Source organism: Mirounga angustirostris, unplaced genomic scaffold (genome assembly GCF_029215605.1).
Source record: "Mirounga angustirostris isolate CCGP_5_RB_7025 unplaced genomic scaffold, mMirAng1.0.hap1 SCAF_1, whole genome shotgun sequence".
In the NCBI taxonomy this organism is placed as follows: Eukaryota; Metazoa; Chordata; class Mammalia; order Carnivora; family Phocidae; genus Mirounga; species Mirounga angustirostris.
Window position 1 is genome coordinate 66,164,323 of NW_026991709.1, and position 144,179 is coordinate 66,308,501.

General features: G+C 39.8%; 1 protein-coding gene across 2 annotated transcripts; it reads left to right on the top strand.

Moving 5' to 3' along the window:
* Positions 1-15,406: 15,406 nt before the first annotated feature.
* On the top strand, positions 15,407-83,437 carry CD86 (CD86 molecule). Of its 2 annotated transcripts, XM_045902974.2 has the most exons (7): positions 15,407-15,522; positions 51,042-51,091; positions 63,120-63,458; positions 65,988-66,290; positions 69,570-69,722; positions 79,311-79,356; positions 81,744-83,437. In XM_045902974.2, the coding sequence occupies exons 1-7, from the start codon at positions 15,509-15,511 to the stop codon at positions 81,835-81,837; spliced, it is 999 nt and encodes a 332-aa protein (XP_045758930.1). In that variant the 5' UTR covers positions 15,407-15,508; the 3' UTR covers positions 81,838-83,437. The 2 variants fall into 2 exon arrangements, with proteins under 2 accessions (XP_045758930.1, XP_045758931.1); XM_045902975.2 differs by lacking the exon at positions 69,570-69,722.
* Positions 83,438-144,179: the final 60,742 nt, after the last annotated feature.

The window sequence follows — 144,179 nt, forward strand, 5'->3', positions numbered from 1 at the left end:
CTCTTCTTAAGAATAGTGTGATATTTGTACATCTAACTGTGTATTTATCAAGAGTGAAAGAGAGAGGGGCACCTGGGTGGCTCAGTCAGTTAAGCCTCTGCCTTCAGCTCAGGTCATGATCCCAGGGTCCTGGGATCGAGCCCCACATCGGGCTCCCTGCTGAGCTGGGAGTCTGCTTCTCCCTCTCCCTCTGCCTACCACTCCCCCTGTTTATACTCTCTCTCTCTCTGTCAAATAAATAAATAAAATATTTTTTTAAAAGAGAATGAAAGGGGGCGCCTGGGTGGCTCAGTCGGTTAAGCGTCTGCCTTCGGCTCAGGTCATGATCCCAGAGTTCTGGGATCGAGCCCCACATCAGGCTCCCTGTTTGGCGGGAAGCCTGCTTCTCCTTCTCCCTCTCCCACTCCCCCTGCTTGTGTTCCCTCTCTCGCTGTGTCTCTCTCTGTCAAGTGAATCAATAAAATCTTTAAAAAAAAAAAAAAGAGAGAGAGAGAATGAAAGAAAGAAAATAAGCATGTAAGTAAAAATACTGCTCCAGGCAGTTAAACCTAAAGGGAGGCAAAAAATGAAAGTAGCTAACTGATGCCACAACATTTGGAACACATCTTATTCATTTTGTATGTCTGGCATCTAGCATAGTACCTGGTGTATAGGTAGTACTCAATAAATATTGTTGAGCTCTTTATCCATAGTTCCTGAAAGAAGTGACATGTGAGCTGAGTTTGAAAGTGAACAAGACTTTGCCAAAGCAATCCAAACAGAGAGACTATGTTCAAAAATCATAGCACCAGGGAATAGCACAGCTAAACTATAAGAACTTCAATTTTGCTAGGGCAAGGTGGGGAGTGGTAAGAAAATATGTTAGAGAGCCAGGGTAAATAAAGGGCCTTGCATGACCAGCTGGAGAACTAAGACTCCATACAGTAGACAATGGGGAAGCTGTGAAGGGTTTTAAGCTGGGTGAGGCATGATCAGACTTGCATATTAGGAAAATAAATTTGACAGCAATGAGAAGAATGATAAGCAAGAATTGAGATGAAAGGTGGAAGGTGAGTTAGGAAACTGTTACGTGGTCAAGATGGAAATACTGAGGGCTCAACCCAGTCATTGGTGTTGAGAGTAGAGAAGAGAAAATACTTTGGCAGATACTTAGAATGTGGAATTGACAAGACTGATGGTAAATTAGATGTGGGAATTGAGCGAAGAATATAGGTTTCTGATTATTGAGTCTGTATGGATGGTGATGCCATTAAAGAACACAGATATATAGAAAAGTTTTGAATCATTTCAGACACACTGCACCTGAGAGAATAGTGGAGTATCCAAATGAAACTCCTCTGGATGTTTGGACACCTTTATTAAGTGCAATTGGTTGAATGAGGTTGGTAGGAGCTGCATGCTTGATAAGGCAGGTCTGGGTCAGTAGGGACTGGGAGACCTACTTTTTGGTCAGTGGGATATAACCCAAGATACAGTTCATCTTGGAGTAGGGCTAAAAGCAGGAGGTGGTGGAATCTAGTGAAAGGAGTTTGGGAACAAATTTGTTCATTATTACTACTCCTATTCAACATTATGCTGAATCTTCTAATTAGCACAATAAGAAAATTAAAAGGCTGAAAATGAAGAATAAAGATGTTGCTATTCACAGTGTTATGATTACACGAACTACTGAAGAGAATCTATATATATAAGGACTAACAAGAGAGGTTGCTGAAAACAAGGTCAATATGTTAATGTCACTGGCATCTGTATATATCAGTAATATCCATTTTGAAGAGATAACTTTAAAATATATATTTGTAATAGCAGTAAATCTATAAAGTGAATAAGTCTAACAATATATGTGAAATAGCTCTACGGAGAAAATTGTAAAAAGTTAATGAAAACAGTTTTGAAAGATGTGAATAAATGCAAAGATGTACCATATTCATGGATAAAAACAATATAACTAAGGACAATAATTTTTTTCAAATTAATAAATTCTAAATATTTCTAACACAAACCTGAAAAATCTCCCCAGAACTTCACAAGATATTCCTAAAATTAAATGGAATACAGTGGTAAATAGCCAAGATAATTTTTGAAAAAAAAATAAGAAGGAAGAGGGGAATTTGCCTCTTTAAATGATAAAGTTACAGCACTTAAAACAATGTGGCACTGGCATAGATAGGCTAACAGACAAGTAGAACATATAAGAGATTCTGGAAACAGATACCCATATGGCTGGGAACTTGATATATAACAGAGGTGGCATGATCAATGGGACAACCATTCAATAAGTGATGCTGGGACAATTAGTGTTTGTTATGTTAAAAGGTAAGATATCTCTTCTTAATACTACATACAAAATTCCAAAGTGATTAAAATCTAAATATTAAAAGCAAATATTTCAAGCTTTTAGAAGAAAATATGGTAGATTACCCATATGACCTTGAGGAAAAGAATGATTTCTTAAACAGAAAACAAGAAGAATAATTCATTGAGGAAGGCTGATACAGAAGACAATAATAAATTTAAAAGTTCTATAAACAAAAGACAATATATAAAAAATGAAAAACAAACCGCATACTGGAGAAAGATATTTCCTGAGCATTTAAAAGGCAAACAAAATATAACAACCGTATTTTTTTTTAAAAAACTCCTAAAAAGTAAGGAGGCAACCCAATGGTAAAGGAGATGAATAGCCAATTCATATAAGAGGAAATCTGATTCACTATTAATTATATTAGAAGATGCTCAACTTGACTAGTAATCAGAAATTGTAAATTTAAAGCAATGTTATTTCACCTGTGACAAGTTGGTTAAAATGTAAAAGTCTGAGTAAACCAAGTACTGGTAAAGATGTGAGAAGTGTAAATTGGTTCAACTACTTTGGAGAACAATTTGACAAAATATCAAAAAGTTGAAGGTGCATATATCCAGGACCTTGTGATTTCCCTTCTAGGTCTCCAGTCTATAGAAATTCTCACTCTTGTACACAGAGATACATGTCAAGGATGTTGGCTGTGAAACAATTTGTGTAAAACCTGGAAACAACTTTCCATCAGAGGGGAATAAATAAATAAAATGGGGCTTATCAATGAAATGCGATAATATGACACTGTTAAAATGAATTAACTAAATCTATACCATGGATGAATATTAAAAATATAATATTATATGAATGAAGAAGTTGCAAGATACTATTTACAGTATTTTGTCAAATGTTAAGACAAAAAACAATATCATATAGTATTATGGAAGATTCATATATATGTAGAACAAAGTATAACAAACATTCCGGGGAATAGGATTCACCAATCTTTGAGTGCTGTTACTTGGGAGGGGGAGGGAAGAGAGGTATGGGTTAGGAGGGACTTCAGCCGAATCTGTAGCATTTTATTTTTAAATATCTGAAACCAGTATGCTAAAAATGTAAAATCAGTTAAATTTTATATGCTTTTCTCTATCTCTGGCATATTTTGTAATTAAAAATACTTTTAAGATAAAAAAGAGTGAGCACTGGGTACAGAATCAGACCATGTGTATTTGTGCCATGACATTTCCACTGATATCCAGTGTGACTTTCAGGAAGTCACTTATGGCCAAGAATGTTTTTATCAAATGGGAAACTGGGTGAAATAACCTCTTTGGTCCTTTCCACTTTTAGCATTCTAAAAAGGTGAGAAGGACGCAGATTAGGAAGATGTCCCTTGACTGGACAGAGGAATACAGAACTAATGCCTCTCTAAGGGTAATCTTTCTCAGAGAATGGGCTCCACCCATTCTAAGCAGAAGTGTAGACTCCATGTTCTGCCAAAGCCATGCATGAAACGAAGTTACTTTAATTGCACTTTTCACACAAGGCCTAAGAATCTGGTGCTCCCAATATTTTATTATAAAGAGAAAAACTAGGGACAAATGGGGGGCTGCTTTCCGGAGGCTGGAGCCACAGAGAAGAGGTCCAAGTTCTCATAATGATAAAGGTAGGCAGCCTGGAGTTTTGCTACCACCAGAGGGATTTTTTTTCTCTCTCTAGTGTTTTTTCATCTTGTGGCAAGGCCCAATTTTGTTGTTTAGACTCAGAGCTTCTCTGAGATGATGAGCTCAGTCAATACACATCTCAGTAAAGCTCAGTAGGGGTCAGAATATCCAGTTCTTTCCAGCCCACTCTGGAGAATCTGATTCAATAGTCTATGGGGAGACCCAGGAAGCAGTATTTTTTCAAAAGTTCCCAGGTGGTTCTAATGTACAACCAGAGTTGAGAAGCTAGTTGAAGGGTGAGCTAGATGAGAGAATGCCCCACATCTTTGTTAGCAAACAGGGCATTCCCCAGGGCAGTCCCTAAACAGAACAATTTCCAACACATTTCTTGTCTCAGTTTATCTTTGGTAATTCTGCTTTGCCACCACCTTGAATGACAGAATTGGAGAGTTTCTACTCCAAAGACCAAGGTCCTGAGATATGTAACTTTTCCCTTTTCGTGTTTCTTCTCCAGGGCAGCAAGACAGACTCATGGTACATTCACATGGCAGTGAATCTCAGGACATTACCACCAAGCAGCTGTTTAACTCTAAACAAATAACAGTCTCTCTAAGCCTCAGTTTTTTTATTTGTAACACAAGGGCATTAGGCTAGATCAGTGGTTTTTACACTCTGTTCTGAGAAGCACTTGCAGTCTGTGGAGTACCTAAGGGGTTGCCTCTGCCAGAGAGGTTGGTTTGAAAAATCACTGGATTAACTGATCCAGAGGGCTTTTCCATAATGAACATTTGACAATTCTAAATTCTATAGGAATAGATTTATGCTACCACCAAAGTCTAACATAACCCATATGCTTTGAGGCCTACTGAAAATCATATTTACCAACCTGGTCTAAAGCAGATATTACAAACTGGCTACTTGCCGACCAAACAAAACAGACATGTTTTGTTTTTACCTGAAGAATACTTTCTTTCTTTCTTTGGCATCTTTTTAAAAATTTTCCAAATTTGAAGTGTAAGACAATTCTGAAATCTGCACAAATCAGAGGTATATGGCTCCATGAACTATAATCATGTAAACATATCTTTGCAGCTACTCTTCTGGGCATGTTATAGATCAGTAATGAAATGGTGATTTCAGAAGCATCTCCTCATAACCCCTCTTAATCATTCCCTCCCTTCTCCTCCCCAAAGGTAACCACCATCTTGACTTCTTACAGTATAGTTTGGTTTTGCCTCTTTTAACATTTATATAAAGAAAGTAACGTAGTACACGTTTTTGGAGTTTGTCTCTTTTGCTCAATATTAGTATTAGCAAGATTCATCTGTGGTTTTGCATGTATCATAAGTTTGTTAATTTTTATTTATGAATAGTATTATATTGTTAGAACATAGCACAATTTATGTATCTATTGTATTGTTCATAAGCATTTTATTTCTACTAGTTGGCTATTATGAATAATGATGCTATAAACATTGTTGTAAATGTTTGGAGAGCCATACACTCACCTATTTTTGTTTCTGTAACTCATGGTAAAATTGTTTGGTCATGGAGTATGTGTGGTGATTTTAATATATGTCCCCAAATTCTCTGACCCTCCTCTCTTCAAAAGGGGGGAGCTTAAATCCATGACCCTTAAGTGAAGGCTGGACTTAATGACTCACTTCTAATGAAGAGAACAGCAGAAGTTAGTGTGTTACCTCCAAGACCGGGTCATAAAAGGCATTACAGCTTCTTCCTTGCCCAGTCTGGGGGAAGCCAGCTGCAATATCATGAGGACGCTAAGGCAGTCCTATGAAGAAGTCCTATGGTGAGGAACTAAGGCTTCCTGCCAAAAGTCATATGAGTGAACCATCTTGGAAGGAAATTTTCTAGCTGCAGTCAAGTCTTCAGAAGAGCTAACATTTTGACTGTAAACTCATGAGAGACCCTGAGCCAAAACCCACACAACTAAGCTATTGTCAAATTCCTGACCCACAGAAAGAGAAAGAATATATGTTTGTTATTTTAAACCACTAAAACAATATTGCTGTTATGCAGCAATCGATTTTCTGCATAGTAAGCATATGTTCAAGCTTAGATTTTTCTAAATTTACCTACATACTACTAATGTGTGAAAGTGTTAATGTTCCACATCCTTGGCTATATTTGGGATTGACCATCTTCAATTATAGTTCTACCGGTGGGTGTGTAATGGTATTGCGTTGTGGTTTAATTTGCATTTCCCTAATGACTAATGAAGTTGAACGTTTTTTCATATGTTTATCAGCCTTCAGGACTTTGGGATATCCTTTTTTGTCTTTGGTAGCATCTTCTGCTTATTTTTTTCTATTCAGTTTTCTGTTGTTTTCTTGATTTACAGGAGTTCCTTACTGTGTTCTGGATATGGTCCTTTCTGTGGTTATATAGGTTAAAAATATCTTCTCCGAATTTGTGAGTTGCCTTTTGCTCTCTCAATGATATTGTTTGATGAACAGATATTTTTATTATTTATTTTGGAGAGGTTTAACTTATCAATCTTTTCTTTTAATGTCTTTAAGATTTTAGTGCCTTATTTAAGAAATACGTGCCTTTCCTAGGGTCATGAAGATATTCTCCTCTGTTGTCTCCAAGGAGCATTATATTTTGCTTTTTACATTTAGATTTACAATCCACATAGAACTGACATATGAAGTAGGGAGTTAAGTTCCATTTCTCTCTCACTCTCTCTTTTTTTTAAGTAGGCTTCACACCCAACATGGAGCTTGAATCCATGACCCTGAGATCAAGAGTCACATGCTCTACTGACTGAGCCAGCCAGGTACCCCTCCATTTTTTCTCATACAGATATCCAATTGACCAAGCCTAATTATTGAAAATTAATTCCTGCATTTGCTTGGGCAGCACATATACTAAAAGGGAAAGTAAGAGAGAGAGAGAAAGAAAGAAAGAAAGAAAGAAAGAAAGAAAGAAAGAAAGAAAGAAAGAAAGAAAGAAAGAAAGAAAGAAAGAAAGTTCCTTTCCTTTCTGTGCAAAAATGTCAGCTTTTCCAAAAGTGAAGTGTCCATACATGTGTATATCTTATTCTGGACTCTCTATTTTCTTTCATTGGTCTTTCTATTTGTTTCCCTACCCTTTTGCCAATACCACACTCTTTTAATTATTATAGCCTCATAACAGGTCTTCATACCTACTAGAGCAAGTCCTTTCATTTCATTTTCTACTTCAAGAATGACTTAATTATTCTCAGTCCTTTGCATTTCCATACATTTTAGAATCAACTTGCTAATTTACACAAAAATCTGCTAGGATCTTAACTGGGATTGCCTTACATCAATAGATCAGTTTGGGAGGAATTGCCATTTTTATATTTTTGAGCTTTCCAGTTTATGTACTTAGTATATGCCTCCATTTGTTTTTATATTCTTCAATTTCTCTTAATAATTTTTTTTTAGTTTTTTTGGGTAGAAATATCATACATCTTCATGAGGCTTATTTGTAGATATGGATATAATTTGATGGTAAATTATGTCAATTTAAAAATCACTTTAAAAATTATATTTTCTATTGTTTATGGCTGGTGTATAGACATTCAGTTGATTTTGTATATTGACCTTGTATTCAGCAAACTGGTGTGTCTGGTTATTTTGGTTGAGTCCCAGAAATTGAATGAAATATATGAAAAGTATATAGAAATTATTTCTGGTTTCACCTCAGAGGTATAGAGAGCTATAAAGAGAGTTGTTCCCACCCTTACAATAAGAAAATGCTCGATAAACTGCAAAACTAACAGATTCTTGAACCCTTAAGAGAATTGCTATCACAGGGCAAAAATGTAACCCAAAATTGGGGAGAGACACCTCCTTTATAGAAAAACAGAATCAGGGCATTTGATTATCTGGGGCAGATGCCTCCCAATGCCATATAAGCCAGTAACAAGAATAGCTGGAAAACTGTAATAAATTTCTAAAGGCTAGGTGTGGGCCAGTGTGATACAGTGAAGACCCTGAGGGTTAGTACCTTCTTGAAGGGTTTTTCTGTGAGAACCTTACCACGAGCTCACAAGGAAAATTAAAAAAACTCTGAGGACATTTTTTTACAGGGATGGCTGGATGACGGGAACTAGCAATCATTGCCAAAACTATGCTCAAACCCATCTATTCTATCTTTTTTATGAAACAAAAGGCTCAATCTGCAGGGATAATGTAAACAAAAACTGTATCCTTAGGGCACTGGTGGAAGCCCATTGCCACTGGGGGAGGAAAACAGGAGAATAAATGTTTACCCCTGGGAGTAAGTCAAGAACAGGTTCTGGCCCAGCACTAGGTCCAGTAGAAGGCAAGAACACTAGTGAAGGCCCACAGGTTCACAATGTCTGATGAAAACTGAAGCAATTAGAACATCAGAGAACTAAGCCTTGCCTACCCCCCTCCCCATAACCACTCTAATAAACATTAAGTAAAAATAAGAATGGAATACAGCTAGGAGAGCTTCAAAAGACAGATTATTTTGGGGAAGCAGTTCAAAGGGAAGACTCAAAGGAAAGCAGAAAGACATGAAGCCAAGTGTAGAGCAGACACTGAGAGAAACACTTTGACAAACAGCACATAAGGTATTGCTAGAGAAATTTGAAAGCCTATGGTACACTGAGGTTAACCAAAGCAACATCGAACTTCTAGCCCAACTCAACTCCAGGCAAACTTAACACAAATCCCCATATCATTAAGGGCCTAGCAAAAGGAAAGACATGCATATCTCTAAGCATAAAACATGTATACCTCAGTATCTGTTATCTTATATAACACATCTGACTTTGAACAAGAAATCATGAGGCTGTCTTAGTCTGCTCAAGCTGTCATAACAAAATACCACAGACTGGGTGGTTTAAACAGAAATTTATTTCTCACAGTTCTGGAAGCTGACAAGTCCAAGATCAGGATGCCAGCATGGTTGGGTTCTGGTGAAGAATTCTTTGTGGGTTTTAGATGAGTGCCTTCTCACGGTGTTCTCAGATGGTGGAGACAGAAAGAGAGAAAAGTCCCCAGTATCTCATCTTATATGAGCACTAATCCCATCATGAAATCCCCACCCTCATGACCTCATCTAAACCAAATTACCTGTCAAAGGCCTCATCTCCAAATACCATCACATTGGGAGTTTGAACCTCAACATATTAATTTCTGGGAGGATACAATTCAATCTATAGCAGAGGAATACAAAATGGCAAGAAAAATCAAAATCCGAAGAGACAAAACAATCATCAGAACCAGACATAAGGGCACCTGGGTGGCTCAGTCAATTAAGTGTCGGCTTTTGGCTCAGGTCAGGATCCCAGGGTCCTGGGATCGAGTCCCACATTGGGCTTCCTGCTCAGCAGGGAGTCTGCTTCTCTCTCTGCCCCTGCACCTGCTTGTGCTTCCTTTCTCTCCATCAAATAAATTTAAAAAATCTTTTTTAAAAATCTTAAAAAAAAACAGACACAAATATGACATATGTTGGAACTATCTTACAGGGACAACATGCAGGATCAGACAGATAATTTTAGCAGAGAAATGTAAACTATAAACAAAAGAATCAAATGGAAATGCTAGAAATAAAAAAAAGTAGTAATAGAGATGAAAAATGCCTTAAACAGGTCCATTAGTAGACTTGACACAGCAAAAGAAAAAATCATGGAACTTGAAAATAGGTCAATAAAAATCATATAAACTGATAAGCAAGAGGAAAAAACTAGAATGGGGGAAAAATAAACAGAACAGAGCAACCAAGAGCTGAAGGAAAATATCAAATGTTATAATATACATGTAACTGGAATCTCAGAGCAGAGAAAAAGTATGAGATAGAAGAAATATTTGAAGAAATAATGACTACGAATTTTCTAAAATTAATGCCATACCTCAAACCACAGATCTAAGAAGCTCAGAAAACACCATGAAGGATAAATACCAAAAACAAAACAAGAGAAACTAAAACAAACCCCACTCCTAGACATCATATTTGTATTAGTTTCCTAGGACTACCATAACAAAATATTATAGACTGGGTGGCTAAAACAACCAAAATTTATTTCTCACAGTTCTGAATGCTGTGAGTTCAAGATCCAGGTGCTGGCAGGGTTCGTTTTTTCTGAGGCATCTCCTCTTGGCTTACAGATGGCCACCTGTTTGCTGTATCTTCACATGGTCACCCTCTGCCCATGGATATCATCCATGGTGTCTTTTTTTTGTGTCCAAACTTCCTTTTCTTATAAGAATACCAGTCAGATTGGATTAGGAGCCATCATATTGGCTTCATTTTAACTTAATCACCCCTTTACAGGCCATATCTCCAAATACAGTCACATTCTGAGGTACTTGGGGTTAAGGACTTCAACATTTGAATTTTGGAGTGACACAATTCAGTCTATACCAAAATCAAATTGCTGGAAACCAAAACCAAAGGAAAATCTTGAAAATACACAGGGGGAAAATAATTACCTACAGAAGAAAAACGATAAGAATTACAGTGGACATTTTCTCCCAGAAACCATGCAAGTAAGAAAACAGCGGAGTGACATATTTAAAGTGCGGAACGAAAAACTGTAATATACTTTGAAATTGGGAAGTGTGATGATTCTGTTTTTGTTTTTCTTTCTCAAGATTGCTTTGGCTATTCAGTCTTTTGTGGTTCCATACAAATTTTAGGATTTCAGTGAGAGTTGGCATCTTTATCTTATTCCTGATCTTAGAGAAAAAGCCTTAAGCTTTTTACTGTTGAGCGCAATGTTAGCTATGGGCTTGTCATGTATGGCCTTTATTATGTTGAGGTACATTTCTTCTATACTAATTTGTCAAGAGTTTTTTTTTTTTTAATCAAGAAAGGATGTTAAATTTTGTCAAATGCTTTTTCTGCATTTCTATTAAGATGATTATATGATATTTACCCTTCATTTCTGTTAATGTGGTATATCATGTTTATTGATTTGCTTATGTTGTATCATCCTCAAAACCCAGAGGTAAATTCCACCTGATCAGGGTGTATGATCTTTTTTTTAAATTTTATTTTATTATGTTATGTTAATCACCATACATTACATCATTAGTTTTTGATGTAGTGTTCCATGATTCATTGTTTGCGTATAACACCCAGTGCTCCATGCAATACGTGCCCTCTTTAATACCCATCACCAGGCTAACCCATCCCCCCACCCCCCCTCCCCTCTAGAACCCTCAGTTTGTTTCCCAGAGTCCATAGTCTCTCATGGTTCATCTCCCCCTCCAATTCCCCCCCTTAATTTTTCCCTTCCTACTATCTTCTTCTTTTTTTTATTTATTTATTTATTTTTATTTTTTATTTTTAAAGATTTTATTTATTTGACAGAGAGAGACACAGCGAGAGAGGGAACACAAGCAGGGGGAGTGGGAGAGGGAGAAGCAGGCTTCCCACAGAGCGGGGAGCCCGATGTGGGGCTTGATCCGAGGACCCTGGGATCATGACCTGAGCTGAAAGCAGACGCTTAATGACTGAGCCACCCAGGTGCCCCTTCTTTTTTTTTTTTTTTAACATATAATGTATTATTTGTTTCAGAGGTACATGTCTGTGATTCATCAGTCTTACACAGGGTGTATGATCTTTTTAATGTACTGCTGAAGTCAGTTTGCTAGTATTTTGTTAAGAGTTTTTGCATCTATGTTCATCAGGAGTATCAGCCTGTAATTTTCTTTTTATTGATAGTGCCCTTATCTAGCTTTGTCATGAGAGTAAAGTTGTCCTTGTAAAATGAGTTTCGAATTGTTCCCTACTCTTCAATTTTCTGGAAAAGTTTGAGGAGGATTGGCATTATTCCTCTTTACATATTTGGTAGAATTCACCTGTGAAGCCATCAGGTCCTGGGCATTTTCTTGGTTGTAGTTTTTGATTATTGCTTTGATCTCCTTACTCATTATTGGTCTTTTCAGATTTTCTATTCTTTGTGATTCAGTCTTGGTAGGTTATATGTTTCTAGGATTTTATCCATTTCTTCTAAATTATCCAATTTTTTGGTGTATATATTTTTTGACAATTCTATCTATCTATTCATTTTTAATTGAAGGATAGTTGACACACAATGTTACTTTAGTTTCAGGTGTACAACATAGTGATTTGACAAGTTTATATGTTATTCTATACTCACCAGAAGTGTAGCTACCATCTGTCACCATACAACACTATTATAATACCATTGACTATATACCTTACCCTGTACCTTTTATTCCTGTGACTTATTCATTTCATAACTAGAAGCCTGTATCTTCTACTCTCCTTTACCCAATTTACCCATCCCTCCACTACCCTCCCCTCTGGGAACCATCAGTTTGTTCTCTGTATTTATGGGCCTGTTTCTGCTTTTTGTTTGTTTATTCATTTGTTTTGTTTTTTAGATTCTGCATATAAGTGAAATCATATGGAATTTGTCTTTCTATGTCTGACTTATTTCACTTAGCATAATATCCTCTAGGTCCATTCATGTTGTCACAAATGGGAAGATCTCATCCTTTTTTATGGCTGAGTAATATTCTGTTGGACATATATACTGTATTTTCTTTATCTATTTACCTATGGCTGGACACTTGGGTTGGTTCCATATCTTGGCTATAATAAATAATGCTGCAGGGCGCCTGGGTGGCTCAGTCATTAAGCGTCTGCCTTTGGCTCAGGTCATGATCCCAGGGTCCTGGGATCGAGTCCCACATCGGGCTCCCTGCTCGGCAGGAAGCCTGCTTCTCCCTCTCCCACTCCCCCTGCTTGTGTTCCTGCTCTCACTCTCTTTCTCTCTGTCAAATAAAGAAATAAAATCTTTAAAAAAATAAAAAATAAAATAAATAAATAATGCTGCAGTAAACCTAGGGATGCATATATCTTTTCAAATTAATGTTTTCCTTTTGTGTGTAAATACCAGTAGCCGAATTACTGGATTATATGGTATTTCTATTTTTCATTTTTTGAGGAACCTCCATACTGTTTTCCACAATGGCTGCATCAATTTACCTTCCCACCAACAGTGCGCAAGAGTTCCTTTTTCTCCACAGCCTCACCAACACTTATTATTTCTTGTCTTTTTGATTCTAACCTTTCTGACAGGTGTAAGGTGGTATCTCATTGTGGTTTTGATTTGCATTTCCCTGACGATTAGTGACATTAAGATCGTTTACATGCGCCTGTCTTATTGGCCTACAATTGTTTATCGTATTCTCTTACTATCTTTTATATTTCTGTGGTATGAGTTGTAATGTCTCCTCTTTCACTTATAACTTTATTGATTTGAGTCTTCTCTCCTTTGTTCTTAATCTAGTTAAAGATTTGTCCGTTTTATTTATCTTTTTAAAACCATTAGGGTGCCTGGGTGGCTCAGTGGGTTAAGTGGCTTCCTGCTCAGTAGGGAGTCTGCTTCTCCCTCTGCCCCTCCCTCTGCTGATGCATGCGCGCGCTCTCTCTCTCTCTCAAATAAATAAAATCTTAAAAAAAAATAAAACCAACTATTAGTTTTGATGATCTTTTCTATTGTCTTTCTAGTCTCTATTTCATTTATTTCTGCTTTAATCTTTATTATTTCCTTCCTTCTGCTAACTTTTGGGTTAGTTTGTTCTTTTTCTAGGTCCTTGCAGTGCAAAGTTAAATTGTTTATTTGAGATCTTACTATTTTCTCAATGTGGGCATTTATTTCTATGAACTTCCCTCTATGTTTTTGCTACATCCCATAAGTTTTCATAATTTTTGTTTTCATTTTTGCCTGCCTCAAGATTCTTTTTTGATTTTCCTTTTGATTTCTTTGATCCATTGGTCACTTCTGATTTAGTAATTTGAGTCTTCTCTCTTATTTTCTTAGTCTATTTGTAGCTAAAGTTTTGTTAATATTTTTGATTTTTTCAAAGAACCAACTTTGGGGTTCACTGATTTTCTCTATTGTTTTTCTATTCTCTATTTCATTTATCTCTGTTTTAATCTTTACAGTTTCCTTCCTTCTGCTATCTTTGGGTTTAGTTTGTTATTTTTCTAGTTCCTTAAGTTGTAAAGTTAAGTTGTTGATTTGAGATCTTTCTTTCTTTCTTTCTTTCTTTCTTTTTTTTGAGATCTTTCTTAATTTTTAAAGTGTTTACATCTATAAATTTCCACCTTAGCACTTGCTTTCCCTGTGCCCTTCCTCCTCCTCCATTTTTCTCTGTTTTCGAGCCAGGTAATCAAGACAACATCTTCTGTATCCTTCTGCTTTCGACCTTAATTCATTTCTTACTATTCTGGAACACATATTCAAATAATTTATTTAGGAAGGTTACCTTTGAAGTGGTATTTTTGTTATTCTGTCTGCTTGGTAATATATTTCTATTGACCTTCCTATTTAATTGGCACCTTCTCTAGGTAGAGAATGCTACCTCAAAACTCTATAGATCTTGTTCTGGGGCTTTTGACATTTAGGGTTGAGTAAGAGGTCAAGCTGGTTTATCTTTCTCTGTAGTCATCCTACTTTTTCATTTTGCTTTTAGCTTTCAATGTCTTTGTAATTTAAAATGCTCACAGTGATTTATCTGGAGGAAAATCCATTTTCTTAAAGTTTTTTCGACAGTCTGAATCTTTTGAATTCCTTCATGGTGTCCCTTTCAGTTCATATGTGGAAATTTTTTTCTTCTGAAAATAGTTTCTACTTGATGAATTTTATGTTTCTCTCTCAAGTGCATCTCTTCATGTTAGGATACTGCTTTTATTTTTCAGGCCTCTATTTCAGGAAACCTCTCTTTGACCAATTTAATCTTTGCCTCTAGTAAGAATGAAATAATAAAAGCAGTAGTTTTTGTTTGCCTTCCTTGGTTGTGCAGCTCTCACAGGTCTTTCCCTTGCACCTAAAGTTCAGTGAAATCTTCTATTATCTCTGTGGTGGAAATCAGTAGGAAGAGGCTACTCACTCCCAATCCACATCCATAATAAATCATACTTTTTACTGTCTTACCGAAACTGCAGAATATTTTTTTAAAAGATTTTATTTATTTATTTGACAGAGAAAGAGATAGCGAGAGAGGGAACACAAGCAGGGGGAGTGGGAGAGGGAGAAGCAGGCTTCCCGCTGAGCAGGAAGCCCGATGCGGGGCTCCATCCCAGGACCCTGGGATCATGACCTGAGCCGAAGGCAGACGCTTAACGACTGAGCCACCCAGGCGCCCCAAAACTGCAGAATATTTTTTATTCTATTTATAAATGCAGAGATTTTTCTTTCTTTTTAATTATTTTATTTTCTAGGTTTTTTGAGGGAATGTCAGTCTCATCTTAATGTCAGGTCTGGAACTCGAGCCACTGAATTATTTTAAAAAATATATTTAGACGTAGGTCAGTGAATTCAAATGCAAGGAAATGGTTAAATTTCTTCCACAAGTGTTGGCAAAATCTGTAGAAAAAAAGAGGAACAGCCTTTATTAAAGAAAGTTACAGGATATACAGTCATTGAGAGGAAGGCTTTCACAGGCGTAAGGGGGTTGCTCCTCCTTCCACTGTAGCACAAGCTAGTACAGACAGACAAGAATCATTCCCAGACGTTAGCGCAACAGCCGACGCAGCCAAGATGTATCTCAGATGGTGAGTGATCATTCTCATTATTCTTTGACAGGCAATTAAGAGTTAAGTGACCTCAGGGGCGCCTGGGTGGCTCCGCGGTTAAGCACTTGGTTAAGCGTCTGCCTTGGGCTCAGGTCATGATCCTGGAGTCCCAGGATCCAGCCCCAAATCGAGCCCCACATGTGTATCCCAGCTCAGCGGGCAGTCTACTTCTCCCTTTGCCCCTCACCCCACTCTTGTGCTCTCTCTCTCAAATACATAAAATCTTAAAAAAAAAAAAAAAGGAGTTAAGTTACCTCAGCAACAGGCTGAGGTTGAGGCTGGTGCTCTGTTTTCTGCCCTTCCTGCTCAAGAACGCTAATATGTATTAAGGCATAGTTATGCACAAACCCAAAGCACAAACTCCTGGGATAAAGAACAACCTATGCTGTGAAAAATTAAATGAAGTCCCAGAAGCCATTCTCCCCTTCTGAGAGCATCTACTCTAGGTTGATCCTGTAGCTCCAAGGCAGGGGATTTTATTTTTTTTTTAAGATTTTATTTATTTATTTGAGAGAGAGAGAGAGCGCACATGCAGGGGAGAGGCAGGCAGAAGCAGGCTCCCCCCTGAGCAGGGAGCCGGATGTGGGACTTGATCCCAGGACCCTGAGATCATGACCGCAGCCGAAGGCAGACGCTCAACGGACTGAGTCACCCAGGCGCCCCGGCAGGGGATCTTTTAAAGAAATTTCTACCAAAGACGTTTCACTGCCACTCAAAGTTAAGAATTATTTGAGGTGCCAAAAAGTTTACCGATTGTTGGTTTTTTTTTTTAAGTGATTAATTTTGATTTTGTAAATTTGTTTTTCGAATATTTAAATGTTGCAGTTGTTGATTTTAAGAATCAAAAAATTTAAATGTCTGTGTAAGCATTACAAAGTCTAGAGAGTAAATTTTGTGTACACCAAGGCCAGTTTGGCCTGGGGCAGAGGAATAAGAGAAGGTAGGAGAGAGGCCAAGGAAAAGGAAGAGGAAAAAGAGGTGTAAGAAGAAAATGCAGAAGCCAGAAAATGAATCACAAACAGGCCATGGGAGATTGTGAGCAAGGTGAGGTAGTAGAAAAAAGTAGAGTAATAATTCAATTAACTCCCCAGTATTGAACACACATGATGTATTGTGTACTTTATTCATGGCATGTCATTGGATTTTAATCTCCACAATGACTCTCAGACAGATAATATCATTCTGTTTTATAGATAACTGTGGCTTAAAGAGCCTAAATAACATGCTAAGATCACACTGTTCATATAGGAGTAAAGCTAAAATCTTTCTTGCTGCTTTGCTCTGTACCGCAAGGTTTCTTCATGTGTGGCATGCCCCCGTGGCTGTGACTTACTGGAAACAGTCACATCCACCCTCCAGCTGGAATCAGTCATTATTTATTATTGTTCTTTGAAAATCTCAGTAACCCTCGTCTATGCAGTGCTTACTGGTTCTGGAAACAGCTTTGCTGATTTTATTTCAGAAGATTAGAATTTAATTTCCAAGGAGAGTCTTTTTCCTTGCAGTAGAATTTTGAAATATTACACATGTATAAAAAAATTCAGAATTTATCCTTTTTGTGAAACTATAGCAGTGATACCATTTAATTATGCTAACGCTGCCTGCAGACATCTATAGAACCACAGGCCACTGTCTATATTGTTCTTCTTAAGATTCGCTGTTTCACAGTGCCTGAAAATTGATAATGAACAGAAAATTTTAAAATATAAATGACCAATAAATAATGTGAAATCTCATCAGAAATAAAAGAAATGCTAATTAAAACAGTGAAATGTTATTTTTCTTTATCAAAACGGCAGGTTTCTTTTTTAAAAGTAACTAGCATGTAAGTAAGAAGCTTACATGTTTCTAAGGAGGGAGGAACATTTATACCCTTATTCCCTGCTGATGGTAATATCTTTCTGGACAAAAATTTGGTGATACAAATCAAAAGCCCTTAAAATGTATATGTTCTTGGGCGCCTGGGTGGCTCAGTTGGTTAAGCGACTGCCTTCGGCTCAGGTCATGGTCCCGGAGTCCTGGGATCGAGCCCCGCATCGGGCTACCTGCTCGGCGGGGGGTCCGCTTCTCCCTCTGCCCTCTTCCCTCTCGTGCTGTTTCTCTCTCTCTCTCTCAAATAAATAAATAAATAAATAAAATCTTTAAAAACAACAACAACAAAAATGTATATGTTCTTTAACCAAGAAGTTCAAATTTTAGACATTTATTATAAAGACATAATCATATATATTTGTAAAATTTTAGTGACACAAGTATTGGCATTTTTCTAATAGTGAAAATCTTAGAAACAACTTAAATGTCTTAAAATAGGTAATTGGTTAATTATGGAACATCCGTAATGGAATACCATGAATCATTAAAAATTCTACTGTAGAACAATTTTTAATGTGTTTAGCTAAAGAAAAAAAAAGCAGAATGTACAGTGCTACTACTTTTATGCATGATACCTATATATACACAATGTTAACCAGAAATACAGATGATTTCTATTTTCTACTCTGTGCTTTTGAACTTGGGTCACATCAGCAGGCAGAAAAATAAAACTAGATAATTAAAAAATAAATCAATTCTTGGCTTCTCTCAGAAAAGCAGACAACTGTCTAGTACTACGTGATCACTCATAATTTGTGGAATTCCATTTTTAGGGTTTTGGCCTTTTGTGTTTCACTTTTTTCTCACTTGACTCCTCTTCAAAATATACTCGCTAGATCCTAATAGGCTGGCTTTCATAGAATATTCTATGTGGAAAGACTGGAGTGCTTACTTCTGTAGTTTACAGATGTGATGGCATGGCCCTGGAGTGAGCTGCCTACTGCAAGGAAGAACAGGGCAGTGGTTAAGTGGCCATGCTTTGGAACCAGAGTGCTGGAACTTGAATCCTAGGCTCTTCTACTTTCTGGCTGTGTGACCTTGGACAAGTTGCTTAAAAATTGTGATCCTCAGTTTCTTCTCTGTACAATGGGGATAATTGTGATAAGTCATAAGTGGTTGTGAGAGATAACCCATGTAAAGTGCTTAGAACCTTGCTCTGATAAGTACTCAGTAATTATTATTAGTTGTTTTTATTACTATTACTATTAGGATTAAGAACTAAAGGGGAAGTGATTCGTCCAAGATTATACAATTACTTGATGGCAATGCTAGAACTAGAATTCAGGAAGGTGCAGTACCCTCTGGGCCTGTTAAGACAGGCTTGGCTCCCAGTGAAGCTGACTTGAAACAGACAGAGCCCAAGGACAAGGCCAGCCACTTCCAAGGAATGACTCTGATTACAATGAGAAGACAAATACCAGAAAGGAGGGTGAAGCTAAGAAAGTAGAGAGTCATTTTGGTTGCAGGGATGAAGCCAGGAGCAGAGATAATGCAGAACAGAAGAGATGGCTCAGAGATCTGCAGAGGCTTTTACAGACCTCCAGCTGTGGGTTTCATGGGGGGTCAACTTGGTTTAAAGACCCAAGATCTGGGTGATTAGACGGATGGTGGGTGGGGGTGGTTTCCAAGTATAGCTGTGAGAAGATACCTGACAGAGTAATAACAGAGGATGAGGTAGAAACTAGGAGGGGCCAGAACAAGGAAACCCAGAGCCCAGGTATCCAGCCGTGATTATCTCAAAGTTACAGCCTAAGTTTGAAGAAGAATAAACAAGCAAAGATATGATAAGAATTGACAGGATTTGGTTTCTGAAAGATGTGGAGCTTGGAAGGAGAGATCTAAGTACACAGTGGCATCCTTCATAAAACAGGGGATATAGGAAGTGGATTGGGTTTGAGCCAGGGGAAAGAGAGAACTGAAGGTAAGTTCCTTTTGCTGAATTTGAGATTCTGTGGAGGAGTTGGATGGTGATGCCCAAGTAGACAAGTGAATATACAGGTGCAAAGCTCAAAAAAGAGGTATAGGTTGGAATAGATGTTAACAGTATTCAGCATAAGTACAGCTGAAGGCTGAAATTCTCATTGTGGGTGAGCTCACCAGGGAGAGAGGATGATGGAGTGAGAAGAAGCCAAGGATGGAACGTGGAAAACCTTGACATTTAAGGAGGGAGATGAGGATGGAGAGTCCACAATAGACATCACAGAGGGACTAAAGAGATTGGAGCGAAGTACGAGAAAAGCGATGTCATAGAAACCAAGGGAGGAGATAGATGCAAGCAAGAATAGGACATCCCGGGGCGCCTGGGTGGCTCAGTCGTTAAGCGTCTGCCTTCGGCTCAGGTCATGATCCCGGGGTCCTGGGATCGAGCCCCGCATCGGGCTCCCTGCTCCGCGGGAAGCCTGCTTCTCCCTCTCCCGCTCCCCTGCTTGTGTTCCCTCTCTTGCGGTCTCTCTCTCTCTGTCAAATAAATAAATAAAATCTTTAAAAAAAAAAAATAGGACATCCCCAGGGAAAGGCAAACTGTATTTACCAAACTTCTACATTGAACAAATGAGCTACAACAGAAAAAAATGTGTCTAAGGACTAAATGTTAATGAATGAATGGTGTCCCCTCAAAATTGATATGTTGAAGTCTTAACCCCAGTACCTCAGAATGTGACCGTATTTGGAGATAGGGTCTTTACAGTGATAATCAAGTCAAAATGAGGTCATGAGGGTGGGCCCTAATCCCAGATGATAGGTGTGCTGATAGAGAAGGGAAAATTTAGACAGAGAAACCTGCAGAGAGAGAAGACAATGTGAGCAGACATGGAGAACAAGGCCATTCTCAAGCTAAGGAGAGAGGCCTCGAACAGATCCGTCCCTCACAGCCGTCAGAAGGAACCAGCGCTGCCGACACCTTCATTGAAAGCTTCTTGCTTCCAGAACTGTGAGACAATAAACTTCTGTTGTTTAAGCCACAGTTTGTGGTACTCTGTTGCTATGACCCTAGCGAACTAATACAGTTGGTGAGTGTGCATAGTAATACCTTGGTGAGAAGAGTGCGTACAGCCAGAGAAAGGAAACTGGGCATAAGCATATAGGGGAGGAAGGGAAGATAAAGGATCATGTCACCTAAGCTAAGAGAAGGAAAGTATTGCACAAAGCAGAGGGTGGCCACAGTGTCACATTCTGGAGAAAGGTGAAGTAGGAGAATGACTGAAAATGTCAGTCCGGAGGCCTTCGGTGACCTTTGCAGAGATCTCCCAGTTGAGTAGAGGGAGTTAATCATCATCAAGAGAGCTGAGAATACAGAGACAGCACAGGGACCACTCCTGCAAACATTTGGTGATGAAAGGAGACCTCCTCTCTGGACCAGACTCACCCCTGCTATCCATAACAGCCACGTGGAAACAACCAAGAGTCCAGTCAGCCAGACCTGGAGTTTTCCTTCCTCTACTTTAATTGCTAAAAATGCAGATACTTTTGGACGCCTGGGTGGCTCGGTTGGTTAAGCGACTGCCTTCGGCTCAGGTCATGATCCTGGAGTCCTGGGATCGAGTCCTGCATCGGGCTCCCTGCTCGGCGAGGAGTCTGCTTCTCCCTCTGACCCTCTCCCCCTCATGCTCTCTCTCTCTCAAATAAATAAATAAAATCTTTAAAAAAAAAATGCAGATACTTTTTCCCACCAAACTGGTTTGAGAAGGCTTTCAGGAAGAAAAGGATTTTTGCAGCTATCATTTTACGAATTAGATTTTTAGTACTGACACAGATTCCATTCTATTTTGTAAAGCCATAAGAAAGTTATTATTTGAGCCTTCTCAGAGATGAAGACTGCGGTGAATCTGGCAATGTAAAGAAGAAAACAAACACAAGTGGAATTTTGGGGCTCACTCATCATTTAAACAGAAAAATATAGTAGCACTTGAATAAAGAAGTATCAAAGCATTTTCTTAGAAAGTTCTGAAGTCAAAATGAGTCTAAAATTTGCTTTCTACAGTCTCAGGGATATCAGCCAGACAATCCAAATGTCACAGTTCTATTTTATAGGGGATCAAATTAATCCAATTTGACTGTACTAAAAGATCTAATAAAAATAAAAAGTAATTAATAGTTAAGTAAACGAATTAGTATCAGCCAGAAACTAACCATGGGATAAGATCCGAAAAAATAACTACCCAAAAGATAAACCTAGATCATCACCCTTATGTTGCAACTATTTTCAACCAAGAAAACAATAAATCTTTATCAAGAACCTGATTGTTTTAAGGACCCGGGTAAAATACAGAAAAAAAAAATAGCCAACATGTCATCTTTATAGTGTAATTAGGAAGACAGACCAACAATTATAAAATGAGAAAAGCATAGAACACTACATCAAAAACTAATGATGTACTGTATGGTGACTCACATAATTTAAAAAAATAAAAAAATAAAATCGCAAAGCAATCCAATGCAGTTAATAACTAAGCTATTTTAAAAAATAAATATAAATGACAAAAAATGATCCTTTTTGCTAGGTATTAAAGAAATGCCAGTTCAAGCTCCAATGAGATATTTTCTTTTTTTTTTTAAAGATTTAATATTATTTATTTGAGAGAGAGAGAGAGAGCATGAGAGGGGGGAGGGTCAGAGGGAGAAGCAGACTCCCCGCCAAGCAGGGAGCTCGATATGGGACTCGATCCTGGGACTCCAGGATCATGACCTGAGCCGAAGGCAGTCGCTTAACTGACCCAGCCACCCAGGTGCCACTCCAATGAGATATTTTCACTTATCAGATTAAACAGTAAACAATCCAATTCAAAAATGGGCAAAAGATATACAAGACATTTTCTCAAAGAGGATATTCAGATGACAAATAAGCACATGAAAAGATGCTTAACATCATTAGCCATTATGAGAATGAAAATTAAACCCAGAGTGAGGTATCACTACACATCTAGTAGAATGGCTAAAAAAAAATAATGGTAACATCAAATGTTTGCAGAATGCAGAGAAACTGGATCATTCATATTTTGCTGTTGGGAGTGTTAGATTGTACAGCCACTCTGGAAAACAGTTGGACATTTTCTTACAAAACTAAACATACACTTACCATATGACCCAGCAGTTGCAGTCTCGGGCATTTATCCCAGAGAAATAAAAAACCTATGTTCACACAAAACCACGACATGAATATTCATACCAGACTTATTCATAATAGTCAAAAACTGGGGGGAAAAATATCCATCACTGAGTGAATGGTTAAACAAACTGTGGTATATATGTACCATGGAACACTACTCAGCAATAAAAGGAAGGAACTACCGATATACACAAAAACTTGGATGAATCTCCAGAGAATTATGCAAAGTGAAAATGCCAATCCCAAAATGTTACATATCATATGATTCCATTTATATGTCATTCTTGAAATAACAAAATCATAAAGACAAGAAAGCAGATCGGTGGTTTAGCCATGGGTGCTGGAGAAAGGAGGTGCAGCTACAAAGGGTTAGCACAGGGGAGCCTTGTGGTGATGAAATATTTCCTTATTACATGAATGACAATTGTTACATGAATTTACACATGTGATAAAATTGCATAGAACTACATAAAACATAAAACTGGTGAAATCTAAATAAACTCTGTGGATTACACCAGTGTCCATTTCCTGGTTTTTAACTGTTGTACCGCACTTATACAAGACGTTACCATTGGGGGGAGGTGGGTGAAGGGTACATAAGACCTCCTTATACATTTCTTTTCAACTTTATTGGCAACTTAAATTAATTCAAAATAAAACATTTAAAAAGTAATTTAAAGATACAACTCAACACCCAAAAAACAAATAATCCAATTAAAAAAATGGGCAGAAGACATGAACAGACGTTTCTCAAAAGACGTACAAATGACCAACAGACACATGAAAAGATGCTCAATGTCACTCTTTATTGGGGAAATGCAAATCAAAACTACAATGAGATATCACCTCACACCTGTCAGATGGCTACAATCAAAAACACAAGAAACAAGTGTTAGCAAAAATGTGGAGAAAAAGGAACGCTTGTGCACTGTTTAGTAGGAATGCAAACTAGTACAGCACTGTAGAAAACAGTACGGAAGTTCCTCAAAGAGTTAAAAATGGAACCTCCCTATGATCCAGTAATCGCACGACTGGGTACTTACCTCCAAAATATAAAAACACTAATTCAAAGGGATACACACACCCCTGTTTATTGCAGCATTATTCGCAATAGCCAAATTATGGAAGCAGCCCAAGTGTCCATCAATAGATGAATAGATAAGATGTGGATAAAGAAAATATGTATTCAATGGACTATTACTCAGCCATAAAAAAGAATTAAATCTTGCCATTTGCAACAACATGGATGGAGCTAGAGAGTATTATGCTGAGTGCAATAAGTCAGAGAAAGATAAATTCCATGGGATGTCATTCATATGTGGGATTTAAGGAACAAAACAAACAAGCAACGGGAAAAAAGAGAGAGACAAACCAAGAAACAGATTCTTAACTCAGAGAACAAGCTGATAGTTACCAGAGGGGAGATGAGAGGGGGAGATGGGTGAAACAGGTGATGGAGATTAAAGAGTACACTTATAAGCACTGAGTAATGTATAGAATTGTTGAATCATTATATTGTACACCTGAAACTAATATAACACTGTATATTAACAATACTTGAAATAAAATTAAAAACAATTTAAAAAAGTAATTTAAAGAAACCCAAAATGTTCATCTTCACTAAATATTAAAGAAACACTAATGCAAACACCAATGAATATTTTTATTTATCAAATTAACAATTTATATTTTGTTGGGGTGGAGATAATAATGCTGATGAGGGGGTACCTGGGAGGCTCAGTCACTTAATTGACTTCGGCTCAAGACATGATCTCAGGGTTGTAAGAGCCCTGTGTCGGGCTCCACACCCTACTTAGGATTCTCTCTCTGCCTCTGCCCCTCCCCTGTTCACTCTCTCTTTCTTTCTCTCTCTGATAATAATAACAATGATAATGAGTGCACAAGAAGAATGGTGCTTTCATATACTATTGATTGTGGGATTATGAATGACTCTAACCTTTCTGGAAAGCAATTTGCCAACTATAAGAAACTTAAAAATGCTTAAAAACACCTATTCTGGCCAACTGCCTATTTCTCTATTCTTAATAATTTTTCAGTTCATTCAGCACCTTTGTTCTTGGCTACACATTAGAAATATGCCAAAATGAGTAACATGATTTCTCAAGGTAAATATATCAAATATGATGATTTTTAAAAAGTAACAGTGAAGTGTGCAAGGTTCCACGTAGCTGCTTTCCATTTGTCCGTAGGCAGTATGCCTTGGCTAAGTGCCAGAGTTTTGAGTCAGTCCGGCTGGTGTCAAAGAATAAGTAGTTAACGAGTAGTTCTCTGTTTACCAGCAGTGTCACCTTGGGGAAGCTACCTCGACCCCTGAACTTTAGTGCCTTCATCTGAAAAGTGTGGGAATGGGTACTTACCAGTGCCATGAGGCTTATAGAAATTTATAGTGGATGTGAAGTCTCATGGAAATAAAGTATTTCAGGCTTCACATTCTTTTCTTTAAATCTATTGTTTTCTATATTTTAAATTGTCCTAAATTTCTTTAGCTCTGCGTTTTCTGATTCAGTTCTAGCAAATGGATTCTTACTTAAAACCCAGAAGTCACTATAGTAAACCTCTAATTATAGATAAGAGAAGGGCAGGCTCAATGCAGGTGAAAAAGGTGAAAGCCAAACAACAAAGCCACATAAAATATATTTTATGTAAGGTAGGATGTCAAAAACATTAAAATAAAATCCTGTCCTATAGTTGGTAATTATGTATGTCTTCACGAAGCTATGAAAGCCCTGTTTTCGCCTTCTGGACTCAAATATGTTACATCTGCTAATGTCTGCTCTGAATTTATAGACTTGTTTGCTTATTAGTCATCATGGGTAACGTATTCAAATTTGCACTTCTAATTCTAGAAGATTTTTAAACTACCACTTTTGTTTATCATAAAAATGCTTATTCCTCTTCTGTAATAATTTCACCTTTAAGAATACAGATAAATAATAAGAGACATGGAAAAGATTTGTGTACGAAAATGTTTATTATAGCATTATTTAATATAATGAAAAATAAGAATCAACCTAAATTTTTCATAGTAGGTTAATAGTTAAGTAAATTAAAATGAAGTTGATGATGTGTGTGTGTGTTTGTGTGTGTGTTGATGACTTTTTAATGACAGAAGGAATCATAAGCCCGTGGAATTATAAGGAAAATAATGCATAGAAACAACATAGCAAGCAAGTATGTAAAAACAGTCATAGTTGTTACCTCTAGATTGGTGGGATTACAGAAATAGGTTTTTTTTTTTCTTTGAACTTGCTAAATCTACAGTGAATTTATATCGTTCTGCTAAGCAGGATGAAATCTAGTTAAAAAGCCGTCTAGTGGTGAGGTACAGTTTCTAAGTCAGGAGTGGCAAACATAGAATGCCCACAGAGACCCTCAGATGACAGAAGTGTGATGCAGGCCTATAGTTTATTATACCCTCATGGTGCATGAATGGTGGAAACTTCATTACACAAGCAAATGAGCCCCATGTTGAGCAAAGCTTCTGGTCACCACTCTGTTGTCTTTTGTGCAGGAGTGTGGTCCAGTACAACCTAATCTTACTTTTTGAGAGAAGTTAGGAAGGTGGACTTACAGGTGAAATCTCCTGATTTTTATGTAATGCCTCAGTGTCTAGAGGGGCAGGTTTGGCTCAGGCCACCAGTTTTGACCTCTGACCTCTGTTAGTGTAACAGAGGTTCAGAGGAGAGTGAGATCACTGTGGATGGGGTGGTTTAAGAATATATCGCATTCCAGGCTGCAGTGAATCAGGGCTAGAAAAAAGGGAGCTAAGACTATTAGCTTATTCACTTATTCAATAAAGTTTTATTTAATGTTGAGAAAATGAAGACGAATCCGATAAAGATCCTACTTGGCAGCTGCTAAGGGAGAAGGTCTCACCATAGCTAACACTTCTTACCACGTGGAAGGCATTATGGCATACTATATCACATCATATATTATTTCATTTAACCCTTACGACTCCAGGAGGTAGATAATATTATTATCCCCCATTTTCCGCAAGTGAAAACTAAATCTTAGAGATGTTAAATAACTTGTCCAGGTCACATAGCTGATACAGAGCCAGGATTCCAGATCCCAGTCTCATTCTAGACCAAAGCTCTGAGCAAGCATTATGAGACCATATATTATGGGAGATCAGGGGAGGATGAGATTACTCTTAGCAGCCAGACAGACCTGTGGGTGGAAAGAGAGAGCTGTGTGGTGTCAGGGTCCAAAATAAGCTCTGGCAACCGAGTGATAAAGCGAAGAATTAGGGAGCAATGGTCCTAGGGCAGAGGTTGAAAACTAAAGGTTGGTAGGCCAAAAATAGTACACACATAGATTGTAATCTTTAAAAATTATTATTCAGCCATCAGAAAGGATGAATACCCGCCATTTACATCAACATGGATGGAACTGGGGGGAATTATGCTACATGAAATAAGTCAAGCAGGGAAAATTATCATATGGTTTCACTCATGTGTGGAACATAAGAAATAGCATGGAGGACCACAGGGGAAGGGAGGGAAAACTGAATGGAAAGAAATCAGAGAGGGAGACAAACCATGAGAGACTCTGGACTCTGGGAACCAAACTGAGGGTTACAGAAGTAAGGGGGATGGGGGGGCGGAGTAACTGGGTGATGGGTATTAAGGAGGGCATGGGTGGTGAGGAGCACTGGGTGTTAACACACAACTAATGAATCGTTGAACACTATATCAAAAACTAATGATGTACTATATGTTGGCTAATTGAACATAATAAAAAATAAATTAATTTTAAAAATAAAAATTAAAAATTAAAAAAACCCTTAAATTATAATTAGTTACCAATACTTAAAAAATCTGGAGAATTCACGTAAATCAGAATACCCAGTAACGCTGGGCCCACATTCCCATATGGTAACAACTGGTGAATCTGGAAGAGGCTGCTCAACTTCCAGTGGAGTATAAGTTCTCCTCCTATGTGGCCTACTTTGCTCATTGATTTTCATTACCTGCCAGGACCCTGCAGGCCCTTGAGTCTAAAAGCCTTGGCCTAGATAGTGAAGCATCAGCAGGTGGGAAGGAATAACCAAATGGAATAAGACAGGTGAAAGCTGGGAATTACAGAAGCTAGGGGTTTTGAGAATGTGAACCCAGCAAGGCACTTCCCCCAGGGCACCAGATCCTAAGGCAGAGAGCATTACCTCTTCCCTTCTGACTGGGCTGGAAGTGGTCCCAAGATCTTTGCTTGGGGGTTGGAAGGAAGTGGATTGGTAGAGAGAGGGGAACTTGAGTGAGGGCTCAGTGGAGAGGTGGAAATTTGAGGGACATGGAGAATTTAGACAGCAGGGAGTGGAATAGTTAATTTGTCCATGCAGTGGCTCACCCAAGATTCTGTTTTCAAGAGAATTCTCTGACTTGTCAAGTGTTCATGGTTGTCCGGGAAAAAAAAAGTTAGAAAACAAATGCAAACTCGGTCTCTGTAATGCCTCTAGTTGTGTTTTCACACATACGGGCGGGGGAATCCCTTTGTACACCACTTAGGTATTGATCTGAGCGTCCTATTTAGTTCTGGGGGACCTGAGGAAAAACATTTCCTTGGATTAAAGGAACTTTGGGCAGGTTACTTGCTTCTCTAAAGCCTGTTTCTTCATCTGTTAGAAGGTTCAATAGTTTTCAGTTTTCAGAGGGTAAGGATTAAGTGAGTGAATGGAGGAATATGAAGTACATGACTGAGAGCAGGAAGGAATAAGTGATTGCTGTGATGAGCAGCATGGGGGCTGGGAAGCTTATATAGGTGTTGTCCCTGAATCTTTACAATAACCATATAAATTAGGTATTATTTTCCCCATTGAAAAAAAATGAGGAAATTGAGGTTTAGAGAGGTTTAGTAACTTACTCAAGGTTGCAAAATTAGTAAAAGGTAGAGTGGAGAGACTTACATAAAAAGAGCCAAAACCGCACCAAAAAAGTACACTGACATTCTAATCATAGTCATATAGCATTATCAGCTAGAAATGAAAACAGATTCAATTCTGCATCTTGCTAAAACCTTGAGATCACCAGCTGTGTGTCCCTAGGCAAGTGGCCTAACTTCTCTGAAACTCAGTTTCCCTATTGTAAATCTTTGTACATTTATTATATAGATTAAATGAAGTAATGCACTTAAAGTACTCAGCAGAATAGCTAGCTTATAAGTGATCGGTTAACAGATATTAACTTTAATAATGTTTACTGGACCTGCACTAAGTATCAGGAATGCAGAAGGAATTAAACATGTTCCCTGCCCTTGTGGAAGTCAGGACAGGACATCCATATGAGCAGTGAAATTTTAACACGAGGAGGGAACTGTTATAATGAAAGAATAAATTATGTGATTTGGCAGGAGGAAGATACAGATATGGTGAAAAAGGAGGGAAGGATGGCAGGGAAGTTTCCAACTGTGAACTGTGGAGTGATCTGGATCTCAAAGGAACAGGGGAATTTTGCATACAGAAAAGGCAAGAAAGGCATCCCAGGCAGAAGGAATAGCTTCTGCAAAGGCAAAGAACACAAAAAGTCCTGAAAGGTCAGGACAGTGAAACAGTTCAAGTGTGACTAGAAGGTAAGTTATGTGGGTTGACTGATAAAAGCAAGAGAAAAGTTGGATTCAGGCTGTGAAGAGCTTTGTGTGTCTTCCTAAGAATTATGACCACTAGCCCATGAGAGAAAAGGGAGCAAGTCTTCAAAGCAAGGAAGTTTCATAATCAGATTGCTTTTGGTGAAGGGTAATGATGGGGTAAAGGATAGTGAAAGGGAAACAGCCAGGAGGTTATTGCAGTACTCCAGACAACAGGTGACAGAGACCCCAAAATTGGCCACCAAAGAATTGGAAGTGGGTGGTGAGGAAGAGGAAGTAGAGGATGGCATAAACACAATGTGTGAAATCCAAGGTATGAAAAAGGCTTGCTCCCTTATTTACCACAGTCATCCCAAAGGACGAAAACAAAAACACAGAAAACCTCTTGTAAAAATAATCTCTTTTGTTTGTATGCAAATAGGCCATGCACAGTGAAAATGCAACTCAAGTATGATGACAAGTACAATATTTTGTTTCCAATACGTGAATCGCAAAGATTGGTTTACAAATGCTGTCCTTCTTAAGAATTCCAACTCCTCACATTAAAACTGTAGCCAACCAGTACAAGGCTTATTTGAGATTATTTTCCATCTTAAACCAGATTTGAGGAAAGCTATTTAAGGCACTTTTCAAAAGAAGCTGTCCTTTACTCACATGGCTGAAGAGTAGGAAGAGCAACATCTTGTTTTACTGGAAAATTTTTCCAAGTAGCAACGTGTCTGTGTGGTGGTGAATCTTCCAGACAATAGCATGTGAAGGGCACTGCAAAATTACATCTCAATGGTTCTGCACCATCAACTTGAAAATTGCAAATCCAGGTTGATAAATGCATATTTTAAGGGTTCCCAGAAGTCTTACATGCATTGCTTTTGGTTATGGAGATGCCGCAGGGAAGTGAGCCTTTGAGCGTGCAATGCCGCCTCCCTCAACCCTGTTGTGAAATGGAAGCTTTAAAAAATCCAGTGGTTTTTGGTTTGGTTTGGTTTGGTTTTTACAAGCTTAGTCATATTGGCTGTGTTCTATATGCCCCAATATATTTTATTTTACTTTGCAGAGCACATTTTATTTATGCTCTTATATAAATATTTTGCATAAAAAGGTGCTTTCACAGGGCATGCTTCCCTAAATTTGAAATATGCTGCCATTTGTTAAAATGTGTTAGTTTTGTTATGTATTATATTCCCTCCTCTGCACAAATAGGAAAAAGCATATGGACCGGATTCTTCGAGCCACTTTTACATTTAGAATACTACCTCATTTAATTTCTTCTAACTAAGATTTAAAGGAAATGGCAAATGTCAGATGCTGTGTGAAAGAGGTGACAGTTTCTCAGAATGTGTAAGCAAATGGGCCACTTTGAATTCAAAGATCACATTCTTCTGAATTTGGGTTTAATGTTCCCAGGTAACACTAAAGATTGAAAGGATAATACATTTGGAATCATATGTTTACTTTGTTGAATTCCACCATCACTGATGTTGGTAGTTTATTGGTATCAATTTTTAAACTTGCTGCTGTATGTGTTTCCTTTGTCTTGGAAAGATTTTACATCGTTTTGTTACTGGTTAACTAATAGGCCATCTTTTGTGTAAACTCTTGGAAGTTCTGAGAGTCTATGATTGTATTGTAAACATTACTAGATAGCTAGAATATAGAATTATTAAATTAGAAGTATCACTTTAGTATCACTTTAGTTCTTTACTGTGCCATCCATGACTGATGGTCATGCAGACACAGTGACCATTTAAAATATGAACTGAAGAAGAACCAATATTTCTTAGAGAAGCCTATCCCTTTTTCTTAACTGTGACCTATACAACCTATTTAGAATCTACCACATGCTCTTAAGAAGTTATTTAATCATTAGGACATCCTACGTAACTGAAGTTTTCATGTTGAAAATCATTCGGTGGCGGGTCCCTTGACATTGTTAGATTGGTCTAGGTCTCCTGCACTCACCTGCAGGCTCTGGCAGAGCAGGGACCCTCTGCTTTTGCTCATCTTGTATCCTAGGACCAACCCAAGGCTTATGCTCAATTCAGGTGAAGCATTTATTGAAGGGATGAGGGCAAATTAAAAAGTAGAAATTCCAAGTGGTGCAATTATATCAGTGGATTTTAAAGGATTATTGGAAAATGGGAAATACCGTTCAGATACAAACATGGGTAGAAGCAAAGGTGAAGCATAAAATACGTGTATTTGTTTGTCACGAGAGTCTATAGTTATTACCGGACCCCATGGACACCCTGGAACCACCTTGAAGCTCTGCCCAGTCCCTTTTATGATGTGTTTGTGCACATAGCAGGCAGGCCCGGTGGGAGGCATGCACTGGATGTGGTCTTGCTACCATAATTCTGATCTCTAGTGTCCAGGGGGTGAGTTGTGAGTCCCTCAGTTCCCCAAGCTGTGGTTCTTCTCCAGCTTGGCTTGTTTCCTGATCTGTGGTCCAGTTCCTCATTGGCCCCTGGGGCCTATCCGCCAGTGATGGGCCTTGTTCCACAGGGAGAAACAATGAAGAGTCTCCACCCACCACACTGTAGATATCACACTTCCCAGAAACTTCCGATACTGGGTGCCCCACCGCACATCTCTACCCCACTCTGCCGTGTCTCCACCAAATCCCTCACCCTTCTCAGAGCCTGGGTTTGGGATGGCTGGCTCCTTACCTGCCACCAAGGTTGCTGTCTTTAGCCTGAGTTCTGCGTCATGCCACATTCTTCATCTTCCCCACTTGCTCATACTGCTAAAGTAACAGTTCATTTAAAGGTCACACCCACCCCAGGCACAACAGTACTTCTTTTTCTAAAATGTGCACATCCTGGGGCTCCTGGGTGGCTCAGTCGTTCAGCATCTGCCTTCGGCTCAGGTCATGATCCCAGGGTCCTGGGATGGAGCCCCGCATTGGGCTTCCTGCTCGGCGGGGAGCCTGCTTCTCCCTCTCCCACTCCCCCTGCTTGTGTTCCCTCTCTCGCTATGTATCTCCCTGTCAAATAAATAAATAAAATCTTTAAAAAATAATAAATAAATAAAAAATAAAATGTGCGCATCCTGATACTTGCCTTTTGACAACTTTTCCTTACCCTACCTTTTACTACATGCTAATGTTATCTTCAGTCGGGATAAATGTACCTTGTTGCTGAAGTTCGGATATGTTTTATTAAGCCACCATTTGGTTTTGAGAGAAAGTGCAGACAAGGATCTTTTGCATTCACTTGATAGAATCTGGTAAATAGCTGTTAGTGTCCCTTGCCTTTCTGATTCTCCTTAGAGGCCATCTAGGCAAAAATGTGTCACTGAGTCCTAGTTTCTGTGCTCAGAAGTTGATTGAATTTACATTAAGAAACAATACATGTTCCCTCTTTCTTAGCACGCATGAATGATGGGTGTGAATTTGCATCACGAGAAAGTGAATGAAATAAGACACCCCAGGGCAGCTAGGGACACCAGCCCAGGACTAGAGAGGGGCCGGTGCTAGAGGTTCTAAGAGTGAGGGTCTCTCCCTACCTTGGTGACCCCTGTTCAAGGATGTAAATACAGAGGCTGCCAAACTTTGCCTTAAAAAAGAAGGTTGAGAAGACTCAACCTCTAGTGCTTAACTGTATAAAATTGCTTTTAAATGTAGGCCAACACTGTATCTCCCCCTCAAAGAAAAAAGAAACTTACTACGTTTCTAAGAATGTTCCTCCAGAAACATGGAACTGAAAGCTATTTTTTATTGATCTGGCCCTTAGAAAACAATGGGGACTTTTTAACGTACCTAAGGAACTGATATAAAAACATAAAAACGTATGATTCTGTGCCAGAAAGATGCAGAAAATGTCAAAATAGAGGGCAGAAGTACAAAACTAGAGATGTTTTGCAGCAATGTTTTATATATGGTATTTGATTACAAGTGTGCAACATGGAGAAGTGAACAGTGGGCTGTGAAATTGATGCTAATTTTCTTACCCACTGGTGTAGAAGCCCTCTAAAATACCACGTTATTAACTTGTTGCTTTACCAGGAATTGGTACATGTGGTTAGTGTGTGTGTATGTGTGTTTGTGTTTAATTAATAGACTTTATTTTTAGAACAGTTTTAGATTTACAGAAAAATTGAGCAGACAGTACAGAGAATTACATATACCCTCTCCCCTGCACACAGCTTCCCCTATTATTATGATCTTGCATTAGTGTGGTATATTTGTTACAATTAATGAACAAATATTGTTAATTAAAACTCATACTTACATTAAGTGCCCCTCTTTGGGTTCTACAGTTCTGTGGGCTTTGACAAATTAAAACACATATTCACCATTACAGTATCATACAGAAAGTTTTACTGCCCTAAAAATCCCCTGTGCTCCGCTACACATCACTCCTCACATTCCTTGGCAGCCACTGATCTTTTCCCTGTCTCAATGGTTTTGCCTTTTCCAGAACGTCATCTAGTTGGAAGTATACAGCAGGTAGCCTTTTGAGGTTGGCTTCTTTCATTAAACAATATGGATTTAAAATTTGTCCATGTCTTTTCATGGCTTGATAGCTCATCTCTATTTATCACTGAATAATATTCCATTCTATGGATGCACCACAGTTTGTCTATCCATTCATTACTGAAAGGCATCTTAGTTGCTTCCAGTTTGGGGCAGTTATGAATAAAGCTGCTATAAATATTCGTATACAGGTTTTTGTGTGGACATAAGTTTTCAACTCATTTGAGTAAATACCTATGAGTCTGACTGATAGATAACACGGTAGGCTTATGTTAAGTGTTGTAAGAAACTGCCACGATGAGTTCCAAAGTGCCTATAATATTTTGCATTCCCACCAGCAAGGAATGAGAGTTCCCATTGTTCCACATCCCTGTCAGCATTTGGTATTGTCAGGGTTTTGTTTTTTTTTGTTTTTTTCTTTTTTTAGCCATTCTCATAGGTGAGTGGTAGTAGCCCATTATTGTTTTAATTAGCAATTCCCTAATGACATATGATACTGAACATCTTTTAATATGCTTATCTTCCATCTGTGTATCTTCTTTGGTAAGGTGTATGATCAGATCTTTTGCCCATTTTTAGACTAAGTTGTTCTTTTTCTTGAGTTTGAAGAGTTCTATGTATAGTCCTTTATCAGGTATGTGTTTTGCAAGAATGTTTTTTTCCACTTTCTGGCTTATCTTTTCATTTTCTCATTAGTTACTGTGTTTATGCTTTCAGGAGGAAGGGTTTTAGAAATACATTTTACAACAGCAGTAAAAGAAAAAATTTACAGCAAACGTTTTACACTCTCTCATCAAGAGGTATCAGGGAACCCTGTCTGTTAACCCGAACGAGTTTTGTTAAAAGGGAAGAGGCAGGTCCTGGGAGTGGTGGCTGGCTCTCCTGTACTACGAGAGTTTGTGCAGCAGGGCTAAGAACAAGAACAGAACCACCCTGAGCTGCATGACTGCTAAACTCAAAACAGTTTAGGAACTATGCGTAGGGTCTGAATTTCTTTCCATGAATCCAAGTATGGAAGAGATAATCACTTTGCATATTTCCTTTATTTCAATCTAATCTCACCTGTGAGACCCATTCTGCCAGTTGGATGAGAGATTCCATCTTGATCATACAGGGGCGCCCCTCCCTTCCTGCAGCCCAGCCAGAATTCAGGAAGCTCACCTGATGCCTAGAAATTGAGGAAGGGCTTTAAATCCTAAGTCTGTCTTGGTTGCCATTGGCAACCTTACTATCTGAACCATGGTAGTCTGTGAAGTCTGGCAGCTCTCTGCCCCCAGGCCACAGTGGGGAATGAGGTTATCAACTGAGGCCCATGAGCCAAGTGCACTGCCATCCCTCCCAAAGCTTTTATCCCCTTGGGAGCACTGAGAAGGGGGTGCTTGGATCCCACTGCTCACAGGACCCAAACATCTCTGCCCTTCCTTCCTCTTGCATCTCAAAAGCACTCTCTTTTCTCTTCCTCTCTAGGACACCTGTATCTCTTCCATGGGCTTTCACCAAAGTCCAAAAGTGCCTTGACTTTAGGTCTCTTCTGCTTTCTCCACTGCAAAAAAATTATGTGTCAGTAAATTTCAGAAAACAGGGGCGCCTGGGTGGCTCAGTCTGTTAAGTGTCTGCCTTCGGCTCAGGTCATGATCCCAGGGTCCTGGGATCAAGCCCCAGGTCGGGCTCCTTGCTTAACAGGGAGCCTGCTTCTTCTTCTCCCTCTGTTCCTCCCCCTGCTTATTCTCTCTCTCTCTTTCTCTCAAATAAATAAATAAAATCTTGAAAAAAAGAAATCTCAGAAAACAAACGCTAACATTTCAATAAATAATGCTGCTACAATTACTTGTGGAATCCATCTTGTTCTATACTGGAACCACCATAACCTAGGATATTTTTAGATTGCCTCTTGACCAGTGACCACAGGAAGCCATTTACGTATAGCAAACAAATATATGGCTGGAATTGGAAAATTTGGGTGTTTGATCTTTCCAAATGCCCACAAATTTTTAGCTCTGCCCTTTCCCACCCCCAGAGTAGATCCTAGCTATGTGGATCCCAGAGGAATATCTCTTGGGCACAGTTGAGCAAGAACATCAGGAAGGTATCTATTTCCCTGACCCAGCTACCATCCATGGCCACTACCTTCCTGCTGCTTTTTCTTGTAGCCTTGGCCTCCTCAGACATGAGAACATCTGGGAGTGAGACACGGAGGAAGCAGCCCCACACAGAAAGCAGCTTTCTGGGGTTACTAGTAACTTCCTCCTTACTAAACACAAGGAACTGATCTTCTTCATTTTGCTTAAACTCATCTCAGCATTTGATACTGTTGACCACCATCACTACTGAACCCCATCCATCCCTGGCTCTGATGACCCTTGGGTAAGGCTTCCTTATCAAATTTTTGAGTGGCACAAGGCTTGGTGGGATGACTAATACAATGAAAGGCATATATGGGATTCAGAGTAATTCTGATTGGCTGAACACTGACACACAAATAAGATGGGGCCAGGAGGTGGTGATCTGACATGACATTTGAAAAAAAATCATGGTCAGCCAGTCCAATACAACTGTTTATGGGCTTATGTGATCTCTGACTCATTAATGAAAGTGATCTTATCACTGTCAGTTCCATTCCATGAGCCCTCTCTGCAAAGAGGTATATTGATAAATTCAGGGAGTCAGGTGCCAGTGGGAGAATCACAAGTTGATTAGGGTTCTAGAGACCACGTCATATGAGGAAGAGTTGAGGACACTGATACTATTTAGCTGAGAAAAGAGACTATTAAGGAAATTTATATCTGCTTTCAACTATTTGGAAGGGTCTGTGTAAACGGGTTAAAAATACATATACCAGTAGTCTTAGAAAACAGGACAGGAACAACTAGATGGTACTTACAGGGCTGGGGAGGGAGAGGTAGGAGATGTGGGATTATTATAAAGAAGACCTTTCTCTTATAACTGTCTTATCAGGTAGTGAGTTTTCCAACATAAGTGAGAAAGCAAAGGCTGGATATCGATCTACTAGAGATAATATCGGAAGGGTCCTTCATTCACAGTGAGAGACAGGGATGACTTCTGAGGTCCCTTAGACAACCCTGCAATGCTAATGAAGTCACAGAGTAAGAGAATTCCATGGCACCATGTTATCCTTTATTTCTGCTGCTGACCTCACCCCCTATCTCCCATTAATTCGATGTTGCAGTGCATTGGACCCTGCTCTAAGCAGGAGCTGAAACGAGGAGCTGAGAGAAGATATGGAAAAGAGAAAACAATAAAACAACTGTTTTTAAAAGAACCTACTGTATGTCAGGATCTGTGTGAGGCACCATATATATGTCTTCCTATTTAATCCTCATAATAAAAAGAAATCCTCACAATAAGCTTATGAGATATTTAGGATTACTTCTGTGATGAAACTAAGGTTCAGAGAAGTTAAGTGACTTCCCCAAGAACACACACGTATCAACTGGTGGAGCCCGAGTTTGAACCCAGGTCTCTGTAATTCCAAAGCCCTGTGTGAGGTGTTATTTTTACTCACCCTTTATTTATGGTAAATGATACTGGTTTTTAAAATTTTTCATATTGATATAAAGATTCCTTTTAAGATTAACTGACTCAAAGTAAGTGGAGAGAAAAATAAGTGTATAAAAAATAATACAGATTTGAGCTAGAATGACTGAAGTTTGGGAAGTAATATTCCAAATATTTTGACAGCAAGACTTTCCAATTTATTCTATTTTATATTTGGACGGCTGAGTACAAGGAAAAGAAGGAAACTTGAAAACTGAGTGGATTGTAGATTAATTCTCCTGTGCCCTGATACATGGGTAATTTCATGTGTTACAATAAAGAAACTAAATGGACCCTTTCAAATAAAAAAAATATATATACAATTGTAAAATCCAGAGGAAAACCCCAGGTGGGGCCTATCCAAATAAAGGATGACGTTTCCAAGGTATGCACACAGAATGGCTGAGAGGAAGTGAAGACCCTGTGAGTCAGGGGCCAGGACCCACACAGGAGTTCTATGGCTTTGAGAGGCCCTGGAAGGAAGGTGAAGGAGTTGACAGGCCAGTTTGGGGAAGAATGAGCATCACCCTTCCAGTGGTTAAGGATAATCTTTGTGGTCAAAAAAGGTCAAAATAAGAACTGGAAAGTCTGAAAGGAAGACAGAAAAGTAATAATGAAGACTAGGTAGCTGCATGGCATGCTCTGTGCCAGGCGATTTACATGCAAGATCCCATCGGTCTTTCAGAACAATGCAGCAAGGATGCTGGTCACCTTTCCTGCGTGAGAAGACTGAGATGGGGAGATGTTTAGTAACTTGTTCAGGGCCCAGGGGTCAAACGATATTTGACCCTGGGGACCAGGTCTAAACCCATGCTATGCTACTTCCCCTGCATCACAGGTCCTTGCTTGGGTGCTCCTTCTCAACCCAGACAACAAACAGCTTTCCCTTTGTTACTTTTAATTTCTCCAGCCCTGCAGGGCACAGCTAGCCTCCAAGAGACTGGAGGAGGCATGCTCAGCTGCTTCTCTCCTGAGTGCAAATGCTGCAGGCTCAGAGGCACATAATTGCCCCCCCCCCCCCGCTACCCCCCATTGAGCAGAGGGCTTTTTAGGGCCTAATTGGGTTAGAAAAAGAAGCCATACATTTGGGGCAGGATTATTATATGTGTGAAGCCTGTCCCTGCGGAAGCACTAGGTTTGGGAAAATCCACTTGGCATTCACACAGCTTTCACTCTTCTGCCTGTGACTTGTTCCCGGGCTCGAGAGTACCACCCACTTCCAGGAATAGGAGCCAAGGTAATAGAAACATTCTAGATTAGGAAAATTAGGATTAGATTAGGATAATTTAAAAACGGGCCATGTATGTTAATTGGCTTCTAACAGGATCCATGGAGGTATACTCAAATGAATGGTTTGGGGGTGGGGGGTGAGAAGAGATATACCCAGTCTCTGGGTTCTTTGGTTGCAGACCATCTGCCAAGCCAGAAACAGTCCGGGGTACGTGGCTGCCCAATAAAACACTCATTAAACTGAGCTGAACCTTTACCTTTGGGCCTCAGAGGTTGCACTCCTGGATCTCTGTCAACCTTCGTCATGTTTGTGGCTGGGCTGTCTTTGGGGAGTTTCCTCAGGGCTTTACATTCACTCACTCTCCACCAGTGCATTTGTAGTCATTTTCATCGGTGGAAATGCCCACCTGCCATCAGAAGTTATCTGGAACCAGCCCCTGTCTGTGGTGCTATTTCTTTCTTGTCAGTTCCCCTTTCTGCATTTGAGTTCTAGCTTCAGCCCTGACATTATTTCTTTCTCTACAAGGAGTGTTAGGAGGTTATGGGGAGCTCACAAAGGCTCCTTTTCGTTTATTCTTAGCACCTTGCTTCTGTGTTCCTCGGGAATGCCCCTGGGCTTATGCATCTGGTCTCTGGGAGCTGCGGTGGATGGGCACTTGTGACAGGTATGTTCTTACGAAGCTCGTATGCCTGGGGAGCTTGGTGTTCGATAAAGCTGCGTCTGGGGCAGATGTTCAGAGGTGGGGCTGACGGCTGGCAAGGGAGTGGGTAAGAAGTGTTGTGGAGTGCACGCGTAAAACTTTTGAGCATCAGGCTTGATTCTGAGACTGCTACGGTGGAGGTAGGACATGACAAAAACGTGTCTCTTCCAGCCAGATCCCTCTGTCTGCTTTGGTGAGCTAAGAGACAGGACAGGCAGGAAACAGAAGGTGCCACTTACCAAACAACCAGCAGCTACCCTTGGCCTCAGGGTGCTGGGGTCTCCAAGTAGCTCTGCTGCAGGAGAAGCCATCCAAGGATCCTGGCCCTGCCTGAGCCCCTCGTGCCAGTGAGAAGTTCAGAGGACTGGAGCAAAACCCACAGCCTCTGCAGTGGTCTCTGTTTTCTTATTTGGCCTTTCTCTTCCTGTCCCTCTCTCGCTCTCTTTTTTTTTTTTTTTCTCTTTTTTCCATTTCTTCTTTCCATCTAAGTGCCCCATCACAATATTGGCTCCTCTTGGCACCAGAGACCAAGAGTTCATTTGAAAAGCAAGTCTTAGGTCAAAAAAGAGCCCGGGCAGTGGTTTCTCGTGTTCTGTATACCATGAACATATTTGCATTTGCAAATAGGCTTAAAATAGTGCCTCCACTAATAGTTATTTAAGGAGAGACAGGTGAAAATTTTGGCCAAGGGAACTTCCCACTCCTCTCAAATTGTAATAACTGAGGAGATCGTCTATTCCTCTGACAGGCAACCTCAATCTTGGGACTAAGGCTCTGGACTTAAATGAGTCTAACTGAGTGTGCAAACTCATAGTTCTATATTATTTCATCTGTTTGCTGTTGCGGGTACCATTAATGCTGTTTATATGAACTATCCTGTGTGTAAGCTTTTATAAATCTCCGTTCACTGGTGTGTTCTAAATATACTTATTGAGTGCTTAACTATGTCACAGGTAGTGGGTTTTTAGCAAGGAGCATAAAAGACATGGCCCTTGTACTCTTGAAGCATTTAGCCTAGTGGGAAAAGAGTACTATTAGATAGTCACACTAAAATGATTGTATGGCAACAGTGCTGTGAAGACAAGGAAATGGCTCCTTGTGATTGTGCTCACTGTTTAATAACTATGTCTTTGGGGGCGCCTGAATGGCTCAGTCGTTTAAGCATCTGCCTTCAGCTCAGGTCATGGTCCCAGTGTCCTGGGATTGAGCCCCGCATCGGGCTCCCTGCTCGGCGGGGAGCCTGCTTCTCGCTCTCCCACTCCCCCTGCTTGTGTTCCCTCTCTCGCTGTGTCTCTCTCTGTCAAATAAATAAATAAAATATATTAAAAAAAATAACTATGTCTTTGACCTTGATATTTTGGTTACTCTAATAACCCTGGATAGCAGATGTCTCTTCCTGGTGGAGATGAGGATTGGATGTTATGGAGTTGAGGTTAAGGTGGGAGAGGAAAAAGCATAAAAGGTGAAAAGGTAAGCCAAGCCAGATTCTTTAGGAGAGAGTCAAGATTCAAATACCATGTTTCAAAAATTGGATAGAGGTGGGAGGTAAGTTTAAGGCTCTCTGGACCAGGAGACTAAAGCTGTGAAGAAATAGAACAAGAACAAAACATGTCTGAAACAAGCAAAGAGGGTGGTGGGAAGGTCCCTGAGTAGTTATCCAGAGTCCAAGCAAATGTTGACAATTCACCTTTCTTGGTCAGGCAAATAAGAATATCTAGGGGACAGGACAGAAGGATAGGGTTATAGGCTGAGCACACAATCCCTTATTGGACCTTTATCCTCATCTCTAACCTAATATAGAGACTTGTTTCCGAACCATAGATTGGAGTACACTCAGGGTGAGGTTTGGGAAATAGACGCCATTTCAATTATGTATAGAAGAAAAACGTGTCTTCAGCACTTTCCATCTCCCCATCAGAATAGGAAGGCTCCCATTCACTATTCTCCTTCTTTTTATGAGTATGATTTCATTCTGAGTTCCTTTTCTTATTCAGATAAATTAACTTGAACTTAACAGCTAAAAACAAAACAAAAAAAAACATTGCTCCCTTCTGGCTACCATTTGCATTTTAATAGGGGCTTTCAAAAATGCCTTAACCCAAGGAATGAGTAATTTGGGAATTCCAAGCCCCAAGGTAGGGTTGGTACACAGAATGGGGAGAGGGGACGTCCCTCAAATTGTGCCCTTGAAACATTGGCTTTCTCCCTTTGACCATGATTCTGGTTCTGAGAGAACAGGAAGGGGCCCTCTTACAGGGCCAGGATTGGTATAAATGCCTTTTAGTGAGTTCTATGGGTCTGATTTGTGGTAGGTGGAGCCCTTGACCAGATGTGCACAGACTCACCTGTAAATTTCGCAAGATGCTTACCCATAGGCACTTTTTGGAAAAGGGATACTCCTTGACTCAGAAAGATCTGATTCTAGATACGACTAGGAGAACTGGACATCTCTCTTGTACACAGACGTGCTATAAGGAGACTGGAAAAGCTAAATGCTCTCAACATGTTATGCTCCTTCTTTCGGGTGAGTGAGGGGAATGGACTCTTGATTTTAATACTTAGCTACCTACGATAGCCGGGAATGATTAAAAGCAGCCTCTCCTCCTTATGAGTCTACATAGACATTTCTTCTTTGTACCTATGCATCTTTGATGCTGCTCCCCTCATATCTGTGTGGAAACACCATGCTCCCAAATGGGTGAGGGGAAGGACAGCTAATCAATGTAAGGCAGTGTTAAGTATGAAAAACTCTCCACAAATGGGGGCCCAAGAGGATTTGCTCCAAAAAGAGGTTGGAAACCAAGTCAGACATATGATCCAGCCTGAGTTAGAAAGAGACATGGCTGCTAGGGGAATTCAGTTAAGCTCAAGATGGGTGACACACATCCATAGCCAATCATCATCTCCTGTGTCCATCAGACACCAGGAAGTGTTCACATTTTCATCAAGGTGGCACTCATGCTCATCTCTTTCTTGTCATACCCACTTCCGCATGCTGACTCAGCCTCTTCATCTCAGGTCTATGAGACTTTAATATTGGCTTTCTTGATCACCCTAACACCAGCCCTCACCTCCTTCCTCAGGTCACGGACAGGCTTATTTTCTTTAAATTTTCATTACATAATTTTTCTGCTCCCAAACCATTAATCCCAAACTCTCATTGTTCGATCACATTAAATACAAACTCATCTGACATTCTAGACTCCATTAAGCTATCCTACTCTACTTACAGAAATGAATTTCCCATTATTTGTGCAAGTGAAAAAGTAAAAAAGCCCTGTAGCATCCACTGTGTTAGTCTATTAAACAAGAGTGATTCCTGGCACTCAGTTGATGAATGAATCAATGAATCAATGAATCAATCAATACCTTATCCTCATCTTCACATCCTGTTGATTATAATCCTAAATATTGCTTGAACCTATCCACTTCTATGTCTGCTACTACCAACCTAGACCAAGTGACTATCTTCTTTCATTTATTTATTTATTTATTTATTTTTTAAGATTTTATTTATTTGACAGAGAGCGAGAGAGGGAACACAAGCGGGGGGAGTGGGAGAGGGAGAAGCAGACTTCCCGCGGAGCAGGGAGCCCGATGCGGGGCTCGATCCCAGGACCCTGGGATCATGACCTGGGCTGAAGGCAGACGCTTAACGACTGAGCCACCCAGGCGCCCCTATCTTCTTTCATTTAAATGACTGTAGTAGCCAACCGATTGGTCTTCTGGCATCTGTTCTGGCTTCCCTACCATCCATTTGCTACACAGTAGCCAAGTCGTCTTTTCAAAATGCAAAACTCATTATGTCACTCCTCTAATTTCTTCAATAATTCATGTTGCATTCAGAATAAACACCAAAATCCTTTGCTGACCCCTAAGATAAGTATGGTCTGGCCCCTGCTGACCTCTGCAGGTTTGTGTCCCCACTCCTCTAGTCATTTAAGCCACATCAACCTTCCCTCATTCTCCCTCTTGCCTCAGTGCCTTTTCACCTGCTGTTCCTTTTGCCTAGAATCCTTCCAAGCCAATCCCTTGCACCTATATAACACTTATTCAATCTGTTCTGTTTACCTATTAGTGCATAATAAACTGCTCCCAAACTTAGCAGCTTCAAACAGTGAATATTTACTCTGCCTTACAATGTTGTGGGCCAGAAATTTGGGCAGGCTTTTGAGTGATTTTTCTGTTCCTCATGGCATCAACTGAAGTCACTTTGTGGTTGGTATTAATCTAGTGAATGGGCTAGTCTAGAGCTGCACTGTCCAATTCAGTAGGCACTAGCCACATGTGGCAACTGATCACTTAAAATGTAGCTCATTTAAGTGCTGTAAGTGTAAAATACCTACAAGATTTTATACAGAAAAAAGAATGCAGAATATCCATTAATAATTTTATATTGATTATATGTTGAGATTATAATATTTTAGATATACTGAATTAAAGAAAAAATATCATTAAAATTAATTTTTATGTATTTCTTTTTAATTTTTTAATGTGGCTACTTGAAATTTTCAAATTACATATGTGGTTACATTATATTTCTATTGGACAGTGCTGACCTAGATCAAGGGTCAGCATTTTTTCTATAACAGGCCATATAGAAAATATTTTCAGCTTTTCAGGCCATATCATTTCTAACATAGCTACTCATCTCTACTACTGTAATGGAAAACTGGCCATAAACAATAATTAAATAAATGGGTATAGCTGCATTCCAACAAAACTTTATTTGTAAAAATAGGTGGTGGCCAGATTTGGTCTGCAGGCTGTAGTTCGCTGACCTCTGACCTAGAGGATAGAAGATTTTATTCCTATGCCTGGTGGCTTGGTAGAAATGGCTGGAAGGCAGGACTCAGGTGGGACTGTTGACCCAAATGCCTGCACATGGCCTCTTTGGCCTGGTGGTCTCAGGGTAGTTCCCATGATGTTTCAGAGCCCAAGAGAGTATTCCAAGAAAAATAGAAGCTGTAAGGCTTCTTATGATCTAGCCTCTCAAATCCCAAACATCCTTTCTGCTGCATTCTATTGGTCAAACAAGTCTCTGAGGCCAGCCCAGATTTAAGGAGAGGAGATTAGACATACCTCTTCATGGGAGGAGTAGCAAAGAATACATGTCCATCTTTAATCTATCACATCATTCTTCAAATCTCAGTTTAGACTAGTCCTATAATAGGCATTCAAAATACCACGAACCTCTCCTTTGTAGCACTTGTCATCATTACAAGTTTACACTTATTTGTGTGATTATCTTGCTTCTCCACTAAACTATAAGCAACCATGTGACAAGGGGCTGTTCCTGGTTTTGGTCGTCATTATAGTCCAAGCACCTAGCAGGATGCCTGGCTCAATAAATCTTTGTTGAATGAATGAATGATATTAGGGCACTGCTTTTCAGCCATTAACTGTACTAATACCAATCCCACATTTCTCCACATTGCTCTCAAGCATATCACAAGACACCCTGTCAGAAGCCTTGTTAAAATTCAAATACATCCCATTCCCAGCAACCTTATTATTTTGTAGTTCCGAAACCTCATAAAAAAGGAAACAAGACTATCCTATCCCTCCCAGGACCTCAAAGGCAATGGTGGCTGCTCTAAGAGTATAGCTTCAGGTTCTGGTGCTCTGAGAAGTAATTCATGCAGCATGTCAACCAGAGGCAAGCCAAGGCCACGGGCACCTTGTGGTCTTCCCACTCCTCACTCACAATGCCAGCCCAGCAAGCTTGGCTTGTCCAGTGACAGGATGAACTGACAGAAGGCCCTGAGCCCTGGGCTGAGGCTGACCTAATCCTCCCTCCTTGGAGGCTGTAGCATCATCTCCTGCTTTGCTTAAAGCAAGAACTCTTAAGTGTGTCAGGAGGAGATATGTGTTGCCACCTTCCACACTGATCCTAGAGCTTGAATTGTAGTTATATGTGTACACCCTAGCGTTCTTTTTAGTACTGGGTGAGGGAGCAAGGCCCACACATCCTTATTTCCCCCACAACCTGTAGAACAAGCCTGTCACTGAGTAAATTCAGTAAATGCTTGCATGAGAGCCGGTCTCAATGAACAGTTTTCCTAAGACACCAGCAAACTTAGCACTTTTTCTGGATCCCCTGATCCCCACTAATATTCTAGACAAAGTTGTGAAACAGGGACCCTTTTTCTACCTTGAATTCTTTTTAAAAACTTTTTCTATTGTTATGTTAATCACCATACATTACATCATTAGTTTTTGATGTAGTGTTCCATGATTCATTGTTTGCATATAACACCCAGTGCTCCATGCAGTACGTGCCCTCCTTAATACCCATCACCAGGCTAACCCATCCCCCCACGCCCCTCCCCTCTAGAACCCTCAGTTTGTTTCTCAGAGTCCATCATCTCTCATGGTTCATCTCCCCCTCCGATTTCCCCCCTTCATTCTTCCCCTCCTGCTATCTTCTTCTTCTTCTTTTTTTTTAACATATATTGTATTATTTGTTTCAGATCTACCTTGAATTCTTGATCCTCAACTTCTACCTTGAATTCTTCTCTCCCTTCCTGTGTCACAGTATCTGCACCCCGTCCCACCCTCAGACTGGCCACCCGCACCCCACATCCCTTCATACCATCTGGTGCCTGAACTAGATCCCACAGTTTCCTTCAGATCTGACACACAAAAGATCCCTTCTTTATCCTCTTCTCTTCCTGCCCGAATTACATGTATTTCCCCAGAGTTCTTCTAGTTGAGACTTGCTGAAACACACTAATGTGTGCCTGGAGCTAGGTCCATGCTAGAAGACTGATAACCTGTCCAGGGCTGGAGTGGAGAGGAGCATTCTCTGCCTGGCACATACAGGGTGCTCAAGTAATATTTGTGGAATGAATGGAAGCTTAGGACAGAAACTCTCCTGATAAGGAGGGATGCTTTGACTCCTCTTACCCCCAACGCAGCCTCTTTCCCTTGAGTGTGCCCTCCGATCCCAGGAGCCACTGTCACACCCGGCCTTTGGGACGTGCTGCTCCCCGGCTACCTTAAGAGTAGAGTAGGTAGAATCAGAATCCTTTCTCCTTGCTCCCACAGCCCAGTCTGAAACTGGCTGGAACTTTTAAAGGAACGATCCCAGTGTTAAAAAGAACACAATGAAGCTGCGTGGGTTTAAACCTCAACTCTATCATTTACTACTGGGTGGCTAGGGCAAGTTCCTTAACCTCTCTGAGGCTCCATTTCTTCACCTGTAATGTGGGGGTAAGTAATCCCACTTTGTTGTGAGGGATAAGAGTGTAGTCATTCAGCTGCTTCTCACTCACGGTCTATGATGGGCCAGGCATATATAGTAAAGAAAAGTGCTGTACGGTGGGTGCTCTTTGGTTTCTGCAGTGAACCTTCAGGTACATGGAGGCCACTTGCTTTAGGTTTTTGGCCAGTTCACCCACATACAGACCTTATTCTGAACACAGCTGACAGAAATCTCTTCTCAGAGAATCCCCCCATAAATTCTTAGGTTCTTTCCTCTCCCATTCCCCTTTTTGCTCCCTCCCTTCAAAAGCCAGGGTTTCTACTTCTCAGGCCCTCTGGAGAAAGCAATGACTCGTGGTTGTGGTTGAGAGTTCATTCCTGAGGGAACAGGGACATTTCTGCTCTTCTTCAGAGCCAACAACATTGAAGAAACTGGTTTCCTAACCCAAGTCCCCATCTTCACACATATGCCACGGCTAGAGTTGAGAGAAATTCTTCACATGGGGTATAGAGGATCATGTCAATCTCAAGTATTTTAGCACCGTATTTTATTAGGGTCTCTGACAAATGAAGTGTCCAAAGTGTTGCCCAGGAAAGTGTCCAATCTTTAAATTAATGTTAGTAAAGTTTACTAGAAAGACTCCTTGCCGGGGCCAGGGTTTTGAGGAGGGATGTGATCTCTGTCCCCAAATTCTTAAAGGGCTTTGTCAGAAGCTCCAGAGAATGACACCAATGTCAAGGAGAGGAAGTCACAGAGGGGCAGTTTCTTGCTCAGGGCAAGAGAGAATTTCCCAATAGAGAAGTTAAAATGGTATTGATCTCCTTGTCATACCCAGTGCTTCTCCCTAGTGCATGAATTATAGGGATCATTTGTCCAAGCTATCGTGGGCCATACTGATTCATGTAATAATTTGAATTAAAGGTGATTTGTTAAATTTATAGTGAAATATAATTTGATTTTGTGTCCCTGTTCAACACATCACCCCAAGGAAAAACAAATCTTTGGTTAGGTAAGCTTGCTGATTTTGGGGGTTTGCAAACAATGGGAGATTCCTATATTAAATGGAAGTTCAGACTCCAAGGATTCTCAGTCCTCAGATTCTATGACAAACAGGATGTTGGTGGTGATTTCGTATGAAGAAGTGCACAGGAATCAAATAGAGCACCCTCTTTCCAGGTTCTACCACTGAGTGCTGTCAGCTTTGGCCCAAGAGTTAATGCCCAAGCTCTGTAACCTATTGAAATCATTGGAAGGGAGGAAGAGAGTAATCAGGAGTAAGTGTGAGGTTCATATACTGAACACCTACTATGTGATTCAGCAACTGAATATATGTGTAACTCATTGTCACAAAGCACTACCTTTCTAAATAGTTACTAATTAACACTAATTTTTTAAAGATTAAAGAGCTCCTACAAATTAAGAAAAATTTGTAAAAAGTCCAAAGACTCACATTAAAAGTAGGTAGAAGAAATGTATGGACAGTACATGGAACAAGAAATGTTATCTCTTGGGGCGCAGGTGACTCAGTTAGTTGAGTGTCCAGCTTTTGATTTCATCTCAGGTCATGATCTAAGGGCTGTGAGATCAAGCCTGAGTCTGGATCCACCCTATGCGTGGAGCCTGCTTGGGATTCTCTCTCTCCCTCTCCCTCTGCCACTCCCCCAACTCTCTCTTCCTCTCTCTAAAAAAAGAAAAAAGGAAAAGAAAGGTTATCTCATACATTTGAAAAGATGTTCAGGGCGCCTGGGTGGCTCAGATGGTTAAGCGTCTGCCTTCGGCTCAGGTCATGATCCCAGGGTCCTGGGATCAAGTCCCGCATCGGGCTCCCTGCTCGGTGGGGAGCCTGCTTCTCCCTCTGACCCTTGCCCCTCTCATGCTGTTTCTCTCTCGCTCTCTAAAAAATAAATAAAATCTTTAAAAAAAAAAAAAAGAAAGAAAAGATGTTCAATCTCATAATAAAAGAAATTCATTTTAAAATTATAGTGAGTACCACCTCACATCCGTTAGGATGGATACCATAAGGAAAAAAATAACAGGTGTTGACAAAGATGTGGAGAAATTGCAACAGGGCAATTGTGCACTGTTAATGGGATTAAAAAATTATGCTGCTGCTGTGGAAAACAGTATTTCAGTTCCTCAAAAATTAAAAATAGAATTACCATATGATCCAGCAATTCCACTTCTGATATACACACAAAAGAAATGAAAGCAGGGCCTCAAAGAGCTATTTGTACATCCATGTTCACAGCAGCATTATCACAACAGCCAAAAGGTGGAAGCAACTCAAATATCCATCAACCGATGAATGGATAAATAAAATGTGGCATATATATACAGTGGGGATGTTACTCAGCTTTAAAAATGAAGGAAATTCTGACACATGCTACAACATGGATGAACCTCGAATAAATTATGCTAAGTGAAATAAGCCAATCACAAAAAGACAAATTGATTCCATCTATAAGAGGTAGCTAGCGTACTTAAATTCGTGGAGACAGAAGGTGGAATGGTGGTTTCCAGGGCCTGGGTGGAGGAGAGAACAGAGAGTTAGTGTTTAGTAAGTAAGGAGTTTCAGTTTTGCAAGATGAAGAGTTCCAGACATGGATGGTGGTGATCTTGCACAACAATGTACTTAATAACACTGTACACTTAAAAAATGAGTAAGATGGTAAATTTTATGTTATGTGTATTTTATCACAATGAAAAATACTTTTTAAAAATTACAATGAGATGTCATTTTAACTTTACCTATTGGTAAAGATCACAAGATAGAAAACATGCTATGTTGCAAAAGCTATGTGAAAATAGGCGTGCTCGTGTTTTGTTGCAGGGGAATGTAAACATATAATCTTAGGGGAGAACAATTTTTCAATGTCTTTGAAAATTAAAATTGCAATTACCCTTTGACCCTTTGGTCAAGCCATTTCTACTTCTAGGAAGATAGCTTATTCCCACATACGTGTTTTGGCATATGATCAAGGTTTTTCATTGCAGCAGAATATTGGAAACAGCTAAATGCCCATTGATAGAGGCTGGTAAAATAAATTATTGTCACTCAATAGAATACAACAGAATATGCAACTGTTAGAATGAAGATACCCAGCATATGCGGATACAGAACAATCTCTAAGGTAGTGGCATGTGTGCAAAATTGTGTATAAATTGCTACCATTTGTGTTTAAAAATAAAATGAAAAAAGAATATGGGTCTATGTTTTTCATTTTGTTTTGCCTAAAATAACTGCAAGTAGAATCAAGAAGCTGTTAACAGGTAACAGTGGTTTCTCCAGTCATGTCTGTGGGGGAAAACTTGATAGCTAGGGCACAGGGTTGGAAGAAAGACTTGCTTTCCATGACTTATCACCTGTACCTTTTAAATTTAGTACCATGTGCAGGTATGATCTATTCAAAATTTTTTAACTAAAAAGAGAGGTTACAGTCTAGAAGGGAAGAAACCTAACAGACACTTTTAGCCCAAAACCCTGTGCCGAGTGCTATGGGAGTAGAGATGAAGGGTATCTAGCAGAGCCCAAAGAGATCAGGAATGACTTCTAGACAAATCACCCCCAAGGAAGAAATTTCTGCTATTGGATCACAAATTGTTGTGCATCTTCTCCTGAGCATTGGTTTGTTTTATCCTAATGGACAGATCTATAAGTTAATTCACTGATTAGGTTTTCATTTTCACTTTGGCTGTTAAAAAGATATAGGTCAAACTTGTGACCTGAACTATGCAGGGTGGGCAGATTTCTAAACGGTAAACATTTAGCATTGAACTCATACCAGGCTCCACTTTATATTCTTGCATTTGGTTTGCTTTTTAGCTGTTTCTATTTTTGGTCATTCTCCCTTATTCTGTGCTTCCCTGTAAGCCACTCTCCAGCCTTTTTGGTCTAAGTTGGAGTAAGTGGGTGAGTGAAGAGGGAGGGAAGGGAGGGAAAGGAAGAAAGAGAGGATAGACGTTATAAAGCAATGCCTGCTGTTTTCCTTGACTCATCATGTTCTCAAAGTAGGGTCCTTAAACCAGCAGCACAGCATCACCTGTGAGTTTGTTGACATGGGTTTCACCGAGTCTACTAAATCAGAATCTCTGTGGACAAGGCCCAGATAACGGCTTTAACATGGTCTTCCAAATGATTTTTATGCACAGTAAAGTTTGAGAATCACAGGGAAACCAAAGGCAAGTTGATTTCTAAACATAAATACTCTCCATTTGTCCCATCATACCCATTGTCTTGGTCAAGATAAGTAAGCTAGCTCTTCCAATAAACAATCCCCCAAATTTCATTAGCTTGACACTTTTAGTTTATGTTTTGCTCATGTCACGTCCAGTATGGATCACTTTAGGGCAGAAAGAGCTGCTTTATTAATTTGTTCACCAATCCAGCTTCCTTTCATAGTGAGGCTTTGCCATCCTCTAGGGCCTTGGACTCCTCTGAATTCTCTGCATCCAAGAAGACAGGAGAGGGAGGAAAGAGAGAGAGGCTTTAGTGGCAGGTCTGGAAGTAACATGAGTCTTTTTTGCCCACAATTCCATTGGCCAGAACCCAATCACATGGCCCACCTAACTGCAGGGGAGGCTGGGATGTAGGGCGTATCTGTGGAGCTAGAAGGAGAAGGAAATGGCGTGGTGAACACATAGCATGGTCTCTGCTACACGCATGGGCCTAAGTGAATCCCAAGCTCCACTTGTCATGTTTTGGTTTTTAGTCATTTTCTAATCAAGTTTTATCTTTTCTTTTTTTAACTCTAGCACTATGGGACTGAGTAACACTCTCCTTGTGATGGCCCTCCTGCTCTCTGGTAAGAACCTTTTGGCTTTATAAAGTCCTAGAATCCTTCTATGTCTCCCAATGAACTGGCCACTGCAAGCCTAGGCCTGAGACTTGGTGGGTTTTATTTATTTCTATCCAGTTTTGCATAATACCACACATAAAAAAAAAAAAAAAAAAAAGACTTTCCTGGAGAAGAAAGAAGAATCATGATAGAGAACAGGTATCTCAGCTGATGGCAGGTCTAGCCTAGGATGGTGCCCCACCTCTCTGTGCATCCTCCCCCTTTGCCATCTTACTCCCATGGTACTGGATGCACAAAGTAGGGTAGACTGGTCTGTCCAGCAGCACCCAGGGAGCTAGGGGAAGGCCCCTGCTCTGACACCCCTGAGGCTTAACTCTTTTGCTCCACACATACTTCCTCTGGTCTTCTCTGTTCCCATTCCTGACATTCTTGGGCTTTTAGAAAACAGCGGATGGGCTTCTAAAAGCCTTCTACTGGGGAGCATTGGTTTCCATATTCCCTACTGTCCTCTCCTTTTCCACACCTTCCCTACTAGTCGAGGCCCATAGATCACAGTTGCCCCTGCTTACTGGGAGGATCAAGAAGCCCGGCCCTACTTCAGTGACCGTCAGCTAGGTGCAGCAGCTGACTCACCATAAAGTGAATGAAGCTGAGCTTCAGGGTTTCTCACGTACACAAGCCCTTCCCAAAGTCCCCTCCGAGCCTCCATTAGGGGCCCTAGCAGTGAGGTCACATGTCTTATTCTTTGGCAAAGTCTTCATAAGTATGGTATTTTAGCCACAACAGTTAGGACCATGTGTCTTTCCACTGTGACTTCTCCCTCCATCACATTCTCCTGTTGGATGGCACTGTAGTGGTCATGGGCATTTTGTATTTGAATTCTATATTCTGTCTCTTAACGAGCACTCCACACACACCCCCACCAAAAAAAGAAGTTTTAGAAAGGTCAGCCTCACAAAACTTTTATGTTCCCTGTTTGCTGCTCCTCTCTGAGTTTCAGTTTCTTCATCTATAACCTGGGGTTGGCCGAGGTTCCTGCCACACATCCTGTGACTGGGTGCCTTTAGTTTCTCCTCTCCCGCTGCCCCTTCCTGCTGCACATCGTCCCCACCCTCAGTACTGAGAGAGAAGCCATCCCAGTCTTGATATGGGGCACATGGGAGTGGGGGGGTGCGGTGAGCCTGAGCTTGGCCACGGCAGCAGGCAGGCTGCCCCTGAATGCCTGGCCTGCCCACAAGTTCACCTCCTCCAGATGGCCACGCACCAGGCCCTCGGCCACCGTCCTCATGCCTGCTGTGTGTGGCAAGGAGTCAAGGCTCTAGGGAGAGATGCCCCCTCCGATTGATGCTGGTTGGGACAGGCCTTTGGTGATTTCTGTTTTCTGCTTAGCCCCTTGGAGCTTGTTGAGTCCATGAGTGTGAGGTCTATAGATGCGCTAACTGACCGCTCCACTAATATAGGTCAGAACAGAAGCTTCTACTTCCCAGGGTCAATAACCTGCTAACTGTAGCTCTTGGGGAGGCAAACTGTATGTGTGAGGAAGGGAGTAGGACAGGGCTCTGGAGAACATTATCCAGCAGAAAGCCCTTCCCATTCTACTTCCTATTCTATTTACTTGACAAATACTTAAATATATCACCTACTTTGTGCCAAGTACTGTTTTAAGTGTTTTATAAATGATAACTTATTTAAACATCACAATACCTTGCTTATAGATGTAGAAACTAAAGCCCAGAGAGGTTAAGTAATTTGTCTAAGATCCGCATAACTAAGGAGTGGCAGAGCTTAGATTCACCCCACGCAGTGGAGATTCAGCATCTGTTCCCTTAACCTTGACATTATACTGCTTCTTCCGACTCCTGCTCATGAACTATTCATAAGTGGTAGGATTTGTTCTGTGGAGACCCAAACAACTTTGGTAGATAGTGTCACTTCTGCCTCAGCCAAGTTCACAGGCTCCTCACGAGCACGTCCATCACCTTCCCTGCAGCCAGCACCTCATCTGTCCCTAATGTTTGGGTCCCCACTTTTCTCACTGCAGTGACCAGCCTAGCTCTTTTGACTCAGGAAAAAATGAAGGAAAATGGCCTAGAAACAAATTTTTAGAAAAGTCTGATACCATTTTCCCCCAAACTTTCTGACTCTGCACACTGAAAGTGAGAATAAAGCTGAGAAGCCCTATCACAACTCAGTCCAGATGTCACTTTTGCCCTTGCCTTGCCTTTGGAGTTTCAAAGTACCCCGCCTGGATACTTCTCGGCCTCATAAAAGAGAATTACCAATATTGAAACCTTAAAAATAACCTCCTCAAACGGTAACTGCTTAAGTTTTATGGCAGGAAAAGAATCAGTGATTATATATTTGGCAGTATAAATTTCAAAACTGAGATAGGAAATGGTGACACCAGATTAGAATACCACATTGTCAATACTTCCCATGCTATTAAAAACAGCAATAACAAGAAAAACAACAAAACAGACACCATTCTTTTTTTTTTTTAAAAGATTTTATTTATTTATTTGACAGAGACACAGCAAGAGAGGGAACACAAGCAGGGGAAGTGGGAGAGGGAGAAGCAGGCTCCACGCCGAGCAGGGAGCCCGATGCGGGACTCAATCCCAGGACCCCGGGATCATGACCTGAGCCGAAGGCAGTCGCTTAACCGACTGAGCCACCCAGGCGCCCCACCATTCTTTTTTAACGAAGGAAAAGAATCAACTTGAATTGTATCTTTCTTCTCAGGACACATCCCTCTGCGTACTGGGCGGGTGAGCACTGACCTGGCCATAGGCAGGCATCCAAGGGAAGAAAGGAGACACAATTGGCCCAGTTAATCCGCAGCAAAAATGCAGGGCTGAATAATTTATTTGATGGCAGAGATAAAACAGTGCAGCAAAATAATTCTGTTTTTCCTCTCTCCCATAGGTTCTGTGTCCTCCCCCAGTCAGGGAAATTAGACATCATAGTTGCTGCCCCTGCCCTTGAGGTGAAAACTGGATGAGAGTTTAAGACTGAAAAGGGCAGGAGGGCTTTGCTGAATTAGGTTACGATTTGTGCTTTGTATTTATAAAGGTAAAGGAATTTCTAAGTGCAACTTGCAGCAGCATCTTTAACTGTCAAGTTCTGTTTGCTGCTAGCCCAGCACCTCTGTAACTCTCTCAAGTTGGGGCCAGAGTGGTATTTGGAAAATCACTAGTCCACACGTGCGAAGGAAATTCCTTTCTAGTTTGACTTTTGATGACTTTCTAGCTTGATTCTCTTACAGTCTGGGGGTTCTCTGGGCCATAGTGCTTCCCATTTCTCTTGACCAATACCTCGAGTTCAATGAATGTACCCAGAGTGTCACTGAAAATCTTTCTTCACTCTAAAATTTACATAAAATTAGCTCAAACCCTCATTCCACATCTTATGGAAAGGTCCGTTGTTTCCCCCCAGATTTTTGCAGGTTCCTAGTGGATGACTGCACGGGTATTATGTTTATATGGTTACTTTTACTCCTATTTCCTGCTACTGTTGATAGTGGTTACTAAAATCACCCCCTGGAGGTGAACAGATAATTCAGACTTAATTCCAAAATTCCCAAAGAATTGTCATGAAGCCTAATAGTTTTCCTATTGGAGTCACTCCTTCGTGGTAAGCTACTGTTTCAGGGTCTCTTGAAATACATGTATGCTACCCGGTAGGGAGTATCTTACCCCCCAAAGTAATTAATCATTCTAGTAGAGTGCTTAATAAGATCCAAAGAGTATGGACGGTCAGCCATGATAGTTTAGTGGAAGACAGTCACTGAATAGGATAAGTGTAGGGTTGTTTAGAAGCAAGAATGAAACTGGCAACAGAGACTTTTTCTAGGTGTGGGCTTATTTTCATTTATCTTGGTACTTAGATTGGTACTTAGAATGAACGCACTTTTGCTCTGAGGACTCGTGCCTTGCTCCATTTGAATAGGGAATACAGAGGCTGCAATGGTAGATAGACTCCTTCAAAAAGGAGCAAGAGTTTGACAGACTGTAGTTTATTTTTCCCTTTGTGAGAGGTCTTAATATCATTTCCAGAATATGTAACTCTGGATTTTGCCACCCCCCTACCCCAGGACTGTTGAGATTTATGGAAACAAAAACAAACACTTGTAGCCCTTACTATAAAGGCAAGATTTTACCTCTAGAGCTGATCTATTCCACAGAGGTGACCCCTCGTATATTGCCAAGCCACAGGCCAAGTTCCAGGACCTCAAAACTATGAAAACAATTTTAACACCTTCTAAGAGTATTTACCCATTCTTGGTTTCATTTTCACTTTCTTTCATTTCTTCTTATAAATGTCTTTATTAAAAATATTTAACTCATTTCTCCATTTATTTATTTATTTATTATTTTTTAATTTTTCATTATGTTCAGTTAGCCAACATATAGTACATCATAAGTTTTTTTTGTAGTGTTCAACAAATCATTAGCTGTGTATAACACCCAGTGGTCATCCCAACACGTGCCCTCCTTAATACCCATCACCTGGTCACCTTTCTCCATTTAAAAATCACTTTTCTGTTCTTACTATAAAACAACAGACGAGAGTAAAAATAGTTATACATAGTTATGATCACAATATATATGCAAGTTTCTGAATATGTTTTACTCAACACTGTTTCATACATATTTTCTAAAGTTTCTAAATGATTTTCACTTTTATAATTTTTGAAATTGCATTAGTCCGTTGAATTGAAGATGTAATTTGCTTTATTTTGTATGTATGTGTTTTTTTCATTTAGAAGTTATGGCCCCACTGTCTTCTTCGGTTGCTAAGGAGCTTAAATCTAATTGTCATTGTTTTATAGGTATTTTTTCTCCAGTTTTTAAAGAATGAGCTTGTAAGTTTGAAAAAATATTTTATGCTTTATGTTTAGCAGCTTTACCACAATATTTCTAGGTGGTATTTATTTTCATTTATCTTGCTTGGTATTCACTTTTGATCTGACCACTCATGTCCTGCTCAATTTGAATATTCACAATCTATCTCTTCAACAATTGTTTATCTACCATTCCCTCCACTCTCTTCTCAAGAAACTCTAGAGCTTCTCAGACTAACTGTTCATGACTCTTAATCTGTTCTTCCACATTTTTACTTCTTTCTCTCTCTGCACAGCATGTCAACCAAGGGTCAGGAGGATCAGCATAGATGGGGGGGTTCCCTCTCATTGTTGAGGGAGCCCAGAACAAAAGTCTCCAGCAGTGTTATGGACCCTGGGGTAGGGGTAGGGAAGAAGGATGAGGGGAAGAGCTGGGGGTGGACATAATGAGTCATCATGAAGAAAAGTGTCTTCAAGACTCTCCCTCCTCCCCAACATAAGGAGGCCTCAGTGGAGGCACCTGGAAGAAGACCTCTACTTGAGGCTTCAGATAAAGATATCTAGGAATGAAGGTGCCTGGGCTATGAATGTAAATATGTGAATGAGCATGACTGGCTACAGATCTTGAGTTTTGACTATAACTCCCGTCAGAGACTGCTGTGCATGGGCTGTGCACTAAGTCTGGTGTGGGGAGGACAGTTTTCCCCCAGGAAGCCTGCTAGGTAAAACCTTTGTAATTGCCTAGGGTCAGGACTAAAAAAAATCAACATAGGTTTTTAACTAGAAGTTAGATTACTCAGGAGAAACAGACAATAACCAACATACCACATCATGTCAGGTCATGATAAGTACTCTGATAAAAAATAAGTCAATGTAAGGAATAAGGAGTGAAAGGATGCTATCTTCAATAGGATGGTCAGAGAAATCTCCCGAGGGGGTAGCATTTTATGAGAGACTTATATGAAGTGAAGAAATAACTATGAGACTGTATGGAGGAAGAGTCTTCTAGGCAGAGGGATTAATATGAGAAAAGGCCTTGAGATAGAGCATGCCTGTCTTTTGGAGGAATGACAAGGAAGCCAGTGTGGCTGGAGCTGAGTAAGTGAGGGAAAGAGGTTTGAAAAGTACCAGGGACCAGATTATATGAGACCTTGCAGGCCAGGGAAGGATTTTGGATTTAGTTCTCAGTGTGATGGAAAAGGATTTGGATTTAATTTTCAGTGTGGTGGGAAGTCATCAGGGAATTCTGAACAGGAGAATTATGGCACCTGAGATATATTTTAAAGGATGGTTTTGGCTTGAGGAACCAGACTTGGGGCAAGGATGAAAGTGGGCAATTAGAAGGCAATTGCAATTATCCAGTCAAATGGTAATGGAAGCTTGGCCAAGGTTAGTATCTGTAGACCCAGTGAAAAATATTCCAATTCATAATCTATCTCAGTGAGGCAGAAGAACTGATGGAGTGGTGGCAGGAGAAGGAATGAAATGAAAAGATGGGAGGTGGTGGTAATAAGGTGAGGTGCTTGATACTGAGAGTTTGGGGGAGATACAGAGGGAGCACTGGGTCTGGGGTCTGGTCCAAGGAGGAGATGGCTGAGGCAGAGTGGACAACAAGACCATTGGAGAGGAAAAGGACAAGAAAATGAGAGGCTCGACACTGTGTGCATAAAGCTGAAAGCACCTAGACAGGGTCAGTGAAGGAGAAGGCAGGAGAAGTTGGATGCAGCAAGCCAGGTACTCAGATCTTCGGTGAATAAGGGGCACCTAGGAGGAAGATGAACAACAGCAGCCATGAGGGGTTAGGGGTAGTATAGCCTGATGGCTTGTACTTTGAAGGAGCTGGGTTGTTTTATTTTAACATATAATGATTTTACATTATATGATGCTTCATAAACTTTAATAGATCATATTTCATAAAACATACAGTATATTTTTATAATTTTACAAAATATATACAGATATGTGTAATATATAAATATATAGAGTTATCTATATATTTATATAGATAATAGGATACATGTTAAGCTTGAAATAAAAGCAAAGCTAGTTTTAGCAGAAATATCATGTAGGCCATGAAAACTGCTGAAAAACCATCCCTCCTCTACAACAGAGGATCTTACTGTTAAAGAAAAAAAATATTAGATGACACTTCTTAAAGCACAGTAAAGAAGACTTTATCCAAGGGGTGGAGGTGCTATTGAGATAGGCGTAAGGACCACTGCAAAGGGATTTTACAGTGAGGGAGAGATATTTGGCTCAACTCCAAATATAGCATGGGCAGGTGGGAATTTATAGCCAAGGAGAAAGGTGGGGGCAGGGTGGGGGGCGGTCAGTGGATGAAAAATTATTAAGGGGAGACAAGGATAGGAGGGATTCTGCCCAAACCCACTTAACAGGATTCTTGCTAAGGACAGGCCAGGGTAATCAGACATCCCCTGGGGGATGGTGGAGGATAAGGAACCTGATCAGATTCAAGCATAATCAGGTAGCAAGGTTGGGGATTCTGGTTAAACTGGGTGCTTAGCAGGGTTCTTGCTAAAACTGGGTTTTACAAGGACGTGCACAGATGGGCAGAGGAGTGGATCAGGAGCCTGAATAAATTTTGATCAAGCAAAGAGTCTTTGTCATACCTAAAAGATAATATCTCCAAGATCTCTGGATAAATACAAAACCCCTTTTCTCTGGTTGCCCTGTTCTTTGCTTCATGCTGTCTCCTCACACTTCTCTTACCTATATTAAATTTCAGCTTTGGTTATCATAGTTCTACATCTCCTCAGCCACATCTGTGCAGGCCCTCTCTTGGGTATTTTCTACAGATGGTTCAGATAAGTACTGACAGCAGCGAGTGGGGGAAACTTTCATTGAGATGGAAGACAGGGGAGGAAGAGAGTACCTGCTGCTATATAAAGAGCAGTATCCAGCAGACAGGTGAATATGGATATCTGGAACTCTAGTGAAAGTGATTGGCTGGAAATAAGCATCTGTGAATTAGTAGCTTAGAGTTTGCAGTTGAATCCATGGGGATAGGAGAGAAAAACCAGAGAGAGTGGAGAGTAAGGAGAAGATCAAGAACAGGCCCTTGAGATAATCAGCATTTAAGGAGCGATCAGAGAAAACTGACGAGGAGGTCAGAGAATGGGAAGGAAGAGAGTTTCCAGAAGGAGATAGGCCAACACTGTGACATTCAACAGAGTGGTCAAATAACATGAGGTCTGAAAAGAGCTCGGAATTTGGCACTGGTGGGAAGTCAATGACAACCTTTGAGAGGGAAGTTTTGGCACAGAGGTGGGGGACAGAGGCTAGGGGTGGAGGCAGCAATTGCTACTTACTCTCTCAGGGAGTTTGACTATAAGAGAAAAAGAAACGAAAAGCAGTAGCAAAGGGAATTGTTGAAGTAACTGCTATGAGGAAGGGAGAGGGTAGTAAGCAGGGTAACTAGCTCACAGAACAAATTAAATGGGACAGGAACAGATTTATAATATCATCAGTCTGAACAACTGAATAATTTCCTCCAGTATTGCTCAAACATTTAGTTGTAAGAACAGGCATGTAGATCAAAAGTAAAGTGTTCTTCGGATGAGTTCTGCAATGGCTACAGTGGCTGGTGACTATCCTGCTGGTCAGCACAAATATAGAACATTTCCATCATTGCAGAGAAGGCTTTCGGAAAGCACTGTGCTACAGGGTCTAAACTGGACAGAGCTGAGGTCTTGATGAAGTAAAAGAACAAATGTTGGTGGAGTAATAAAGAGCAAATCTCGGAGGAAGATATCTTGTGGACAGAGATAGGTACATTGGGGTTTAAGATTTTAGGAGCAGAGCTGTCCTTGGTGAAAAGGTTCAGGGTTATGTCATGGGAGAGGAGCTGCTGAAATAGCCTGTGGATAAAGATTTTGAAATGGAAAAGGCCAAAGAACTTTGAAGCCAGGTTGTTGGTGAACTTATCCATGCTGAAGTAGCTCAAATGGATAGTAATAGTTGGTTGGAAAGAAAAACCTTACAACTACTGCCAAAATCCTCAGTGAACAAAGAAGTAATGACAAATGATTAGTAGCTAACAGCAGTGAGAGAGCTAGGCACCTCAAAACAGGAAGGATGTTGTTGCTCAAGTTCCTTGTGAAGTATGCTAAAACAAGCAGTGACTGAGGACAAGGGGTGTCCTTTAGGTAGGGCCAGATTTCAATGAAAGCATAACCTTGGGGGAAACATTTGATGGAGAGGCTGAAGATGCAGAGGAGTTTATTACAATGGAATGAGATTTCCAGAGGACCTAGTAAAGCTTTGAAGGAAGTTTACTAAAAGAAGAAAAATCTATGAGTACAGATAACCATAGTAACATGAGAAAAAGATGGTTCTTGAATGTATAAGACGTGCATTTGGGGTAGTGGCCAGGGAAGACTGAAGTCCCAGGTGTAGTCAGAGATCTCATAAAGTTAGAAGACTACAGTTTTTGTGTAACATTCAAACAGTATATTGCTAAGGAACAAACTTGTCCATCTGATTAGGGAGGTGTCTAGATGGATCTTGCGTGCCTAGCTGCTGACATCATCATAGCAACCAGTTATAACTAGACCCAGACCTTTTCTATTACCCAAGTCCTGGGCAAGGGAGAGAATCTCAATGGGTACCCACCAGTGGAGTCCCAGTGAGTCCAGTAGCTGGGTGACCTAAGATGTGGAGTCATCACACGACTCCACTGAAGCTGCTTAGGAAAAATAGCCCATGAGCTAAATCTTCCCCATGTCATCAGGAATTAGCATGTGTACCATGTATAGCTCTGAGTGATGTCATGGAAGGCAGTGGTTGGTGAGGAACTATAGAGTGCAAATTATGAAATACTTTCAGTTCCACTCGAAATGGACCTCAGAGTGATTTCCACCCCAGAGTGAGGGGAGAAGGAGGAGGGACAGATAGGAACAAATTTTTCCTATCATTACCTTCTCTGTTCTACTTTGGAGACAGAGGTAGAGACACTCTCCTGCAACTTCTCAAACTGAGCTATTGTTAAAATTCAGATTCTGACTCAGCAGGTGTGGTGGGGGAGGGGCAGAGATTCCACATTTCTGACCAGCCCCCTGGTGATGCTCATGCCTTTAGAACACAGACCACACGTTTGATTGGTAGGTGAGGAGGGGGACAGTCAGATGGGTGTAAGGGAAAGCCCGTATAATGTGTGGGACGGGGGATCCAAGTCAGAGAATTTAGACTGGTCTGTTATTGGAAAGAGTGGATGGGAAGGAGAGACGATACTGTGAGGTTCTGCAGAGAAATAGTCATAAATCAAGGAGAGAGAAGAAGCCAAAGGTGAAGTCATTTCTGGGCCCAGTAGGCAATAACATAACATTGACCGTTAACTGGCAGAATTTTCAACTATGAGTTTGGTTTCTCCCTTAGGTCATCTGCCCTAAAACCAGAATGAGTTTTCCCAGAGATATAGCTGCTAGAAGTTTTTACAGCAGGTGGCACTCTTACATTATCATTCAGAATTTAGCAAAGAAGCAGCAGGAGTCCCAGGATTGCCTTGTAAGGCAGTTGCTGAATACAGTAAATCTTCCTTAGGTTCCCCTTTCACAGTTCCAGGTACTCAGGTAAATTTTCCCACCACCCTCCAATATGGGAACACATCCTGTACATATGCTGCATTTTATATTTGCCAAGTGCTTCACAGGGTTCTAGTGAACACAATGCAATAGGCAGTGATGTGAACTGGTGCTGACTCTCACAGGTGCCTGAGTCCTCTTCCCTTAGAATTCAAACGACCACCAACCCTTTTGATTATGTGTTCTCACTGGGCCACTCTGTGGACAGTTCAATTTTGCCAAGTGCATGTCACTCTTATTTGTCCTACTCCCTCTTAGAAGAGAAACCCATTGATCAGATCAATTTACTTTCTCCTACCGCCCTCAAACACACCTCAAAGGAACTCCTCTCATCTCTCTCACCAACCTACCTCCTCTTTCCCCCTTAATGTCAACAACTCTTCACTGAAGTCTGGAATGATGAAGCTTTATTCAAAACCCACCCTAACATTTTCCCCATGGCAGCATTTAACTTTATATTAACTAAGAAACAGCATTTCCCACTAACCCTGCACTTCTCACCCACCACTACTTAATTTCTTGGCCAACTCTCAAGTAATTCTGTAACCCAGAATAGGTCCACAAAACCCTGTAATTGAACACATTTAAGGAGCTAAGTGGCACACATCCCTTCCACAAACTTCAATATGTCCTCAGGGGTGAAAGCCTTTCTCTGAACTCTCCCAGCATGTCCTCCAGGGGTTGTAAAAATTTCCAGTGGCAATGCATACTGGGAAAAGCAAGTGTCTCGTACCTGGGGTTTCCCCAATACTCCAAAAGCACATCCTCACCTTCTTATCTATGATTCATTTCCAGCATTTCATTCATGTACCTTAAATGGTCTTTGACCAGCACAATCCCAAAACAACCATCAGAAGGCCCAGTTCTCCTTCTGATCCCTGAAAGAGCTTAGAGAGGTCACTGAAAATAGAGGCTTTGGTTCACTGTGTCATTTCCAAACTGTTTTACATCCTTGGGCAAGCTGGCCATGGAAACAGCATTCATGAGGAAAACTCTATAAAGGGAACTATTTGAATTTCAAAGATATTACTCAATGTGATACCCAACTAGTAAGGCATAATGAGGGGGGCGGATATTAAATTTGTTACCATTACCAGAAATCTTTTCATATAGAGGGGCAAGGAATAAGGGGATGGGGAGGGAAAGGGAGAGCTTTTGGTGATGGTGTAGAAATAATGGAATGAAGTGAAGTGAAGAGAATCAGTATTCAGGTTATAGCAAGGTTAACAGATGGGTGGATGCATTGTCTAACTCTGCTGTTTTTCCCTGGTCTGGGATTTAAATTCACAGAACCACAGTACTAGAAAGATTCTTGGAACACTTAGTCCACCCCTTCATTAAACTGATAAGGAAACTGAGCCTCATGGTGGTGCAGTTTGCACAAGGCCCATATTTATTTATCAGTGGAGTGAGGACAAATGTCCCATTCTCCAGATGCCAGTATGTAGGCACATTCCAGAGTTTAATACCTAGTTCTTCAGTATCATTACTGATAAGATAGCAGCTGGGTATTGTATAAAGAGAAACGGAGTTGTTTTTTTCTCCTTCCTTCTTGTTTCTCCTTCCCTAATCTCTACCTTTCCTTTTTTAGGTGCTGCTTCCATGAAGAGTCAAGCATATTTCAACAAGACTGGAGAACTGCCATGCCATTTTACAAACTCTCAAAACATAAGCCTGGATGAGTTGGTAGTATTTTGGCAGGACCAGGATAAGCTGGTTCTGTATGAGCTATTCAGAGGCAAAGAGAACCCTCAAAATGTTCATCCCAAGTATAAAGGCCGCACAAGCTTTGACGACAAGGACAATTGGACCCTGAAACTCCACAACGTTCAGATCAAGGACAAGGGCTCATATCAATGTTTCATTCATCATAAAGGGCCCAAAGGACTAGTTCCCATGTACCACATGAGTTCTGACCTATCAGTGCTTGGTATGTAGTCAATGGCGCATTCAGGTCCCTGGTCTTCTCAGATGAGACTGCAATGAGCAGAGAAATGTTGGGGTGGGGGGTGGAGGGAGTGGGAGTGTTGTGGGTGGTACCTGTAGGGAGAAGGCATGAGACAGCCATTTCTGGGAAGTCCATTTGAAGGGAATGCAGGGTTTGGTGATGGGGAACTGAAAATCCTTTGTACTTTTAATAGTTTGCTTCTGAAGGATCAGTAAGAATTTGCTTTGGGGACAACTTAGGGCTAACTGAACAAAGTTAATGTGGCTAAGGGAAAACCACGGGTAATTTGGCCATTACTAAGTTTACGTAACTATACAGGCCTCAGATCTCTTTTACATTCATTTTTTTCCTTTGGTCCAAGATTTGTCACCCACTAAATCTTTGCCTAGAGCTCCTAGCAAAGGTGACAGCTGATTGATTTGGGTTTTTCCTTCAGCCTCCTGGAGGTCACTTATGAGCTGTTTGCTGCCCAACCAAGAGCCCGGTATACAGTTCTGTTAACATACGCATAGATTTTGATGCACAATTCTGTTAACATACGTATAGATTTATGTAACCACCACTATAAATAGTATACAAACATGTCCATCACTCTAAAAAAATTTCTTCATGCTATTGCTTTATAATCATACCCTCTCCATACCCATAAGCCCTGTTTTGAATCCTACAGTCTTATCTTTTTTGAGAACATCACATAAATGGAGCCATACAGTATGTAACCTTTTAAGATTGGCTTCTCTTTTTTTTTTTTTTAAGATTTTATTTATTTATCTGACAGAGAGAGACACAGCGAGAGAGGAAACACAAGAAGCAGGAGCGGAGAGGGAGAGGGAGAAGCAGGCTTCCCGCAGAGCAGGGAGCCCGATGCAGGGCTTGATCCCAGGACCCTGGGATCATGACCTGAGCCGAAGGCAGATGCTTAACAACTGAGCCACCCAGGCACCCCAAGATTGGCTTCTTTTATTTAACATAATGCCTTTGAGATTTATCTAAGTTGTTGCATGTATCAGAAGCCTGTTCCTTGTTATTGCTAAGGAGGATTCTATTTTATCCACTCAACCCATGGAAAGACATTGGGATTTTTTTTCAGTTTGGGGCTATTATAAATAGCTGCTGTAAACATGTACAAGTGTGAACATAAGTTTTCATTTCTCTAAGGTAGATATCCAGGTGTGGGATTACTAGATTCAGATTAACTTCTGATGAAACTGGAGAAGGCAGATCAACAGTGATTCTGAAACCACAGAATAAAGAAAAGGCAAAAATAGAAATAGAATGAGGAGTCCTCCCTTTAAGCCTTGTGTGATTCAAACTAGGCTGCAAGAGTTTTGGAACATTTTACCAAGTGATAAATAAGTGTTTTTAAGGTATGGCCAGATACCATTGAAGAACATGGTGTGTTTTAGGTGGGTCACAATCATTTTTTTATTTTAACAATTTTATATTTATTTTAATGTAGTAGGAAAAACAATAACTCACTTCTCCAACCTGCGATCGCACAGATGTTGTTAAGGAGGCCAAAGGAGGTAGCACCAGGGCAATCTCCTTTCTACAGACCACACAAAATACAAGCAGAGGACTTAAGTAATGTGTTGGTACAGCAAAACTTAGAAAGGTGATATGCAAATCACTGGTTTTAGAGACAATAAATTAGAAATTAGTATGCAGAACCTGAAAACTACAGTAACTATTAAAGAATAACAGGATTTTGGCTAGCAGAAGGGGCTAGGTGCGGTAATCCTTGACAGCCATTAAAATCTGAATGGCAAACTAAGGCGAGAGAAGCTCTATGTTTATCAAGATCTTACATTTTCCCTAAAAATGGCTGGATTTGGCCTTCATCTTATAATACATGATGAAGACAGTCATGCCCAAAACCAATATTCTGAATTTCTAAATCCAAAGTCCCCATCCACTCACTTATCAGTATCCTACTCAGGTTTCTAGATGATATGGCCCAGAGCATGCCAGCACCATGAACTCTGTTAGTGTCAGTCGTTTTCTGCTTCCTTAGTCTGGCAAGCTGAAGGAAAAACCCAAATCAATCAGCTGTCACCTTTGCTAGGAGCTCTAGGCAAAGATTTAGCTCATCTGTACAAGGTTACCCAGAACCTAAGGAAATGTATTTTAACCCCATGACACAGCTGGGCTCCAATGTCAGACTACTTCTCCATCCCAAAACTCCACTCCTCAGAACAATGGTCTCATTGTGAATCTTTGGTGACTCAATTTCAGCCCTTCTGTTACTCAGAAAGCACCCCCCACCCTGATTTGGGTAAGCAGGAAGTAAGCATGGCCCAAAACTCCATTCTTGAAAAATAAATGTGGGGTCCTTATGTGGCTCTCACCATGGGCTGAGGCCCACACTTTCGATACCCAAGAGGCTCCCAAGTGTGCCCCCAGTAAGTTCCCAGATCAGAGCCAGTTATTTGCAATTCTCTTCTAGACACTCTTCTAGACACATCTAAATTTAGACTGATTTCTTTTTTTGTATCTTTATTCTGCTTTCAGCTAACTTCAGTCAACCTGAAATAATGGTAACTTCCAATAGAACAGAAAATTCTGGCATCATAAATTTGACGTGCTCATCTGTACAAGGTTACCCAGAACCTAAGGAAATGTATTTTAAGCTAAAAACCGAGAATTCAACTACTAAGTATGATACTGCCATGAAGAAATCTCAAAATAATGTCACAGAACTGTACAACGTTTCCGTCAGCTTGTCTTTTTCAGTCCCTGAAGCAAGCAATGTGAGCATCACCTGTATCCTGCAACTTGAGTCAATGGAGCTTCACTCCCTACCTTACAATATAGGTAAAGCTGCTTCCCAAGACTATTTCTTTCATCAGGTGTTATACCCAAAATGTTGAGGCAGATCATTCAATGTTCCCTGCTTGCCGGGAAGCCTCCAACAGGGCCATTTTGTGGTACTATTAGGAAGGAACCAGATGGAGGGCTCCTCTCTTCATCTGAGTGCTGCTACAGGGTCCCGGAGACTGTGAACATATACTGCACTTGAGGAAGTATGCTTTTAGCCCTGAAACTGACCCAGTCTTTTGGGCTACCTTTGGATAGAAGATTCTGAAGTTTAAGTCAGAAAATGCAAGATTCCTCCAGGCTAGAATTCTTCCATTCATACACACACCCACAACCCCCCCCACACAAACACACACACACATCATCATCATCATTATCTATACATACATACATACATACATACACACACACGGTACATGCTCTGAGTACAGAGCCACTCTAGATGTTGTTGGCTGCAGACATGAAACCTAAAATGTATAAGACATGCTCTCTGCCCTCAAGTACCTTCCAATAAAATCAGAACTCCATGATGTACACACATGAAAAACTGGATTTTAAAAAGATTGAATTGGGATCTAAAGCATATCCCATGGAAATATGCAACTAAATTTAAAAACAGGAGAGAATGATAATCAGTTTTATAGACATTCAGAGGTAGGTAGGTTCCTTGAGAGCCAGGGAAGTCTTCCTAAAGAAAATGGGACCTTAAAACACCATAAAAGATAACTGGGCTTTAAAAGTACAGTGAAGGGGTGCCTGGATGGCTCAGTCGTTTAAGTGTCTGCCTTTGGCTCAGGTCATGATCTCAGGGTCCTGGGATTGAGCCCCATGTGCAGCTCCCTGCTCAGCCAGAGAATCTGCTTCTCCCTCTCTTTCTGCTCCTACCCCCACTCGTGCTCTCTCTCTCTCGCTCGCTCACTCACTCTCTCTCAAATAAATAAGTAAAATCTTTTTAAAAAGTAGAAAATATAGAAGTGTGGTGAAGAGATGACAGGTATCAGACTTGTGGTTTCCTGAACAGAAAGAAAAATTCGCAGACAGCAACCAGGCTTAGAAGATGAGAGGACCAAAATCAATGAACAGTATTTGATATGGGCACAGGTGGTGGTGGTGGGCATATGTGTCAAGGAAAGACTAAGAAGCAGAAATTCTTGTGGCATGTTGACAGTGTAGTACAGGGTCCAGTCCAGCTGGAGGAAAGGGTTGAAACTAAGCAGTGTCTGCTAATAGAAGTCTAACATTTTGGGGCACCTGGGTGGCTCAGTCGTTGGGCGTCTGCCTTCCGCTCAGGTCATGATCCCAGGGTCCTGGGATCGAGCCCCGCATCAAGCCCCACATCGAGCCCCGCATCGGGCTCCCTGCTCGGCGGGAAGCCTGCTTCTCCCTCTCCCACTCCCCCTGCTTGTGTTCCTGCTCTCGCTGTCTCTCTCTCTGTCAAATAAATAAATAAAATCTTTAAAATAAAATAAAATAAAATAAGTCTAACATTTTAAAGTCCTGGCTTTACCCTGGGGAAAATGCATCCGTGTTTGAGACCCCACTTTTGAGGAGCAGTAACTGCAGGATTCTCTCCTGGAATAAAGGCACTCTGCACCCACACTGCCCCTATCACTGCTTCTTCTGATCCTGACCACTCTCTTCCCATGCATCTACCTTCTGCTTACCTTGACCCCTTCTCCAATCCTGGCCCTTCGGTTTTTCCTTTCCTAAGGCATCCATCCAACTCCTTGCTGCATCCTCTAACTTTGCTGCTTCCTTTCTCCTGCTGTCTCATTGTTCCAACATAACTTGGTCTACGGATACATTCTTATGGGCAGCCTCTGGAGCCAGTTCCTCTCAGTAAGCTTTACCAGTGGGCCAATCCCTTCTCTTGGTACTGATTTCCTTCCACTGAGACTTATCTCTGCCTCGGAGAACCCAGTAAACAGGCTGCACAGAAGCCTGGTTGCTTCTACTGTAGCCTCTCTTGGCCTAATAGAAGCCTCTCTCTCAAAAAAAAAAGAAGCCTCTCTCAAGCTATCCCTGAGGCTCAGCACCTGTATGGAGCCAGCAACACCACTGCACATGACATGCCCTGGGGCCTTCTGCCATGGCTCCCACAGTCTACAAATGAATAGGGCCTTGCCATTCCTGTAGCTTCATCATGGCTCCCCCTTTCTGCTCTTCCTCAACTACTGCCCAAACCTTCCCAGCTGCCACCATCTTCAGAAACATTTCAGCTCCAGCTGCCTCAGGAAGCCAGGGCTTGCCTCTCTCTATCCCTGTTCTATGGCTTGACCAGAGATAGTGTTGACCCTGAATCAAGGAATCTTTTTGGGTATCAAAAGGTAGCAGTCTCCATTTTATCAAGTATAACCCCCGTTTACTGGGAATGCTAAACAGGCTCCAGTGGGATAAAACTAGGACAGACTCAAAAAGTGTTGAATATGGCTTGCAATGCAGCAACTCCTTTTCCTAATGTCCCAGGAATGGGGTATGTGTCCACAAATTGCAGCTATAAACTAATAGGTCAGCTGGTATTATTTTCCTGGAATTTGAGATTAACTATCAGAATGAGTCCCATAAATGTCTATAAAATGGGCCAGTTCTAAGCTTTCCCCTCAAAGTCTATTTTTCAACTTCCTGGAAACTTAGAAATCTCCAGGCAAGGAAGAAAGTCCTGACCTCCCAGGAGCTGATTCTAACCCTGATTCCTCAGGGCACAAAGAGATATCAAATGTATCAAAGACACATTCTGAAAGCCTTGTTTCTTCCACTGTGGCCTCAGTGGAAAAAACAAACAAATAAGCAAAACTGGAGGTAGACAGCTGTTGTATTTGTCCAAATGAGGTGTGTCTGGAGCCTGATCTAGAGATGACAGTGGATGGAGAAATTATTACAAGGGAAACTTCAGGACTCCAGGCCTGGCTATACATGGGCTGAGGAAGCAGGGTGGCGCACAGATGACTATGCATTCAAAGTTGCAGCATGGGTACCAGACCCAGATGCAGAACTAAGGGCCAGGTTGACTTTCTTCTTCTAGATCATAGTCATTGTCATCCCCACCTCTGGGAAGGGAAGGCAGCTTAGTCCAGGCTTTTGGCCAGAAGCACTGGCTTGGTTCTAAGCTGCTAAGGCCCTAAGCCTGGGACTTTCTATGGCCTCATATTGTGGATTTCAGGCTCCTCTGGCAGTAGAGCCCTGGGGAGTTGTTGACTTGTAAATGAAGACAACAGTAATTATAAACCTTTTATAATCGATCTTCCTGGCTGATTAAAAACTTGTGGTCATTTCTAGATGCACATACGAAACCCCCCCCTGCCCGAGACCCCATCCTCTGGATTGCAGCTCTACTTGTAATGTTGGTCATTTTGTGTGGGATGGTGTTGGTGTTCTTTCTAACACTAAGGAAAAGGAAGAAGAAGCAGCCTGGCCCCTCTCATGAATGTGGTGAGTCAGTGCTTGTCCCCTCTGCAGATTGCCATTTTGCAGCTACCTGCGGTCAGGGCCTTCTGGAGCTCATTGGCCGAGCTCAGATTAGCAAAAAGTCAGCAAGTGGTTGGAGGAAAAGGTTTTCCTTCAGGGTTTGGAGCCTGTATAGATGGGACTCAACATTATTCTCAATTTCTAGGAGAGGCAACATTTCTAAACTAAGGTCTACAAATGTACTTCTGATTTCCAGACAAAACTGATAATTCCCTGCTTTAGCTACCTCACTTCATGAAGTTACTGTGAAAATTCAATGAAGTAAAATCGTGAAAATACTTCTAAATGTTAATGACTATGGACCTGGCAGTGTCCAAGCAGAGAAGCTTGGGGGGGTGGAAGGGGAGGATTAGATGACCATAAGATTTACTTTCATTTCTCTAAAAGTCTAGGTTTCTGAGAAAAAAAGTGGGATGAATTGTTCCCCATTGGCTTTTTAAAAGTAATATTAACTTTTATTGATTACCAAGTATTACATACCCATTACCAAATATGCTGAAAAAAAAATATCTATAGTTCCACTAGTAAGAAAGAAATGGTTATACAGACAAGATTTTGGTTTATATCTTCCAGATTTTTCTGGAATCTATGTTATTTTCCATAAGTGGAATAATACTATAAAGACTGCTTTTCACAGTTTAGATAATATCATATGTACTGTTTTCTAATTTATTTGTACTAAACATAGTAAGAAAATTTTCAGTGTCACTAATTATCATTCTATAGCAACATTTTAAATGACTGTGAGATATTCCATTTTGTGGATACACCTTAATTTATTTAACCAACTCCACATTCTAGGACAGTTAGGTTGTTCCCATAGTTTTGCTATTGTAAATAGTACTGCACTGAGCAGCCTTCTCATTGACTTTTGTAAAAGTGGTACTGTGCTTAATGGGGGACAAAGGGGTCCTGACTTTATAATAATCTTATGCTCCTTTGTGGTTTAGGCTGCTTTGGGCGAAGTTGCAAGGTAAGGTTGGATTTTATCTCAGTAATAGATAAGTAGTAGTAGTAGTAGTAGTAGTAGTAGTAGTAGTAGTAGAAGTTTGGTTGGTGCTTATAATTAAGGTAACCTTCTTACTCGCTTTGGTAAAAAGCACCAGATGAGTAATGCTTCTGATCAGCATCTTATTTAAGATTTCAGTGTACTGATTTTAAGATCCACTAGAAAATAGATGGATGACATTAGCAGTCACTCATTTCATCCTGCTATATTTTACAAGCAAGAAATTGGGGAGTTGATTATCCATTTTCAAGAAATGAATACAAAGCTTATGGTAGAGTCATATTCAAACTGCCAAAACATGGGGTGTGCTGATATCATAATAGATTTCTATGCTATAAAAGTGTAAAATGCAGAGCACAGGGCCAGATGTACAGATATATTGTACTTATTGAAGCTTTGACTTTTCAAGGTGAGAATTATGAACTGTTTCTTTCAATCTCATTGCCATTTAGAATTAGCTAACTATGCAGAAGCACCTTCAGCTTGGAAATAAGCTGTTTCCTAATTTGCTTTCCATTCGAATGATTAGTTTACAAATGAAACAAAGAATAAGGGGTGGAGAAAAAGAGAGGAAGAATGTTTCTTCCCCCAAGAGGCAATCAGAAAAATTCAGGAGACAAGAGAGTTAAAGAAGATGTGTGTGTACACATGAAAGAAGCTGAAAAGGGGTTCAAGAAGCTTGTGTATGCATAGGAAATGGTCAAATTAGGCTATGAGTGGTAAAAGGCAAACTATAACAAGAGACTATAACATAAGACCTCCTCCCCACAAGAATGTGATAAAGAGTATTGCTAGGAAAGTTCGGTCAGATGGTCACCTGTGCTAATGAGTTTGGTCAAAGAGAAGAGTCTTGGGGCGCCTGGGTGGCTCAGTCGTTAAGCGTGTGCCTTCGGCTTGGTCTGCCAGGGTCCTGGGATCGAGCCCCGCATCGGGCTCCCTGCTCCGCGGGAAGCCTGCTTCTCCCTCTCCCGCTCCCCCTGCTTGTGTTCCCTCTCTCACTGTGTCTCTCTCTGTCAAATAAATAAATAAAATCTTTAAAAAAAAAAAAAAAGAAAAGTCTTAATATCATTGGAGGAGAAGATGTACCAAGTAACCATGCCATGTAGATATGTTTGTAAATTTGGGTTCTGTAATTCAGCAATGTCTGCACTTGCTTTGTGGATACTTCTGGCATTTTCTGTATGATAGACTGCATAATGCCCCCAACAAGATGTCCACCTCCTATTCACAGAACCTATTATATGTTATCTCACATGGCAAAAGGGACTTTGCATATGTGCTTAAGGTACTGACTTTAAGATGATGAGATTATCCTGGATTACCCAGGTGAACCCCATCTAATCACATGAGTCAGAGCACCTTTCCCAGGCTGGGTTAGAGAGATGAGATGGAAGGAGAGATCCACATCTTTTTCTTTTTTTAAAGATTTTATTTATTCATTTATTTGAGAGAGTGAGAGAGAGAGAGCACATGAGGGGGGAAAGGTCAGAGGGAGAAGCAGACTCCCTGCTGAGCAGGGAGCCCGATGTGGCACTTGATCCCGGGACTCCAGGATCATCACCTGAGCCGAAGGCAGTCGCTTAACCAACTGAGCCACCCAGGCACCCGGAAGATCCACATCTTGAGACAGACTTAACCCACCATTGTTAGCTTTGAAGATGGAGGAAGGGGCCATGAGACAAAGAATGTGGGTGACCTCCAGAATCTGCAACTGGCCCTCAACTGAGAGCCAGCAAGGAAATGGGGATCTCAGTCATACAACCACAAGGAACTAAATTCTGCTAAAACACAGACATGGAAGCAGTCATGATCCATCCACAGAGACACAAGCTTACTGATAACAAGTAGGAATTTCTCCAGAAATGGGGCTTCCCCCCAATCCAATATTAATCCGTTCCTCAGACGAGGCAGCCCTCAAACTAACTCGGCATCAAAAGTCCTTTCCAGTATTTGTTTGGTAATTACAGTTTTTCAGTGCCCCAACCATCCGCATTTACTCTGTTCAGGCTATTAAATGAATAAAAGGGAAATGCCACCATTATTCTAGCTGGTTTCTAATCTCTCTTCTCTTTTTTGATTTGTCAAATAGGACAGATTAGATATGAACAATTGTAACCTTGAATTACAGTCTTTTCCCAGTCAGAAGTTACCCTATCAACTTACCCATCGGGAAGAGAGACTAAAATAGCTCCTCCTGAAGTTTTACTTCCTCGTTTGGGTCTTGTGTGACTGAAATCTGTATGTAATAGAGTCCTACCAACCAACAGTTTTTACAGTTTGCTGCCCTCTACAAACCTGGAAGAGTCTCTGCTCTTTCAGGAATGATTTCTTAAAGGGCAAGTGTCTTTTCTGAAATAAATAATTTTAACCACTATTTAGACAGAAACCTTCACAGGACTTAAAAACTGTAAGTTGATGATATCATCACATCTGGCCTTCAAAATGCTAAATTTGTAATCAAATCCACAAGTTTAGAATCTGCTTTTTTATTGTCTACTTTCATTTTAAAACAGAAACTTTGGTTTTGAAATGGTGATGATTTTGTCATGGGTATGAAAGGACAATATAAATATTCTATGTTGGTCTACAGACATCTGAAATACTATATTAAGTTATAAGTAAGCATTTTTTTTTGCACTGAACTTTTTTTCTTATTTTATTATGTTATGTTAATCACCATACATTACATCATTAGTTTTTGATGTAGTGTTCCATGATTCATTGTTTGCATATAACACCCAGTGCTCCATTCAATACGTGCCCTCTTTAATACCCATCACCAGGCTTACCCATCCCCCCAGGCCCCTCCCCTTTAGAACCCTCAATTTGTTTCTCAGAGTCCATAGTCTCTCATGGTTCGTCTCCCCCTCCGATTTTCCCCCCTTCATTTTTCCCTTCCTACTATCTTCTTCTTTTTTTAAACATATAATGTATGATTCGTTTCAGAGGTACAGGTCTGTGATTCAGCAGTCTTACACAATTCACAGCACTCACCATAGCACATACCCTCCCCAATGTCTATCACCCAGCCACCCCATCCCTCCCACCCACCCCCCACTCCAGCAACCCTCAGTTTGTTTCCTGAGATTAAGAATTCCTCATATCAGTGAGGTCATATGATACATGTCTTTCTCTGATTGACTTATTTCGCTCAGCATAACACCTTCCAGTTCCACCCACATCGTTGCAAATGGCAAGATCTCATTCCTTTTGATGGCTGCATAATATCCCATTGTATATATATACCACACCTTCTTTATCCATTCATCTGTCGATGGACATCTTGACTCTTTCTATAGTTTGGCTATTGTGGACATTGCTGCTATAAACATCGGGGTGCACATACCCCTTGGGATCACTACATTTCTATCTTTGGGGTAAATACCCAGTAGTGCAATTGCTGGGTCATAGGGTAGCTCTATTTTCAACTTTTTGAGGACACTCCATACTGTTTTCCAGAGTAGCTGCACCAGCTTGCATTCCCACCAACAGTGTACGAGGGTTCCCCTTTCTCCACATCCCCGCCAACATCTGTCGTTTCCTGATAAGCATTCTTTAAGAACAACTTTGAAAAAAAATAGAACTTAACCAGATTTTAAAGTATCTAGAAGCTGAGTCAAATAAGAAATAGTTCAAGTAACTGAGAATGCATAGCCAGAAAAGAAGTCTTGGGGAGAAGAAAAAGTGTTCTCTTCAAATATCCAAACAGCTGTCACAGGGCACAAAGATCTTACTTAACTGTGGCTCCAGCGGGCATCTCAATGCATGAATGTTATGAGAAGATGTAAAGACATAAGACTGAGTTTTCCAACAGCTAAGGCTCTTTTAAAATTATGTAGAAAACAAAAACTTCTTCCTCCCATGAAGGATTAACTACTATAGGAATGTCCTTCCTACTGTAAACAACTAGAAATCAGACAAAATATGAAACAACTGTTTTCAGACATTGGACAATAAGCTGTAGAAAACTGTAGCCCCTGAAAGAAGGAAAAAGATGAGGTGAGCCCTATCATTGCCCCCAAGTTACTGCCTGAAGTCAGTTTCCAGGCTGCTCTAAAAGTAGGGGGAGCCCTGATACCAAAACTGGAAAAAGACATTACAAGAAAAGAACACGATACATATATCTTGTGAAAATAGATGGCAAATTCCTTAACAAAATTACCAACTAAAATCTAGCAATCTGTTAAAAGTATGATACATCACGATCAAGTGGGGTTTATTCCAGGAATATTAGCTAGGTTCAATATACAAAACTCAAGAATAAAATTCACCATACTGGCAAACCAAAAAGAAAAAACATGTAATCATGTCAGTGGATACAAAAAAAGCATTTGGCAAAATTAACATCCATTCATGATTTTAAAAAAGAAAGAAAAACTCTCATAAAAGTAGGAATATAGAGGAATTTCCTCAATCTGACAAAGGACATATACCAAAATCCTTCAGTTAGCATCATATTTAATGATAAAAGACTGACTGCTTTCCCCATAAGATCAGGAATGAACTCTCACTACATTTCTTCAACATTGTACTGGAGGTCCTAGCCAGTGCAACAGTCTAGGAAAAAAATAAAAGGCATACATATTGGAAGGGAAGAAGTAAAACTTTTTTTTTTCTACAGATAACATGACCATGTTTGTAGAAAAGCCTAAGGCATCCATAAAAAACTATTAGAACTAATTGTGTGGGCTCCTGGGTGGTTCAGTCGGTTGAGTGTTTGCCTTTGGCTCAGGTCATGATCCCAGGGTCCTAGGATTGAGTCCCACATCAGGCTCTCTGCTCAGCGGGGAGACTGCTTCTCCCTCTGCCTCTGCCTGCCACTCGCCCTGCTTGTGCTCTCTCTCTCTCTCTGTCATATAAATAAATTTTTAAAATCTTAAAAAAAAAGAACTAATTGCATGTAGCTAAGTCTCCAGGTACAAGGTCAATACACAAAATCAAAATCAGTTATATTTCATGAAAAAATTGCCATTCTTTCCTTGAAAGAATGGGATTAAAACAATAAAAACACAGATCCCAGTATATAAAAGCAACACATTTACAAAAGAAATTTGCATATCTTAAGTAAATGGCTAGGAAAGTCAAAAATATATTCAGCCCTTTGAATTTCCCTCCCTTCCCCTATGGTCCTCCGTGCTATTGCTTATGTTCCATATATGAGTGAAACCATATGATAATTGTACTATACAGTGGCTAACTGAACATAATAAAAAAATAAATATATATATTCAGACTCCTTCCTAATAAAATAGTTGCAAATTAAAAAAAAACAAAATCAGTTATATTTCTATATAATCACAACAAACAATTTGGACACTGAAAAAATTTTAAATACCATTTACAGTAGCATCAAATAATATTAAAAGCTTGGAAGTAAGTTTTTAAAAACAAGTAAAAGACCTACACACTAAAAACTAAAAGACATCACTATTGACAGAAATTAAAGTAGGCCTAAATAAATGGAGAACTATAACATGTTCATGGATCTGAGGAGTACATATTAAGATATCAATTCAGCCCAGGGGCACCTGGATGGCTCAGTGCCTTCAGCTCAAGTCATGATCTCAGGGTCCTGGGATCCAGCCCGGAGTCTGGCTCTCAGGGTCCCTGCTCAGTGGAAGTTGCTTCTCCCTCTCCCCCTGCCCCTCCCCCCTGCTTCTTCTTCTCTCTCTCTCTTTCTCTCAAATAAATAAATAAAATCTTTTAAAAAATTATATCAATTCAGCCCAAACTGATCTATGGATTCAGTGAGATACCAATCAAAATCCTGGCAGGCTCTTCATTGTAAATAAAAAGCTAATTCTAAAAGTTCTATGGAAATGCAAAAGACATACAACTGCCAAACAATTCTGAAAAACAAGATCAAACACAGACAACTTATACTATCTTATTTCAAGTTTTACTACATAGCTATAGTAATCAAGACAGTGTGATATTGGTGAAAGCACAGACATACCAACCAATGGAACAAGATGGATAATCAAAAAGTAAACTCACATGGTCAACTGATTTGGACAGAGGAGCCAAGGCAATTCCATGCAGAACAAGATAGTCTTTTTGACAATGGTTTTGGGACAATTAGATATCCACATGGAAAAATATGAACCTCAACACACAAAAAATAACTTGAAATGGACAATAGACCTAAAAACAAGAGCTAAAATTAAAAGACTTAAAAAAATTGGAGAAATCTTTATGATCTTAGGTTAAGCAGATCTTAGACAGGACACAGTAAGCACAAAGCATAGCATAAAAAGTAAAAATTGATAAACTGAACTTCATCAAAATTAAAAACTTTTGCCCTTTGACTTTGTTAAGAAAATTAGAAGTCAAGCCAGCCACAGACTAGGAGAAAATGTTTGCAAAATATATATCTCAAAAGGACTTATATCCATAATATATAATTATATATTACTACCCAGTACAGAAGACAATCCATTTAACAAAAGGCTGGGAGCAAAAGATTTGAACACATACTTCATAGAAGAAAATACACAAATGGTCAATAAGCACCATCCCACAGTCACAACACCATTAGTCATTAGGGAAATACAAGTTAAAGCTATAATGAGATACCACTACACACCCACTAACATGACTAAAATTAAAGGACTGGTAAATATCAAGTGCTGGAGAGGATGTGACACAATTGAAACTCTCATGTACTGCTGCACAACCCAGCAATCTTAGATATTTTCCCATGAGAGATAAAAACATATGTCCTCACAAAAACACACACAAAAGTTCATAGCAGCTTTCTTCATAATACTTAAAGTCTGGCATCCTAAATTTTCCTCGGTTGATGAATGGATAAACAAATGGTGGTACATTCATACAAGGAAATACTGCTGAGCTATAGAAAAGAATAGACTACTAGTAACATGCAACAACATGGATGAATTTCAAAAGCAGTATGCTACCTCCATACTGTTTTCAAGAATGGCTGTACTAGCTTGCATTCCCACCAACCAGTATAAGAGGGTTCCCCTTTCTCTGCTTCCTTGTCAACATCTGTTGTTTCCTTGTTGTTAATTTGAGCCATTCTGACTGGTGTGAGGTGGTATCTCATTGTGGTTTTGATTTGTATTTTCCTGATGATGAGTGATGTTGAGCATTTTTTCAAGTGTCTGTTGGCCATTTGTATGTCTTCTTTGGAGAAATGTCTGTTCATGTCTTCTGCCCATTTCATGACTGGATTATTTGTCTTTTGGGTGTTGAGTTTGATAAGTTAAAATAGATCTTGTATACTAGCCCTTTGGAGATACCCAGCCTAGAAGAGGACAATCAATCAAAATGATTTTTCTTTGTAAATATTAAATCCAGAATTACATTAGGATATCAAATATCAAACATAAAATTAATAACTAAATTTTCCCTGAAGAATATAACAGGAGATGGTGCATTTTCTGAGCATTTCGTCTAAATTTGTAATATAGTTGTATCTTGTTTTGTGTTACCAATAGGTTTTAAACTTGTATATATCAGAAACATTTAGAATTTTCTAAAACACTTCATTAAAGTATCTCTATGGTGAAAAAAAAAAGCAGTATGCTAGGAGAAAGACACCAGGCACAAAAAGACCAAAGACCACATATTTATGATCATTTAGAATTTAAAATTCTCAAAAATGCAAAACTATTGTGACATTAACCAGATCAGTAGTTATCAGGGGGTGGGGTAAGGGAAAGATACTGACTGAGAGGGGGCAGGAGGGAACTTTTGGGGCTTATATAAATGTTCTATATCTTGGTGATGGTGGTAGTTACATGAGTGTATACATTTGCTAAACTCACCAAAATCTGTACAGAAAATTATTGGATTTTATTGTGTATTAATTATACCTCAATAAAGCTGATTATTTTTAAACACACAAACACACGTGCACACACCTGAGAACTGCCAATGATAGGAAGTGTTCAAAACCATCAAGGGTGTTGTTTCACTCCCTGAAGTCCTACATGGAGACCCAGGTTAACAACCCCTGCTACAAGTGCCCAAAAGCACTATCACAACAGTCAACTGAAAGGAATTTAAACCCCAAGTTGCAACAGTGCTAAGCCCATTGCAACAGCAACTCAGGCTTTGGGAGGTCTAGCTAGTTAGAGATTTCCCACTTGGGCCCATCCATGCCACACTGGTATGTACCAGCAGACTCATCCATTTAGGCATCAACATCTCCAAGGTTTCCTTTTCTTCCTCCTTCTAAACCTTACTTTCAGAAAAGGATTGAAAACTTTTCCAATCACTAAATGATTGCTAAAACTAAGTTTGTTACCCCTCCCAGCAGTATTTTTATTTTAGTAAAGAATAGAGCTTTAAGTGAAAAACCTATTTCCAACATTAGAACTTAAGGCACAGTGAATAAAGGAAGGCATTTGCTTTTTGGATGCAAAAAAACCTCCTCAGTTGCATCAAGTAAGCATCTATTTAAAAGGACACAGTGATTTCTCTCTGAGTCCTAGGACTTTGGATTCTCTTCAAACTTTCCCTCTTTTACTATCTGCAGGCAATACATTTTCTGAAGTTGTTTTGGTCTCTTTCAGAAACCAACAAAGTAGAGAGAAAAGAGAGTGAACAGACCAAGAAAAGGTGAGTCCTGACCTTCCAACATTGCTGAAAGAGGTACCATCTCCAGCGGATTTATAACTTCACCATCAGTTAAGTCTGAGGCATGCTGAGACCTCAGCAAACATGAACTAATGGAGAGGAAAAGGAAAGTTAGTATCTGGAAGGAAATATTCTAGATATAAATGGATGGCAGGATGTTCAATGCACAATGCTCAAGGGGCACGGCAAGCTGAGTCAAGTTAAAGTAGAAAATTAATACCAAAAGGCTCTGTGTCATGTGCATGAGCTTTATATTATTCACCATGGTAACCCCAGTACCTATCATGGTGCCTGGACTAGTGGGAATCCTACATGTGTGGAATGAATAAATAAATAAGTGAGGAGTGATAACATGTTCCCTTTAGCGTCAGTGTCTTTGCACCTGCTGTGTCCTCTGCTTGGAATGTTCTTCTGCCACTTCTTTACCTCATTCTTCAGATCTTGGTTCAAGCTGCACTTCTACAAAAAACCAACCCTTTCTTAGAGTATGTTAGTCTGTTATTGTGTCATATGGATCCCTATGCTTTTTCTTCATAACACCAGGTAATACTTACATTTTTGTGTAATTTCGTTATTAAACTATGAACTATACCAAACTTTATAGAGAGTAGAGATCATATCAGTTAAGCTTATCTTTGTATTGCCAGCACCTAACACAGTGCCTGGCATATAGTAGGTGCTCAATAAAGTTTTTTTCTATTGTGAAATTGTAGCAGCAGATATTTTTTAATTCATAGAAAATAGCCTTTTTATAATACTAACAATTTTCTGTAGTTATAATTTAATGGCATCTACTGGCTTACAGATAATAGGACTTATTCATAAAATTTACACTGTCGTGGTTTGATAAATATATAACATGTTGGAAAAGAGTTTCATGGAAACGTAAATGCTATTCATCAGGGTTTTAGCTTCTCTTACATTTGCTTTCAGCTGAGCAATATTATAATTTGTTTGATTTTTATTTATTTTTCATTTATTTGCTTACTTTCCAGATTCTTTACCTAATCAAATCAAATCCAAATAAGCAACCCTAAATATGGCCCAGGGGAAATGTGTATATCCTTTTCTTTATATTCTCTTTTGTCCACATACTAGGGGCTATAGAAGACAAAATTTGGTGAGGTGCTTTGTTAAGAGTTCAAGTTTTCAGTTGTTTTTAAATTCAGTTTATTCAAACTAAAAACAAAAAAATTTCACCCATTCTCCCACCCCTCACCCCCCACTTCTGGCAACCACCAATCTCCTCTCTGTGTCTATGAGGTGGGTTTTTTATTATTTATTTTTAGATTCCACATATAAGAGAGATCATACGGTGTTTGTCTCTGTCTGACTTACTTCCCTTATCATAATGCTCTCAAGGTCCTTCCATGATGTCACAAATGGCAAAATCTCATTCATTTTTATGGCTGAATCATATTCCATTATATGTATATACCACAATTTCTTTATCCATTCATCTATCAATGGACACTTAGGTTGTTTCCATACCTTGGTTATTGTAATAAATATTTGTTGATCTGTCTCTCATTCTCTCTCTCTCAAATAAACAAATAAAATATTTAAAAAAATTAAAAAAAAAGGGGGGGCGCCTGGGTGGCTCAGTTGGTTAAGCGACTGCCTTTGGCTCAGGTCATGATCCTGGGGTCCTGGGATCGAGTCCCACATCGGGCTCCCTGCTCAGCAGGGGGTCTGCTTCTCCCTCTGCCCTCTTCCCTCTCGTGCTCTCTGTCTCTCATTCTCTCTCTCTCAAATAAATAAATAAAATATTAAAAAAAAAATTTTTTATAAAAAAAAAAAAAAGAATGAATGTATGCATGAAGGAATACATAAAGATTCCTGGTGATCAGTTGTTTCACAACATGATGAAATCAGATTATCTGTATCTCCATCTTCCCCGAGGAACAGGGCTCTCAAGAATATCAGGGCTCTGGCCACACAGTCATAGGGTCAGGCAATCCTAAGTCAAAAGCCTGGTCACAAAGATACTGTCATAAGCCAGGGTCAACAGACCCAGAGTGCTCAGCATCTACCCAAATACGCACGCTGCTGTGAGTCTAGGAATCCTGGATGGTAAGCGCAGGTACTGAGATCTTGCCTGCCCTCTTAGACTCAGTTCAGGTATGGTCCTGCAGGGAGAAGGCAGCAAGTAATCAACATATGGCAGGGGCAGGTCCAGTCAAAAATAAAGGGTAGTTAATTGAAGGAGGCATGAACAGCACATCTCCACCTATCTCTTCAACAGTTTGTTTCTCCTTATTGCTATTTCAGTGGCTCCCTGTATTCTGCCCTATCACTGAAATCTAGAAAAAGAAAGTGGCTCTATTGCAAAACCTCACCCAATTCCTTTTCTGTTGTTGTTTTTCCAGAGTACAATACCATGTACCTGAAAGATCTGATGAAGCTCGGTGTGTTAACATTTCGAAGACAACTTCAGGCGACAAAAGTACTACACATTTTTAATTAAAGAGTAAAATCCATATGACCATCATTGTTTATATGCCTTTGCTTTCAAATTTTGGCTTACATTTTTTCTTGTCCATTAATATTATTACTACCATTAATAATAGCAGGGGCTCCAGGACTCCTTGCAAGTGAGATGCCCTCCCTATAATGCCAGTTCTGCTCCCTATGCCAGGAGCAGATTTTAACTGCTTCTTTTCATTTGGGAGCGCACGTGTAGGCCAAGCTCACCTGACTGGTTCCTGGCTCAGGACTGCTGTTTAAGACTAACACCTCCTGTTTCAGATTCAGCCTTCTTTTCTTAATTCTATAAATTGTGTTTTATGTAGAACTCCCAATTACTGGAATAATGGCTTTTATCTATGCTTAGTTCTAAAACAGTGCCTCATTCCATCTTGTGTATTTGTGACTACCTCTTCAGTCTGGGTGGGAGTTATGTATGTTATGGCTTTATAGTGCTGTTATTAATATTTTGAAACATAAAGAGATGTGTACTATAATAATGTAATTACTACGTCCTGAGAAAATTTACCCACTTCTCTGTGAGGGTCAGTAGGAAAATGGTGGGTTGGTGCGCTGACAACAAAGAGCAGACCGACTCAAAATTTGGAAAATTAGGAATGATGGAGATAGAACCAGCTCTGAATCCTGGAGCCACTTCTATCTGGGCTGCTGCTAATCTGAGGAGGATCCACCTGCCCAACAAGCTATTGATAAGCCTTAGCAGAGAGCACTGTGTAAAGCCGGAAAGCACTATGCACTGTGAACCCTACTTCTCTTCTTGAAATAAGTGACTGAGATGATGGCCCAGGGCAATTGTTCAAGAGCCAATAAGAGAGATCACAATACTCAAAAGAGAGAAAGAAAAAAAAGGGAAAGCTCTTAACCGACAGAGATGCACATGAATGTCCTATCTGTCCAGCCCTCTAGCAAGCAAAAGGTGAACAGACTGTCCAAAAGAACTTCAGACAGACAGCACCTTCCTTGGTGGTTGGTGAGACGTCTGGATAATACTCAAGTTATCGTGATGCTCCATCTGGCTGGAGGCAGAGCTGGGAGGGAGCGCTATCATCTTGATAATGGGATAAACGGAAGGAGGCTTAGGACTCTTTCAATCATGGCTGAGAAAGAAGGAGCTAGAGTGGAATTAGGAGGACCAAGATGCAAATCATCCAGAGGCCAACATAGTTGGCAGGTGTCCTAGGAAGGGATCAGCTGGTTCAGAGCAGGGCTCGCAAATTTGTGTCTGATACTGTCTATGTCATTCTCAACGATGGGAAAACTGGATGCACAAGAGGACTATGCTAGCCCAGTAGAAATGAGTTAGGTGACCCTGGCTCTAAGGCAGCATCACTAATGGACAGAGCAGCCTCAGTCCAAACCGAGACAGAACTTTGGGAGGCCCAATGCACAGAAATATTTCTTCTTATTCTACATAAAGGAACCTAGAAGATTGTAGACAGCTGTGCTAGCCATGCTTGCCTTGTAATATTACCATTTGTGTGTTGTGCCCTGCCTCTGCCTTCATTAGGCTGAGGTATCTTGTTGGTTCCTAACATGTTTTATACAGTGAGCTCTTAATAAATTTTTCTTAAATTGATTTAAAAGTCTCCATTTTCTGCTTTACTTCAACAGTACTACTCAACTCTCGTAGCCCGACATTACTTCCTCTGTCCTCCTAATGTATTTCCTCCCTCTTAATGTCTCCATGGAAGCCTCATTCTCCAGTCACCTTGGCTAGAGTCCTCTGACTCATCCTAAACCCTCTCCTCTTCCCTTTTCTCTTAGCCATTATATAAGAAAGGGGGGCTTATATAATTCTAAATGTTTATCTCAGTTATGAGACATAAAAATATCAAGCAAAGGAGGTCCTTTCTGAGGACAACTGGGAAATTTGGAGTTAGGAAAACGATACTTGCTTTTCAGTTTGTAACTTTTTATATTCTGTAATTTTAAATTATGTGCTCATATGTACATTAAACAAAAACTTAATGTAAAATATTCCTTAAAATACCTTGATTACAAAATGAATGCATATAACTATATTGTATATTTCTAAAGTTGCCAAGAGAGTAAATCTTAAAAGTTCTCATCACAAGAAAAAAAAAGTTTGTACCTATGTGTGGTAATAGATGTTAATAAAACTTATTGTGTCAATCATTTCACAATGTATACATATATCAAATTATTATGTTGTACACCTAAAATTAGTACAATGTTATGTGCCTATTTTACCTCAACTAAAAATAAATAAATGAATATATATATACACTTAGCATATAGCATGCACTTAGCATATATTGCTACATGTAGCATATATATATATATATATATATATATATATATATATATATATATATGGCATGTGAGAAGACCCAGGAAAAATCTGGAAGAAAGAAAATTCCAGGGTCTGTGAGGGCAACAATATGTCTAATTTCTTTTTTTTTTTTAAGATTTTATTTATTTATTTGACAGAGAGAGGCACAGTGAGAGAGGGAACACAAGCAGGAGGAGTGGGAGAGGGAGAAGCAGGCCTCCCGCTGAACAGGGAGCCCGATGCGGGGCTCGATCCCAGGACCCTGGGATCATGACCTGAGCCGAAGGCAGACGCTTAACGACTGAACCACCCAGGCGCCCCAATATGTCTAATTTCTTAACCAATGAATCCTGGGCACCTAACAGTACCTCAAAGCTATTTGTTCAAAGATTGAATGAAGCATTAATGTGCCCTCTGGTGAAAACATCCCTCCTTTGTATGTTAAATTCTCCAGATTTTCGATGTTCCAAATCTGGGGAAAGAAAAGCCAAGAAAAGTTAAGAGGTCATTAAGTATAATAACAGTACTAGTTAACATTCCTGGTACTCACCTTGTATCAGGGACTCTTCTAAACTGTTAAACTCATTATCCCATTTATTCCTCACAATGACCCTGTGATGTAGGTATGTGGATAGTATGACCATTTTGCTGATGAGGAAACCTAGACATGGACAGGTCAAAGCAATTAACCCAAGGTCACTAACTTAATAAGTGACAGAGCTGGGGAAAATTTTGCAAAGCATCACTCTTTCTACCCCTTTGTTTCCCAGCCATAGAAGAGACAACACTTTGGCTGGTTGTAGGTTGAGTGCCTATACCACATCCTGCACTAACAGCCCTCCGAGGCGGTGCCTCCAGAGGATTCATCACTGAGTTTTCCAGAAGCCATTCCATCATCTCATAAGGCCAGAAGCTGTGGATGATAAGGCACATGATATGATCGATCAGCAGAAATGAGTTTTTGGCACGTGATGTAATGAGCACTGGGTATCATATAAGACTGATGAATCACTGACCTCTACCTCTGAAACCAATAATACATTATATGGTAATTAATTGAATCTAAATTTAAAAAAGAACACAGTAAAACTTGCATAGATGGGGAAATTTTAATCATATTTCCCCCACCCTCCCCAAAGGGTAGAATAACTAAATGGATTTTGAGACAATGAATTTAGGAAGAAACTATTTGCCATGCAAGTTTAGATGTGAAAAACTTTTCTATTCATCATTAAAGAAAAACTGGCAAACCAAAAAAAAAAGGGGGGGGGAAGAAAAGAAAAAATGAGTTTTTGCTCAGAGGGAAAGCAAACTACAACAGCTGCCTCCATCTCCTCCCCCTCCACCCCTACCACTTACTCTTTTGCAATCCACCCTCCTCCCTCTGCCATTCTGAAGCCAGTTTAATCCACTCGGTTGTCTCACATTTGTTAACCTGGGCTAGAAAGCAAAGGGTCATCTCTGACTACTGCTCTACAACCTTTCCCTCAGTACCCACTGCCACCCACCTCCCTGCCACACTTGGTTATCACAAGACCAAGCAAATATTTCTCTGACTTCAGCAACCACCCTTTCTTTTCTCATTCAGGTCCTTATTTCCTCAATCCAAGAGCATGACAATCACTACCCAACTGATCCCAGTCTACTGTCCTTCTTATCCTGCGTTCTGTCCAAAACATCAAAACGAACAAGAAGATAAATAGTGAAAAAAGGTCTCCTCACATTCCTTTTCCCTAGCCACATAGAGACAACTATGATCTCCAGGTTCTTACATATCTTTCCATAGACACACTATGCCTGTGTGTGTGTGTGTACATATACGTACATGAAAATAGTGTACATACGTATATACATATAGATACATAAATGTATGTGTGCATGTGTGTGCACATATTTTTCCCCTTATTCAGGTAGATTTGGTTTTATTCTATACCTAACTAAACAGCCTAAACATAAGACTTCTGCTAAGACGATTAAGAAAGAAACCAGCCTTCAGTATAATCCTTTATATTAAAAACACATTACTGTATCAGTTTTCAGTCTCATCCATATACCAGCATTATTGTGGATCTTATAATAAAAGTGAGATTCCATTGGCTTTCACCATGTCTGCCTGTTCACTCCATAAGAAAAATACTTACAGATATGGAGTCCTGCACTATCCTTAGACACAATTTTTTTTTTTTTAAGAGAGAACATGTGCAAGCAGTTGGGGGAGGGAAGGGGCAGAGGGAGAGAGAGAATCTCAAGCAGGTTCCACACTCAGCACAGGAGCCCTACACGGGGCTCAATTTCACGACCCTGAGATCATGACCTGAGTGGAAACCAAGAGTCAGATGCTTAACCAACTGAGCCACCCAGGCATCCCTTTAGACACAAATTTTTTAGCCTGCTCCAATTTGAACAAGTTACACCCTCGGTCTGGTCTACAATAGTCACCCTGAACTGGATCTCCCATTTCCTGTGTATCATTTTTTGTCTTTTGTGATTTACTCCCTCACTTTGGTAGTACATATATGCCAGTAGCTTTCTGAGAAAGGATATATGGGAAATTAATTTAATAAGATTTTGTGTATCTGAGAATGTCTTTATCCTACTTCCCACTTAATCATTTGCCTTGATATGGAATTTTGGATTGGAAATTATTTCCACTGTTTTAGTTTCCAGTGTTGTTCTTGAGAAAGCTATAGAAATTCTGATTCCTTATCTTTTTATGTGGAAGCTTTTAGGATCTCTCTATGTTCAGTGTTCCTAAATTTTGTAATGAAGTGCCTATTCATCTACTGTGATTTACACTGAGGTAGCCTTTTGTATTTGAAAATGCATGTCCTTCACTCTAAGGAAATTTTCCTGAATTATATCATTGATTAATTTTTCTCCTCTATTTCACTGGTCTCTCATTCTAGGATATGGATTCCAATGTTGGATCTCCTAGACTGATCCTCCCATTTTCTTATCTTTCTCTCCTCTTTTCCATCTTTTTGTCCTTTGTTCTATTTCTTAAAGATTTTCCTCAAGTTTATCTTCCAACCTTTCTGTTGTATTCTATTTTATTCTATTTTATTTTATTATGTTATGTTAGTCACCATACAATACATCATTAGTTTTTGATGTAGTGTTCCATGATTCATTGTTTTCGTATAACACCCAGTGCTCCATGCAGTACGTGCCCTCCTTAATACCCATCACCGGGCTAACCCATCCCCCCATCCCCTCCCCTTAGAACCCTCAATAGGTTTCTCGGAGTCCATAGTCTCTCATGGTTCATCTCCCCCTCTGATTCCCCCCCCCTTCATTTTTCCCTTCCTTCTCCTAATGTCCTCTATGTTTTTCCTTATGTTCCACAAATAAGTGAAACCATATGATCATGACTTTCTCTGCTTGGCTTATTTCTTCTTAGCATAATCTTCTCCAGTTCCATCCATGTTGATGTAAAAGTTGGGTGTTCAACCTTTCTGATGGCTGAGTAATATTCCATTGTATATATGGACCACATCTTCTTTATCCATTCATCTGTTGAAGGGCATCTCGGCTCTTTCCACAGTTTGGCTATTGCAGACATTGCTGCTATGAACATTGGGGTGCATATGGCCCTTCTTTTCACTACATCTGTGTCTCTGGGGTAAATACCCAGGAGTGCAATTGCTGGGTCATAAGGTAGCTCTATTTTTAATTTTTTGAGGCACCTCCACACTGTTTTCCAAAGTGGCTGTACCAACTTACATTCCCACCAACAGTGTGAGAGGGTTCCCCTTTCTCTACAACCTTTCCAACATTTGTTGTTTCTTGCCGTGTCAACTTTTGCCATTCTAACTGGTGTAAGGCAGTATCTCAATGTGGTTTTGATTTGAATTTCCCTGATGGCTAATGATGATGAACATTTTTTTCATGTGTCTGTTAGCTATTTGTATGTCTTCTTTGGAGAAGTGTCTGTTCATGTCTTCTGCCCATTTTTTTTGACTTATTTGTTTTTTTGGGTGTTGAGTTTGAGAAGTTCTTTATAGGTCTTGGGTATCAGCCCTTTGTCTGTAGTGTCATTTGCAAATATCTTCTCCCATTCTGTGGGTTGCCTCTTTGTTTTGTTGACTGTTTCCTTTGCTGTGCAGAAGCTTTTTATCTTGATGAAGTCCCAAAAGTTCATTTTTGCTTTTGTTTCACTTGCCTTTGGAGATGTATCTTGAAAGAAGTTGCTGTGGCCAATGTCAAAGAGGTTACTGCCTATGTTCTCCTCTAGGATTTTGATGGATTCCTGTCTCACATTGAGGTCTTTCATCCATTTTGAGTTTATCTTTGTATATGGTGTTAAAGAATGGTTGAGTTTCATTCTTCTGTATATAGCTGTCCAATTTTCCCAGCACCATTTATTGAAGAGACTGTCTTTTTTCCATTGCATATTTTTTCCTGCTTTGTTGAAGATTATTTGACCATAGAGTTGAGGGTCCATATCTGGCTCTCTATTCTGTTCCATTTGTCTATATGTCTGTTTTTGTGCCAGTACCATGCTGTCTTGGTGATCACTGCCTTGTAATATAGCTTGAACTCGGGCAAAGTGATGCCCCAGCCTTGTTTTTCTTTTTCAACATTTCCTTGGCGATTTGGGTCTTTTCTGATTCTGTTGTATTTTGCTATCACATTTTAATTTTTAAGAGCTCTTTTTTGTTCTCTGAATGTTTCTGCAAGGAGTCTGTTCTTAATTGTTGCAATATCATCTCTTGACTCTCTGAAGATGTTCATGATATGTTGTTTAAGTCTTATTTTTCCTCCCTTATCTCTGTGTCCTCCAAGTTGTTTCTTTCTGTTTGTTTGCTTTGGTCTATATCATCCATGTTGGAGGATTCCTCAGATGTCTGCTGATGCTTGAGTGTCTGTTCATGATTAAGAGTAAGGAATTAAAAACTTGTTTGGAGGATCTAAGTCTGTGGATGAGCTTGTTAAATTTAGCGTTACAGTAAAGGGACCTAGGTGGGCCTTTGCTGGGAAACCATATTTAGATCTTTCCTCTTCTGCTGGTAGTTTTCCAGTATCTTGCCTGGAGGGTAGAAGTCTGGCTGTCAGCACTTCGGGAACCAAGTGAAAGAAAAGAGATGTGTATGTGCACATGTGATAGTGGTGGGGTCTCTGCAGGCTTTATTCAGTATGAATAAATGTACTTAATCTATATGCTTTCAGTATGGTAAATCCATCCTCAAATGTGTGAGATGTTTCCCAGTTGAAACACTCCCTGCTTTACCCTTTCCAGAGAACGAGACTCTAGACTTTTGCCAGGGTGGGAGAGGGAAGTTACCCAGTGGTGTGAAGTGGGAAAGGAGAGCTCAGCTATAACTTACTATCAAACAAATTTTACCTAGTCTTCCTTATTTTGGCCCTTATCTTTCCACCCAAACTTCACCCTCAATTGGTTCTCAATCCTGCCAGTTCCTGAGGATTTTGATAATTCTGGAGTATAAACTGGATTGTTTCTTGGGTTTCTGCACTGACACGTAAGACTGTCCTGCCTTATTAAGTTAGTTACCACTCATCCATCTATTTTTCAGACTCCAAACTGTCATCTTCTTTCCTATTCTTGTACTGTTAAATTTTTCCACTTAAATTAAAAAAATAATTTTTCTTTAGTTTTAGTGGAATTTCAGAAGGTAATGGAATTAGATGTGTTTATTTAACCTACCATTGTACCTGGAACTCCACTATTCTAGGACTCTACCATTGAGGGCCTTCAGTCTAAATCCAAGTCATCAACAATGTGACTTGAAACTAACTCAACTCTTTACCAATCTTACTTTTCCCCTCTCCTCATCATATTGGAAAACCATGATACTGCCAGATTTAGCTACTAATCTGGCATTAGTTATATACCCTGTTATATACCCTGTTATTATCAAGTTTGTTTCCATTTATGCTATTTTGCATCTCTGGAATATTTTTCCCCATCTTCCTCTGTTTATTGGACTCTGGTTCACCATTAAAGCCTGGCTCAAATCCACTACCTCTGCTGGGCCACATATCTAACCACCACCCAGGCTATGTAGTGACACCATATCCTTGGATCACAGAATACCCCTTCCAGCAATAATTCATTCCTATCCTAAAACATTCCTTCCCCACCAAGTACCATGATTCTGGCCATTGGCCAATATATAGAGGAGTTCCAAGTTTCCCAGGGGGACTTCAAGCCACCAAATAAGCAAGTGTTATTTTGTTATACACAGCCTTAGTCTTAAACCACTTGGTCTGGGTAGTTTGATGCTCTACATGCCAACTTCCCCCAACCATTCTAGGTTTGGCTTTTGATCACCCGATTGCCTCCTGTCCTTGCCATACCACTTAGACCTGACAATCATCTCCTTCTCCCAGGTTAAAATCTTAGTTTCCCCACTTTAAGTATGACTTGGATTCACTCCCTAAAAAAGCTGCTTCTGACCACCCAGCATAATCATCCCTTGACCCATCTCAGCCTTCTGAGCCCATTATTTCAGAGCAGTCACACCAGACCAGATCTTCCCAGCCAACAGGAAGCAGGATTACAGTCACATGGCCCTACACAGGAGGTAAAGGTGTGCCCTGTATCTACTCCTCAATTTTAGTAGATATCCTCATTAACTTAAGTAAAACCTCTCATTTCATGGAATCATATAATTTTAGAGCTTAGAAGAACTCAAACAGTCCTTGGCCCTCATGGGAGGTGGAAGCTGGATACCACAGGAATTGAGAAGCAGGGTCTAGAGAGATGTGCAAACAGAAAACGAAGACTCATACAGAGATGGGTAAGGTGGTGGCAAGGCTAAAGTAGAATAGAGAAGGAAAACTGTCTGTTTACAGCAACATTTCTGAACCTTGCTACACTTTAAGTTTGCCAGCATGTAATAAAACATTTCTAATTATGTGAGCAGTTATTTTTGTCTGTTCCTTATATATTTCCTAAGAAAATATTTGTCTGCAAACAGTGCATTAACAAGCATTAAGGATAAAAGGTACAGATAATGAATGAAATGGCAAAGAGATCAGAATCAGTAGTTTACACGTCTTATGAAAAAGCACATAAGATTTCCCACTTCTCACATTACTTCCTATTAACCTACACTTTTGCTTATAGCAATTAATAAATTGTCTTTAGTGAATGAGAAGAATACATCTCAGTTTTTGTAGGGCCTTACACCTGTAAAATCTAAATCAGAATCACAGAGTTGGGGAACCATAGATGCTGTGTCTTGGGTCAAGGCTCTTTACTAATGATGTTTTCAGAGAAAACTAAGTACCCGTGCCTTCTTCATCCTGGCACCATTTACATTGTTCCCTATTCACATACACACAAGAACAATGTAATATTTGTCATGACAAAGGTTAGAGGACTTACTACTTTTTAAATGTTTTATTGTGAAAAGGAGCCCTTTAAAAATATATGTGAAGTTATTTCAGAAAGTAGCTCTCCACCCTGGCAGTAGTATCAGCTTACTCCTACCCATTGCATGAGGCAAAGTGGTCTCTTTTCCCATGATCTGATTGTATGGCACTGTTCTTGAGATTACACTGTGAACCCATACGTTTCCAAAATATAGAGAGTACAAAGTAAAAAGTCACTAAATTGTCTAACAGTCTATTAGACATGGAAGAAATATAGGAAGCATCCAGTAGAGCCCTTCCATTTTAGGTGGCAAACAAGGGCAGAGAGGAGAGGGATTAGCCAAACATCAAAGAAAACCAGCCCCAGAACTCAAATTCCTGACCTTCAGGTTGGTGCTTTCCACTTTATCCTCTGTGCTTCCGCTAGCTGGAAGAGCTGGGGAATGGGTGTCAACAGATGATAATACAGCAAGAGCATGGACTTCGGGGTCAGATAGACCTGACACTGCTATAGTTGGCATGTGACCTTGGGCAACTTAATCTCTCTGATTCTAGGTTTCCTTATTTGTAAAATAGGGTTAATAATACCTACCTACTTCATGAGATCAAGTGCAATAAAAAAAAGATGAAGATTATACAGTTGAGAAGAGAGGAGAGAAAAAGAGAAAAGGCAGGGAGGGAAGGGGAGGGATGGGGAGAAGAGGGGAGGAAAGGGAAAGGATCCAGGAAACAAGCAATGTGTAGCTTGTGGCAGTAGGGTGGATTAGGGGTGGTGAATGAGCATTAGTAGTGGGAGGATGGGAACATGAAGCCATCATAGACTAATAGTGGTGGGTGTGGATTCTTTCATATAACACTCAGCCCAGAAGTCCCTCCACACCCTACTGAAAACCAGAAATGCTCCTACAATTCCTCCTATATCAGCTTCACTTGAAGTGAAGTCCCTTGCTCAGCATCTCAACCCAGGGACTGAGATGATCCATGCAATCCCCTTACATGCATGGGACCTTTCTGTTCTTACTGCTGAAGACAAAGTCATGTTTTTAAGACCTCTATCTTTGTCAAGATTATCTCCAGACTCAAGAATACCTACTTCTCTGTCAAGGTGGCAGGAAGTTCTGCCCTTACTAAATATAACCTGAAATTCTGTGCAGTCAGGCTGAGAGACAAAGGGGGTCTCTCAAAGGCCAAGAGCTCCCAGTCCAGATTTTGGAAAACCTTTGCCTTAGAGGGCAATCATGCAGAAAATGGTTTTGGAGGGTAAGGGTGTACAAATTGGAGGCAGGAAAACCAGTTAGAAAACGGGCACAATTAGCCCCTGTAAGTTTGGCATTTCTAAGTTGCTAAACAAAAAGAGCCTCCTTACATTTCCAGACTGGATCCTGGTGCCTGGGCTCATCAGATCAGGGACAGGGTAAGTATACTGCACTACAGAAGCAAATCCAAATAACAGGGGAAAGGAAACTTAAGGGAGCTGCTTTAGGAGAGATAGACCACAGGAGTTCTCTGCATTCAATCAGAATGGGATGAAAGAAATCCTAAACTATGTTGGAAAGGTAAGATGATTCAGGCACAGCTACCAGACTAAAAATAGTAATATAAGTCATAGTCTTTGAATAAACCCACGATTATATGGTCAGTTACTTTTCAACAAAAGAGACAAGAATATACATTGAGTCTCTTCAACAATGGTGGTGGGAAAACTGGACAGCAGCAACAAAAGAATGAAGCTGGACCACTTTCCTACATGACACAAAAAAATAAATTTAAAATGGATTAAGGACCTAAATATGAGACCTGAAACCATAAAAATTCCAGAAGAGAGCACAAGGAGTAATTTTTCTGACATCGGCTGCAGCCAACATTTTTCTAGATATGTCTCCTGAGGGAAGGAAAACAAAAGCAAAATTAAACTATTGGGACTACATCAAAATAAAAAAACTTCTGCACAGCCAAGGAGACACTCAACAAAACTAAAAGACAACCTATGGAATGGGAGAAGATATTTGCAAATGACATGTGTGATAAAGCATTAGTATCAAAATATAGAACTTCTAAAACTCACCACCAAAAAAACCAAATAATCCAATTTAAAAATGGACAGAAGAGGGGCACCTGGGTAGCTCAGTCCATTAAGCATCTGACTCTTGATTTCAGCTCAGGTCATGATCTCAGGGTCGTGAGTTCGAGCATCATGTTGGGCTCCGCACACAGGGTGGAGTCTTCTTGAGATTTTCACTCTCCCTCTCCCTCTGCCCCTCTCTCCACTCTCTCTTTCTCAAATAAATAAAGAAATAAAGTCTTTTTTCAAAAATGGGCAGAAGATATGAACAGACATTTCTCCAAAGAAGACATCCAGATGACCAATAGACATCACTCATCACCAGGGAAATACAAATCAAAACTACAATGAGATATCACCTCACACCTGTCAAAATGGCTAAAATCCAAAACACAAGAAATAAGTTGGTGAGGATGTAGAGAGAAAGGAACACCCATGCACTGTTGGTGAGAATGCAAACTGGTAACTGGTACAGTCACTGTGGAAAACAGTATGGAAGTTCCACAAAATATTAAAAATAGATCTACCATATGATCCAGTAATTCCACTACCGGGTATTTACCCAAAGAAAATGAAAACATTAATTCAAAAAGATGGATGCATTATTTATTGCAGCATTATTTGCAATAGCCAAATTATGGAAGAAGCACAAGTGTCCATCGATAGATGAATACATAAAGAAAATGTGAGATATATATGTATATATGTATAATAGAATATTATTCAGCCATAGAAATGAATGAAATCTTGTCATTTGCAATGACATGGATGGAGCTCGAGAGGATAATGCTAAACGAAATAGGCCAATCAGAGAAAGACAAATACATTATTTCACTCATATGTGGAATTTAAGAAACAAATGAACAAAGGAAAAAAAAGGGACACACCAAAAAACAAACCCTTAACTATAGAGAACAGATGGTTACCAGAGGGGAGGTAAGGGAGGAGTGAAATAGGTGAAGGAGATTAAGAATACACTTACCTTGATAAGCACTGAATAAAATATGGAAGGGTTGAATCACCATATTGTACACCTGAAACTGATGTAACACTATGTTAACTACACTAGAATTAAAATTTAAAGAAGGGGGAAAAAAACTAGGTTTTTTAATAAAATGGAAACATTAAATATTCAGTAATAAAACTGTTATCTCTCAAAAAAATAATAAATAAATAAATCACAGTCTTTGATATAGTCACCAAGATGAAAAGATCCTTCTTTATATCATAGATCCAGTATGGGGGTAGGGCAAAGGTGACTTCAGAAATGAGACCCAAAAGATACAGAGCAGGAAGCAGAGGCTCTTTGCTTCCAGAGCACTGGCTGCCAAATAATTAAAACTCTTTAGGTTCATATTTGCAACCCACAGCATACACCTGAAGGTTCTTATTAGAACATGCCAGGGTAGGGTTGCCATGCTGACTGGCAACACAAACTAGTTACATGCTGTTTTCACCAGTCCACCTGCCACTTTTTAACTGCACACATCAAGTATGTGCCCTCAGGCTTCAGGCCTCACAACCTTTGTAGAACAGTTGAGTGTATCCACTTGATGAGAAAACATCAAGTCTATTCCATTAAAAAAAAAAAAAAAAGCCAACCCAAACAATCAAAACCTAGTGGGTTTCTTTACTGATTTACTTTTTCCTGTGGTTTTCAATTTATTTGTTGAATACTCTTAAGAGTCATAGTCTCAGAGTTTGAGACTCTCATTGCCAATTTAGAAAGAAAAAAAAAAAAGGAATGCTTTTTTAAATGTTAAAAATAATTTATTTTTAAATTCTATTCCTGTGTCTAAACCAGATATGCATATTAACATATGTGAATGTCTTTAGGGTTTAAAGAGTCTTAACTGGAAAAAAAAAATATTGTGGCAAGACTTAAAGAAACAAGGTGACAGGTCAATGAAAATTTTAAGAATTTCATTCTCCCTGAGTAATTGCTTATATTCAGAACTTACTAGATATAGTTTATTTGCAGCAGGAAGTATAGGTAAGTTATAAAGAAACATTGCATCAGGGTCTTAACAATTTGTTTGGTCAAATCTTCCCAAAACCATGTAAGGAAGGGATGCTGCATCATTGTTGTCATTGTCGTCTTCATCTTCATCATTATCATAGCTATTTATTGAGCATACACTATGTCAGGCACTATGTTAACCAGTTTATGTATATTATCTTGGGAAGAAGGAAGAAAGGCTGCATCATCTTGCAGAAGTTTAAGAACTCATTTGAGAAGGGAGAACCAAAAGGAAAGCACAGTGAAGTAAATTGGATCAGAATTTAGAGAAGGGGGAAAAAAGTATGAGAGCAGCAGTGAACAAGTATTTTATTTTATTGGGGCAGGATGGGGAGGTGTAGTCCTACCTTAAGAGTCTGATATAAGTGATCATGAGGACAGAACTGGCAAAAAAAAAAAAAAAACTGATAATACTAGGAAATAATTCCTAAAGAAAGAATTCAGGTATGAATATTCAGGAATCACAGAACTATTGCCAAAAGAGTAAGTAGATTTTGAGGAAACCAGATTACCTCTCCCCCAGCTTATTGTTTGATTCATGTTTAACCTGAAGATGGAGCCAGTCCCAAGAAAGCAGATCCAAGAGATAGATCATGGCGATGTCATGCAGACCCTGTTTCCAGCCATGACTTTGGTTATGTGAGCCAATAGTTTTCTCTCTCTATCCTTCTTCTTCCCTCCTCCCATCCTTTTTTATTCCTCAAGTTGGTTTTATTCCTTTAGTCAGACTCTCTATTCTTAATTGATACATCACAGAAGGGAAAGGCTTGGTCCAGCTGAGTCCAAAGGTATAATCAATATCTTCAAGCCACTCTCTTCCTCTCCCCTGCTTCATTTTGGCTTGGATTTTCTTTGTATATTGACCTCCTCTCCTATTACAGGGAGATTCCTTAAATACAGGTAGGAAAGATGGTCACAAGAAGTTCCAGCTTATGTTGTTTGGAGAATCTTTTTTGCTAACTCCAGCAGAAATATTCTTGAGAGGATGTTGATTGGGTTTGTTTGGGTCACAAGTTCATCCCTGAACCAATCACCATGGCCAGGGACTTCTGACCTTATTAAACAGGTCCAAGTATTGATCTCACTTCTCCCTCCCAAAAATCCCAGGGGAGTGGAGTCAACTCAAACTGGAATACAACAAAATGTTGTATGGGGAAAAGTGGTGTAAAGGATATTGGTGCCCCACTCAGGATCCCTTTATCTGGCCAATGCACCCATCCCCTGAAAGCTGTGAATGTTGACCCTAAACAACCCGTAGCTGCCTTCTCTCTCTGAGACTTGCCTTTGGCCAAATAGGAACTTCCTCCTCTAATTCTCTTTAAAATTTGATTTTGTTCATTATGATTTTTATTTACTTAAAATGTTGCATTAAAATAGTATTCATCTTGATTATTGAAATTTTGCCACCCTTCAAATTTTGCCCTGCTCCCCTCACCCTAGTCTTGGCCCTGGCTAAGAAGGTATCACCAGCCCTCCATCATCCCCTCTGAGGCTAGACCTCAGTCAATGATTGACTGACATAAGGGTACAAAAGTTCGGCCCCATTGCCTCAAAACAGGGCTATCTCTGCAGTAGGAGTTTCCCATGGGATTAGATCCTATAGTTAGTCTCCAGCCAGGACCACATTCCTGCTGGTTTTTATTCCTGCCCCATTTCTGCTTTCCTCAGTCTCTCTTTCTGAGAACATTCCCAGCAAGTTACATGGATAAGAATCCCTGTCTTCAGGGAACCCTACTTAAAACAATTGATACCAGGAAGGGTTCTAGAAAGTAGACACTAAAGGTGAGTTTCTGTAGTTCAATTACTCACCAGCTGGATAACAAAGAGAACTAGGTTTTGATACTGCCTGGATGCTGTGGTAGTAGATTATTAAAACTTACCTGTAGTGAGCTATTATGTGATCCAGACACAAGCAGATGCATTAACTGGTACAATGTCCTAGCATTAAAGTCACCTAGAATCTCTAAAAATTCCTAAACCCAGACCACATATAAGATAATTACATCACAATTTCTTCAGGGGAAGGACACAGGCACCAATATTTTTAGAAACTCCCAGGTGATTTCAATGTGCTGACAAATTTAGGAACTACTGTCTCAGGCAATTGTGGAGTATGGGAGCAATAGTGACTGTAAGAAAGGACTGTGGAATCGGATAGCTCTTGGTACTCACTAATTCCTTGCAGAGAGAAAAATCACAGGCTCAAGTTTATTAATGAACAGTTTTAAACAGTGGAAACTGTCAGAGTATCTCCTTGACAACATTTAAAGAGACACTCATTTCCTACAGCTGGAGGGGAGGCATGGCTGAGGAGTAGGCTGAGGATATATCAAGAACTTCGAATTGCCTAAACCCTCTAGGCCTACAAAACTGACCAACTCCCTTGTTGAAAGATACAGCCCTCCTGCTGCTTAAAGACTACAAGGAGATCTCAGTGAGGCAATGCTTTACAGGTAGGGTTGCCAGATAAGATGCAAAATGTAAAGTTAAATTTGAATTTCAGATAAATAATGAATAATCTTTTAGTATCCCAGTCTTCTGTATCCTGTATTTTTATTTGCTAAAGCTGGCAACCTTATTTTTTTTTTAAAGATTTATTTATTCATTTGGGGGGGAGGGGCAGAGGGAGAAAATCATCAAGTAGGCTCCATGTCCAGCCCAAGAGCCTGACGTGGCGCTCAATCTCACGACCCATGAGATAATGACCTGAGCCAAAACCAAGAGTGGGACATTTAACCGACTGAGCCACCCAGGCACTCCTGGCAACCCTATTTTTAAGGCAATTCTTGCCCTCTTATAATCTGCCCCCACTTCCATCTGGCTACTGGACACATCATTAAGATCAAATCTAAGTAAAACCTGACTAGGAAGTCTGAGGCTTGCTAAAGAAACAGAAGAGAAAATATACCAAAAGAGCTGAAGGACCTGGCTGGCAGGTACTGGCAGGAACTGGGAAAGTATTCCTGGGAGTGAGTCCTGGGGTGCTGGATCAAGGGAGGAAGATGAAAATCTAGATAAAGGATTTAACACCTGGCTGTAAAAGGGTCCTAGCATTCTAATATATTACTGAAATGGCACTTGAAGTTTGGAAAAAAACATGGCCCATTGTAAATGAAGTAGAGGTGTCAGAACTGTGACGGCAAACTGTGGAGAAAAGGCTCAGAAGGCTTAGAGAATTAGAGATGCTAAAATGAGCCTACTATATAAACCTGGAAAACCTATCACTGTCTATTGACCAGGAGGGCCTGGAAGACACTTCATTAACCAAGGCAGTAAAAAATATGCTGGTGAGAGGGGACATAAGCATTGTTGAAAATCCAGTAATATTTGTTCTACGTAGATGAGGACTGACAGTAGAAGATGCTGTTATAGAGTGGGATTTACAATATCGAGGATGACATGATCCTGGAATACTAGAGGGCAGGGGCAGCGCTTAAACATCAGAGGTAATGGGCATAATTAATGTGATGGGCAGCAAGTTTGGAACACAAGGCAGGGAGCTTCAGTGATCCCTAGAGATGACTCATAAAAATGGTACCCCTAGGGGCAAGGAAATGGGCCACCCTCAGAGGTCCTGTTTAAGATATGTAACCAAAGGATCAAGAACAGATAAGAAAACTGAGGTCACAAGCCCACCATCCCCCCACACCTGGAGGTAATCTTTATCTTTGTGATAAAACTTTTCTTGTTTATTATTTTGCAGCCTATGTATATACCCTAAACAATATAATTTAGTTTCCCTCTGTTTCCAACTTTTATATAAATAAAATTATACTATATAGTTTTTTATGTGTGACTAATTTCCTTCACTCTATATTATGTTTGTGAGATTTATATATATTATGTGTGTGCTCCACGTTATTCCATCGTATGAATATCCTATACAAGGTCTGTTTTTTGGGACATGCAACCAGGGTAGTCATACGGGCTACCACACTCAGAAGGACCTGTTCTTGGTTTAATAATTTTATCTTTGAATTATAGTTTTGTAAGGGAATTCTGATGGAACAATGCAGCATGTGCTGCAGGCTTGAAGACTTGGCTCAAGAATGATCCTACCTCCTGCCATCTTCCTGGAGTAGGTTTTCAGCCAACCACTCCCCACCCCAGTAATCCCAGGCTTCTTGGTCCCAACCCAGGCAGCAATGGCTAACCCCCTACTGGAGGTCTGGGCAAGGGCACAGAGAGGGTCAGCATAGTGTCCTACAGTATTTGAGGGAGGGGATTTATGGTGGCAATCGTCCCTGTCCTAGGCTGGGAATGCCATGGTGAATTCAGAGGTGACTTGATGGAGACAAACCTCTCATCCACCCATGTCCAGGAACCTAGCACTTCCAGGCATGAAGTTACAATACTTTGTGGGGTGAGAAGGGGAGATGACTGCCTCAACTTTGGGGGCCAGGTCTGGAAGCTGTTGGGAAGAGTAACCCAGCAGTTGGTGGCTTTCATGCCTGTACCAGAGGATCTGCACTTGCCCCATGAATGTCCCTGAACCCAGGAGAGCAAGACATTAGATAACAAATCATAAATACCATGACAAGTTGAGAGAAACCACAGGAGAAAGGAAAAAGCTTTCTTCTTGCTTTTTGAAGGTGCCCACGTTTTCATTTGGCACTGGGCCTTGCAAATGATGTGGCCAGCCCTGATGCTATAGTTTGTTTGTCCATTACTATTTAAATCAATTTACAAACCTTAAAAATTGTACCCATATAAAAATGCATAATTAGGGGCACCTGGATGGTGCAGTCAGTTGAGCATTTGAATCTTGGTTTTGGCTCAGGTTGTGATCTCTCAGGGTCATCGGATGGAGCCCTGTATGGGGCTCTGCACTTAGCGCGGGGTCTGCTTGGGCTTCTCTCTCCCTCTGCCCCTTTCTGCCCTTCTCTTTAAAATAAATAAATGAAGCTTTTAAAAATGTACAATTAGATGAGTTTTGACATATTTATACATCCATGAAGCTGCTGCCAAAACCAAGATTCAGAACATTTCCCAAAAGATTCCTTATGTCCTTTGCAGTCCACTCCTCCCACCATCCTATCCCCCAGACAACCACTGATCTGCTTTTTGTCATTATAGATTGTTTTATAGATGATAGATTGATTTTCAAGAATTTTACATAAATGAAACCATACAATATGTATTCCTTTAATTTAAAAAATTTTATTGAGGTATAGTTGACACACAGTGTTACATCAGTTTCAGGTATACAACATAGTGATTCTATAACTAGTATGTATTATTCTTTTGTGACTGGCTTCTTTGACTTAGCATGGCTTTGAAAATTCACCTAATCTTGATGGACAGTTGAATTTTTCCCAAGTACAGCTGTTATGGAAAATACCATTATTGACATTCTCACACACATGTCCTGGTGCACATGGGAACAAGTGTCTCCAGGGTTCATACATAAGGTCCTGGGCTATGGTTAGTTTCTATTTTATTAGATAAAACCAATCTCTTGCAAAGTTGTTGTTCCGATTTAAATTCCCACCGACATGTATGACAGTTTTCCCTACCCTATATCCTTGTCAAACCTTGGTATTGTCAGTCTTTTTAATTTTTGCCAGTCTAGTGGGTGTGTGATGACATTGCATTTGTGGTTGTTTGGTTTTAATTTGCATTTCCTTGATTACATCTTTCATATGCTTATTAGCTAATTAAATTTGCTATATTATGAAGTACCCATTTATTCAGTTTTTATATTAGATCTACCTTTTTCTTTTTGATTCATAGGAGTTCTTTATATATTTTGATTACTACTAAGATTTTTCTATCAGTTTTATATGTTATAAATATCCTTTCCTCTTCCATAGCTTGTCTTTTCATTCTTTTTATTGTATCTTCTGATTAACAGAAGTTCTTCATTTAATGTAGTCAAAAGCATCAATCTTTTCCTTTATGATCAGTGCTTTTTATATCTTGTTTAAGAAATCAGTCCCTACATGTAAAGTCATGAAGATACCTCCTGTGTTATCCTCTAAAATATTTTTGTCTTTTCCTTTCACATATAAGTACTATCTACAATTTATTTTTGTGTATCATATGAAGTGTATGTCCCAAATAATTTTTTTTTATTTTATTCTTATGTTAATCCCCATACATTACATCATTAGTTTTAGATGAAGTGTTCCATGATTCACTGTTTGTGCACAACACCCAGTGCTCCATGCAGAATGTGCCCTCCTCAATACCCACCAACAGGCTAACCCATCCTCCCACCTCCCTCCCCTCTAGAACCCTCAGTTTGTTTTTCAGAGTCTATCGTCTCTCATGGTTCGTCTACGCCTCCGATTTCCCCCGCTTCATTCTTCCACTCCCGCTACCTTCTTCTTCTTCTTCTTTTTTTCAGTTTGGATACCCAATATTCCCAGCACTGTTTACTAAAAAATCTACCTTTTCTCCACTGCTCTGATATACTACCTCTGTCATAAGTCACTTGTCCAGATATGCATGGATCTGTTGGGGGACTCTCTGTTTTATCCATTTATCTATTTTCCATCCTTACACCAATACCACCACACTGTCTGATTAGGGCTTACCGAGAAGTCTAAAACTAAAGTCTGGTAAACAAGTTCTTCCACTTTCTATCTTGACTATTCTTAGCCATTAGCACTTTCATATATGTTTTAAAATTTGCTTACCAAATTCCACAAATAGATCTTTTTGAATTTTGACTGTTACTACATTAAATCTATGAATCAATTTGTAAAGAATGGGCATCTTCACAGAATCATATTTTCCATCCTATGAATATGGTAGAACTCTCTAATCATTTATGTTCTTTGATGTCTTTCAATAAAATGCTAAAATTTTCTCCATGGTAGCCATGCTCACTTGCTCATCTCTTGATAGATATAATCCTTGGCATTTGATGTGATATTTTAGTTTTATTTCATGTCTAATGAACTGTTGCTGTTATCTAGAACTACAATTTATTTTTGTACATTGATTTTGTATCCAGAAAACTTTCTAAATGCTCTTGTTGATTCTACTAATTTATCTGTAGATTCTTTCAGGTTTTCTACTTACACAGTCATGTCATCTGAGACTAGTCATAGTTTTATTTCCTTTCCAATCTTTATACCATCTATTTCTTTCCTTGCCTTACTGTATTTCCTAGGATTTTCAGTACAACACTGATTAGAAGTGATAGCAGGCATTGTTTTATTCTTGATCTGAAAGGAGATGCTTTCTTATGTTTCACCATTAAGAATGTTTGCAGTAGGTTTTTGTACATATTCGTTATCAGATTATCTTTTTTCTAAGATTTTATTTATTTATTTATTTATTTATTTATTTATTTATTTATTTGACAGAGAGAGAAACAGCAAGAGAGGGAACACAAGCAGGGGGAGTGGGAGAGGGAGAAGCAGGCTTCCCGCGGAGCAGGGAACCCGATGCGGGGCTCGATCCCAGGACCCTGGATCATGACCTGAGCTGAAGGCAGATGCTTAACAACTGAGCCACACAGGCGCCCCAGATTAAGTATCTTTTTATTCCTAGTTTAAGAGATTTTTATCCTATTATTATAAATGGAAATTTAATGTTATCAAATGGTTTTCTGTATCTTTTGGGACAATAATACAATTTTTCTACATCATTCCATTAATGTGGTTAATTATATTCATTGTATTTCTAAAGTTATTCAATTTTATATTTCTGGGATAAATGCAATTTAGTCTTGATCCTTTTTATATTGACTAGATTTGGCTTGCTAAATGTTTGGCTTCAGATTTTTGTACCCATTTTCATGTGTCAGATGTCTGGTAATTTTGCTTTCCTGTCCAGTTTTCTTGTCCTAGTCCAGTTTTGGTATCAAAAGTATATTAGTTTCCAGTAATGAGTTAGAGAAATGTTACTCCTTTTCTATTTTCTAAAAGAGTTTGCACTCAGTTTCACCAGAGATTTGTCAATTTTATTAGACTTTACAACAAACTACCTTTTGGCTTCATTGATCCTTTCTCTTTTATATTGTTTCCTACTTCATTCATTTCTTCTCTTATTTGTTATTTCTTTCCTCCTACTTTCTTTTGGCTTATTTTGTCATGCTTTTTCCAACTTCTTTAAATAGATAATTCATCCATTGATCTTCAGGTGACTTTCCTTTCTGATCTACTTACTTAAAGCTATAAATTCCGTCTAAAAACTGCTTTAATTACATCCCAATATTATGCTATGCAGCATTTACATTATTGTTCAGTTTAAAATAGTTTCTAAATTCTATTGTGATTTCTTATATAACTCATGGGTTACTTATAAATGTATTTCTCATTATCTATGTAACATTTAGGAATTTTCTAGTTTGTTTTTGGTTTTGGTTTTATTGGTTTGTTTTTACCAATTTTTAGATTAATTACATCATAGTCAGAGAACATGATCTGCATGATTCCCAGTCTGTGGTTTTGTTGTTCTTTATGGCTCAGCATATGGTCAATTTTTTTAATATGTTCCTTATGGGTTTGAAGTGGAAGTATTTTGTATTTGTTGGGTAAAGTGTCCTATACAAATTCATTGTGTCAAATCTGTTAATGTTAGTTAAATCATTTAAATCCTTATTGATCTTTTTTGTATTGTTATTCTAGAACTACTGAGAGAAATTTTTTAATTCTCCCATGATAGCTGTGCATTTTTCTATTTCTTATAATTCTGTCAATTTTTGCTTTGTATATTTTCAAGTTATATAATTAGATGCATTGTAAATTTTAAATTGTGATGTTTTCCTGATGAATTAAGCCTTTTATTGTTATAGAGTGATTCTCATTACATATAGTAATTCTTTGTGTCTTTAAGTATACTTTGTGTTATGTTAATTAACCATACCATATTTGTTGGTTAGTATTTGCATACTGTATCTTTTTTCATCCTTTTAAGATACCTCTTAGTGTCTTTATGTATTAGATGTGTCTAAACATTTATTCTTAGTTTTTATACATCCAGTTTATCAATTATTATTATATTTATTGTAATTGCTGATATATTTTGTTTAAATATATTGCGTTATTTTGTGCTTTTTATTTGTTCCACATGTTCTATGTATATTTTTCTCTCCTTTCTTGCTGTCTCTTAGATTAAGTATTTTCCAGTATTCTAGTTTTATTCTCTACTAAGTGTGAAATTAAATATTTTGTTCCCATTATTTTAAAGATTTCTATAGAAAGAACAATATACAAAATTATCAAAATGTACAATTAATCACTGTCTCCCTGGAAAATACAAAGCCCAAGACACTTTTTTTTTTTAAAGATTTTATTTATTTATTTGAGAGAGAGAGAATGAGAGACAGAGAGCACGAGAGGGAAGAGGGTCAGAGGGAAGAGGGTCAGAGGGAAGAGGGTCAGAGGGAGAAGCAGACCCCCGCTGAGCAGGGAGCCCGATGGGGACTCGATCTGGGACTCGATCCTGGGACTCGATCCTGGGACTCGATCCTGGGACTCCAGGATCATGACCTGAGCCGAAGGCAGTCGCTTAACCAACTGAGCCACCCAGGCGCCCCCAAGCCCAAGACACTTTTAATACCATTTAAACCTCTTCCACCTTACATATTATTTTTGTCATGTACTTTAACCGTATCTTTTCTTTTTTTTTTTTAATACCACAAGACATCATCACTGTTTTATATAGTCAATTTACCCACATATTTACTACTTTTACATTCTTTATTTCTTCTTAAACTGTAGGCCTTCCCTCTAAGGATCCCTCTAGGATCATTTTCAGTCTCTCTAAGCTATATGCATTAGACCTTCTTTCAGTGAGGATCTGCTGTTGAAAACTCTGTTTTATTTACCCTTATTCTTGATAGATATAAAATTCTATGTTGGCTTTTTTTTTTTTTTTTTTTTTTTTGGTGCATTGATGATATTACCCCACTGTCTTCTAGCTCTCCTTGTTATATTGAGAAGTCAACTGACAATCTGTCACTCCTTTGAAAGCAATCTTTTTTTTTTTTTTTTCCTTCTGGCGTCTTTTAAAATCTGTCTTTGGAGTTCTGAAGTTTCATTATGATGTGTCTAGGTATGTATTTCTTTTTATTTATGTTGCTTGGGTTTCATTAAGCTTCTTAAACTGCTGTATTAATATTTCTTTTTTCATTTCCAATAAATTTTGATCCATTATCTCTTCATATATTGTTTTTCCAAATTTCTCTTTCTTCTCCTACTACAGTTCTGATTAATTGATTTAGGTTTTCCCATACCATCCTCCTTGCCTCTTAACTTTTCATCTGTATTCTCCAGTTGTTTTTTTTCTTCTAGACATTTTTTTTCTGCCTTATCTTGTAATTCACTAACTATATCTTTACCTATATCTAATTTGTTGTTAAACATTTCTATGTTGTATCTACTATGCAATTCCTGGTCCTTCTCAGAAGAGAATAGTTGTCATTCATTCATTCATTTATTTAATTAATACTGAATACTTACTATGTATCAGGCACAGTGGATGAATAAACTTGGATATACAGTAGTGAATAAAGCAGACAAAACCCCTGCCCTCGTGGAGCTCACAGTCTAGTAGAAAAAACATACATTTAAGAGGTAATTAAATTGCACATTCATTTCATACAGTAATAAATATGATGAAAGAGAAAAACAAAATGTTGGGAGAGAGAATGGGTGTTGGAGCTTCCACTGTGCTTCATTTATCTCCACGAAAGCTCATATCATGATTTATTGTCTGTCTGATACCTGTGGCTATTATTCCTTGGTTACCAACTTGTCTTTTGTCTGACACTATTCCTCTCTGAGCCATCATCCCTAATAGGGATACACCCAAGTTTGACTCGGCTTCCCTTTCCCCTGGCCGCCCTGCTGACCTAGCATGGCATGAGTCATCTTGCTCTGAGAAACAAAGTTCTGAGAAAACTGAGCCAATGAAGAGGTGAGAGAAAAATAAAACTCCTAGCGTAAGGGATTTGGAGCATGTAGGGGTGGAAAAATCACTCTGGAGTTGTCAGATGAACCTGATCCAGATAAAATACTCTGTGCTTAGATGAGCAAACAGATAGTGAAGTAAATAGAAGTACATTTTGAGTACTCTTTGAAACAGTGGCACATAAATACCTCCTGTGCCTTGAGAAAAGCCTTCACAGTAATAGAGATCTCATGACAACACCAAACCTAAATATTTGGACTGTGAAAAAACAGAAGACTGAACACGCAGTCAATGAATTCACATTTTCCCCAACATCATAGTCTGGAAAATAAGCCATTATATCCTCAGGGCTTCAGGACCTTAAAAGAAGTCCTAAAATGACAGGAAAGGGTCTTCCAGTGTCTTCTTTGAGCTAAGGGCATTTACCATCAAATCTCTGCTCCACCAGCTTCATGGTCTCAGGGAGATTGTTTAATCTTACTCATTTTGAACTCAATTCCTCATCATAAAATGTGAATAATAATGGACCTTCTAGAGGGTTTTAATACTTAATATATAATAGGCATTATAATTTTATAATATATAATTTTTTCAGCATCCAGCTCAGTGCTGAGCACATATTAGATGCTCAATAAATGTTTTATTGTTCTATTAGCTGTACTTTTATTATTGGGGCCTCTCTCAAACAGTGAGGATGCATCTCTAAGATAAATGAGTAGGTGGTCTCTGAGGCTTTCAGAGGCCTGGTGACCAGGTCTGCAAAGAGTGACACAGGGGCATTCCAAGACATATTCACCCAGCTAAGCCCCCAAGCATGGAAAAGAAAAGACTTCCTCCATTTACCTAGGCCAGGTGCCTTGCTTTGACCCATTTATCTTCCACCTCCCTTGGTAGACAGTCACAGAAACAGAGTAATTTGCATATTCTTTAAATAAATAAATAACACTGGATAATGCTTATAAATATTCTTAGTCGAGCTGAGCTAAAAGGAAAACTCAAACTGACTAGAGAAGCTTTGCCAACCACCTGCTCAACATATAAGGTTTTGATAGAGTAGGCAGTTAGTTAGACATGAGCTGCAGGCAAGAACACTGATAAACAGGTTACCCACTAGAAGACTGAAGGCACAGCATCCTGACTTTGTGGCTTTCAACACCCCTCAACATCCTGGCCTTGTGGCTTCCAAGACCCCAGAACTAACAGACCAAGAGCCATGGGTGCAGCACAGGCACTCTCCCCTTCCATATCTGACCCAGGGTAACCCACAGAGTCATTACAATGCATTTGCACTGTGATTTTAGTCCCCCCATGGGGGCGGGCTGTCATGACTGCTCTGGTACAAACCTTGTAGGGTCAAAAACTCCCCCTCCCAACTTGTGAGAGGAGTGCCCCAAATGCTTGGAAGCAGCCTTCATTAGAGACCACCCTCCATGACCCAAGACCCCGCTCACATAAAAGGAAAAGACCCCTGTAGCCTCAGGGCACACCTGAGGGGCCTGCCAGCTCTCCCTTCTTGAGAGTATACTGTCCTTAATAAACTGCTTTGTGCTTACTACTTTCCTTCTGGCTGTCTTTATTCAAGGACAGATCCTCATGTACATCTTTCATGGGGAATCCAAGAATCAAGACCTCCATTCCCCTCCCAATGTAGACTCTCCTACCAGTAACAGTTGCATGGTATTAGCTTTACACAACAGACCACTGATCCAGTCCCAGGCCCCACACCTCTTTCCTGACCAGAGTTCTATCCCACACCCTGGGGGTATTCAGCCAGCTCGTATGTTTTAACTTTCCCCATGGAGCAGCAGAAATTATCTTCTTTATTCTGTCATCTGCTTCACTTCCATAGCTACGAAATGTCAAATCATGAGCTGTAAGAGGATGGGGTAGGAGCTGCTTGCAAGGTCACCACCTCTGGCTGCTTCCCTTAGTATTTAATGGAAACTTTAGCTCTACAGGCAACTCTGTTGTTGGGGGCCTGGTACCTAGGGTAGAAGGAGACTCCCTCTGAACAGCACTTGGTCCCAAACCAGTCTGTGACACAGAATAAGAAGGGATTCTCGGGGAAGGAGAGACATTCTGCAGGGCTCCCCACCTGAAAGGGTAAAGTTCACCTTAGAAATTTTGATGGAAAATTTGATGGACCTAACCAATAAATCATCTAAAATTCAAGGAGATTTGCTCGTACCACAAAGAAAAATAAGGTCAGAATTTTTCTTCTCAAAAGAGCCTAAGCCACTCTTTGGAAAGGAAGTTTGATATTTATAATTACGGGTTTCTTAGGAATCAGATGGCAACAATTTTATAAATCAAAAATGGAGACAAAAACACTCAGATATGAGTTTGATACATCATAGTTAAGGTCAATCTTGTGACAGTAAAATGGTTAATCTTGGGTTCACAGCTGTGGGGTAAAACAGAAAAAAAAAAAAAATTGTTTCTTTCCTGAAAGCTAAAGACTAGGCTCTCTCTCTAATCCCAGATGGCATTATCCTGATAAATAAGGAAGTTGTGCTTATTAACAAGAGCTTAATAAGATTGCATCCCCCTTTAAATATCCTGAAAACATTGGCGGCTTTCCTCTCTAGCAACAAACTGTGGTAAGCAACTCAGAGTCATTTCCTGCCCTGTCCTTGACTCCCAGCAGCAGCCTGTGGACGTGGCTGACCAGGGCACAGAGCCATGATTCATCTATCTTCCAGCATATGGATATGAGGGCAGCACCATCTCACAGGAAAGGACAATTTTGTTTTATATTGTTTAATGTGCTTCTGGGACAGCACAAGCTGTCCTTATTCTGAGGCTGGAAAATTTGATTTCCTCTCTTGTCTGTGGCAGTGGGCTCAGTATCTGACCCTATTTAATCACAGATTATTAACACTAACCTGAGTAAGGTGGCCGACTGGAGGCCCTCCCTGGGCCATGGCAGAAAGCAGCACTAATCTTCCTCACTGAACCTAAGCCCAACCTCAGAATATAGAATTCTTGGCAGCCCCGCCCACCAGAATAGGCATGTGTGATTAAAACCACCATATATTTCTTCAGTTCAACAAATTCATATTATTTTTTCACTAGGAAAGGAAAACACATTACTATTTCAAGAGTTAGCATGGAATTCTACTGAGGGAAGAGACCAACTAGTTCCAGCAACAGTAATGTACATTCTTCTGGCACTCTTTTCAGTGCTACTTTCTTTTTTTTTTTTAAAGATTTTATTTATTTATTTGAGAGAGAGGATGAGATAGAGAGAGCATGAGAGGGGGGAGGGTCAGGGGGAGAAGCAGACTCCCCGCTGAGCAGGGAGCCCGATGCGGGACTCGATTCAGGGACTCCAGGATCATGACCTGAGCCGAAGGCAGTCGCTTAACCAACTAAGCCACCCAGGCGCCCTCAGTGCTACTTTCAAATTCCCCTCTGAGCTCCCTAACTCCTCAGTCAGAATCTAATATAGACAACCACCTTAATATTCCTGCTGCCTTAGGGAATGGAGGAAGAATGGTGGTGCCTATGTGAAATGAAGCACAGGGGAGAGAGGACCACAGATGCAGAAAGAAATGGTAGACGCTAGGAAACAGTAGAGGCAGACTGCAGAGTGGACAAACTCAGAGAGAAGTAGACATAAGAGAATCCTGAAGAAAAGGGGGGAGGGAATGGAGAAACAGGTGGGTGAGCGTAGAGGGCCTTGGGGCTATTATATGGTGAGGGGCTTTCCAAATAGTAGACATTTATTTGTTTAATGAATCTGTGGTGATAATTCATGTATAATCTAGTACCCTGACTTTTTTGCAAAATATAACTCAGAAGTACTTTCTACGTTAATAATACATTCTCTTCATAAATATCATTTCCAATGGTTTCAAAATAGTCTACTGAGCAGATGTGCTATGGTTTACTTAATATTTCCCTATAATAGACTTTTAAATAAATTCAAAATTTTAGCTATAAAGGATGATGATACTGTGAATATCATTCTGTATAAAATTTTTTTATCAGGGGCGCCTGGGTGGCTCAGTCGTTAAGCATCTGCCTTCGGCTCAGGTCATGATCCCAGGGTCCTGGGATCGAGCCCCGCATCCGGCTCCCTTGCTTCTCCCTCTCCCACTCCCCCTGCTTGTGTTCCCTCTGTCACTGTCTCTCTCTCTCTCTGTCAAATAAATAAATGAAATCTTTAAAAAATAATAAAGTTTTTTATCATAGGATAATTCCCTGATGGTACGTTATCAGCAATGGCATTTACCAGGCCAAATGGTATGAAATTTTTGAACTTTTGATAAATATTGATATGTATTTTTTTATTTGCATCAATACTGATGGGGATCCCAGTTTCTCTGCACAAGGGAAGCTCTCTATTAAGTTCCATTTATTCCCTGGAGGGAGATGTTCTTAGACTGGCAGGTATTTTTAGAGGCTGCATTCTTAAAGATAAAATTGCTAAGTCAAAAAGTACGCATATTTGAACTTCTGGGAGACAACGCCAAATCACCTTCCAAATAGAATATACCACTTAAACTCCCAACCATAATGTTCATACATCAACCACCTATGAAAATATTCATTCCTCCCATGGTTGTAGACCATGGGTACTATAAAACTCAAAATAACTATTTTTGGTCAATCTGATGGTCAAAAATATCATATCATTTTAGTTTACATTTTCAGAACTGCTAAAGAGGCTAGCTTTTCAAATTATTAGCTACTTGTGTTTTTTCATCTGTGAATTGCCTGTTCACATATCTTGCCATTATTCTATTAAGTTGTACATATTTTACTTATTGATTTGCAGAAGTCCTCTAAATATTACCAAAATACATTGCCTATTATGTATATTGTAAATATTTCCTGCCTTCTTTTCTTTAATGCCTTCTATTATACAGAAAATTTTAATTTTCCTATATAGTCAGATCCATCTGTCTTTCCCTTTTGGCACCTGTGTTTTTATCTAGCTTAGGAGGGTCTTACCCACCACGATTATAAAAATACTCTCAAAAGTTTTATTCTAATAATTTTTTATATTTAGCTATTTAAACTGTATGGGATTTTGTTTTGTATATGCTAAGTGTGATTTTATTTTTCTAAAATAGATGAGCAGTTGTCCATTTATCACAAACTAAATCCATAGTCTTCTTGGATTGAGTTTTACGTTCTCTAATTATTAACTTTGTAACAGATTTTATCCTACTAGAGGAAAATATCTCCTTGATTTCTTTCCTATTTTAAAATTTTATTGATTATTCTTGTCTATGTTTTCAAGTAAACTTTAGAATCATCTAGAAAAGGATTACCTTTTTAAAAAGCAATTATTTTTCATTGAGATTACACTAAATTTATATGTTAATTTGGGGATAAATAATACACCTTGATAATATACCCTGGTAATAATATTAAATCTTTCTGTGCATAAAATGGCATCACTCTCCATTTACTTATTTATTGGACTACTTTTCTATTCTATTTCTATTGATATCTTCAAATTTTTCACTTTGTCTTGATTATCTTTTTATAACAACTTTATTGAGATACAATTCACATGCTATAAAGTTCATCTTTTTAAAGTGTATAATTCAGTGGTATTTAGTATATTAACAGAGTTGTGCACTGATCACCACTATTTCCAGAAGATTTTCATCACCCCTAATTAGAAGCTCCATATCTATTAACAGTCACTCCTCATTTCTTTCTTCCACCTAGCCCCTGGCAACTACTAATCTACCTTATGTCTTATGGATTTGCCTATCCTGGACATTTCATATAAGTTGAATTATACAATGCATGGCCATTTGTGTCTGGCTCCTTTCACTTAGTATAATGATTTCAATGCTCATCTGTGTTGCAGAATGTTATCAGAACTGAACTCCTTTTTATGCCAAATAAACTCCATTAATTGGAGATACCATATGTCATTTATCCATACATCAGCTGATGGATATTTGGGCTGTTTCCACTTTTGACTATTATGATAATGCTGTTATGAATACTTGTATATAAGTTTCAGGTGGACATATGTTTTCCAATTCTCTTGGGCATATACCTAGGATATAGGTATATACAGTTATACATACCTGGAAGTACTGGGTCATATGATAATTCTATAACATTTTGAGGAACTGACAAACTGTGTTCCAAAGTGATTATACCCATTTTACAACCCCACCAGCAATTTATAAGAATCCCAATTTCTCTAACTCCTCACCAACACATACTATTATATTATTATTATATATATTATTCAGCCACAAAAAAGAAGGAAATTCTGACATTTGTGACATGAATGGGCCTTGATAGTATTATGCTAAGTGAAGTAAGTCAGAAAAAGACAAATACTGTATAATCTCATTTATATATGAAATCTAGAGAAAAAAAAAAAAAGCTCACCAAAAAAATCTCCCAAACTCATAGATACAGAGAACAGACTGATGGTTGCCAGATGCAGGGCAGGGTTGGGCAAGGGGTAGCTGGGGATGAGGAAGGGTGAAATGGGCAAAGATGGTCAAAAGGTTACAAGCTTGCAATTATAAGATCAATAAGTTCTGGGGATGTAATGTACACCATGATGACTAAAGTTAAAATTTTGTACTATATATTTGAAAGTGGCTGGAAGAGCAGATCTTAAAATTTCTCATCACAAGAAAAAAAAATTTGTCACTATATATAGTGATAGATGTTAACTAAACTTATTGTGGTAGTCATTTCACAAAATATACACATATCACTTCATCATATTGTATATACACCTAAAACTAATACAATACTATGTCAATTTTATCTTTAAAAATGGAAACATTAATAAAATTAAATTAATTTTTAAAATTAAAAACGCAACATTATGAATACAAAAAATACAGTGAATATTTATTAGTGTGATCAAGAAATCACCACAGCCTTGAAGTTAGGTCACTTTGTTTAATACCCAGCATCCCTGTGCTGATTCACAGGGGCCATACAAATGAAGGAGCTTGACATTTCAAGGTATAACTACCTCTGGCAAAAGTTCTGCATTTATGTTAAAATAATGGAACTTTATTTCAAAAATACAAGCTGGGGATATTGTTTGACCACAATCTTGTTGTGTATCAATATTGTGACAGAGGGGAAAAAAAGAGCTTAGGCAAGTAATATTCTAAATTTACCATATGCATCAGTCAAATCAGTCTGGGAGCCCAGATTGAAAGAGAACATTGGCAAACCAGAGCTCATACTAAGGAAAAAGACAATATGATGAGAGTCTCAAAACCTGTCTTTGAGGAACTGCTGAAGGAATTGAAGCACTTGGCTCTGAGAAGGGAGTGCTGCTGGGGAATAGTTGAAGAGCAAGCATGTACAAGAAGAAGACTTATTAGGGACATCTGGGTGGCTCAGATGGTTAAGTGTCTGCCTTCGGCTCAGGTCATGATCTCCAGGTCCTGGGATCCAGCCCCACGTGGGGCTCCCAGCTCAGTGGGGAGCCTGCTTCTCCCTCTCCCTCTGCTTCTCCCCCTGCTTGTGCTCTCCCTATCTGTCTCTCGAGTAAATAAAATCTTAAAAAAAAAAAAAAAAAAGACTTACTCGGCATTGTCCAGAGGAAAGAGGTATGAATTGCAAGATGTCAGTTCAATATAAGTCAATTCAACTCAACAAATATTCATGGCCCTATTATACGCCAGGAATTGTTTGAGGCACTGGGAATAAAGCAGTGATCAAAATGGACAAAATCTCTATTCTCAAAAAGTTTACATTTTGTAAGAGAGATAGATAATAACACATAAATATGTCAGGTGATGAAGTGATGATGTATCCTAAGAAGGGAAATAGGGCGCCTGGGTGGCTCAGTTGGTTAAGCGACTGCCTTCGGCTCAGGTCATGATCCTGGAGTCCCGGGATCGAGTCCCGCATCGGGTTCCCTGCTCGGCAGGGAGCCTGCTTCTCCCTCTGACCCTCCCCCCTCTCATGTGCTCTCTGTCTCTCTCATTCTCTCTGTCTCAAATAAATAAAATAAAATAAAATAAAATAAAATAAAATAAAAAAAGACATAGGTGTAAAAAAAAAAAGAAGGGAAATAAAGCAAAGTATTAGCAACAAACAATTAAGAATGAAATTTTAAAATGATGCCAAATACAATTTTATCAAAAACCATCAAGGGGTGCCTGGGTGACTCAGTAGGTTAAGCAGCAGACTCTTGATTTCAGGTCAGGTCATGATCTCAGGGTTCTAGGATTGAGCCCCACATGGGGCTCTGTGCTTAGCAGGGAGTCTGCTGGAGGATTCTCTCTCCTCTGCCCCTCCCCCCACTTGCTCGCTTCCTCTCTAAAAAGTAAATAAATAAATCTTTAAAAATAAAGCATCAAATACCTAGGGATAAATCTAAGAAAATATATGCAAAACTTATACACAGAAAACTCTAAATTATTAATGAGAGAAATTAAAGAAGACTTAAATAAGTGGAAGAATATTTCATGTTTGTAGATTGCACATCTAACTATGAGATGTCACTTTTCTCCAAAATTGATCTATAAATTCAATGTAATTCCAGTAAAAAATCTAGGGGTGTGTGTGTGTGTGTGTGTGTGTGTAGACAAGATGATTCTAAAAATATATATGGAAAAGCAAAGGACCAATAGCAGCCCACATGATCTTAGAGAGGAATAAAGTTAGAGAATTTACTGTACCAAATTTCAAAACTTGCTATAAAGCTACAATAAAAAAGACAGTTTGGTATCTCTGCAAAACAAGAGGCAAATGCATAATGGGACACAATAGAGAGTCCAGAAACAGACCCACACATAATTGGGTATTTTATGACAAAGATGACACACAGAACAGGAGGGAAATGTTGATCTTTTCAATAATGGTGCCAAGTCAATTGGATATTCATTGGAAAAAAATGCAAGTTGACCATAGAAAAATCAATTCCAGGGGGATCATAGATCTTAAAGTGAAAGGAAAACAATAAGGCTTCCAGAAGATAACATTGGAGAATATATTCATGACTTGGTGTAAGCAAACTTTCTTAAGCAGGACCAAACCACTAACCATAAAGGAAAAGACTATATTAAAAGTAAGAACTTCTGTTCATGAAAAGGCATATTAAGAGAATGAAAAAGCAAACCACAGAATTGGAAAAGACATTTTTAGTATCAGTAAATGCAAAGAACCTAGAATATAAAAGGTATGCAAATGTTTAGCACTAGAAGCGATTGCCAAAGAATTTTCTGAGTGGGCGTACTAATTTCTATTTCTACCAGTAGTAAATGAGATTTTTATTTATTATTTATTTATTTTTAAATTTTATTATGTTATGTTAATCACCATACATTACATCATTAGTTTTTGATGTAGTGTTCCATGATTCATTGTTTGCTTATAACACCCAGTGCTCCATTCAGTACGTGCCCTCTTTAATACCCATCACCAGGCTAACCCATCCCCCACGCCCCTCCCCTCTAGAACTCTCAGTTTGTTTCTCAGAGTCCGTAGTCTCTCATGGTTCATCTCCCCCTCTGAAATCCGTCCCCCCTTCATTTTTCCCTTCCAACTATCTTCTTGTTTTTTTTTTTTTAACATATAATGTATTATTTGTTTCAGAAGTACAGGTCTGTGATTCAATAGTCTTACACAATTCACAGCGCTCACCATAGCACCTACCTTCCCCAATGTCTATCACCCAGCCACCCCATCCCTCCCACCCCCACCACTCCAGCAACCCTCAGTTTGTTTCTTGAGATTAAGAATTCCTCATATCAGTGAGATCATATGATACATGTCTTTCTCTGATTGACTTATTTCGCTCAGCATAATACCCTCCAGTTCCACCCACATCGTTGCAAATGGCAAGATTTCATTCCTTTTGATGGCTGCATAATATCCCATTGTATATAAATACCACATCTTCTTTATCCATTCATCTGTCGATGGACATCTTGGTTCTTTCCATAGTTTGGCTATTGTGGACATTGCTGCTATAAACATCGGGGTGCACATACCCCTTGGGATCACTACATTTCTATCTTTGGGGTAAATACCCAGTAGTGCAATTGCTGGGTCATATGGTAGCTCTATTTTCAACTTTTTGAGGAACCTCCATACTGTTTTCCAGAGTGGCTGCACCAGCTTGCATTCCCACCAAGAGTGTAGGAGGCTTCCCCTTTCTCCACAACCCCACCAACGTCTGTCATTTCCTGACTTGTTAATTTTAGCCATTCTGACTGGTGTGAGGTGGTATCTCATTGAGGTTTTGATTGGATTTCCCTGATGCCAAGCGATGCTGAGCACTTTTTCATGTGTCTGTTGGCCAGTAAATGAGAGTTCTTATTTATCTTATTAACCCAGTAATTCTACTCTGTTTTTGCCCAACAGAAATGCAAGCACATGTACACCAAAAAAATATTCATGGCAGCATTATTCATAGTTGCTCAAAACTGGAAGCAACTCAATGCCCATCAGGTGAAATGGATCAATAAAGCGTGATACAATCATACAGGAGAATATCCTACAGCAATGAAAGGGAACAAACTACTGCAAAATATGGCTGAATGTCATAAGTTGTTGAGTGAAAAAAGTTAGTGAATGATTCCATTAATATAAATATAAATATGGTGTTATAAGTCAGGACAATGGTTACTTTCTAGGGGTTTTACAGAATGGAAAAAGTACAAGTGATGACCGAGTTGTACATATTTCTAAACATGTGTTCCACTTCAATAAAATTTGTTAATTAAGACAAAAACAAAATGATTAAGCCCCATCTGAGTTTCTTAGTGTATCTTGAGAGGGATCAGGGTGAAAAGAGGACGTGGGCTAGAGATGAGAGTGTGAGAACACCCTCTAGCAATGAGACAGGAAACTAGGACCCCAGGAGGAAAAACGGCCAAGGAGAAATTCATGGCATCTGAATTCCTCCTACATGTTTGTAAAGAACAGAATATAACATATTCATTTTTAAGTTGTTTTCTGTGCTGCTATTTGCTCTAACTTCTCTGGCCCCATCACCACTCCCCCTCAACTTTATTTCCTTCAAGCCATAAATAAAGTTTACAACACCCTAAAAAATGACAAAGCAGAATAAAGAAACAGGTATGATGTGGGGTGAAAGAAGGGCTATGCTATTAGGGGATAGGAATCCCAGAAGAATGCATCTCTGAAAAGGTAACTCTTGAATAGAGACCAAAAAGAATGTTCCAGACTGGGAAAAGTGAATGAAAGTCTCTGATTGCAGGATCTGCTGAGCACAGTTAAAAACCCAACAAGGAAACCAGTGTATGGGAGCCAAGAAGGATTATGAGATGAGATCAGAGAAATAGCCAGATGATGCTGGCTCTTATGGGCCATGAATTTTACTGGATTTTAGTCTGAGTGAGATAGGAAGTCATTACAGACAGGGTTTTGAACAAAGAAATGACATAATCCAAGTTGTATCAAACGTATCACTCCAGTTGCTATGGGAAGAATAGATTGCAGAGAGGCAAGGGTGGATGCAGGAAAGATTAGGAGGTTTTCTAAGACATTCTGGTTTGGATGAAGCTGGTAGTGGTGGAGGTGAAGAAAAGAGTTTGATTCTGGCTGTATTTTGAAATTAGAGCCAGCATGACTTGCAGATGGATTGGGTATGGAATGTGAGGGGAAGAGAGGTCTTTCAGGGATGCCTTAGGAAAGAACTCTCTAACCTAAAGAGCTGTCTATTGAATGAGCTTCCCTGAATGCAGTTATTCTAATGTGGTCAGTTACTCATTCTATCTGAATGCTCTTTTCCTTCTAGCCTACCTGTCATATAAGATCCTAAGAGGATTCCTGCCCTTAGAGGCAATAGGCCCTGGTGACCTCTAAGATATTGCACATGCCAAATATTCTGGAGCTTTAAGGCAGTCCGATCATGATCCTGTACATCACGAATGTTTAGCCCATACAGTTGCAAAGTAAATTTCCTACATCGAAGTAACTTTTTAACTGCTGTGTACCTTTTTCATCACACATGCATTTTTATACTTGTCAAATGGGTTAAAATGAACAGCAGGGGCAGCTGTTTGGGGGTAAGCAGACACCACACAAGCCTGAGGCTGGGAGATGCTGATATTTGAAAGAAGGAAGAGCAGCCTTGTCCTCCTGGCCTTTGGAGATGGTTATGAATACAGACTACACCAGAAGAAAGTGCAATTAAAGAGCAAATGATTGAATTGTAAACAAACACCCTAACATTTTCAAACCCCTCAAAACGTTATCTCTTTCAAGGCAATTACCTTGAGAATAATCTGCCAGTGTTCCATACATCATACAATTGTCACATTGGTGCTGCTGTGGCTCAAAGCTCACTTGGAACCCTTCTTTGGGATTTGTCTTCAAGGGGAGTTAATGTAACTTATTTCAAAGTGCAGTCTCTCCAGTGGTCTGGTCTCTGGGAAACTCTGCTGTCAAGAATCTCAGATTCTTAGGCACGCCTGGGTGGCTCAGTCATTAAGCGTCTGCCTTCGGCTCAGGTCATGATCCCAGGGTCCTGGGATTGAGCCCCGCATCGGGCTCCCTGCTCGGCGGGAAGCCTGCTTTCTCCCTCTCCCACTCCCCCCCTGCTTGTGTTCCCTCTCTCGCTGTCTCTCTCTCTGTCAAATAAATAAATAAAGTCTTAAAAAAAAAAAAAAAGAACCTCAGATTCTCCTGGTTGGCAGGAACTTCAAAGCTTATAGCCTGTCTAGAGTGTCTGACTTCCCATGCCATCACCAGTGACAAGCAGGCATCTAAACTCTGCTTCAATTCCTGGAGGGAAGGCAATGTGGTAAACACCCCGATGGCAGCCCTTTCAAATCTTCCCACACAGCTCTGATTGTCAGGAGATTCCCATTCATTCTGAACTAAAACCGCCATACCTTCTGTCCACTGGTCATAATGGAGTGTGAGGCGGGATTTCCCAAAGGTCAGGCATCTGTGTACCACCTTCACCATTTTGCCATTTCTACCATATCCAAATATCACTGGTCTTATTCGTTCTTTAATATCTTTCTTTGAAGTTGCCCAATTTTCTTATGTAAGTAAATTTACCTTAAATGAAAACCACAACACCTTGTAAGTGGAAAACCTGTGTCAGTTAGAAATTAACAGTGTAAGGAATAGTATCAGAAGGAATAGAAAGTGATGATATTAAATTCTACTTAGGAACTGTTGCCTAGCAAGGGTGCTGAGACTGAGGCAGGCTTTCTCTTTGTTAAAAAGAGATTAGCAAGTGTCAGAGTGTAAAGACAAAGAATCACAAAAATGTCCTTCCTAGACATAATCCACAGAATCAAGAGAACTGAAAAGGACATAGCATTTTTCACCATGTGATCCACTGTTATTTAACATCATCACCCGTATACCACTCAAAACCATCTACTATACCCCCAGTGGGAGATGTACACACTGGGACTCACTGGCAAAGGGGTCAAACACCTTGGCTGTGGTCAAACTAATCAGATCTCAGGTCATGCTTCTGCCACCTCCTAACTGCCATAAGTTTCAGTTTCTTCACCTTTAAAATGTAATAATAGCTCTTCAGAGTGACACTTTCTTAATTAAAGACATTTGAACATTATGCCCAGGTCTAAGTTGATCACCGAAAAGTATTAATTCAGCCTAAGGCTGCAGTGTCATTCAGTTTTGAGGCGGAATTAATTCAGCCTCTGGGCACTGACTCCGTTGTGCTGGTAACCAGCTACAAACTTTAAGACGTTTTGGATATGGACTGCTACTGAGCCAAATCCCGCACTTTGAACTTGCTTTGCTGGGCATTTGGGCCCGAGGCAGGACTCGACATTTATTCTTAATAACTAGATTCTCCTCTTCACTTTACCCTGGTACTTGAACATTTGTTCAACCCCCCTTATGCTGCATTTGAGGGGAAGTAAGTCAATGGGCAGAACTTGGCTGTGATGAGGAGGTATTTGAGAGACTAGATGTGAGTCTGTGCTCCTTTGAAGAAAGAAAATGGAAACTTTTTGCTGAGTAACCACTATGTATCAGGCATTTCCCCCAAATATTTAATTACATTTAATACTCCAAGAATCCCTCAAGGTGTTATCCCCATTTTACAGAGAAGAAATCTGTGTTTTTTACTTGAAGTTGTTGGTTAAGCTTAGTAACTATGCAACTTTTTACTCTTTTGGCTTAATGTTATTTTGTAAACACTTCATCCTGTTACTTCATATTTTCCTTTAAAAATAAATACTCCCTCTTGTTCTAAAAACATTTTGAGGCACTCTTGCCTTGATATTTTTCATTTTAAGGATTGTGTAATATCTCATTAAGTTATCCTCCCATAATTTATTTAACCGATTTCCTATTGTTGACAGTTTGGCTTTGTTTGCTTTTTGTGTTTATTACTATTAATTTATGTAAAAAAAATAATAATCTTGCTACGAACATCTGCACACGAACATTATTTTGTTTTGGAAATTTCCCCAAGAATGAAGTTACTGCATCAAAGGGATAATAATTTTTGTGGTTCTTTATAGATACTAGCAAACTGCCCACTCAAAGGAGTACGTGTTGTTTGAGAATAAAAAGAAAAACACTGGTTTTCTACAAAAGAAATTAATTTTTCCTATTCAAACAATATTCGAGCGCCTGATAGGTGGCGGGCGCCATGCCAGGGACTGGGGACTGGAATGAGCAAGGCATGGGTCCCGGTCCTCAAGGAGCGCAGGGTCGGCTCGGTACAGGAAACCACACGCTGCAGGTGCCTGCGTCTGGCCGAGGAGGACCGAGAGCCCTTTGGCGCCGGAGCGTGGACCGAAGAGAGGAGGGAGCTGGTTTCGAGCACCGAGCAAGTCTCGCAGCGTGGGCAGCGCTTGACCCGAGTCTTGCAGAATGAGTAAGAGTTTGGGCATGGGCTCTGTATTTATTTTACCCTGACTCTCTGGCCTTTTACCAAAAAAAAAGTTTCCCACTCTTGGCACAGAGAACGTTGGTGCAGTCGTAAGCCCCCAACGTCTAAACCTCTTCCCATTTCCAAGGAGGAGGGAAGGGGTTCTCTCTGACTGCAGGAGCAGTATCTGGGGTCCGGGAATTCCTGGTGCGGAGAGGAGAGGAGAAGACCCGAGCGCGGGGCCCCGTGTCCCCGGGGAACCAGACCCAACGAGTGGCCCCCGGGGGAGAGAAGGGGCGCCCTCGGCGCCGGGCTCCAGAGGAGTTAGCGCAGCTGGATCTGGACTGGGAAGACCGTGAGGGTCCTGGGGCTGCCGGGTGTACGAGGTTACAGAGCAGCGGGCGAGTGGGCTCCGAAGGGAGCTGGGCTCCGCAGTCTGGGATCCCCAGGGGGCAGGCGGGCGGGGAGCGGGAGAGGGGCGGAGCTCCGGGGCCCGAGCCGCGGCGGCGGCCCAGAGGGTCTGCGGGGGCTGCTGTGGCCGGCCCCGACAGCTGGTGCCTCCCCGAGACCGTGACCTTGGCCTCGGGAGCTGGGCCCATCTGGCGTCCTGAGCTCAACTTCCAGCCCATCTTCCGGTAGATCTGCAGCCAACCGGCCGGCGCTGCCCGTGGTGAGGGAGCCCGGGCCAGGGCGGCAGGTAGGATCAAGGTACGCGAGGAGGGCGGGCGGAAAGCGCCCCAATGCAGGATGGGCAGCGGCGGGGTGCAGGGACCGCACGGGCTCAGGAGCCAAACGAAGGGCGCCCGCCGGAACAGCTCAGCCCTGGGAACATCGGGTGCGCGGCGTGGGGGAAGGCAGGGCAAGGTTACAAGACCAAAGACTTCCAGGTGAGGACCGGACTGTTGAGTTACCCACAGAAGTTGCTGGGGGTCTCCCTCTCGGATGAACGGGAGTGCGTACCGAGACACGGGCTGTGGGTAGTGTGTTGAGCCTGCGCCTTGTTTCTGTCTGTGGCGCCGTCAGAAAGAATTCCCCTTCCCTGCGTGTTAACAAGGGAACGGGCAGCTTTCTAGTGTGTTCGCAAAGGAAAGGGAGGGCCACAGGGTTAGCACCCATCCTCCTTGGCCCAAGCCTCTAGGTGCCTTGAGGACACTGCATCCGTGGCACCAAATTAGGGTGTCAGACCTGATCACCAGTTGCCACATTCCTTGGGGAGAAAAAAAAAAAAGGTAGCAGACAGGTGGGGTCTTTTATTATTTTTTAGATTGTTTTAAAATTATAATTTTAACTGATAACGCATGCACATGGTTTTAAAATCAAATAATGCAAAAGTTTATCTTCTAGTTTATAGCTCTTTTTTCTTTTACACATGTCCTTTCTTACTCTTGCTCTGTCCCCTCCTTTTGATTCTTTATCCCATCTCCTGCCTAATGGAAGTACCAGAAGAAAATGACATCACTGCCACTGCCCACATCCCATAATCTCCAGTGTTCCCCACTGGCACCGCCCCTGCTGTCTTCAAAGTCTTTCACTGGGGTGGCCCTTGGGGTAGGGAGCCCACTAGTGAGAGGACACTTCACTTACTTTCCTTAACTCTCCCAGCATTAGGGAAGAATCCATGATGAATGCTATACTATGTTCTTTCCCTTAAACTAGACTTTCCAAGTGTGATTTAAGTAGAGTCTGGTACTGAGGGGAATTAATGAAGGGTATTTCCTAAAATGCGCTTGATTTCCAGGAATTAACACCTCATGAGTTCCTATTCTTGAAAGCAGAACTTTGCTTAAGATCACAGCTTTACATTGCCTCTTCCTTCTCCACCCAGGCCCAGCAGAGTGGCAGGCATAGGATTCTTCCTCTGGAAGAACCTCGAAAGATGGATGTTTTATATTTGTGAAGGGGTTCAGGGACATAGCTCTGTGGCAGACAACGGAGTGGGGAGGTGGTGGGGAGAGATGTAGAAGAAGGGTTAGAGAGGAACACAGAAGTAAGAAGGGAGGAGCAGGCCAAGATTCTTGAGTGGAGAAGAATCCTGAAGCACAGGGCCCTGTCATTTAGGAATAATCTCCAGATAATTTTGCTATAAGACCACATGTGTGGCTTAACTTCTTGCTAACAATTAGCACAAGCAACTCTGTCCCAAGGCTTTTACTACACAAGGCCAAAATGTATTGAGAAATGGAAAGAAAATCAGTAAATAAACCCATTTTTATCTATATGATAAAATAGAAGTAGTTTAAATTATTTTTAATGAACTAATAGGTTTTTTAGGAGTTATGTAGTGTTTAAAATAAACTAATAGGGGGCACCTGGGTGGTACAGTTGGTTAAGCAGTCGACTCTTGGTTTTAGCTCAGGTCGAGATCTCAGGGTCGTGGGATGGAGCCCCTAGTAGGGCTCTGTGCTCAGTGCAGAGTCTGCTTAAGACTCTCTCTCCCTCTCCCCCTCCCTCCTGCTGTCTCTCTGAAATAAATAAATAAATCTTTAATAATTAATTAATTAATTAACCTAATAAGTACTCTAAGTCACAACATTTTCTTTATTTTGTTCATTTTTTTCATGTTGCATGACCTAGACCTGGATCCGACACATGTCAGAAAGTTCAGGTTGGTTAGAAGACCCCACTTGTAAGAAGCCTTTTTGAATGGAGGTTAGCAGGGGAGTAGATTTGAAAATAAGGACTGATCCTTGTGGTAGGGTAGGGAAATAATGAGAAGGAATGAATTGAGTACCAGCTTGAGTCTCATAAGGAATCAGGTATAATTTTTAAGACATGGCAATGATCCATTCATTCATTCATTCATTCGTAATGTTTATAGAGTGCCTGGCTATGTGTCAGTCACTGGAGGAAAAATAGTGAATAAAACCAGGCAAGATCTCTGATCTCCTAGAGTTTATAGATGCTTTAGGGAAGCAACTGTTAGTAAAATAACAAAGTACTGAATATGTAATTACAAACTAAAATAAGTTCCCTAAAGGAGAGAAATAAAGTTCTTCAAGGGTGTATTCAGACTGTACTGCAAGACCAAGGAAGGCTTTCTCAAGGAGGTTTCCCTTGAGCTGAGAGTCAAGAGTAGGTGGAAATACTGAAGATATATATGGTTTTGAGATAGGAGCAGAATGTATTGGCTAGAAATTGCATTTGGCTGCTAGTAATCAAGAAGTCTGGCTGCCACGTAGTGTTTGCCATACGGCATGTGTATACATGTAGAATTGGCATTTCTGGGATTTTGGGAAAGGATTCCTTGCTATCACAGTATCATCTGTGCTGTCTTGAGTTGGTCATGGTTTTCCATTGCTGTTTTTCTTACTTTTAAATTAAATGTTTAATTTCATTCTTATCAGTTTCTTTTACTGTGCATAATAAAGTATGTGCATTGTGGTTCAAATATGAATCATCCATATTCCCATTGCTAAGGTAGATATATATATGTAACTGTCATACCAAATTTGGTTTGTACAGTGACAACTCACTGTTATCACTTTCCCAGTACTTCCCCAGGTGAAAAGAAGTGTGGCAGGTAGACTACAATATCTTTTCTCCACTCTTACCCACTGCTCTAATTGGTAGGATGTCAAAATGTTTAGTTACTCTAAAGCTGAATGTACCTCTTCAGAATTTCATATTCAGTCCTTTTGTTAAGGAAAAAAATTACTAATTGCATTGATGCTCTAAGTAAAAGCAATATAGATCTCACAATATATTGGCATGGGGTGCTCTGACGAAGCAACCTACTTCACATGCAAACAAGTATTTTCATTTATTCAACAATATTTGCAGTAAACCTTCTATATGCCCAGCACTGTGCTAGATACTATGGATAAAATGGATTAGTAAGACACAGTCCCAGTGTTTAAGGAATTCACAGAAGTCTAAGACAGGGGACTCATACTTATTCAGGTAAGGATGGGAAAGCATTGTGGTTGCCATAATGAAAGCATAATTAGGGGACAGTGATACACAGGGAGCGGAGGGGTCAATTCCACCAAGGAGAGGAGGGATTGAGGGAAGGTTCATGGATGAGTTAACACTTGAGATGAATCTTAAAAGACGAGACATTCCACAAGATAAACAAAGGGAAGAGGGCATAATAGAGGAAGGGATTTGTGTGCAAAAACAAACAAAAACAGAAGCGTGAAACAGCATGTCAAGGTCCAGGACATGCAAGTGGCTCAAAGAGCTGAAGCATAAGGAGCAAAAAGGGGCTCATGAAGAGATGAGGCTGGAGTGGTGAGCAGGCCGGGTCACAGAGAACCTGCATGCTATCACACGGTAGACGGTGGTTTTAAAATATGCACTGTGAAGACATACAGACCCAAGTTTGAGTCACGGCTCTGCCACTTTCTAGCTGTGGGGCCTTGGTTAAGTAACTTGACCTCAATAAGTAATGGTAATGAAGATTGTACCTCCCTTTTTGGGTTCCTGCAAGAACTGAGGATAAGTCATGTAGTACCCAGCACAGATTATGCATCTAGTTATTATTGGCGCTTTTTTTTTCATTATTTATCCTAATGCAAAGGAAGCCACTATAGGGTTTTAAGTAGAGAAGTGACTTAATGAGCATTTTTATTTAGACCATAATCATTCTGGCTGCATAAGGATGCTGACTTAAAGGGGGGCAAGTTTGGAACAGAGAAACCACTTACAGAAATTATACCCATTCAGATGATGATGATGATAGTCCAAACCATGGTGGCCATGGCAGTGGCCATGGAGAAAAGGAACCAAGGCTTGAGATGTCTGCAAGGTAAACTCCACAAAACTCAATTACTCATTACTTGTGGGGAGTGGGATTCTGGTCTGTCATTTTTTGGTTCTGTCATCTAAATGGTTTTAGGATAACAAAAGGAAACAAGGTATCAACCAGGACCAGGGATCAGGTATCTAGGAAGTGCTTCTGTGCAGAGGACTTAATGATTGGAACCAAAAAAAAAAAAAAAAAGCTGTCTTTGTAATTGAGAAGACTCCTTGACAACTTCTGTGTTAAAACATAAAATAGTATCAGGAAGGCTTAGTTGATCCATAACAAATAAAAGCCATTATCTCTCTCTGTGTCTCTCATCTCTGGAGGCTTTTAGTTCAAGGTGAGTGAACATTAGATTTCAGCCATTTGCCATTGTCATAAGGGGCACGTACAACACTCACTCATGCCTGATAGTTTTGTTTTTACTCTTGCCTGACACTAACCTGATAGAATTTTTTCTCCTTTTTTCTCAAATGCCCTCTCACAATTCAATATATACAGGCTAAGGTGCCTCTATTAAAGCTGTTGAGAATCAGAGGATTTAGGTGGTTCCTATTTTATAATGCAATGTAGTCTTGGTGACCACATCATCCGTTCATAAGATGGAAAATAATCCAAATATGTGTGGTAGCATTTGCTGAACAGTGGTTGGGAACTTTGTGCCTGTTTCCCCCAAATGTGGATCCTAGGAAATGCTGACTGAATGTTGAATTCACTTGCTTGAACAACTGTATAATTACTTGAAGCCAGAGAAATGAACAGACATTATAATTAGGCAGGGCCAGTGAGTGAGGTGGTAAAGTGTAAAATGAGGAAAAATAAGGTCTGCCTCTGCCCTAGACAGTCTAGAGTTTGGATGAAAGTGGACTGTCCATCTCTGTGACTTTGGGCAACACATCGCACCTCTCTGAGCCTCAGTTTTTACTGGTGGATATTCCTTCGGATATCTGTAAAACAGAGGTAATGTCTCCTTCAAAGTGTGGTTGTGAGGTTTAAATGAACTATATGTGGAAAGTGCTTAACACAATGCCTGGCATATGGTAGCTGCTTAACTGGTCCGCATCCTTTGACTCAGCTCCTGTCTGAGATCTTTCCTTACACTGATAAAGCAGGAAGAAGGAAGATTTCATAGGTTAAGTAACCTGAATTAATTGGCTTTTATGTGTTTCTCATCTGTAATTGATTTTTTTCCCTAGGAACTGGGGTGGAACCCTGTTTTCCTCCACCCTCGGGGAGTGCTTATCAGTATGATGGGGGCAAAGGTAATATGATACCTGCAGGGAGAAAACTAATTTTAGCTATTCTTTCGACAAGTCTTTCACATACATACAAGCAAAATTACTAACAGTAAGAAAATGATGTGATTTGACTTCTTTCTCCCATGTTTTTTGTTCGTGGAGTTCCTAACAAGCATGTTTCTTGTTTATTTTTTGTTTTTCATGTACAAAGAAAGAAGCAGGCTCAAAGATACTGTTACTGTTTCCCCCACCCCCCAACAATAATTGTGAGCTGTTTGTCCTTAGGAAAAAAGTTGTTTTTCTCCTCTTAATAGAAGCTGATGGTTGAAAAAATTATCATATCCTCCATTTAGTCCTTCTCAATATTCTGTAATTTGACATAAGCCTTTAGTTTAGTTCAACAGGCATTGGTTGAGCTCCAGCTGCTTGTCAGGCATTCAGTTAGCACTACACACTCAGATAGGCCAGTCTTGATACCCAGATCTCCAGTCTGGTAGCCCTTGTGGAAGAGGGTGGGAAGGGAGAGGAGGGGACGTGCCAGCTGATCAGAGAGAGCCAGTGAGAGCGCAACCATCAGACCAAGGTTCTCTACCACAGCTTCAGACCCCCAGTCCATCAGCTCATGAGCTCCCTCAGGTCAGGATTCTAGTCTGCTCCTCCCTACACCCCAAACCCCTGTCCAAGGGAGCCCTTTTGCTCTGTTTGTCAATGGAGAGATCAAGAGATAAAGCTAGTGAGGAGGCCATATGGCCTTCTCTTCCTGTATTCTTAAAAATGAAAATATTCCAAATAAAGTTTCACTCTGCAGTTATCGAATTATCACCTTCACCTTTTGAGAGGAAGCACAGCCTCATGGTTAAAAGTCTGGACTTTGGGCCTGTGTCCCAGCTCTACACCTTTCTAGTTGTGTGACCTTGGGCGAGTTACTTAACCTCTCTGTGCTCCAGTTTCCTTATCTATAAACTGGAATTATTATTAAACCTACTTCACTGGGGTTTTTTTTTACTTGAGTTATAATTGACATACATTATATTAGTTTCACGTATACAACATAATGATTTTATATTTGTATATATTGCAAAATGATCACCACAATAAGTCTAGTTAACATCCATCACCATAAACAATTTTTTTCTTGTGATAACTAAGATCTACTCTCTTAGCAACTTTCAAATATGCAATACAGTCACCATGTTGTTCATTACATCCCCGTGACTTATTTTATAACTGGAAGTTTGTACCTTTTGACGCCCTTCACCCATTTCACCCACCTCATTTCACCCACTCGTTGGTTGTTAAAAGACTTAAAAGATCTAATACACATTGTTTAACCTCATCCAGCACAGACAGCAGGTCTTATTCAGTGTTGAAACCCCAGAGTCCAGCTTGGTGCCTAGTACATTGGAGGAGCTGAATGAAGGAACAAATCTCAAGATGTAGACTGGTATAGTACTCAGTGGTGATCAACTCATATGATCCTCAGTACATCTCAGGAGGTAAAAAAGGGAGATGAACAGGGTAGGTATCATCGTCTCCATCTTACAAATGAGAAAACCAGGGCACTGAAAGGTGGAATGACTTGCCAGAGAAAACATGACCATAGATGACACAGTGGATTAATGCTCCCGAGTGCATTTATTTCTAGCCCTTGACTCTTCCCACCATCTGGCTGTCTCTTGATCGTATGCAGGTTTCATGGAACTCAACGGATATCTAATAGCAAAAGTGAACACACATAGCTCTTTTAGCTTTCTGAAGAAATGAACTTCTTACTGTAAATATACTCCCTCAAATTGTAACTTCAAGCTAAACTGGAAGTTTGGAAAGTTTCTTTATGGGGGTGTGGGGAGGAAAGCAGAGGACTGTTTATGGGAATGAGGAAATTCTTTTTAAGTGTGAAAGTAGCAGAGAATCATGAAGGAAAATATTAATCGATTTTATACATAAACACTTAAAATACTATGTATAAAAGTCATAACTAAATTAAAAGGAAAAAAAAACTAAAACAAATCATACCAAATATGCCAAAATGTTAAAAGTTTCAGTATCTAAAGAGCACATGGAATTTATTAGGAAGAACACTAAAAAAGTGGCCAAAGGACTTAACAGTTTTCAAATAAAGAAAAGCATGTGGTTGGTGAACATATACAAATATTTTAACTTTACGTGAATAAAAGAAAGAAGAATTTTTTAAAATGATATACTAGTTTGTTTATTAAGAATACTAAGACTTTATAATCAGAGAAAGATAATTATATGATCTCACTGATATGTGGAATTTGAGAAACAAGGCAGGGGATCATAGGGGAAGGGAGGGAAAAATGAAACAAGACAAAACCAGAGAGGGAGACAAACCATAAGAGACTCAATCTCAGGAAACAAACTGAGGGTTCCTGGAGTGGAGGGGCGTGGGAGGGATGGGGTGGCTGGGTGATGGACATTGGGGAGGGTATGTGCTATGGTGAGCGCTGTGATTTGTGTAAGACTGATGAATCACAGACCTGTACCCCTGAAACAAATAATACATTATATGTTAATTAAAAAAATAAAAGAATACTAAGACTTTAAAGATGATATAGGTGGGGTAGGATGAAATGGCTACCCTCATAACACATTATCTGGAAAACAACTGCCTTAAAATTGTGGCCCTTGACCAAGGATTTCAGTTTCTGGGATTCTGTCCTAAAGAAGTTATCAGGAATATGGTTAGAGTCTCATACCTGAAGAGGTCCTCCACAGTGTTTATTTATGAAAGTGAAATGCTGGAGACAACCTATATGTCCAATAGTAAGGGAGTGGTTATATCAATTATGGTGGGCGAGGAGTGGGGGGAAGCAGCATAGTCTAGCAGCTAAAAGCATGGATTCTGGAGTCTCACCACCTGGGTCCAAATCCCGACTCTGCCTCGTTTTAGCATGTAACTTTGGAAACTTCTCCGTGCCTTACCTTTCTCATCTACACAAGAGTACCTACCACACAGGCTTGTTTTGTGGCTTAAATGAATCAATATCATTTACAATTCCAAAATCCTCAAAGCCCTAAAAACCTTTGGGGCTAAAGGTTTTTTATAACTTTATTACCAACAAAACATAATTGCACTGACATAAACTGACATAACCTAATCCCACTTACTGTACCCATATTCTGTGACTATCATCTATCTTAACCTTTTTCTATAGTTTTACTTTCCATACAGGATCTTTGAAGTTCTTTATAAATTAATAATCTTCATGCACTTGTGAAAAGATTAACTTTGAGGTCAAAGCTAACTGGAATCAGGTGTATCTACTTTGAGCCAATCTCTTGACCAAGAAATTTTTGATTCCTCCATTCCAGGACTTTCAAACTTTAAGGTTGGGGATACTCTTAACATGTAGATTGCTGAGCTCCACCCCCAGAAATTCTGATTAAGTAGTTCTGGGGTAGAGCCAAATGTCTGTAATTCTTACCAGTTCCCAGGGTGATGCTGGGGATGCTGATCCATGGACCACACTTTAGGTAGCCCTGCTTGGATCCATCCCCTCTTTAACTTTTATCACCCCTTACATTGTACCTTTCTTATTTGAACATTTACATTTCTGGAAATCTTCAACTTGTTTTTTATGTTATCATTCTCCTATCCTCTCCTTCCTATGCTGTGCTTTTATCTCCAGAAGTAGTCATATAATAAATTTTTCTATCACTTTCTAAGCACTTATCATGCTCCAGTAACTGTGTTAGTGTTCTATTCATATTATTTTTTTTCATCCTTTCAACAATCCTCATTTTAGAGGTGAGAAAACTAAGGTCCTAGGACTCCTAGTAAGTGGGAGGAACAAGTCCTCTTGGCCCCAAAGCCCAAACTCTTTCCATTTTACTGTCCTGTCCATGTGGTACATGTCAGTAGGTCTCCAGTCAACATGCCTTCTCAGTCCTGCCTCAGCTGCCTAGCTCCTGCCAAGTCCCCAATCTAGAAACCCCTCTCTCCTCATCATCTATCCAGAACCCACCCAGGCCTGCTATGCCAGGAAGCTTTCCCAACTTACACCTGCTCACAGCCAAAACCCCACCACATCTTAGGTTCTTACCTGGCCATTTATCATATATGTTTGCATTTTCATATTAAGGGATTTTGTCTTCCTAACTGAATTTGAAACTCCTTGAAGGCAGGGCCCATCTCCTGCATCTCTGGGTTCCCCTTCAAGTAGCCATTGTGGGGACTGATTGCTCCCCTTACCCACACCCCCCTTCCTACTCTTCTCCTTACCTAGCCCCCTATCTCTACCTTGTCCCTTCCTAATTTGCAGCTTTGGGTGACTTGCTAGTGTTTGCCCTGTTGTTCCACAGTATCAGGAGAAGGAACTTTTCTGAGACCCTGTGTTTGGCAGAATAACACTAGCAATGTCCTGTGACCCTTGGTTCTTTTTGAGGGCTTCCAGACACCCTTCCTCTCCTTCCATACTTATTCAAATTCCATTTCCATTATTTTACTTCCCAGTTTCACTCTGCATCCTTCATTGAATGTCTTCATTCAAGTATGTCAGGAGTTCTCAACTGCCCACTCCCAGTTTGTACACCTGTGGAGCTACTTGCCCCCTAATGAAATCTATTAGGGCCAGTATGGTGGCACCCATTCATTTGGTCTGCACACTTTGGTTATTTTCTCCCCTCCCTTCTCCCCTCATTCCCTGCCTCTTTCCATTCCTGCCTTCCTCCTTCTTTTTGAAGTCAATATTCCTGTTACTGCTTGAGTGGTGTTATCAACCCACTATGACAGCTTACACATCTCGGGGCTTAAAATCTTCCTTTTGTAATATTCCCAAAACTTGTCATTATCTCCTTGTAAGGGGTCTGCAGAGCAGCTGGGCCTCATAGCAAAGGGGTGAGATTTCCCATAGCGCTTTCATTTCCTCCCTGTCCATCAGTAGGAAAGTGCTCGTTGTGCTGTTTGTGTTGCAGCCTCATGCAGCTATGCTGCTAAAATGACACCACTAGGACATAATTGTAGAGCCAGTTAGTTTTCTAATTGAAGAAGGCTTTTTCTGGCCCACATTAATGAGCCAGTTTCGTAATGGCCCTGATGCTTTCCTTTAGTATTCCCTGTAATCTGAATTCCTTCTCCGTGGTGCCACATTCCATGTGCTATTCTTGGTAGCCGTCGATATGAAACCATAAGAAAAAAAATTCTAAGAAATACCATTTACTGTTTCTTTAGTGTTTGCAATGTATTAGACATTGTGCTAAGCATTTTCATACCTTGCTTTGTTTAATCCTATCAAAAACTTTAGTTAGGTATTATCCCGATACAATGAAAAAACTGAGGTTTAATGAGGTTAAGTGATTTGCCTGAGGTCTCATGGCCAGTAGGTGGAACAGCCTAGATTCAAACCCATGTCACATAATTCCAAAGCCCATGGTCAAAATTTAGTTTCTCGGAGCTTTGTTCCATTCTTCAAAAAATATGATGATTTTGCCAAAAGCTCTCTCATGTACTTCCATGACAGTGTAAAAGGAAACACCCTTATTGGGAGGCAGTTTGGCAACACATATCATAAGCTTTTAAAATGTTCTTATCCTTTAATCTAACAATTCCCAGGCCTGAATTTATACTAAGGAAAGATTTAACCCTAAGGAAGCTTAGTGAGGCAATATCCATAATATGAAAAATTTGAAATAGGTTCCATGTCCAACAAAAGGGAATTAAGTATGATACATAGAGGTAATGAAATACCAAGTGGCCATTATAAATTATTTGGAAAAAGAATATTCAGTGGTATAGAAAAGTGTTCATGATATAGTAATACTATAGGATTTCAGATTACATGCATTTTTGTAAAAACAGATATGACAAAATAGATTCAAACAGAAATGATGCAGAGCTAGAGACACAGATATGTAGTACATATAAAAAATGCGAAGAGTTGTGAGATTAATGGGATAGAATTAAGACTAATTTTTATTTTCTTCTCTTATCGTTTTGTGCACTTTTTAAATTGACATTGAGGGTTTTTTTTTAAATTTATTTTTCTTCTTTAATTGGAAAAATGCCTGTGTGTTGTTTGAAGACATAGAGTCTTTGGAACTGCATCTTGGTCATTCCCTCTGTTAGTGCTTTTATCCCAAGACTTCTTGGATTGTTCTGAGCTGGGGAGCTGATCATATGTGCTGGAAATATTTGCAGGAAACTAAGCTCTTTTTGGTGTTTTGTACCTTGTGGTTCAGGGAGCAAATTTATAGCTTGTTTGGTCCAAATCCTTTTCCTGGTCTAAAATAACTAAACCCCCTCTCCTCTTCCCTCTGCTACCTGGTTCTGTGCCTGGCAGCCCTTATTTTTCCTTTAGAGCAGGAGACAGCCACCTTTCCTTACCTTCACTCACACTGTGAAGAAAATGTCACACTTCTTTCTATGACAAGATCTTTGACTGCTGTTCATATTTACCAGTGCTCTTTTTATATTTATAATTTCCTCCACAAACAACCTTTTCTACAGATACTCGAGTTCCATCTTCTCAGCTTCTTTAATAACTTTTTTTCCTTCATGCAAGTTTTCATTTGTTTTTTTTTCTTTGACTCAGCGCACTTTGGTTTCTTAACCGGGTCACCTCCTAACTGCCTCGTGCTGCTGACTCATGTACATCTCCTATCCTCATCACATTGCCTCCCCTTCTTTCAGGTCTCAGGGTGTCTTTGGAAAGCACCTCCCATTCTTGCTTGCTTTCTGCGCTCATCGCTTTGATCATCTCTCTGCTGACTTCTTTCATTGACCGCTCAGCAGTCCCCATTTCTTCTTCTAGAGAATCCACCTATCTGTCTCTCATCTATTTATATCCTCCATTCAGCTGGTAATCCTTAGTCTAATCATTTCACCCTTTGATTTGGACCTTCTCTGAAGTGTTTTTTCAGATATTTTTAAAACAAGTTCCACCACTCAGGCTCCTGAAGGGTATGTGGAGCTTTCTGACTCATGCCTTTTTCTTCAGAGCATAATCAATTGTAGAAGGAATAGTTTAACCTTAGAAAATAAAATACTAAAACAAAACATCAGTTGGCACTCCCTGTATTTTAAAAAATGTATATATTGCTTAAAAAAAAAAAGCAAGTCATCTTTGAAAAGAACAAATTATCCTTGACCAAAAAAAAAAGCTCATGACACAGTATTTCCACCTCTAAGAAGTAATCCTAAGGAGATAATCAGACAAGTGTTAAAGAAGTATTTGAAGATAGGTTAATTGAAATATTGTTTGTAATAGGAAAAAAAGAAGAAATATCTTAAATGCCCAGTGGTAGATGATTGGTTACATAAATTTTAACTCATTTATACCATTAATCACTATGAAGCTGTTAAATATGATTGTTATGTATTTATGGAAACAAATACATTTGGTGAATGAAAAAAACTGGGTTGCAGTCCAGAATGTATAACATGATCCCTTTCTGTAAAATTATACATGTATGTGTATATATAGTCACCAGAAGGAGGTCTCTTGGTGATGCTCTTTTGGGATGATTTTTAATTTTCTATTTCTTTTGATGTCTTATTTATGCTTTTGTACATTGCTTATATATTTTACAGTTAGTAAATATTGTTTTTAAATTTAAAAAATTAGTTTCTTTTCTTAGTAGATTACATAACTAACTTCAATTTTTGATTCTTCCTTTTATATTTTCCTAACATTTTACAATGAAAATATCAAACATTGCTTGACTTATTATGAAATATGTCATTCATACTAGAGATATGTAATATATATGTATGGTTTAAAGAGTAATAATAAAATAATCAGCTTAAGAAAACTAATTCTTTGGAACCCTTCTGTGCTTCTAATCAAGCCCATCGTGTTCCTTCCTCCAAAGAGGTAACTACTGCCAAATTTGTACTTCACATTACCTTACCTTATAGTTTTATGAAACATATATATGTTCAGTTGATTATGCTACAACTTGTGTTACATTAATGCACACTAGTTCATATGTAATGAGTAAATAAGGGAATTATGTCAATATACACAAAAGTCACATTGTTTATATATTTTTCTCCCCACATAAATGTCCTGTACTACTAAGGAGCAGTAGCTAACTGCAAAGTACACACAAGGCTGAACGCAGCAAGCTGTGGATTTCTGTACACAAAACTTATCCACCCCAAGTTCTTCTCTTGGCTCATTTTAGCCTCACTCTGTCTGGGAAGTGCTTGTGCCTATCTAGGAAGTGTTTATTACACAGGCTTAGAATCTTTGTCCCAAGGCAGCTTCCTTAACCTTCCTTCAGTCTTCTTCTAAGAAGCTATCTTCCTCTTTTATATAAGATCAATTCTTATTATCTACAGACATCTTTATTTATTAAGAATGTAATACGCCTTATAACTATACTAATGTTTTTATGAGGATTTTTATTGGTTTTATTAATATTCTGTTTACAAAGTTATCTAGAATTTTTTTCTATTTTTTCCATAGGAAAATAGTCCATAATCTCTGCTACTGTTAATGCATGGTTCTACAGAATGAGGGTTTTTTAATACATATATTACATTATATCAGAGACACCTGTATCCCTTAATAATATTGTTTAATTTGCATTGTTTTGAATTTTATACAAATGGAATCATGCTATTTGCATACTTCAGTGCGCATTTCTAAAAATAATATATCTGTGAGAGTAATCCATGTTAATGACTATAGCTGTGGTTCATCCATTTTCACTGCTGTATAGAATTTCACTCTATGAGTGTGCCAAAGTTTATCTATTCTCCTGTTGATCAGCAGTCGGTATTTGCAGTTCTCTGGTGTTATTTAAAAAATGTTATTATAAACAGTTTCGTACATGACTCCTTGACACATATGCAAGAGTCTCTAGGGCATTCTACCTAGGGGTAAAAGTGCTAGGTTTAGAGTATGCACATCTTCATGTTTCCTAGACAATGTGAAATAGATTTCCAAAGGGATTTTACCAATTTAAACTTCCACGATTAGTGTATGAGAGTTCTCATTTATCTACATCCTTGCCAACAGTTGAGTTGTTGCCAAATTGTTGTGGTTTTAATTTGATTACCGATGTGTATGTGTTTCTTTCCTTGTCTATTCATATGTTTTTCCCTCTGAAATGCCTGTTCATGTCTTTTGGCCATTGCTTTTCCATTAGGAGGCTTCTATTTTTCTTTCAGTAGGAATGCTGTACATTTGAATACTACTCCTTTTTCAGTTACATTGCTGCAACTATCCCCTTCCTGTTTGCAGTCAGTATTTATGGAAACAAATACATTTGGTGAATGAAAAAAAATTGGGTTGCAGTCCAGAATGTATAACATGATCCCTTTCTGTAAAATTATACATGTATGTGTATATATAGTCACCAGAAGGAGGTCTCTTGGTGATGCAAATTCCCTTATGAATTCTAGTTATATGTATGTAGATTCTAAGATTGTTATATTGTCTATAATTGATAATTTTACTTTTCTTTTCTAAATCTTACACTTTTGATACCTTCCTATTGTATTACTAAATTGTCTAAAACCTCTGAGAAAATGTTCAAGAGAAATGATGATGGAACACCCTTGTTTTGTTTCTAATTTTGAAAGGAGGGCTTTTAACATTTCATCATTACATATAGTGTTTGGTACCCATAGCATGGAGAGGCCTTATATATTGGAGCACAATTTTTTCATACTTGATTAGGAAGAGCTCAACTCAAGTCGAGCTCTTCCTTGGATATATGTAGCATGTTGCCTCTAGGTAAACTACTTGAGTTTCATGTGTAGAAGTGTATAGAAACCATTAGAAAGAATTATATCCCTTTGAAGGATTTTGATCCCAAATTAGCTCAAACAATTTTTAAGCAATTACTTAGGCTAATGTAGTACAGAAAAAGGATTTTCTCTGTGGCCCACTAGAATTTGACATTGGGGTTTGGCGCCAAAGCCTCATATTCTCTGTATAGACGTTTTCCTCTGAAACCTTGGGGCAGGATTTGAGTAGTTCTGAGTCCCAGCCAAAACCACATCCTAATGCAGTGGGGGTATCAGAATCAAACATTGGTGGGCCCCAACCCAGAGTTTATGATTCAGCAGGCCTGGGGTGGGGCCTGAGAATATGCATTTCTAAGAAGTTCCCAGGTGATGCTGATGCTTCAGGTCCTAGAGCCACACTTAGAAAAACACTGTCCTAGAGGAGCCTTGGTGGCTCAGTTGGTTAAGCATCCAACTCTCAATCTCACCTCATATCTTGGTCTTGGTCTCAGCACATGTCGTGATCTCAGGGTCTGTGAATTCAAGCCTACACTGGGCGTGGAGCCTATTTAAAAACAAAAACAAAACACTGTCCTAATACCACCTCCTTAAAACATCCCAACAGTGACAATCAAGAGACAAGAAAACAAAATTATTAAAGTGCGAAGGAAGGAGGGAGACTGCAACCATGAGTACCAGCCCTGGACTCCATGACTGGAGGATGACAGATGGCCCCTCCAAACATGGGAGAAATGAAAGAAGAGGGAAACACAGGAGGAAATGGGAGATTTGGGACAGAACAATGAAAGGAACTCATAGGAAAGTATGAAGAAGACCACAAATAAGCAAATAAATCAGGTGGGGCTGATTAATCAGTCCCCATTCAACAAAGGACATGGAGGGGAAGGATGGCAGTGAGACCTGCATAGCTTTTGGGAAGGACAGTAACAGGATGGCCATTTAAGTGACAATTCCTTGCTAAGATCTGTTCCACAAAGAGATGGGCCCCTGCCAACTAAGATAGTAAGTGCTGGATAAATCAGGAACCCAAGCCCCAGGAAGTAACAGATTTAATGCAAGTTTCTTATTAAGCAGATAAATTGGGTTTATTCTTAAAGTAGATAAGAAAAGGTAAGGTACTGCAAGCAGACAAGCCTTAAATTCATGTTCATCACTTCAGGAGCTGCAGTCCCTGCCAGAGATGCTTTTACTTGGGCTCAGGGCCAGTGAAGTAGCAGGGTTGGGACAGGGAGAATCACATAAGGAAGAAGTTGGATTCATTGCCCTATTGGAGGGAAAGCAATACCAGAAGTGCCAGGGAGAGCCAAAGACTAACTCTGCACATAAGACTGGAATCATCTGATGCTTTTGATACTGGGCTTTTACTCACCTACAGTATAAATAAGCAACTGATAAAAAATAAGAAGGGTGTAAGTTCTTCATTCTCCTTCCATACCTGCTGCCAGCCAACTTCCTGTCAAGGGCTAGCTGGCTCTCTGGGACATCATGTTTTAAAGCTGTCTCTGGCTTTGATAGTGTACAACATCTCATAGCTAGAAGGAAGAAACCACAAAGGTGGTCCTCACCTGCTGGACCCATACAGCAGGAGTGAATAACCAAAAGTCAACCTGAGTAAATGCACTCATTTACTTTATTTTACATATTTGTTGTCAGGACTGTTTGATTCAATTTATTTACATATTAAAACATATAAATCAGTATCTCCATATTTACCCTATAAAATCTGAAAAGCTTTCCTTGGATATATGTAGCATGTTGCCTCTAGGTAAATTACTTGAGTTTCATGTGTAGAAGTGTATAGAAACCATTAGAAAGAATTATATCCCTTTGAAGGATTTTGATCCCAAATTAGCTCAAACAATTTTTAAGCAAGTTGCTTCATTATTCTGTGATTCACTGCTCTTGTGAGGCTAGAAGTAAAAGCACTTTAATTTCCAAGGAAGAAAGGTGCAGTATAAATTCAAGATAGTTCTTAGCATTGTAGATTCTTCTAGTGGTGTTACGGAACCTGGACTGGATCGCCCAATGGAAGAACCAAGCGACACTCGGAGATCTTGGAGGAAAGGAGGTTTACTTAATGCCGGCAGGCTCAGAGGAGAGTGATCTCCAAAGGTTTGAGCCCTGAGCACAAAGGGGGTAATTTATACACTTCTACTTCCACATACTGGGCACTCTTGGCATGTGCGGGAAGCAGGGCAGGGAGAGGAACCCGGATTGGCCGAGTGGGAAGCAGAGCAGAGAGAAGAATCCTGAAGAGCCCCGGGGCAGGGGCTGGGACTCCCTTGCTGGCTCAGTTGGCCATCTTAAGACACAGATTTCCCTTATCAGTGGGACATGCAGATCACCCGTCCACACTCACCCACAGCCAGATGTCCCCTCTGTTTCCCTCACACCTACTCCTCCAGCCTCTTCCTGAACAATTTTACACCCTCACTTTGGGAGGCATATATTTCCATTGTTGTATCGTCCTAACTGTTAATAGGAAACTTTTCTCATGCCTTTGGAAACCTACTAGGTTTGCACCTTGTACAGTTTTGATAGTTAGAAAATTCTTTCTTACATCAGACCAAAATCTGTCTCCCTGGAATTTCTGCCTGTCTGTCTAGTTCTGTTCTTGGTACCCACCGAGAAAAAACCTAAGACCTCTTCAGCATCCTGAGGATTCCAATCATGTTCCAACTAAGAGTTCTTTTCTCCCAAAAACTATCAGGGTTAGTTCCCATAATTGTTTCCTCCTTATGGCTTCATTTTCTTTTTTTTTTTTTTTTTTTAAGATTTTATTTATTTGATAGAGAGAGAGCATGATTTGGGGAGCAGGGGTAGCAGAGGGAGAGGGACAAGTGGACTCCCCACTGAGCTCAGAGCCTGGCAATGCAGGGCTCCATCTCATGACCCTGAGATCAGAACCTGAGCAGAAACCAGGAGTGGGACGCTTAACCGACTAAGTCACCCAGGAGCCCCATGGCTTCATTTTCAAGCTTTCATTGTCCTGTTTGCCTTCTCTGGACATAAGCCAACTTGTCTGGATCCCCTTCTCTAAGATTGAAATATACATATCTGGACACCGTGTAACAGGAAGTGTAGGCCAAGGCTAGGTACGATAGGGTTCTTGGTCCTTCTGGTCCTTGTTAACAACCCACTGCTTTAGTAGTCACCTGACCCTGTGACTCATATATTGCCTAGAGGCACTATAGACCCCTTCTATCTTTTTTCTTCCTATTTGAGTATAGTTGCTAAGCCAGTATCAAAAACACCTATCTAAATTACTCAAATCAACACTCATTTTTTTTTAAAGATTTTATTTATTTACTTGACAGAGAGGGACACAGCAAGAGAGGGAACACAAGCAGGGGGAGTGGGAGAGAGAGAAGCAGGCTTCCCGCGGAACAGAGAGCCCGATGCGGGGCTCGATCCCAGGACCCTGGGACCATGACCTGAGCCAAAGGCAGACGCTTAACGACTGAGCCACCCAGGCGCCCCTCAACACTCATTTTTTATCTGTCAATTTGACAACCATAGCAAAGAGAGGTCAAACCTAATTTAAGATGACTTGCACAAGCTGGTTCCTGACTATTTCAGCTGTGGTTTCTAAGAGGTGCAAGCCCTCCACTTGCAGATGTCTTTCTCATTTCTTCCATGTGCTTGTTCCTCTTGGCCAAATTCTGCCAACTGCTCTGGACCTATATCGGTGCACTGTCTGCCCACATTAACTCCTCAACACTTGACCCTGTGTTATCCCCTCTTCTTGAAAACTCCAAGGTGACTTTTGGAAGTACTTGCATTCTTGTTGTTGTCATATACTATTTCTTTATCCCTTTGTCCCTCTGATCTTTCATTTACCAGATTCTTTTATTTGCTCTTTTAGGTTAGTTGATTCTACTTTATGACTCTGCTCTCTTTTTTTCTGCCTACAGTATCCACTTGAAGATCCTTTTAAGAGTCTTTAATGGAGAATATCCATTTTGCTCATTAAAGTCTTTGATTTGTGCTGGCTTCTAAAAAAAAAAAGCTTTCTTCAGAACTTCTCTAAAAATATGCTACAGTAGCCTTATAGGATCTTAAAAGGGGGTACAGACAAGCAGTTTCAGAGCTGGAAGAGAATCAAGTTCTCCAATCTCTCATTGTATGACTAAGAGAAGAGAATGCAACCTTACTGTTCTCTCTTAGTTCAGAATGTTCAAAAACCCCAGGGAGATAGTGGACGAGGCAGGAGGGGTGAGAATGGACTGGGAACATTAAGATCATTGAATGACACATGCTGAACACATCTGAACCCCAACTCTGGCCCAACAGAGAAAGATGTACTACTATTCAGGTAATCTCAGTTGTCATTCACTCTGTACTTGGATTGTACAGGCACGCTTTACAGTCTAGACTCTAATGGTGAGAATTTAGCCAAATAAAATCTCTCTTGGCTGCTAAGGAGTCGTTGGAATGAAAGTAACAAAGAAAAGACCAATGTCCCCTAACTGGACACTTGGCAACAGAGCAGTAAGACCAATTCCTTATTTGAAAGCACCCATAGCACAGTATTTTTTCAATGACTGGCCTAGGGGTCACACAAAGTCCATGATAAATGACTTGCTTTTTTTCCAAGTCATTTATTAACCTCAGGAGTGTGGAATGCATCACCAAGAGACTAATCTTTGCCACTGGAAGGACATAAACCAGAGTTTTCTGGACCACTAAGGGGGAGGGTGGAAAGAAATGAGGAAGTAGGTTTATCCTACTTGCAAATATGGCCACCTCACTACCCTGAATAACAGATGGATAGAGAGTCTTTGCCCACACATATGAGAAAGCTGAGCCATGCTATGATTAAAGTCCCCTGTCTCCAGGAGTGAGCCAAAGGCACAACTGGATAGTTGGGCTATGAACAAGGCATAAAAGAACTTACTAATTTATTTTAAATCAACACACTGGTGTGCGCACAGCCAAATGAGTAGGGTCTCCTTTTAAGTAAAGCCCCTTGAAAGGCTTTCCACTTATTGCATGATGGTTCTGTTGCTCGAAAAATTTGGGGGGAGTTGGGTGTGGGAAAACACACATGTACACAAATGACAATCATCTATATCTACAAGTTAGACTTAGCTGCTAATATTTGCCATATTTGCTTCCAATATTTTTCTTTAAGAAATCTGTTTCTATTGTTTCTCATTAAAGCAAAACATGGCTTATTATAGAGATTTCAAGTAATGCAGAAAAGAACAAAAATTGAAAGGTTTTTTAAACACCTCAAAGTCCATCATTAATATTTTGTGGAGATTCCAGGAATTTCTCTATATATCCCATTCTTTTGAATATCATCAGTTTTGACAAAGTTTCCACCTTTGAGGAAGGATTTGATTTTTGGAAATAGGTCAAAGTTGCCAGGAGCCAGCTAAGTCTGATGAATAAGGTAATGAGTAAGCTGAGTGACAAGATTTTGGTGCCAAGTCAGGTGTAATTGGTTTTCTTGCACAGCTCAGAAATTGGCTCTAAGAGAGGCATCTGTGTCAGAAGTGCTCTGAAGTCCAGCAAGAGCTACCCTCTGAGGGGCTGTCTCTGCAGGATGTGTGCATGGCGCGGCAGAAACCTTGGGAACCATAAACTCTGAAACTGAGCCAGGACTGTGTCTGTGAGAGCTATGGGCCTCAGTCAGGTCCTTACCTGTGAGGAGTCTCTGTTTGCTCATCTTTAATGGGATGTTCATAATGTCCACTTTTCATGAGCAGTTATGAGAATCTAATTTGATCATGGACATGAAAGCACTTTTGCAAACTGTCAAGCCCTGTACAAATGTAAGGCACTATTATTTAAGTATGTGTGTCAAATCAATCTTGTTTCTTGATGGGCACACCTCCTACACACAGTCTCCATGGACAGCCACATCATCAAAGCATAAGTGGGTAGGACTGTTCTCTCCCCTTCCAGTTTCCTTCGGCTGCAGGTTTATCCCTTCAAGTCTGCCTTGCCCTTGACCTCATGATCATTTTACCAGATTTTCCCAGTACCTGAGCATGGGCAAGGGAAATCAGAGAAGAACTGGAGGGATATAGTTTGAATCACTACCACTGGCATTTCTAGCTTTCAGGGGTCTAAGGGGTGGGGGGTGGGAAGGGGGTGGTAAATGATCTCAGTCTGGGATGTCTGTTTTGGAATTTTCAAAGGATCTGGTCAATTTATCATTTACCTGAAAGGTTTTTTTTAACATTATCTCTCACAGAACAAGGGAATCTGAGAACAGTTAGGAGTTCCCATGAGGCATCAAAAAGGGCAAGAAAGATTAAAAACTATAGTTATCTCATCTACAAAAATGGGAATAATAACTGTACCATCCTAATAGGTGGTTGGGAGGACTAAATTTTAGGCATTATTTATGTAGCCAGTTATCTGGCACATAAAAAGCGCTCAATAAATGTTAGTATTTTTGGTGTTATTATTAATACAAAGATTGGAATTTATAGACTCTAAGTTATAAAATGTCAGGACACACTATCAGTGACTTTTGGCACATGAAAGAGTACCTCAGCAATAATGAGCTAATGTTACTCATATATATAGATTTAATTTCACCATTTGGAATTGTTTTACAATTTATATTTTATTCATTCAACATGTATTTATTGACTATTTACTATATATAAGGCACTGTGTCATCCACTGGAGATACAACAGTGAACCAAACAGACATCACCCTCATCCCCATGGAGCTTACTATGAAGGCAACAAGCAGTAAACAAAAAATTATGGAAATAAACGTCCTATTAGAACTTGTTTTAAGTGCAATGATGGGAAAGTATAATTCTATGAAGTCAGGTAGCTCAGTGGACCCAATCTTGTGGGGATGAAGGGGGAGTGGACAAGAAGGATTCAGGGAGTTTTCTTAAGTAAATGACATGTGAGCTAAAATCCAAATAATGAACAGGACTGGTGCAGCCAAGAATGGGGAGGAGCAGATTCCCAGCAGAGGAACAGATGCAAAGGCCTTGAGGCTGGAAGGAACAGGGCATAGTCATATCTGGAGTAGTGAGAATAATAGGTTGTAGAGCAGAAAATGAGGTTGGAGACTGGAGGGGACTAAATCAAGCAGGGCTTTGCAGACCACTACAAGGATTGTGGTGTTGACCTCCACAGCAAAGGAAGCCTCTGAAGTCATTTAAGCAAGAACATGAAATGACCAGATTTCTGTATTCAAAGATCACTCCCACTGCAAGGAGAAGAATGGAATGGAGGGGAGCCCAACTGAAGCAG

Bases quoted from the DNA above. Each gene is read 5' to 3' on its own strand.
- CD86 (XM_045902974.2), top strand. The intron at 51,092-63,119 runs GTAAGAACCTTT...TTCCTTTTTTAG, and splicing joins GATGGCCCTCCTGCTCTCTG to GTGCTGCTTCCATGAAGAGT. The intron at 66,291-69,569 runs GTAAAGCTGCTT...GGTCATTTCTAG, and splicing joins CTCCCTACCTTACAATATAG to ATGCACATACGAAACCCCCC.